General features: G+C 40.8%; 12 protein-coding genes and 1 long non-coding RNA gene across 20 annotated transcripts in view; 6 read left to right on the plus strand and 7 right to left on the minus strand.

The window, feature by feature from the left end:
• The first annotated feature begins 16,264 nt into the window (after positions 1-16,264).
• LOC121194609 (dynein light chain Tctex-type 3-like) lies at positions 16,265-18,451 on the plus strand. The gene is made up of 5 exons (XM_041057561.1): positions 16,265-16,381; positions 16,975-17,016; positions 17,112-17,235; positions 17,338-17,415; positions 17,763-18,451. The coding sequence occupies exons 1-5, from the start codon at positions 16,355-16,357 to the stop codon at positions 17,831-17,833; spliced, it is 342 nt and encodes a 113-aa protein (XP_040913495.1). The 5' UTR covers positions 16,265-16,354; the 3' UTR covers positions 17,834-18,451.
• Positions 18,452-18,528: 77 nt separating this feature from the next.
• On the minus strand, positions 18,529-27,859 carry xk (X-linked Kx blood group (McLeod syndrome)). The gene is made up of 3 exons (XM_041057560.1): positions 27,366-27,859; positions 22,121-22,383; positions 18,529-20,907 (listed from the first exon to the last, which is right to left on the minus strand). The coding sequence occupies exons 1-3, from the start codon at positions 27,608-27,610 to the stop codon at positions 19,970-19,972; spliced, it is 1,446 nt and encodes a 481-aa protein (XP_040913494.1). The 5' UTR covers positions 27,611-27,859; the 3' UTR covers positions 18,529-19,969.
• A 2,363-nt stretch (positions 27,860-30,222) lies between these two features.
• Positions 30,223-34,558, minus strand: LOC121194736 (lanC-like protein 3). Its single transcript, XM_041057744.1, has 5 exons — positions 34,025-34,558; positions 32,815-32,938; positions 31,353-31,550; positions 31,031-31,238; positions 30,223-30,513 (listed from the first exon to the last, which is right to left on the minus strand). The coding sequence occupies exons 1-5, from the start codon at positions 34,556-34,558 to the stop codon at positions 30,354-30,356; spliced, it is 1,224 nt and encodes a 407-aa protein (XP_040913678.1). The 3' UTR covers positions 30,223-30,353.
• A 3,992-nt stretch (positions 34,559-38,550) lies between these two features.
• LOC121194675 (gastrin-releasing peptide receptor-like) lies at positions 38,551-41,841 on the plus strand. Its single transcript, XM_041057654.1, has 3 exons — positions 38,551-38,966; positions 40,456-40,807; positions 41,530-41,841. The coding sequence occupies exons 1-3, from the start codon at positions 38,551-38,553 to the stop codon at positions 41,839-41,841; spliced, it is 1,080 nt and encodes a 359-aa protein (XP_040913588.1).
• A 2,153-nt stretch (positions 41,842-43,994) lies between these two features.
• On the minus strand, positions 43,995-47,242 carry asb11 (ankyrin repeat and SOCS box containing 11). The gene is made up of 7 exons (XM_041057506.1): positions 47,146-47,242; positions 46,596-46,675; positions 46,398-46,505; positions 45,761-45,911; positions 45,544-45,678; positions 44,230-44,418; positions 43,995-44,119 (listed from the first exon to the last, which is right to left on the minus strand). The coding sequence occupies exons 1-7, from the start codon at positions 47,240-47,242 to the stop codon at positions 43,995-43,997; spliced, it is 885 nt and encodes a 294-aa protein (XP_040913440.1).
• Positions 47,243-48,143: 901 nt separating this feature from the next.
• piga (phosphatidylinositol glycan anchor biosynthesis, class A) lies at positions 48,144-52,918 on the minus strand. Of its 2 annotated transcripts, XM_041057385.1 has the most exons (8): positions 52,575-52,918; positions 51,851-51,970; positions 51,515-51,676; positions 51,138-51,408; positions 50,744-50,876; positions 50,329-50,461; positions 49,422-49,628; positions 48,144-49,092 (listed from the first exon to the last, which is right to left on the minus strand). In XM_041057385.1, the coding sequence occupies exons 2-8, from the start codon at positions 51,932-51,934 to the stop codon at positions 48,781-48,783; spliced, it is 1,302 nt and encodes a 433-aa protein (XP_040913319.1). In that variant the 5' UTR covers positions 51,935-51,970; positions 52,575-52,918; the 3' UTR covers positions 48,144-48,780. The 2 variants fall into 2 exon arrangements, with proteins under 2 accessions (XP_040913319.1, XP_040913317.1); XM_041057383.1 differs by having other exon boundaries at positions 51,515-51,970; positions 52,575-52,917.
• On the plus strand, positions 52,289-57,373 carry LOC121194478. Its single transcript, XR_005895383.1, has 2 exons — positions 52,289-52,422; positions 56,429-57,373. It is a non-coding gene; the product is annotated as an uncharacterized LOC121194478 (long non-coding RNA).
• Positions 54,345-59,234, minus strand: si:dkey-192g7.3. Its single transcript, XM_041057389.1, has 5 exons — positions 58,841-59,234; positions 56,169-56,486; positions 55,987-56,037; positions 55,636-55,741; positions 54,345-55,439 (listed from the first exon to the last, which is right to left on the minus strand). Exons 1-5 carry the CDS (start codon positions 58,890-58,892, stop codon positions 55,400-55,402), a joined length of 567 nt encoding a protein of 188 aa, XP_040913323.1. The 5' UTR covers positions 58,893-59,234; the 3' UTR covers positions 54,345-55,399.
• A 154-nt stretch (positions 59,235-59,388) lies between these two features.
• Positions 59,389-72,503, plus strand: LOC121194474 (amyloid-beta A4 protein-like). 2 transcript variants are annotated; one of them, XM_041057381.1, is made up of 18 exons: positions 59,389-59,657; positions 61,978-62,145; positions 62,291-62,420; positions 62,524-62,636; positions 63,063-63,253; positions 63,335-63,570; positions 63,750-63,917; positions 65,472-65,605; positions 65,760-65,834; positions 66,518-66,676; positions 66,887-67,015; positions 67,107-67,206; positions 68,384-68,451; positions 68,965-69,103; positions 69,356-69,409; positions 69,778-69,869; positions 69,981-70,127; positions 70,252-72,503. In XM_041057381.1, the coding sequence occupies exons 1-18, from the start codon at positions 59,598-59,600 to the stop codon at positions 70,351-70,353; spliced, it is 2,265 nt and encodes a 754-aa protein (XP_040913315.1). In that variant the 5' UTR covers positions 59,389-59,597; the 3' UTR covers positions 70,354-72,503. The 2 variants fall into 2 exon arrangements, with proteins under 2 accessions (XP_040913315.1, XP_040913316.1); XM_041057382.1 differs by lacking the exon at positions 63,750-63,917 and having other exon boundaries at positions 59,390-59,657.
• An 86-nt stretch (positions 72,504-72,589) lies between these two features.
• On the minus strand, positions 72,590-78,118 carry gabpa (GA binding protein transcription factor subunit alpha). Of its 3 annotated transcripts, none has more exons than XM_041057386.1 (10): positions 77,982-78,118; positions 76,129-76,230; positions 75,890-76,034; positions 75,631-75,715; positions 75,286-75,510; positions 74,984-75,178; positions 74,740-74,796; positions 74,276-74,401; positions 73,692-73,884; positions 72,590-73,385 (listed from the first exon to the last, which is right to left on the minus strand). In XM_041057386.1, exons 2-10 carry the CDS (start codon positions 76,203-76,205, stop codon positions 73,163-73,165), a joined length of 1,326 nt encoding a protein of 441 aa, XP_040913320.1. In that variant the 5' UTR covers positions 76,206-76,230; positions 77,982-78,118; the 3' UTR covers positions 72,590-73,162. The 3 variants fall into 3 exon arrangements, with proteins under 3 accessions (XP_040913320.1, XP_040913322.1, XP_040913321.1); XM_041057388.1 differs by lacking the exon at positions 77,982-78,118 and adding an exon at positions 77,145-77,395; XM_041057387.1 differs by lacking the exon at positions 77,982-78,118 and having other exon boundaries at positions 76,129-77,136.
• Positions 78,119-80,380: 2,262 nt separating this feature from the next.
• u2af1 (U2 small nuclear RNA auxiliary factor 1) lies at positions 80,381-84,321 on the plus strand. Its single transcript, XM_041058126.1, has 8 exons — positions 80,381-80,500; positions 81,434-81,521; positions 81,892-81,958; positions 82,377-82,426; positions 82,926-83,024; positions 83,152-83,285; positions 83,803-83,895; positions 83,994-84,321. The coding sequence occupies exons 1-8, from the start codon at positions 80,457-80,459 to the stop codon at positions 84,115-84,117; spliced, it is 699 nt and encodes a 232-aa protein (XP_040914060.1). The 5' UTR covers positions 80,381-80,456; the 3' UTR covers positions 84,118-84,321.
• A 1,763-nt stretch (positions 84,322-86,084) lies between these two features.
• cbsb (cystathionine beta-synthase b) lies at positions 86,085-95,142 on the plus strand. Of its 3 annotated transcripts, none has more exons than XM_041058116.1 (15): positions 86,085-86,207; positions 87,655-88,008; positions 88,381-88,487; positions 90,107-90,241; positions 90,363-90,442; positions 90,534-90,738; positions 91,256-91,347; positions 91,473-91,595; positions 91,685-91,769; positions 91,898-92,003; positions 92,268-92,345; positions 92,461-92,595; positions 92,729-92,837; positions 92,953-93,037; positions 93,267-95,142. In XM_041058116.1, the coding sequence occupies exons 2-15, from the start codon at positions 87,662-87,664 to the stop codon at positions 93,407-93,409; spliced, it is 1,830 nt and encodes a 609-aa protein (XP_040914050.1). In that variant the 5' UTR covers positions 86,085-86,207; positions 87,655-87,661; the 3' UTR covers positions 93,410-95,142. The 3 variants fall into 3 exon arrangements, with proteins under 3 accessions (XP_040914050.1, XP_040914049.1, XP_040914051.1); XM_041058115.1 differs by lacking the exon at positions 86,085-86,207 and adding an exon at positions 86,260-86,656; XM_041058117.1 differs by lacking the exon at positions 86,085-86,207 and adding an exon at positions 87,300-87,325.
• An 18,320-nt stretch (positions 95,143-113,462) lies between these two features.
• The window catches only part of sik1 (salt-inducible kinase 1), a 10,746-nt gene continuing 5,577 nt past the window's right edge, over positions 113,463-118,631 (minus strand). For both annotated transcript variants that reach the window (XM_041056924.1, XM_041056923.1), the window contains exons 7-14: positions 118,524-118,631; positions 118,192-118,412; positions 117,623-117,772; positions 117,410-117,520; positions 117,045-117,270; positions 116,701-116,952; positions 116,392-116,581; positions 113,463-116,290 (exon numbers count right to left, since the gene is read on the minus strand). The exon at positions 118,524-118,631 is cut by the window's right edge and continues 16 nt beyond it. In XM_041056924.1, the coding sequence (XP_040912858.1) occupies positions 115,780-116,290; positions 116,392-116,581; positions 116,701-116,952; positions 117,045-117,270; positions 117,410-117,520; positions 117,623-117,772; positions 118,192-118,412; positions 118,524-118,631 (1,769 nt within the window). In that variant the 3' untranslated portion in view covers positions 113,463-115,779. The remainder of the gene's footprint in view (positions 116,291-116,391; positions 116,582-116,700; positions 116,953-117,044; positions 117,271-117,409; positions 117,521-117,622; positions 117,773-118,191; positions 118,413-118,523) is intronic.

Here is a 118,631-nt window from a genome sequence, read left to right on the forward strand (position 1 = left end):
CTTGGATGAAGAAAACCTTGTACTCTTTAGTGCTTGATCATTTCTTTTGTTTTTTTTTATTTTAATTTCTTACTTTACATTTGGACTTTTCTGTCTCTGAGCTCAAGACATGGAGCTGTCAACCTGTTGATATGATTAGTCTGCAAAAGGTGTAAAGTGTAGTAGGAGACAATAGTGTCTTCTCAGACTGTCTCCATGTATGTCAGGACATTGGACTTACTAATTACTGCTGAGCCTCTGTGGAAGGGTTTGCAAAAATCACAAGACCACGGCAGAAGATGCTGAAGAAGAGTTCCACAGGCAATACAGAACTGGAATGTGATGAAGTTTTGACATAATGGACTGATGGATAGATGACTTTGGAGACTCCCAGCAGACTTTCCACCCTGCAGGGATGGATGCACTGGACTGTTCCACCACAGTTTGTGAACGCAGCAGACACCAGAGTCAGGAGACGTGAGAGAGCGGCAACCAAAGGTAAGATCTGAGGTTTTGTTGAAGGTTAGCTTTGGTCCATTTGCTTTTTACTTACTGCTAATGATTGTTTTTTTTCCCCCTCTGTTCTAGTCATATGTCCAACCTTAAGGAAGGCTGGAAGGGGAATGTTGTGGCCTGACCTGATCCACCAAGCCCTGGACACCGCCTAGATCTCCGGACCTCACCTCTGAAGGACTGTTGCAGCCCACATCACACAAGTCTGCAAACTGCTCTTCAAACTACAGGACACAACCAGGAAGTGGGTCTGCCGCATCCAGGAGGTGGATGTGCTGATTTTCTGCGTACTGAAGCTCAAGTGCTGATTAAGCACAGACTGTGACCATTTATTAACTCTGTTGTTGGAACTGAAGTTTTACCAGCTCTTCACTTGTGATGCCTCAAGAGGACACGGTCTCAGGAAAGTGCAAACCAAACACAGCTTGATCTGTGATGTTGGCTTTCTCAAGTGGTTATTCAGCAAGGAGACGCTGGAAGAAACAGAGTGAGGAAGACATGTTGAAGTTTGGACAGACCATAAGTTCTGCTTAAATTTCTGTGTAGCTGCTGTAGTTCGATTATGAGTGAACTGAGGCTTTATTCTGTGGCTGAACCTCCAGTGATGGTGTTACTCTCTTTATTTGTGCTATTTACTTTTACATTGTTGGTTTCACACATTTCTCCCAAATTGTCAGTTCTCTGTCCTTTAGCACCTTTTCATATACTTCTCATGTTATTTTAGTTTAACTTTACTTATTTTTGTATAATTCCTTTTTTTTAATTTTGTTTTCATAGTTATCTTTTTTCTTAAATTTCTTTGTTATTGTGAATTTATTTAACTTTGTATTTTGGAGGAAGACAACCTTGTAGTCTGTAGTGCTTGATCATTTCTTTTGTCTTTTTTATCTTTTTATCAATTTTATTTTATTTTTTTTTTATTTCTTGTTTTCCATTTGGACTTTTCTGTCTCTGAGCCCAAGACATGGAGCTGTCAACCTGTTGATATGATTAGTTTGCAAAAGGTGTAAAGTGCAGTAGGAGACATTAGTGTCTCACACTGTCTACATGTACGTCAGGACATTGGACTTGCTAATTACTGCTGAGCCTCTGTGGAAGGGTTTACAAAGATCACAAGACCATGGCAGAAGATGCTGAGGAGGAGTTTCACAGGCAATACAGAACTGGAATGTGATGAGGTTTTGACATAATGGACTGATGGATAGATGACTTTGGAGACTCCCAGCAGACTTTTCACTGTGGAGGGATGGATGCACTGGACTGTTCCACCACAATCTGTGAAAGCAGCAGACACCAGAGTCAGGGGAAATTAGTCAGAGGAAGTGAGAGAGCGGCAACCAAAGGTAAGATCTGAGGTCATGTTGAAGGATTGGTGAATCTGTTTGCATTTTACTTATTGCTAATGATTGTTTTTTTTTTCCCCTCCATTTTAGTCATATGTCCAACCTTAAGGAAGGCTGGAAGGGGGAATGTTGTGATCTGACCTGATCCACCAAGCCCTGGACACTGCCTAGATCTCCGGACCTCACTTCTGAAGGACTGTTGCAGCCCACATCGCACAAGTCTGCAAGCTGCTCTTCAAACTACAGGACATGAGCAGGAAGTGAGTCTGCTGCATCCAGGAGGTGGATGGGCTGATTTTCTGCATAGTGAAGCTCAAGTGACACAAACTGACCATTTATTAACTCTGTTGTTGGAACTGAAGTTTGACCAGCTCTTCACTTGTGATGCCTCAAGAGGACACGATCTCAGGAAAGTGCAAACCAAACACAGCTGGATCTGTGATTTTGGCTTTCTCAAGCAGTTATTCAGCGCATGGATGATGTTTTATGAATGCATTTACAATCTGTATTGGCATCTAAGATACATTTGTGATTGCACAAGTTGCTAAGTTTTCCATCATTAAATGGTGGAGGGTACACGGGAAGGTCTGATGTAGATGATTGGGGATCCTCCAAAGTAAGAGTTTTGTTTTTTTTTTAATAGTATTCAGCCTGTGTCCTGAGCATAGTTGCATTGCTGTCCATTAATCACCACCCAAATTTTGATAGAAGCTTTATTGTACAGGAAGGGTGAGTTGGACTTTGAGGTCAAACACTAACTCGTCTCACACTGCCAGGTTTCGTTCCAAGGGGAGACTGGAGTAGGACTTTTCTGGGTTGAAGTAGGTGTGGTGAGGAAAAGTTTTGCGATTCTTAAGTCTTTTGGCGTCGGCACATAGGGAGGCCTCCCGACAGGGGAACTTTTCCCTCCCCTGTAAAGCGCTACGTATCGTCAATCACGGACAAGATTCACTGCAGTATCAAGCAACGTGGGGTTTATTTGGGTCAGGTTTAAGTGTAGGTGTGTTCGTTGTTGTTGTTTTTTTTTTAAGTGCGTGGTGGACAGGGTAAGGGAAGGAAGCCTGGCAGAGAGATGACTCAGATAGTTCAGATGACTGTAAAGATGCACCCAGTTTGGGTATATTTGCTTCATTTTCAATCTAGTGGTGATGATGAACGCAGTGACCACTGTGAAAACCTAATAATACAGGCTGTGTATTGTAGTAGAACTGCTAATCTTTATAAACAAATCTGAATAGAGTGGCAGCCATTTCAGAAGGCAAACCTGAAAAGATGTTCACAGATGTTGAAAAACCTTTCACTATGTTTCAAAAACCATGTCAAAGACACTAGAGGGGAAGACACATTTAAGGCCTTGTTCCAGTGCTTGAAGGAACAGAGTGAGGAAGACATGTTGTTTGGACAGACTATAAATTCTGTTTAAATGATTCTGTAACTGCTGTAGTTCAAATATGAGTGAACTGAGGCCTTATTCTGTGGCTGAACCTCCAGTGATGGTGTTACTCTTTTAAACCAGGCCATTTTCTTTTACATTGTCTGTTGCACACATTGCTCCCAAATTGTCAGCTGATGCTGTCAGTTTTCTGTCCTTTAGTGCCTTTTCCATATACTTATCATGTTGTTTATTTTGGTTTGACTTTACAGATTTATGTGTGTTTTTTTTTTTTATTCTTTTGTTTTCATAGTATTTTGTTATTGTGAATTTATTTAACTTTGGCACTTGGATGAAGAAAATCTTGTAGTCTGTAGTGCTTGATCTTTACTTTTCTGTCTCTGAGCCCAAGACATGGAGCTGTCAACCTGTTGATATGATTAGTCTGCAAAAGGTATAAAGTGCAGTCGAATACAGTCGTGTTTTCTCAGACTGTTTCCATGTATGTAAGGACATTGGACTTGCTAATTACTACTGAACCTATGTGGAAGGGCTTTGCAAAGACCACAGCAGAAGATGATGAGGAGGACTTCTAAAGGCAATACTGAACTGGAATGTGATGCAGTTGTTAGTTAATGGACTGATGGATGGATGAGTTTGGAGACTCCCAGCAGGCTTTCCACCCTGCAGGGATGGATGCACTGGACTGTTCCACAACAGCCTGTGAAAGTATGTGAACGCAGCAGACACCAGAGCCAGGGGAAATTAGAGGAAGTGAAAGAGCGGTAAGCATAGGTAAGATCTGAGGTCATGTTGAAGGCTTGGTTTAGTCTGTGTTTTACTTATTGCTAATTTTGTTTTTTTTTTCCACCATTTTAGTCATATGTCCAACCTTAAGGAAGGTTGGAAGGGGAATGCTGTGGCCTGACCTGATCCACCAAGCCCTGGACACTGCCTAGATCTCCGGACCTCACCTCTGAAGGACTGTTGCATCCCACATCGCACAAGTCTGCAAGCTGCTCTTCAAACTACAGGACATGACCAGGAAGTGAGTCTGCTGCATCTAAGAGGTGGATGTGCTGATTTTCTGCATAGTGAAGCTCAAGTACTGATTAAGCACAGACTGTGGCCATTTATTATCTGTTTTTGGAACTGAAGTTTTACCAGCTCTTCACTTGTGACACTTGAAGCTCATAGATCACGTGCTATGAATCAATTTTCCAGCTGTGGGTTGTTGTTGTTTTTTTTTTTTTTTTTTTTTTTTTTTTCTCCCCAGAAACAAACCCAGTCTTCTTTGTACGTCTGTCAGAATCAGAGAAACTTTATTAATCCCTGGAGGGAAATTCTTTAGTTACAATCAAACTCCCAATAGAAAATGAAGCCTAAGAGTTGAAAGACAGAAGTAAGATATAAACATTTTTTAGATAAATTTAAATCATAAATAACACATAGAATAAAAAAAATCTACAATACCCACCTCTTAGAATATACATATACCCCAATATCAGAAAAAAAAAAAAACATGTCTTCATATTTATATGTACATCATAGGTCTACTGTTTATCAAAGTGATTACTGTTGAGGTAAAAATGTAGAGTGTGAGCAACGAGACTGATGATTGGTTTAAATGGAATTATTGATAGAACATTGCTGTTCTGATCTGATGAATTGGTTGTAAATGTGTTTTTGATATTGGCTTTCTCAAACAGTTTTTCAGCCCATGGATTATGTTTTATGAATGCATTTAAAATCTGTATTGGCATCTGAGACACATTTGTGATCACATTTTTTGATACTGAGTAAAATCATTGTTAGCTCAATAAGTTAAGTTTTCCATCAGTAAATGGTGGAGGTACACAGGCAGGTCTGATGTAGCTCGATTGGGGATCCTCCAAAGTAAGACTTGTTTTTTAATAGTATTCAGCCTGTGTCCTGAGCATAGTTGCACTGCTGTCCATCATCACCAGCCAAATTTTGGTAGAAGCTTTATTGTACAGGGAGGGTGAGTTGGACTTTGAGGTCAAAGACTGGCTCGTCTCACTCTGCCAAGTTTCATTCCAAGGGGAGACTCTAGTAGGACGTTTCTGGGTTGAAGTAGATGCGGTGAGGAGAAGTTTTGCGATTCTTACGTTTTTTGGCGTCGGCACATAGGGAGGCCTCCCGGCAGGGGATATTTCCTACCCCTGTAAAGCGCTATGTACGGTAAATCACGGACAAGATTCATTGCAGTATCAAGCGTCGTTGGGTTATTTGGGTCAGGTTTAAGTGTTAAGGGTTCGTACCTTTTTTTTCTTATGGCGTGGTGGACAGGGTAAGGGAAGAAAGCCTGGCAGAGAGACGACTCAGATAGCTCAGACTGTAAAGATGCACCCAGTTTGGGTATATTTGCTTCATTTTCCATCTAGTGGTGATGATGAACGCAGTGACCACTGTGAAAACTTTACAGATGTGTCAAGTTTACCAGTTTGAACAATAATGATTAATTTGCTCCTTTTGAGCTATGTGCTATTGACATATGTGAAATGAGACATTGTCATGGGCTGAATTGAAGAGAAGGTCTAAAGGATAACAGGATTTGTCTTGAAGTAGAGTTGCTAATCTTTATAAACCTGAACAGAGTGACAGCCATTTCAGAAGGCAAAGTTGAAAAGATGTTTACAGATGGTAGAGAAACCCTTCACTATGTTTTAAAAACCATGTCAAAAACACTAGAGGGGAAGACACAATTAAGGCCTTGTTCCAGGTCTTGAAGAAACAGAGTGAGGAAGACATGTTGAAGTTTGAACAGACCATAAATTCTGCTTAAATGATTCTGTAGCTGCTGTAGTTAGATTATCAGTGAACTGAGGCCTTATTCTGTGGCTGAACTTCCAGTGATGGTGTTACTCTCTTTATCCATACTCTTTACTTTGACATGGTCTGTTGCACACATTTCTCCCTTATTGACAGTTTTCTGTCCTTTAGCGCCTTTTTCAGACACTTGTCATGTTATTTATTTTAGTGTAACTTTACATATTTATGTGTATGTTTGTTTTTTTATTTTATTTTCATGGTTATCCTTTTCTTAAATTTCTTTGTTATTGTGAATTTATTTAACTTTGTCACTTGGACGAAGAAAACCTTGTACTCTTTAGTGCTTGATCATTTGTTTTGTCTTTTTTTATTTTAATTTCTTACTTTACATTTGGACTTTTCTGTCTCTGAGCCCAAGACATGGAGCTGTCAACCTGTCGATCTTAGTCTGCAAAAGGTTTAAACAGCAGTAGGAGACAATAGTGTCTTCTCAGACTGTCTCCATGTACGTCAGGACATCGGACCTTGTAATTACTGCTGAGCCTCTGTGGAAGGGTTTGCAAAGATCACAAAACCATGGCAGAACATGCTGAGGAGGAGTTCCACAGGCAATACAGAACTAGAATGTGATGAAGTTTCGGGTTAATGGACTGATGGATAGATGACTTCAGAGACTCCCTGCAGACTTTCCACCCTGCAGGAATAGATGCACTGGACTGTGAAAGCAGCAGACACCAGAGTCAGGAGAAGTGAGAGAGCGGCAACCAAAGGTAAGATCTGAGGTCATGTTGAAGGTTTGCTTTAGTCTGTTTGCTTTTTACTGATGGCTAATGATTGTTTTTTTTTCTCTGTTCTAGTCATATGTCCAACCTTAAGGAAGGCTGGAAGAGGAATGCTGTGGCCTGACCTGATCCACCAAGCCCTGGACACAGCCTAGGTCTCCGGACCTCACCTCTGAAGGACTGTTGCAGCCCACATCGCACAAGTCTGCAAGCTGCTCTTCAAACTACAGGACATGACCAAGAAGTGAGTCTGCTGCATCCAGGAGGTGGATGGGCTGATTTTCTGCATAGTGAAGCTCAAGTGCTGATTAAGCACAGACTGTGACCATTTATTATCTCTGTTTTTGGAACTGAAGTTTTACCAGCTCTTAACTTGTGATGCCTGAAGCTCATAGATCATGTGTTATGAATCAATTTTCCAGCTGTGTGTTGTTTTTGTTTTTTTGTTATATTCAGAAACAAACACAATCTTCTTTTTATGTCTGTCAGAATCAGAGAAACTTTAGTAATCCCTGGAGGGAAATGCTTTAGTTACAATCAAGCTCCCAATAGAAAATGATGAAAATGCAATGTATTATGCAGAAGAGTTGAAAGACAGAAGTAAGATATAAATATGTTTTAGATAAATTTAAATTATAAATAACAAATAGAATTTTAAAAAAACTACAATACCCACCCCTAAGAATATACATATACCCCAATATCAGAAAAAATGTGTTTTGGATGTTGGCTTTCTCAAACAGTTTTTCAGCCCATGGATTATGTTTTATGAATGTATTTAAAATATCTATTGGCACCTGAGACACATTTGTGATCACATTTTTTATACTCAGTAAAATCATTGTTAGGTCAGTAAGTTGTTAAGTTTTCCATCAGTAAATGGTGGAGGTACACGGGCAGGTCTGATGTAACTCGATTGGGGATCCTCCAAAGTAAGACTTTTTTAATAGTATTCAGCCTGTGTCCTGAGCATAGTTGTACTGCTGACCACCATCACCACCCAAATTTTGGTAGAAGCTTTATTGTACAGGGAGGGTGAGTTGGACTTTGAGGTCAAACACTGGCTCGTCTCACTCTGCCAAGTTTCGTTCCAAGGGGAGACTGGAGTAGGACCTGTCTGGGTTGAAGTAGGTGCGGTGAGGAGAAGTTTTGCGATTCTTACGTTTTTTGGCGTTGGCACATAGGGAGGCCTCCCGGCAGGGGATATTTCCCACCCCTGTAAAGCGCTATGTATAGTCAATGTCGGACAAGATTCACTGCAATATCAGGCGACGTGGGGTTATTTGGGTCAGGTTTAAGTGTTAAGGGTTCGTACCTTTTTTTTCTTATGGCGTGGTGGACAGGGTAAGGGAAGGAAGCCTGGCAGAGAGACGACTCAGATAGCTCAGACAAATGTAAAGATGCACCCAGCTTGGGTATATTTGCTTCATTTTCCATCTAGTGGTGATGATGAACGCAGTGACCACTGTGAAAACCTTACAGATGTGTCAAGTTTACCAGTTTGAACAATAACGATTAATTTGCTGCTTTTGAGCTACATGCTATTGACATATGTGAAATGAGACATTGTCATGGGCTGAATTGAAGAGAAGGTCTAAAGGATAACAGGATTTGTCTTGAAGTAGAGTGACAGCCATTTCAGAAGGCAAAGTTGAAAAGATGTTTACAGATGGTAGAGAAACCTTTCACTATGTTTTAAAAACCATGTCAAAAACACTAGAGGGGAAGACACAGTTAAGGCCTTGTTCCAGGTCTTGAAGGAACAGAGTGAGGGAGACATGTTGAACTTTGGACAGACCATAAATTCTGCTTAAATGATTCTGTAGCTGCTGTAGTTCGAATATAAGTGAACTGAGGCTTTATTCTGTGGCTGAACTTCCAGTGATGGTGTTACTCTCTTTATCCATACTCTTTACTTTGACATGGTCTGTTGCACACATTTCTCCCTTATTGTCAGTTTTCTGTCCTTTAGCACCTTTTTCAGACACTTGTCATGTTATTTATTCTAGTGTAACTTTACATATTTATGTGTATTTTTTTAAATTTTATTTTCATGGTTATGCTTTTCTTAAATTTCTTTGTTATTGTGAATTTATTACTTGGATTTTAACTTTGTCACGTGGACGAAGAAAACCTTGTACTCTTTAGTGCTTGATCATTTGTTTTGTCTTTTTTTATTTTAATTTCTTACTTTATATTTGGACTTTTCTGTCTCTGAGCCCAAGACATGGAGCTGTCAACCTGTCGATGTTAGTCTCCATGTACATCAGGACATTGGACCTTGTAATTACCGCTGAACTTCTGTGGAAGGGTTTGCAAAGATCACAAAACCACGGCAGAACATGCTGAGGAGGAGTTCCACAGGCAATACAGAACTGGAATGTGATGAAGTTTCGGGTTAATGGACTGATGGATAGATGACTTCAGAGACTCCCAGCAGACTTTCCACCCTGCAGGGATAGATGCACTGGACTGTGAAAGCAGCAGACACCAGAGTCAGGAGAAGTGAGAGAGCGGCAACCAAAGGTAAGATCTGAGGTCATGTTGAAGGTTTGCTTTAGTCTGTTTGCTTTTCACTGATGGCTAATGATTGTTTCTTTTTTCTCTGTTCTAGTCATATGTCCAACCTTAAGGAAGGCTGGAAGAGGAATGCTGTGGCCTGACCTGATCCACCAAGCCCTGGACACCGCCTAGATCTCCGGACCTCACCTCTGAAGGACTGTTGCAGCCCACATCACACAAGTCTGCAAGCTGCTCTTCAAACTACAGGACATGAGCAGGAAGTGAGTCTGCTGCATCCAGGAGGTGGATGGGCTGATTTTCTGCATAGTGAAGCTCAAGTACTGATCAAGCACAGACTGTGACCATTTATTATCTCTGTTTTTGGAACTGAAGTTTTACCAGCTCTTAACTTGTGATGCCTGAAGCTCATAGATCATGTGTTATGAATCAATTTTCCAGCTGTGTTTTTGTTTTTTTGTTATATTCAGAAACAAACACAATCTTCTTTGTATGTCTGTCAGAATCAGAGAAACTTTAGTAATCCCTGGAGGGAAATTCTTTAGTTACAATCAAACTCCCAATAGAAAATGATGAAAATGCAATGTATTATGCAGAAGAGTTGACAGACAGAAGTAAGGTATAAACATGTTTCAGATAAATTTAAATTATAAATAACAAATAGAATTTTAAAAAACTACAATACCCACCCCTAAGAATATACATATACCCCAATATCAGAAAAAAAATAAACACATCTTCATATTTATATTTACATCATAGGTCTACTGTTTATCGGAGTGATTACTGTTGAGGTAAAAATGTAGAGTGTGAGCAAGGAGACTGATGGTTGGTTTAAATGGAATTATTGATAGAACATTGCTGTTCTGATCTGATGAATTGGTTGTAAATGTGTTTTTGATGTTGGCTTTCTCAAACAGTTTTTCAGCCCATGGATTATGTTTTATGAATGTATTTAAAATCTGTATTGGCATCTGAGACACATTTGTGATCACATTGTTTATACTCAGTAAAATCATTGTTAGGTCAGTAAGTTGTTAAGTTTTCCATCAGTAAATGGTGGAGGTACACGGGCAGGTCTGATGTAGCTCGATTGGGGATCCTCCAAAGTAAGACTTGTTTTTTAATAGTATTCAGCCTGTGTCCTGAGCATAGTTGCACTGCTGTCCATCATCACCAGCCAAATTTTGGTAGAAGCTTTATTGTACAGGGAGGGTGAGTTGGACTTTGAGGTCAAACACTGGCTCGTCTCACTCTGCCAAGTTTCGTTCCAAGGGGAGACTGGAGTAGGACCTGTCTGGGTTGAAGTAGGTGCGGTGAGGAGAAGTTTTGCGATTCTTACGTTTTTTGGCGTTGGCACATAGGGAGGCCTCCCGGCAGGGGAATATTTCCCACCCCTGTAAAGCGCTATGTATAGTCAGTGTCGGACAAGATTCACTGCAATATCAGGCGACGTGGGTTTATTTGGGTCAGGTTTAAGTGTTAAGGGTTCGTACCTTTTTTTTCTTATGGCGTGGTGGACAGGGTAAATGAAGGAAGCCTGGCAGAGAGACGACTCAGATAGCTCAGACGACTAAGATGCACCCAGCTTGGGTATATTTGCTTCATTTTCCATTCTAGTGGTGATGATGAACACAGTGACCACTGTGAAAACTTTATAGATGTGTCAAGTTTACCAGTTTGAACAATAACGATTAATTTGCTGCTTTTGAGCTACATGCTATTGACATATGTGAAATGAGACATTGTCATGGGCTGAATTGAAGAGAAGGTCTAAAGGATAACAGGATTTGTCTTGAATTAGAGTTGCTGATCTTTATAAACCTGAACAGAGTGACAGCCATTTCAGAAGGCAAAGCTGAAAAGATGTTTACAGATGGTAGAGAAACCTTTCACTATGTTTTAAAAACCATGTCAAAAACACTAGAGGGGAAGACACAGTTAAGGCCTTGTTCCAGGCCTTGAAGAAACAGAGTGAGGGAGACATGTTGAACTTTGGACAGACCATAAATTCTGCTTAAATGATTCTGTAGCTGCTGTAGTTCGAATATCAGTGAACTGAGGCTTTATTCTGTGGCTGAACTTCCAGTGATGGTGTTACTCTCTTTATCAATACTATTTACTTTGACATGGTCTGTTGCACACATTTCTCCCTTATTGTCAGTTATCTGTCCTTTAGCACCTTTTTCATATACTTATTTTTTATTACATATTTATGTGTTGTTGTTTTTTTTTTTTTCTTTTGTTTTCATTGTTATCCTTTTTCTTACATTTGTCATTGTGAATTTATTTAACTTTGTTACTTGGATGAAGAAAACCTTGTACTCTTTAGTGCTTGATTGTTTTTGTTTTTTAATTTCTTACTTTACATTTGGACTTTTCTGTCTCTGAGCCCAAGACATGGAGCTGTCAACCTGTTGATGTTAGTCTGCAAAGGTGTAAAGTGCAGTAGGAGACAATAGTGTCTTCTCAGACGGTCTCCATGTACGTCAGGACATTGGACTTGCTAATTACTGCTGAGCCTCTGTGGAAGGGTTTGCAAAGATCACAAGACCGGCAGAAGATGCTGAGGAGGAGTTCTAAAGGCAATACAGAACTGGAATTTGATGAAGTTTTGAGTTGATGGACTGATGGATAGATAAGTTCGGAGACTCCCACCCTGCAGGGATGGATGCACTGGACTGTTCCACAACAGTCTGTGAAAGCAGTAGACACCAGAGTCAGGAGAAGTGAGAGAGCGGCAACCAAAGGTAAGATCTGAGGTCACGTTGAAGGTTTGCTGTAGTCTTTTTGCTTTTTACTTATTTCTGACTGTTTTTTATTTTTTTTTTCTGTTTTAGTCATATGTCCAACCTTAAGGAAGGCTGGAAGGGGAATGCTGTGGCCTGACCTGATCCACCATCCTTGGACACCGCCTAGATCTCCGGACCTCATCTCTGAAGGACTATTGCAGCCCACATCGCACAAGTCTGCAAGCTGCTCTTCAAACTACAGGACACGATCAGGAAGTGGGTCTGCTGCATCTAGGAGGTGGATGGGCTGATTTTCTGCAGAGTGAAGATCAAGTGCTGGTTAAGCACAAACTGTGACCATTTATTTACTGTGTTGTTAGAACTGAAGTTTTACCAGCTCTTCACTTGTGATGCCTCAAAAGGAGACACAGCTGGATCTGTGATGTTGACTTTCTCAAACTGTTTTTCAGCTCATGGATGATGTTTTATGAATGCATTTAAAATCTGTATTGGCATCTGAGATACATTTGTGATCACATTTTTTTTGATATTGAGTAAAATCATTGTTAGGTCAGTAAGTTGGTGAGTTTTCCATCATTAAATGGTTGAGGTTCACAGGCAGGTCTGACGTAGATCGATTGGTCAGCCTGTGTCCTGAGCATAGTTGCACTGCTGTCCATCATCACCACCCAAATTTTGATAGAAGCTTTATTGTACAGAGAGGGTGAGTTGGACTTTGACGTCAAAAACTGGCTCATCTCGCTCTGCCAAGTTTCGTTCCAAGGGGAGACTGGAGTAGGACCTGTCTGGGTTGAAGTAGGTGCGGTGAGGAAAAGTTTTGCGATTCTTATGGCTTTTGGCGTCGGCATGTAGGGAGGCCTCCCGGCAGGGGAATATTTCCCACCCCTGTAAAGCGCTACGTACGGTTAACCACGGAAAAGATTCACTGCAGTATCAAGTGAAGTGGGGTTATTTGGGTCAGGTTTAAGTGTAGGTGGGTTCGTACCTTTTTTTTCTTATGGCATGGTGGACAGGGTAAGGGAAGGAAGCCTGGCAGAGAGACGACTCAGATAGCTCAGACGACTGTAAAGATGCACCCAGTTTGGGTATATTTGCTTCATTTTCCATCTAGTGGTGATGATGAACACAGTGACCACTGTAAAAACCTAATATATATGTCAAGTCTACCAGGTTGAACAATGATGATTGATTTGCTCCTTCTCAGCTATGTGCTATTGACATACTTGAAGTTGAACACCTGAATCCAAACCCTGGAGAAATTGTTTTAACACATGCTGGTATGTGTGTTTTCTAAAAAAAAAAAAAAATACAATACAGGTTTAAGTCAAAGGATTTCTTTGTCCCTTTTCTCGTGTTTCTCATTTAATTTCTTCACTTGGATAAAGAAAATATTGTACTTTATAGTGTTTAATTCTTTGTATTATCTTTTATTTTGTGCCCACATTTTGGCTGTAATTTGGTGTCATTAGCGGGATTCAATTAGCCAGAACTTCTCCATTATTTAGTGAATAAGGTCAAACTGAGTCGATCCATATGACTAAAGATGTGATACTAATATGACATAGTGCTGTCGTTGACTCTTGTTGACTCTGACTTAAAGCTGTATTTTTACCGAGTGATTTTATGAATTAATTTCAAATCTGTATTGGCATCTGAATTATGTTTTTTTTAACAGAAGAAACCATAGCAAATTATTGTTTTAACTTTAGGTTCTTATGATATGGGATATTCTGCTATTTCCAAGGTTACCATTCTCAGTTTGTACTGTGAGGTCGGTATTAGCTGTTATTGTGCTCTGTCCTGATTGTTAGTTGATTCTCTGTGTCATTTCCAGTCTCTGGTCATTCTGTGCTGAACTGCGATAAGTATGTTCATGATATAACTGAATGTAAATTAGAGACCCAAAGTAATTTGTTCATATTTTATTTAAATGACACACACTACTACTATTGACATTTTTCCATCCTTTATCCTCCCTAACTCCTCTTAAGGAGCGGGGGGCTTTTGGGACTGAAGCCCCGAATCTCACTTCAAAAGCCCCAGATCTTTTTAAACTTTTAAAACCCTGACACAATGTTCCCTATAAATTGCATTAAAACTTATTACTGGGCAAATAGTCTACAACAACAACCATGGTGCTTAATAAAAAAAGTTTTAGTGCTGCAAAGATCTCGTATAAGGCCGATATCCCACTTTCTGCTGATGGCTTTGACCATTGGAGGGTGCATAATCGCAGTGAGACCGCTTACTGTTAATACAAGATCTTTGTTCAACACCGACGTAAACCGCCTCACTGAGAGAGGAATACACAGCCTATTTGCCCAGAGATCTGAACGCTGTGGGCTGAGAAAGAAGATCCTGGATTACCTGAACAGAGTCTGGAAAGGGATGGAGAAGTGAAGGTGTTGCGTTACGTGCTGTGTGTTTATAATGCCATTCAAACATGTTGCCGTTGGCACTGACGCCTTAGTTTCACTTGAGTGAATTAAGTAGTTAGCTGTTGTTGCTAACATAGGCTAATTCCATCCTTGAAGGCTGATGAACTCTCTGACTGCGAGCAGTTGTAGTTTTACAGTTAAAATACATGGTTAAATGACAAACCCCCATTTAAAAAGTATTATTATCCTGCTATAGCGCAGCATTGTCTGCCAGTATATTTGTATACACTTTACCAGCTAAGACGCTCTCCATCCATTTCTGCAATCCTACTTTGAATCTACTGAAAGTTAGTCTCACATTTATAAGTCTCAATTTTGCTATTGTAGTTTACATAAAAAATTTGATAAAGTTTCTTTCCTTTATATAGTATTATCTTGGGCAGGCACTGCAACTGAAAATGTAGGATATGAATCAGAAGGGATTTAGGATTTGCCAATGTCCAGCAGGTCACCCTAAAATGGACTAGAATGCACGAAATTGCATTTAAGAAATTCAAAATGTTCTGGGGGAGGACCCCCAGACCCCCCTCAGGGCTTATCCCCGGATGTTCACAATGTCTGGCTCCGCCCCTGCTCTAAAGATCTCCTACTCATTTTTATCTATCTTTTCCTCCCTTTCCTAACCGCTCTGTGCCCCCATCCTCATCTATCCATCCTTTCTGTATCCTTCCTCTACCCTCCCTTCTTTCCTTCATACAGTGATTTTCCATACTAGCCCATTTTTATCATTCCTCTCTCCTCTGTGAATTGGACCCTTTTCTATCCGCCCTACACTCCCTATCTTCTTCTCCCACCGTCTTGTTTATCATTCTTTCATTTACAAAGGTCATGAATATACTGTATTTTGGTTTCTGCTTTACAGTAACAGTACGGACAATGAATGGGACAGCACAGCACACTGCACCACTCCTGCGATTTCCTGCAGGGGAATTGTTTATTTGCTTTGTATTATGCAATTAGACAGCAAATTTACCATTTCCAAATATTATGAGCGTCCTTTTCCGTTTTATGATTACAGTGGAAGCCTGAGCCCAACCCATAATTAGACGGTTTACAGAGGAGAGTTCAATTTGTTGTTTACACAGCACACACTCTGGGTTTTTATGAACAGTGAGGACCACAGCTTTTCTGACAGTCTGCACTGAGCCTTCAACCCATGGCTGGATTAACCTACTGGGTAAAAACATGACCCACATGATATTGAGTGAACCTGGGGGCTCTCAGGGCCTCTGGGCAATTGCCTGCCTTCCCTGGTTGACAATCCAGCCTTGCTTCAACTTGTGAAAGGATTAGAAGACAATGGGCCCTTGCCCAGGGACAGGCCCCCCACAACTTTTACATAGCTGCAAATCACCAATTTCTGTTTTTTGTCTTTCTGTTTCTAGTTGTAGTTCTTTTGCATCTCTTTGTGGTCATTTCGTGTCTCTTTGGACACTTTGTGCCTGTTTTTGTGGTTGTTTTGCATTATTTTATGGCTATTTTGCATCCGTTTTATTTGACGGTGGTCATTTTGTGTTTCTGTAGTCACTTTCTGTTTTGTCAGACCCCCCCCCCCACTTTTGTGGTCCGTCCAGAAACTCATCCATTTTTCTGCCTGATATATAATAAGTTTATTAGAATATAAGTATATTTTTTAGTAGATGTGTGAGTGAGACGCCCTGTGATGCTGATCCCAGCCCGGTTCGGTGATGTGTGGATTCAGCCACGGAGAGGCGACATTTTAACACGGTGATCTTCCTCAGCAGGAGAGGAGTTGTCTTTTCTGTGGTCGTTGTCTGCGAGAGACCGGAACCGCACAGCAACAATAAGTGAATCGCAGACAGAGAAAAGGGAATAGACTGCTATATCCGTGGCACTAAGGATGGAGGAGTATAACTCTGGAGAAGAGGTGAAACTATTTATTATTGCTTCTGATTGAACTTAGTGTCCAAACGTCCTCTGTCATTCCTGCGAAAGACGTTTTGTAGCTAGCTAGCGTAAAGCAGCTGGCTGAAGCTAGCGGTACTACTCTCGGGGTGTGGTCAGATCATCGCGTTTATATTTATATTATTAGCAGAATATTTTATTAGCAGGTACATGGGAAATCGACCCTGTCAGTCTCAGTTACAGTTACATAAACTGTGGGGTCCTGTATGTGTCACTCAGTATACTAAGTTGATTAAATAGGCTGATGAATGAAGCGATAAATCAGTGTCGGGTTCAGGTTCATGGGACACTTCAGGTTATGGATAGTTTACCGTGAAATATTCAATTACAAGACACGGCAGCTGTTATGTTATTCCTAAACATCCGTTTGACATTAAGTAGGAGAATAGATTCTTTGATGTGAGGAATTTATTGAACTTGGCATCTTAAAATGACACATAATGCTTAAATTGAGGGTAATGGAGAATAATTCAGTCTGTAAGGTGGTTTCTTTGTGCAAAAAACTTGAATAAAACAACACAGATGCCCCTGACTCTCCAATTCACTTTCCTGCAGGTTGTCTTCAATTCTGATGAGGCCACTGTCTCGGTTAAAGAGGTAACTTTAAATCCCAGGAGACACTGTAACTGTATTTTAATATAAATCCACACTGTCACGTGATGGCAGTGTTCATGATTGTGTTTTTGTCTCAGTGCATTGAAGGCGTCATTGGTGGAACAGATTATAATCTGAGTAAAGTAAACCAGTGGACGGCCAGTATAGTGGAGCATTCGCTGACTCACCTGGTGAAACAGGGACGGCCGTTCAAATACATAGGTGAGCCAGCTACCTACCATAAAGAATATCATGCAGACATGTAGAACTTGTATGTGAAGGTAAACGTGTAACTGAGTGACACTTGTCTCTGGTGTTTTGTAGTAAACTGTACCATCATGCAGAAGAGCGGTGCTGGTCTCCACACAGCCAACTCCTGCTACTGGGACACTGCCACTGACGGTGAGAGACAACATATAATTACCTCCACCAAGGAAGTTATGTTTTCACCTGTGTCGGTTTGCTTATTTGACGGCCTGATTATTGTCATCAATGATAAATATGTCAGTTATTTTATTAATTCATTTTTGAAGTCTATAAAATATCAGAAATTAGTAAATGTCGGTCCCAGTGTACAAGTCTCTTTAGAGTGTCTTTAGGGTTTTCAGTCCAAAGCCCAAAGTTAATCAGTTTATAAAGACATTAACCTTAGAAAAGCAGTAAAGCCTGAACCTTTTACCAGAAAAAAAGAAAAAAAGAAATTTCTAGTAGACTGCAGAGTAATTTCTCCTGCTGCTTGTCTCTTTCAGGAAGCTGCACAGTCAGGTGGGAGAATCGCACCATGTACTGTGTGGTCAGTGTGTTTGCTGTGGCGCTGTGACCGCTGCACAGACCTGTGCACTGCTCTTTTCTTCTCACACCGTTCATGTCTGAAGCTGCGCTTTAAATGGCACCATGACCAAGGATCCTCTGGTGGAAGTTAACGTACAAGTAGCTTATTTCTCCCCCTCCAAGCAGGAAAAACATAACTTCAGAATAAGAGTTGTGGTTTGTGAGTCTACAGCCTGCATTCACAGGCGGGTTTGACTGAAAGAAAATGTTGCTTCGATGGGACCAGAGTCATGGTCAGAGTGCAAGCCTGGTGGAGTACTGTGGGTAAAAAAGTATTATATTAGTATTATATTAGAGTATAATTCTTGTTTTGAGTCTTGAGAAGTGAACACTAAATGTTGTGATCCATCAATTCTTTGTTTTTATTACATTCCCAAATTAACAGGACTGAACTGTTGTTGTAGAGGAAGGCTTCCTATTTATTAAGACAAGTAGTCATGTTTTAGTAGATGCCTGATTACTAATTTAAAGTGTTTCTGCTAGTTTGCACTAATATTCTTAATATTCATGTTGATCTGTATCTGTGCAGATAAGAGAGTGTATTTCCAGGATGGAGTCATTTAATGGTCAGCCCCATCAACTCATCAAGGCGCTTTTTTTTTTTTTTTTTTTTTTTTTTCTTAGACCTTTCCTGCAGAAATCCTGGAATTTTACTATTAAACTGTATGTTGACTTTATTAAATCTGTATCATTAATTTGTCTGAACGTGAACAGTGGAGTCATCAAGTATTCAACAAATAGGGATTTGTTAAGCAGGCGCAGTTTGGGCTTTCACCCACTAGAGGTTAGCATAGCATCATAGGGAACAAGTGTTCCACAGCTAAAAAGAAAAGGATACACACAATTTTCACATATAAATATAAATTTATTTTCATTTTTTAATTAGGATTTCATGTTTTAAATGCATTTTATCTTGTTATGTATGAGAAGGTTTGATGTGTACTATAGGTTTTTCATATTTTTTTGGCTTCAGAGGCTGCTTGTCTTATTTAAATACCAGGAGCATTCATGTGATTTCCAAGGTTGCCATCCCTCTGCAGATACATTGCAAAAAGGAGTTTGTGCAAAAAACAAACACTGACATTCCCTTGCACACATACACACAATTATACATTAAAGTTTTTTTTTTTTTTTAAAAAAGCAAAAATACTAGTTAATTTCCAAACATTTCTCAATGAGATATCAATTCGTGTGCACTCGGTATAAATAGTCTAACTGATGAGACATACAAACACAGAGCTGAGAGACGTAACAGGCATGAATTTGAATAACGCAAATACATCCAAACAAAAGCATTTCACATCACGACAGCGGTTTGCTGCTCAGCGAAGCCACTTCAATGCTTTTTGTAAACGTGCAAAAACATTATGCTCTGAGATGTGCGTGCTTTACAGTAACGTGTTTGGTGATCGGACGGGTTCTTTAACAACGTGTGGAGGTTCACGCCTCATCGACAAGCACAAATACACCACAGAAGCAGTGCGTAGTATAATGATAAAGCTCTTATTGAGGAGTAAAAAAGCTGATTGCTTGCAGCCGTAAAACTAGCAGGAGGTTCAGAAAAAAAAACTGTACAAACACTCACCCCCCCCCCCAAGGAGAATAATAGTTACGCCTCATTTGAGGCTCCACACATGCACACCTCCATGCCAGAGAGAAATACTAAATACAATCAATTCAGTTGCATGGCTCCTTGTGATCAGTAATGCAGCATATCAGTGGACAAAGTCTCTAAACCTAAAAAAAAAAAAAAAAAAAAAAAAAAAAGCAATCCTGGTGTCCATGGCATGGATTTTTATTTGTATTAAAGGCTACAGGATGACAGGTCAGGGTGGTGGTTGATGAGGTGGGTGAGCACCACCTCTGCAGTGTCCTCTGATTAACATGAGTGGACACTGTGTGTGTCTGCAGCCGGGACTGACCTCTAGTTAAGACCATGTTTGCTTCACATAGGAGTAACAGGCTTATGGTAGCAAACAGAGTTGAGATGTATATACTGTGTGAGACTTAAAATGTAAACTCAACTCACAGAGGGATCCATGTGGCACTTAAGAGGTTACAGGGGGTATGGTAGGTGTCAGAGTGGCTCCTCTGAATGGCACATCAAGCAGTTAATTGTGATGCTTTAAGCACTGCAGGATACACTCTGGCTAATGTCGCCATTGATTCCACCTCCTGTATTATTGCCTATTTCATTAGGAATGTCATAGATTGTGTCGTTGAGCATGTCATACGTTGTGTCGTTAGGCATGTCGTCTGTGGTGTCACTGGCTGTGTCATGGGCTCGGTCATTGGAGGCCTCTTTGTACGCGGAGGGGCTCGGTGGCTCCAGGACGGCCTTTCCCATCGGCCTGTTCTGTGGAGAAGTAGAGTTGCACATCAGACAGAGAAGAGACGAGCAATTCCAGAGGCCCTGGGTCATGCTGGATGAGAAGAGCCTCCGACACGGGTGGCAGAACTGGTAGAAGACCAGCATAAAGAAGATGGCGATGGCGTAGGCAACTAGCAGCTGCAGCACCAGCAGAGGTGCACAGATGAACTTGTAGAAGTCCGTTTTATAGATGTACCACAGCAGGAGCAGCGAGGCGTTCTCCACAAAACGTAACATGTAGTACACAGCCATGCGATACCAGTTCTGGGACTTATTGATGAGGTCTGGGTCATTGAGTTTCACCTGCACGGCTGACCAGCAGAACATGTTGATGCCCGCATAGAGGAAGGTGAGCATGCAAAGCACGATGGTGGTTCCCACCCGGGTCAGAGTTTTTTCTATATTCTCAGGGAACGGTGAGTGGCTCTGCCAGAAAAGGATCCAGGGGTAGAGGAAGAAAATGAGGAAATTCAGCAGAACCACGGGCAGGACCCAGAACTGCAGCACGGAGCTGAACAGAACCAGGACCACCACGCGGGTGGCAATCTCAAAGCTCCTCCACAGGAAAATGCACAGATAAGCCATGGGCCGGACGTCCACTTCATAGTCGTCATATTTGATCTTAATGGCCAGGATGTTGCAGCGCAGAGCTCCATACACAATGGACAGGAGGGAGATCACCATCAGAGTGCCTGGAAAAAGACAGAAACGTGAAGATACAGGTTAACATTTTTCAAGCCTAGCTTCATGAGTCCTTACCCACAGGCGTCCTTTTATCAGCACAAACTCAGTTACAAGTTTGACTTCTCATCTAGTCAATGTTAATATTAATATTAATATAAAGCTGTCAGGAACAATATTCATGATATACAATGCCTATAAAAAAGTGTTCACCCCCTTGGATGTGTTTCCCCTTTTATTGTGCTATTTTCTTTCCATTTTTAATGATCGATCTAACTGAACTCCAGGGGATATTCAGTGACTTGGAATTTTTTTTTTTTTTTTTTTTATCCATCCCTGATGTTTTAACTAACCTTTTCTCAGAGCTGCATATGGAGTATTCTTTTGTCTTCATGGTGTAACTGTAGCCAGGAATACTGATTAACCAGTGACTGGACCTTCCAGACACAGGTGTCTTTATGCTACAATCACTTCAGACACACTCACTGCCCTCAGGTGATCTCCATTTCACTAACTGTGAGACGACTAGCATGAATTGGCTGGACCTCTGTTGAGGTCAGTCACTTTAAAGGGAGTGAACATTTATGGAATCACTTATTTTACATTATATATTTTTAATTAATTGACATTACTTTGTAGAAATCTGTTTTCACTTTGACATTAAAGAGTTTTTTGCATTTATAAAAGCAATAAAAGGGGAAAACATCCACAGGGGTGAATACTTAAGAAGAGTAACTACACCAAGCAAAAAAGATGTTTTAATGTACATACACTTGAAAATTGTGAACCTATCCCTCCATCACATACCGGCTGTGAAATCAGTAAGCGTAAAATAGATGTGTCAGCCCACCAGCAGGTGGAAATACCACTAACCACTGTACTGTATTTATAACCTCATTTATTTACAGCAGATGTCCTAGTTTGACTGTGTGAACCTTTTTACTAAATCTCTCTCAGGAACAGAAATACGGGCTCCCACACACACACACACACACACACAGTTGGACAGGCTGACCCCAGATCTGCACCAATTGGCAGAGAGAATCACCATTTTCCATCCTCTATACCAGAGTTACATAACGCCACTTTGACTCATGAAAACACCATCCTCTTATTTTCAATATGGCACTTAGCTGATCAGTCCACGTCACAGTGGAGCTGTGGACTGGTGACAGGCACAAACACACTTACAGTACACGCACACCCTCCACCCCACTTCCTCACCTCTACCGATGGACACCCCCTGCTGCAGGACGCAGATGTAGAGCTGCAGGGTGAGCTGGGGTGCCGATCCCAGGAAGGCCTGAATGACAGAGGTGCGGGCGAAGGCTGCTCGGTGTGTAAACAGTTTCCCCTCCGCCTGCCCCACCTGCCGCTCCACCTCCTCAGACTGACCCCCGCGGGGCATCTGCTTCTTCCTGGTGATGCTGACATAAGGCTCCTCCACTCGGCCCACACTGCCATAGATACAAAACGCCTCCAAACACCTGCAGTACAACAACAGCAGTGGAGCAGAGATCATGAGGAGCAGCAGACTGTTCTGTTTTGTTGTTCAGAGGAACTCAGTGACGGGCTGCAGATACCTTTTTATCATCAATTAATCTTTCAATTATTCTATTAATTTAATTTATTAGGATTTCCATTCGCTTCACTGAAACAGAGGATTATCTTGCTGGTGTCTACACACATATTCACATTCACATTAACAAAGAATTAAAAAACACATTCGAATACACCAACTAATAAAGAAACAGAAAAACTGATAAATTACAAAACACAAGAGTCCACAGTGATAACTGAAGATAAAAACTAAACCATGTCTTTCATAAAAAAAATAATCCACACGCTGTTAAATATTTCCCATGATTAAAAATGCAACGTTTTACTCAGATTGACTCAGATCATTGGGCATGCACTACTTTTCTCCTCCTCTCTCCTCTCCCCTCTGCTTTGGCAGCAGAAACAGTCTTGACATTACTTGAACTTTTTTATGTGCATCACTTATTGATAACAGTTTGTTCATCATCAGACAAAAACTTATTTATAGAGTTTGTACAGCTTCTTATTTTAGTCTAATTATGTGATCATTTCAACCAGTGGAACATCACTTTCTGCTGCCCCTGGTTTTCAACATCAGCCTCATCATGCAACACTTAAAGTATTGCTAAACACAAACGGCAGATGAGGCTGATGGGAATGTCATTCGTTTTGCACGTATTTAGTCATAAGCAGTATGCAGTGTTGATGACCTATCACTTAATCTACAATGCTAAAAGGAAATTTAACAGCATTTCCTGGATGTGTCAGCGTCAGCAGTGTGTCATTCTCCTGAAAGTAATGCAAAACACAACTTCCATCTTGTTATCATCTACTGCAAGTATGTCGACTATCTGGAGGATTTTTTTTTTTCACAATTAAAAAAATATAATCATTATAGGCACAATAGTGTAACCGGATCCCATACTGGATTGATGATTTCTTTTGGCCCAAAAAAAAAAACAAAAAACGTTTTTTGCTCAAAAAGTAGATTCATATTTTCTCAAGTCAGTCTCGTTACAATACTCACATGCACTCGTATATACACTGAGAGACTTAATCCTCACTGTAATCCTTACTCGTATTCATATGAGCCATTAAGAGACCCCTTCCTAAAGCAATTCTAATGTAAATGGCAGGGCAAAAAAAATTCCACGGCTTTTATCCTGCAAAAATTCCTTCTAAAGTCCAGATGAATCTAACGTCAGGCTTCAGCATCCTACATTTGTCAAATTTGTCTGTTCCAAATTCACAGTCTTTTCAGTATGAAATCCCACAGTGTTTCTATGTTGAGGTGTGGCCAAGTGAGAGTAATAAAGAAGGAGCATTGTGCTGTACTAAAAATACAATCACTTACGATGTGCACTTAATTTGTGTAACTCAGACTGTGAAGCCTCATGTTAACTTTGGAAGACATCTTCCAACAGAGTGAGGACTGTGGATTTTATCCCCCATCTCTTACCCTGGAAGAAATCTTTTGATGGTCAGTATAGACAGGAGGAATGATTGCAACACTTTTAATGTAAATATGGACATGAGAATATTATTCAAACGCTGACCTGAAAAATGTGAATGTCTCTGTAGAGCAGAGTCAATTTCACTCAAGCATTGAAAAGCATATGAACATGCACAAGGTCACTTTGGTCATTCTGTTTATAGTATTTATTATTATTTTCCTCTAATAAGTACATTTTTCTTCTTTATATTTTCGTCTTTATATTTTTTGATCTTATCTGTATATTCTGAGTGCCTGTACCCTATTGTATCTGCTCTTTGCTGCTGCAACGGTGTAATTTCCCCATTGCAGGACTATTAAATTTTTATCTTATCTTATCTTATGAAACACCCTCAGTAAAGCTTTAGCCAAATAATTGTCATGTACCCTGGAAATAATCAGGCCTAAAGGATAAGTTAGATAACTTTATGAAATTGTAGTTCCTCTTAGTGGTTTTTCTGAAAGACGTCCTCCAGACTGTCCTCAGATGAACAGTCTACGGTGGCTTACAGGGCAGGGCTGTGTTTTTATTTATTTACTTCTGGTCTCTCTTTTGCATTCTGTTGTACTTCACAGAAAAAATGAAACTATTCAGATCTGAAACTTACAATTATTTTCATCAATCAGTTAATGGTTTGGTCAGAAAATAGCAAAGAATAATTGTCAACAAAATTGTTGCTGTCTCTTGTGACTAATCAATTAATAAATTGTTTCAGATTTAAAAAAAAACATATGAATACTTCTCAGTTCATAGTTTCAGCATGAATTCAGTGTAAAGTAACAAACAATGACAAGCTGGGGCTTGGCTTCAGAGGCCAGAGTAAATTTTACCATCAGCATCAATGTCTATTTGTACACATAAACGAGCCTTAAGCTTTCTGTCATTATCAATGTCTAAAGATCTGTCAGTAACAGTGAGAGTCACAGTCAGTCATCAGCTAGTGAGATACAAAAAACACTTGAGTGCAGATGTGGGCAAAGAGCCAGAGGTCGAGGCAGTGCTGTGTTGGTAAAGCAGCACTGATGCACAGTGCCAATAAAACAGCACGGCAGGGGGATTTAAGCCACAGGGGTGCTGAGGGGCAGACTGTTTATCAGTCTGAACTACATCAGAGAGGCGCACACAGTGAACACAACACTGACTTGATTAGAGAATATGAATAAACAAAACTGTGAAGGTTGTCTTTGAGCTGCTTTTGATATATATCAAAATCACTCAAAGCTCGCAAAGCAGATTTTGACAAAATAATCTTAACGCATCAATAATCGAAATTTTGTTTCTAATAATACAAATCAATCAGACTACTACTTGTACAGTATGTGAAAGAAGTCGCTCATGGTGACAAACTCACAAATAATCTCAGATTGTGAAGCCTTTTAGTGTCTTCCAGCTCAGTGTTCTGGTTTGTTAAACAGAAAGTTATTTGCGAAGTACCTGACTACATCACTTTAAAAGATGAGACGTCAGAGTTGCCCACCAAGAGAATAATAAGCAACAGCAAGTAAAACACATTTTGGAGCAGAGGACGAAGTGAGCACACAATGCCCAGTCATGAAGAATTAAGAGTAGGCTTGGTAATTAGAAAAGAAAGAAGAAAATAAACAACAAACTGATGAATGCGTCAGTGCTACACTGACAGAAAATGATTAAGTCTCTGTTGAAGATATTAAAAGTGTTGTTTTGAGCAGATGACACTGAGAAGAGGAAGTGGTGCTTCGCTGCCGGCGGTAGAGGCGGACATTCCCCCCTCTGGTTGTGTTGTCAGAGATAAGGAGCCAGCAGGCACATGTGCTATTCTTAGATTTGCTCTTCACTGAGGAAAGAAGTTGAAGTCTGAACAGTAATCATTTGAATGCACGCTCGAGGTGCAATCAAGCCAGACAGGGTCAGAACCACAGAGGCCACTGCTGGGAAATCAACAAAACTGTCTGTATCAAAGGCTAAGTCGACTGTTTACATTCACAAGCTGAACAATGAAAAGTCATACTTATGTGTGTAGCTGCAACTAACAATTATTTTCATTATAAAGACTTCTCAATGGCAGATTAATCAGCTAATAGTTTGGGCAATAAAATATCAGAAATTTGTGAAAAATGCTCTTCACAATTTGTTAAAGCTCAAAGAGACGTCTCCAAATTGCTTGTCCAAACAAGTTTAAACTCCAAAGACACTTCATCTACAATGGGATGAAACAGAGAAAAGCAGGACAACACTTTTATACATCCACTTGCTGCCCAGTGATAACCAGTGGTAACTTTTTCAAATGGACAAAAACAACATTATCATAAAAGTTGTTGATGAATTGTCTGTCAATCTACTGACTATGTGTTTCAGGGCAACTACAAACAACTGTTTTCCTCACTGATTAATGTGATGATAATTTTCTTTATCAATCCATTAATTATTTGGAAAAATGCCAAATCAATGCCTTCAAATAGCACTTTGTCCAACTAACAACCTGAAACTGAAAGAGATTTAGTTTACTATGGTGTAAAACAAGAAACACATTTGAGAAACTGGAAATCATCCAATACTTCTCTTTTAGAATAAATCAGACTTTTCTGTCACTGCATTAATGGACAAACTGTTTCAGCTCAGGTTTCCATTATTCAGGGGATGAAGGGGTTCTCATATCACAACAGTCTGATCTTCTGCTGATTCTGTATTTGATAACAGTGCTGTATCTGTGTGGACAGTAGGGAGGTTTTCTAGAAGCAGGATTAGGCTCAGATTCCTATAGCAGAGGCAGATGGTCCAGCCAGACCAGAGTAGGGCTTACACTGGGAAAGACCAGGCCTATTATGGTTTAAAGCTCTAGTGTGCAGATGTTTAAAGGTTCCTCCATCAGAGTGTAACAACCACAGCATGTTTGTAAGTCAGCTTCTTCCTGTGCTCCAGCAGGGCTTCACGGTGTGTGAGTTTATGTCCTTTTAGACAGAGCAGTCATGAATAAATCAGACACAGCTTGGCCTTGTGAGATCATGCCTGAAGATGATCAAACTGTGAGGAGGAGGAGGAGATCTTACTGAAAGTACTTTGACAGTGGTGGCTGAGCAGATCGGCAGCTGTGTGGGTATACAAAACATATCGATGAGCAGTGGGAGTATTGATCAGCCTTTTTATTTCCGAACTAAATGGCACAGACATACATGCATGGCAACAGCATGCATGCCTCCTGTCAGAGACAAAAGGCCGGGGGAAAATGAAAACAACAGCGTGTGCGCAATATATTCATCAAACAATCAGTAAGCAGCTTATGTGCAGACAAGGCCGGACATGTTTTTAATGAGAAAAATCATCCCCGGACCCGACACCTGTGGGTAATAATAGACATTTTGTGGCCTGGCACCGGCGAGATTAAGACCACAACGCTCTCCAGGAGCTCCTGTGCGGGCCAACCGATAGTGAAACAGGAAAATAAACAAGTCACCACTGACCTGACGATGGGTCCGAGCTGCAGGATATGCAGCAGCAGAATGAGAGGTCTGTCCCTGCTCAGGTCCCGATGGATGAAGGTGAGGGTCAGCTGCACGAGCACGGACGGTACGAGCGTGAAGAGGAGCGTGAGCCCCTGCCAGATTTGGTCTCCGGCGGAGCGGTACGTGGAGCTGAGGTAGAGCGCTGCCGTGGTCTCGGCCGTGAACAGAGACACCGACACAAAGATGGAACTGGGGAGTCGCATCCTCACTCACACCGCCATTTGGGGAATGCGGCGCTCAGGGTCCGTTTATCCATACCTTTACCGGCGAGCAGTCTGTCAGTCGCCCTCTACACGGGACGGTGTTATCGTCGGAGGCAGTCGCAGCAGCAGCTCCGCTGCGATTGGAGAGATGCACGGATGTTTTCACAGCCAAGTGTTGTGCCAGGGAGAGACGCAGGAGGCGCTGCGCTCTCCAGTGCGCACCGAAGCCCTGCAGACAGTCATGTAGTTTTTGTGAATGTGCAAACAGGACAGCATGACACAGGATAACGTTAAAATAACACTTCCACAGTGGTCCTGGTTCGTCTCCAGTCATGATGACAACAACTATCTGCTACAGGCTTAAGTGAAGGTTGTCACGTGGGGATGTTCAATTATTGCTAATTTGTCTGCTCTGACAAATGTAGAAGCAGTTCCTTATTTTCTTTTTTTCTTCTTCTTTCATACCTATTTTTTTTCTCTTTGTTTTGACCAGAGGTGTCCAAACTGTTCCACAAAGGGCCATGTGGCTGCGGGTTTTTTTTTTTTTCCAACCAAGCGGCAGCACACCAGATTTGACTCATTTAATCAACTGATCAGTCTTCAGACAGTTGATTGCTCAAACTGTGTGCTCTTGATGGGTCGGAAGAAAAGCCTGCAGCCACATGGCCCTTTGTGGAACAGTTTGGACACCTCTGGTTTAGACCTATGAGCCATAAATTCAGAGGGATATTCTGTATTGTGTGTTCATGAGGATTGGCTGAATTGATGTTTTCTTCTTTCTCTTCTGTGTCAAAATGCAGATGAAACCATGACGAGAACGCCACTAAATATATAAATCACAACAAAATACAGTAATACAGTGAAAGATGATTGGTTATGAAAGATGCAGTGATTTAAATATGCTTTCATATAAATTAAAAGTGTTATGTTTGTCATTATGGCAGGCTGTGTGGTCTTCTCAACGCTTTGAAGACTTAAATAAATACCCATCTCGTTTTTTTGTTTCATCTGGACACTTTATTAATAACAATAATCCAGCAGATTTTGTTGTGGACAGCTTGGACTGCAAATGCAAAAACAGCAGACACATACACAGCTTATAAACGATCCACGACAGGCACAGTTAGCATTGGGAAACTGCTTTGGTTTGCTATTATTCACAGGCCTTTTTTCCCCCCAACTTGAGTCACATGTCAGAAACGCTGCCCAAAGCATTTTCAGTTTCCAATGTTGTCAATCCTTTTTAATCTGAGAGAAGAGATCATATCCAAATGCTAGAAATTTGTTTTTAAGGCCTCATTATCACATTTATGTAAAGAAATTCTCTGTCGACTGTAACTTACATGACTGAGTTTCAAAAAATAGCCTCTTCAACAGACTGAACTGGAAGAAAAATTAAATACTCCCACCAGCTACATGTTTTACTCTTTTGTTCACAGTCTCCATCACAAACCAGCAGTCTAACGACTGAAAGTCGTAACAAATTAGAACATGTTGAACATTTCAAACAGCCCACACAGTGTCTAACACAGTTTGAAACATCAAACAGATGAAAACAGCTGTGACACAGCTACAACCTCGGGTTCAAATAGGTGAGTCAGTAACACTGCACAGTGCAAAAAGTGAGACTATTATTAGGACAACAAACTACAGTTATCTCCCTCAGCATCTGTTGGCTGTACCTCTCCACAAAGTTTCAGTATCAAAATCCCTCCTTTATATTTATCATTAAAGGTTGTGGCAACAATAATTTGAGAAATTCTATACCCTAAAGACATAAACTCAAAGGTCTGCAATAAGTGACGCTGAGCTGGTGAAGTGGTAGAAAAATTTTAAAGGCATTATGTGACGCTTTTCTCTTTTTCTTTTGTGTGACTTGGGTGTGATTGCCATTTATTGTAGCTGTTAATGGTGCATGTGTTTCTGACCTGAGAGCAGCATCTTTGTAGAATATGCTGCATTTTCAATCACCGTACAAGCAGTACCATGTTTCAAAACTCCCAATACTTTAGTGTAGGGATTTTCAAAGTCTGAAAGTGCCCCCCCCCCCCCCCCCCAAAAGACAAAATCACAACATTTTTTTAGCCTTGATTTGTTTGCACAATAAAAAGTATGTTGAATTAATCAAATTAATTCAATTTGATTCTCAGGCAAGTTCTGGGGTCTTTTTGTATGATTTCCAAGCAAAATTATGGAAATTAATTCTTGATGGACATTGGAGATAATGATTTCCTTGGGAAGTGTAAGTCCCACTGAATATAAAAATGTGTGTATCGTGTGTGTTCAGATTAGGCTGGATTATCACTCAGAGTAGGACTTTTGACTCAAATTCACCTCACACATATACCTTTGCTTGACATCTTTTCTTCCTTGCCCCCGCTTCAACTCTCCCACACCCTCCTGAGGAGGCGAGCCTCACAGTTTGAAAACCTCTGCTTCAGTGCAACTGACTACATTGTAAATTGAAATGGGCCATTTAACAGTAAGTGGAATGAATCTGGTAAAGCCTGGAAGCTGAACATTCACTTTAGTACAGACACAAAACAAGACCATTTTTCTACTGCAACTGTACTCAAATGTGATTTTCTAAACCCCAAACAAATACCCTCCATCCCTCCACTCCCGCTCGGATCACAGCATCAATCCTGGGTCTACAGTTTCTACCAATCCAGCTCTCAAGGGATTTCAGAGGGAAGGGGTGACGTCTGTTCAGGTCAATGAACGGCAGTAACCAGGTTTCCATTCACACAAAGACACTGAACAGAGGGAACTCTGACTGGTCTGGCTGCAGGAGGTCGACCAGGAAGCAAACCGTCCCCGACAGGCCTTCAAACAGACTGTAGACACTGGTCACTGAGCGCGAGCCAGCCTTGAATTCCTCAGTGAAGAGGAACTCAGCAAACCTTTGGTGAGGAAAGAAGAGTGGAGAGAAATGAGGGTTTTAAGAATCTGAGAGGGATTTATAATTAACAAATACACAAACTAATTAGACATGATGGGGTATTTAAGGCTGATTCCAACATACTTTTGAGCTCAACATTCAAAAAAAGTGGCTGATTTTAGCAACCATGCTAACAGCTCTGTGAGGCTGTATTTATGCATGCCATGAAACAGGAACGTCATTGTTCTGCAAGCAACATTATTTTGCAAGGAAATCGATATAGTGAAATGATAATGGCACAAGACACTAAGTGAGTTTAAGTCACCAAAGATTTCAAAGAACGTGAATATCCGCATCAAATTAAATAGTAAACCATGTAAAAGCTGATCCGTAAACCACAAATGTCAACCTGCTGGAAATGCTAATGTTCAGTCAAAGATTTTAACATGGGATGGGTTTGGCAGGTGGAGTTTGAAATAAAGACCACAGCCCTGTGAGAAAGAGACATGTAATGAAGAACAGTAGGAGGGACTTCTTGCCTCTGAGCGCGGTAGATGTACTTCGAGTTTCCTGTGAGCCGATACAGCAGGAGGAAGACGTAAGCGCTGCCTGCAACTCCGTGACAAATCCCAGGTCCTTTCTTCAGCAAACCTTTCTGCCACACGAGCTCCCCGCTGCGGATACACGTGTCCAGATACTGGGGCTTTTTATTGATCAGATAGGCTTTCGCAAAAAGATAGGCCACACCTGCATGACAGGATGGAGATGTGAATTTAACAGGAAGACAAGCTCCACGGCAGGAACACCTGCTGAGAATCTGTGACTGGTCATGGTGGCGTGTATTAATTATACTGCATATACCCGGAGCTCCGTGGCACCAGTGCACCAGTTCGTTCTCTCTCTCGATGATGGCGCCCAGCTCTGCAGGCCAGTTACAGTTCTGCTCCTGGTTCATGAGGAAATCGACGCTTTGCCACACCAGGTCTTTCTCTGCCCCACTGAGCATGTCCTGGTAGCTCAGCAGCATCTGCAGCACTGACGAGAGGCCGTGGGCTGCACCTGACGGGAGGCGGAGATGGGGGGGTTCGGCAAGAGGAGAAATCACACATGCACCCACCACCAAACCGGACATGCAGTAAAGCACCATGCCAGGGACACAAACAGACACAACCCGAAGCAAACAAGCAAACAAACATTCACAAAAGTCTACTGGAGTTGTTTTTGTTTTTAACTTGTTATCTTCTACGCTGTAGCGCACTATACATACTTGGCAGTTTTCTATAGGATCAGCTGTTTTTTTAAAACCTAAACTTGATAATTCTCAGAACAACTGAGCTCCTGTCAAGAAAAAAAGCAGTTGCATAATCACTGTCTCACTGAAAACCCTTCAGGACCAGAGACCTCTCTGTTAGGATTAGAACTGTCAAAAGTGTAGATGAGTTAAGCTTCAACGTATCTTAAAACAGTTTAAATCCACAGAACCATGCTTTAGTGCAGTAAAACGGAGGTTTCATTGAAGATAGTGATCTAATTCCTGAGAACGGCCGAGTCATACACATGCTTCCATCTGAAAATGCAGAGCAAAGTTGAGATAGTAGAGTGGAATATGGACATAATTCATTTGGATACTGGGCAGAGTGTTCCTACATAATGCTGGACACATGCAGGGAAAACCCGGCTCTCTGAGACGGCAAAGCCAGCATCTGTGAGTTCCCTTTGGATCTGAAGATTATTGATGTCGAGCAAAACAAACAAGAAACTCCTCAGTGAGCAACTCTTTCAGGACAGGCAAACTGTAACACATGCAGCAGCTTTAACCAGGTGTGTTTACTGTTTAACATCCAGGTATTCTTAGTTCAAAATATCTCAGATTGTGTCACTTCCTTTCACTTCTTCATCATCCTCAAAGTAGTTGTTGCATCCATGCAGAGGTGACCAGCGAGGCTATGCTTACTATGAACTCTGTGTTGGTCTGAAAGTTACTGAGGATCTCCAACCCTGACGGCTGTCTTCATCCGATCAGATCAGCAGTCAAGGAAAGGAAAGTTAGCTTTACACATGTTAACACATCAGTCCTACATCAATAATACTCCTTTCAGTTTCCCTATGTGTGTGCATAGCTTCAGTGTGTGGTAACAGAAGATCCTCCTGCAGTGTAATCAGTCAACAGCAGCTCTGAAAGTGAGATATAGACTAAAACCTTAATTTCTAAATGTTAATTCACACATGAACTTGCAAAGTCTACCTGGATAGTAAAGGAGAGACATTAAAGACTTACAGGGTGATATACTTCCTTATCAGTAAATTAAGCTGGTGTTCTTACCAAGATACTCTGTCCCATAGTATGAGTACATGAGGGGGAAAGGCTTTCTCTTCCTCCTGGCGTACTGTTTTCCTGACTCGATGATGGCCTGGCAAATAGATTTGATTTGATCCTTGCTCAGAATCTGCAGAAGAAAGGACACAGTATGCTGCAGTTATCTGCAAAGTTGATAATCAGTGGTAAGAAATGAACAAACCCTCGATCAAGTATAAAATTAAAGGCCCCTACAATACTGTTGGACTCACGATGGATAGTGACAGAAAAAAAGGATAAATAATGATGCCGCAGAATGAGAGAGATCTTTTTTTCCACACATTCTTCTTCCTTGTCAAAACCTAACACCTACATTACCCACAGTGTCACCTAACTGCTTGACAGTTTGGTCTTAGCTTTGGTTGGGTTAATCTAATGGCAGCAAATGTATTCTCGAGTTAGCAGAGTTGAGGAGTGGATATGCAGCAGTACTCCCCAAAACCTGTAAACGGACTTTGATGCAAAGAAAATTGGTGGGCTTCCCCTTTAAGTAATTTTTAGCCATGCAAATTTGTATCATTGTAAAAAGTTCAGAAATAGGGGGTTGATTAATTACTCGACAATTAATCTACAACTATTTTGATAATTATTGTTTCAGTCATTTTTCAAGCATATAGCCAAACATTCTCTTGTTTGAGGTTCTTTAGTGTGAATATTTCCTGTTTTTCTTTGCTTTGCATGATCTTAAACTTTATATATTTATTTGAGTTTTGGTTGGATAAAACAAGCCATCTGAATAAGTCATGTTGGGCAATGTGAACTTGAGTTGGGCATTTTCCACCCTTTCAGGCATTTTATAGACAAAGTGAATAAACAATTAACTGAGAAAATAGTCTTCAGATTAATCAATGATAAAGATAATTGTTGCAGAACCAGCTGTAGCTACATTCTGTCTTGAATAAACATGAGACATCTGAAGACATGGCTTTGGGCTCTGGGAAACTGTGTTGTCATTTTCACAGTTTTACGTCATTTTACAGACTTATTAACGATTAATCGATTAAAAATGGCTAGTTGCAGCCCTACCTGACTTAAACCAGTGTTTACAAACATGGTTGTTGACTAGTGTTTGTACATGTGATTGCAGGTTTTGAAGTCATGGTGATGGACTGCTTCCATAACTTCACAGGTGTGACCAGGCCACTAAAAGTGTGCCATCCTCGTGTTTGCAGCTCACCTCGATGCCCAGCTTCTGTCTGAGGACCAGGGCGGCACACAGGTACCCAGCCCGCCCCACAAACAGCTCATCCGAGCCGCACTCCAGGAAATTGATGGGCGCACACACCTCCCACAGGTTACGAAATTTGGTGAGCGGCTTAACGAAATCAGCCAAGCCCAGGGATTTGTATATCATAGCGGCCACCGCGTAGATGCCCGCCCCGCCGAGCAGGAAGGCGGCACGCATGTTCTTATCCGGTTCCGCATCCACGTATCTGACCGACACGTCGATGATCTGCTTGGCCGTCTTCAGGTAGACGTCCCGGTGCTCGGAGAACAGCGGACACTCGCTGACATGATACAGCATGTATGCCACCCCGGCCGGCCCATCGTACAGCCCTCCGTCGCAGTCGCTGATGTCGATGGGAACCTTTTTCAGGATTTTATCGACGGCGGCGACCACGGCGGGCACGATGGCCTCAACGCCCTGGCCCGGGAGCAGCGCACCTTTGTAGTCAGAGAAGCGGTTTGCAAAGCAGCGGGTGTTTTCCATCACCGATGAAAAGACGACAGGAACAGCTCGACGTGCACGACCCACGCTGATAACGCAGATCCGTGTTGTGATGCCTGCTCAAGGTTTCCAAGGATGAGGGAGGAAAAAAACAACCAACACTTTGGTTGCACGTCCAATCCTGACAGCTCTCAGCTGATTGGATGTCAACAGTGATGGTTCAGCCTCATATTGGCTGATGGGACCTGCAGCCTCCCTGCCTGCAATGACCTGCACAATTCAAGTTTTCATGTCTGGAAGGATTAATTCCGATTCTTTACTTAATGTCAGAACAATAGAATAATTGAAAAAAATGCGCCAAAGAAGTTTAGAGAGGAGATGTCTCTTTGGTGAAACAACTCATACGCCCCAACAAAACACAGCTTATTTATTAAGACGTTACAAGCCAAAAAGATTGGGGACCACAGTTCCAATCTTTATCAGTGTTTTTATGAATCTATGATTTATGAGTCTATAATCTTAATAATCTATAATAAAGTTAAAAGTACAAAAGCATTATTAGCAACATGTGTTTATGCCCCTTTCTGAATATTGCAACACTGTATATAGACCATTGCATCATTAATATTAAATCATTGATATGTCAATCTGCTGAAATCCTGCAGGTTCACTGTGCGTCAGCTGACTTATGGCAATGTGATTATTGAAAGAACTGCTTGAGAATAGACTGCACTAAAGAACTAAAACAGCTCAGCTCGAGGCCCTGTCTTTTATTTGTGTCAAAATGTAGTTTTTAAACTTTCATTACTGGGCTTATTTTTTGTATTGTCACGAAAATATGTGACAAATACCCTGTGCTTTGTTTAATTACTACACAGAAAAACCTGGGGACAGGTAATTTCAGATGGGTCAGATGGGCTGATGAATGTGGCCAACCAGCTCATTGTATCCCCCCTTAGTCCAGCTACGGTAAGCAGCATTTAAACATTGTAGCTTTCAGAATGAAGCTTTTAACTACTTTTGGTAAGTGCATCATAATTTATAAGTTAATTGACGGTTTTGTGAGTAAAATCTTAATCTGCAAAGTAACGTGACTACATTTGTCAGATAAATGTAGTGTAATTAAAAAGCACACTATCTAACAGAGTAGTTTTCCATTGCGGTTGTAAGGGATGGGAGTACTTCTTCCACCACTGTAAGCTATTTATACTCCACCACATTTCCCCCACAACGTATAATAATCATGTTTACTGTCATTTGCCACAAACACAAACCACATGTCCGACAGTATTTATTGTTTCTGTTGCTGTTCATTACGATGATGTTAGCCTGTTTGTCCTTTAATGAGTTGTCCTTCGTTGCTGTGCCAGAGACTCATTTCTCCAGTAAAGTGTCAACTCATCCTCATTTCTTCAGCTTTCAGTTCCTCATCTTCACCAGCAGGCGGCGACAGAGGCCCATCAGCTCAGCGGGCTGCTGTCCATGGTGCTGAAGAAATGTGTGGAAGGTGGAGATCTTTTCACACACAGGGCCCAGAACTGCAAGTGTTCAAAAGCAATTGGACAGTTGGCTACTAAATGCTTCTTGAGCAGCTGTATGTTGTTTCAATGGGAGTTCATGCACAAGAGCTGTCAGTTGACTGAGAGTTGCCATTTAGATTGAGGTGGAGTTGTCCATCACTATGAGGAGCAAAGAGGTGACAGTGCAAGCGAGGAAGATCATAATGAGGATTTAAAAAACGTAAAAGTCTATCAGACAGATATCAAAGGTAGATGGGTTGCTAAAATCAACAGTTGGGTACAGTCTAAAAAAAAAAGAAGTAGATGCACATAGGAAAACTAAAAAATGGCAAGTCTTGTGGGTGAACAGATATTAAATTAACAGCAAATCAAGAGTGCTGTCCAGGATGTAGGCGAACGCTTGTCAGCGATCAAGAGAAGACTTAACGACCAAGCCTCAAAAACAGGAAGGCCAGGCTGCGGTTCAGGAACAGCTCATGACCCAAAGCCACCACCTCATCTGTCAAACGTGGTGGTGGTTCTGTTATGGCCTGGGCCTGTATGTCTCCAGTGAGAGAACAAGAAATGTGTTATTGTCCAAATACATATGACCTGGACTGTAATGAAGTAAATTCACTCAGGTACAGTACCTTAGTGTAGTTTTGGGGTATTGATGATTTAATTGGTCTCTATTTTGTAAGATTTTCTACTTTTTTTCATTTGGCTTACTATTCAGAATAGACACTTTTACATCCAAAACACATACATGATAGCCTCATAGAATAAAACATGGTGCTCTGCTCCACTTTAAACTACCAAACACATCTCGTATTCTGAGTTATTACAGGTGGCAGGTATCAGCTATGGTCATTACCACTATTATCACACTGCGTGCCATTTCCAAGATGATTCAAGTGGTTATCTCTGAGTCGAGATTGTGCGTGAAAAGCTTTGAATCATATTTTAATTTGAAATGAGTTTTTTTTATCGCCCCATTTATGAAGAAAGAGATAAAAAGAGGACAAATGCCATGGAGATATGAATGTGGAACCAAAGGTCATCTTACGAATGTAGACCTAATTAAATTTTGACCACAAAAAAAAGGCAACAGTTTTCTTCCAAAAAATGAAATAAAGCAAGAAATAAATGCAAATTGAACAAATACTTTTCTGAAACGGAAATACACAGAGGCTGAGGATAATGGAGAGGGAGAGACAGAGATGGTGAGGAGGTTGCCTTGACATCAAAGAAGAATAGAAGTGTGTGCAGTTGAATTCACAGCTCTGAAAAACATTGCTTGGAAATAGCAGGGAGTGAAATCAGCATCAGCAACTGGGGTATGTTCCTGTCTGTGAGTTCAGATAGAAGAGAGGTTCAAGTGCAAATAGTCTGTTTACTTTGATGCCCGTTTTCCCCTGAGTCTTATACAATTGGTAGGAAACAAATTATACACATTTAGCGATGGAAATACTTCTGAGAATTACCAACTCTGCAGCCATTTTGTTCTTTGAAAACATCTCAGTCAATTTCGAGTAAAGTTCTCAGATGTGGACAACAGAAGAGTCTGGCAAATTAAAATGGTTCAAGTCATGCTCAGAGAAGCATACTTTCATCTGTCTTATCTACTGCTTTGATACAAGAAAACTCAATTTGCATTTATATTAGAAAATGATTTTGGGCCCAATGGGTGCCATCTGAAAATCTGCACCAGAAAAATAACACCCTCATATGTCTTCACTGTGAGATATGTGGACAATGAGTAGGTAATAATTTACTGGAGACTAAAGGCATTTTAAAAATGAAACATAAAGGTTTGAGCTTTAATTCCTGAAGAAAAGGGTAATTGACTTACTGTTTAGGTGACCTCAAAAGGTCAGTGGCGGCAGACACAACTCTTCTTCTTCTTCACTGAACTGCTTATCATGAAGTGATAACAACTGACCTGCAGAGGCAGGGCCAAAGGGACCCCACCACCTGTGGTGGCCCCCTATCAGAGTCTGAGGGTGGGTAGTTGATTTGTTAGTCATCATGTGTGGATAATTGAAAATTACTGACACATCACATAAAGACATATAATGACCAGAGATGCAAAAGACTACAAAGAGACACAAAGTGACCACAAAGGCACTCAAAACAACAAGAGCAGTGACTACACTGCTCCAACTAGCTTAGCTGCTAATCACGATGATCACTTTCTGTATATATGTGTGTGTATATATATTTACCAACACTGAATCAAATGTCATACATCGAGGAGAGTTTGAGCCAAGTTTGTTTCTAAACACTAAATAAGATTTTAACACCCTTAAAGCTCAAACTGTACACCCAGAGGTTTGAAACAGATTAGTCTATATACTACCTTTATATCCTCGTGACATTTTTCACCCTAATCTTGACAGCTCTTGAGGCTGCAGCGCGTGAAATGACGCACGCACCAGCAGGAGGGCATATACTTTATAAAGCCAGTCACCAAACGCATCAGGAGACATCGGACCCTCCTGCTGAAGACCTCTGTTGCTCTCCCCGTAGGCTGCTATGTCTCTGGAGGATTCATTTGTCATAAACCCTGAGGACAGCAGGGTTCTCGTTCTGAATGTTTCCAGAGTGTTTTTGGACTCCACAACAGAGAAGCACCAGTACAACATCTGGCTCCCTGGCATCGGAATCGCAGCTGTCTATGGGATAGTCATCATCGTGGGTCTGGTCGGAAATGTCACCTTAATGAAGACGTGTTTGTTGGTGAAGTCCATGCGAACTGTTCCCAACTTGTTCCTGTCCAGTCTGGCTCTGGGGGACCTGCTGCTGTTGGTGACCTGCGCCCCGGTGGACGCTAGCCGCTACCTGGTGGACGAGTGGCTCTTCGGCCGCGTTGGATGCAAAATGATCCCGTTCATCCAGCTCACCTCCGTGGGAGTCTCCGTGTTCACCCTCACTGCGCTCTCCGCCGACCGGTACTTAACACGCAGTTACTCCTTAAATATTAGGTTTTTAGATTAAATAAAAATGCACAGATCAGAATACAACGTCAGTTCATTCTTGACCATCAAAACAGAAGTTGACAAAATTAACCTCAAACTCAGGGTTCATTTATTCGCTTGTCATTGTCAGTCCCAGGACAAAACCTGTCTTTGTACTTCTTCCATTTATCACCTTCTCAAAGTATCTCATTAGTTTCAAATATGGATGCATTTCATTTCATTCTTTTACAGAATAACTAGGACTATTTGAAAATGAGTGAAAATTTAATGTGAATAGTTGCATTCAAGCTTTATGATGGATTATACATTAATGTAGAAATTAGGTTGACCTAGAAAAACAGTAACAGAACAGTAACATAGCTAATCAGTGACATCTGTGTTTCTAGTGAGACTGTCAAGAACCATGGACTTACAAAACCCTCAAAACTAATAAATAGACAAAAATTAATTAAGTAAAACAACAAAGTGAGTGCCTACACATAAGAGTAACTAGAACAGCACTCAGTACTTTAGTGCCCTGTATCACAATGTTAAGGAAAGTGATAAAAATAATTCCTGGATCTGCCCCTTTAACCCGATCTTCAACAAAATCGAATGGGTTCTTCCTTTGCCCATGCCCCATCCTTTTACCAAGTTTGGTGCAAACCAGTTCAATATTTTTTGCATAATCCTGCTGACAAACAAGCCAACAGACACATGTGAAAACACAATTTCCTTGGCGGAGGTGATAATGCTGTGGTCACTACAAGTCGATGTTTTACTGTCATAAAAAATGGAGAATTGCTCTCCTTGTACATGAATCAATACATTAAATTTTGTGAAATTTCACAAACTGCCATGACACTGGATGGCAAATTGAAATACTTAAGTTTAAAAGCTGTGCTGAGTGTCGTGAAAAAAAAGAGAGCAGAAAATACATATTTATGTTCCATCAAATTACATGAAATTTGATGTGAAAGTGAAAAATATGAATATTACTAAATAATTTTACATTTACAGTTTCCTGTCTTTCAGGGGCAAAGGAACATTTAGTACCAGTTGTGATTAACAAGCTGTCTTGTTAATCTATAACGCATCTTACCCAGGAGCTAATATTGTCTGCTGTGGCTGTTCAGTCTGATTCCTGTTTCCTTTAAATCAAAGCCTAATTAAATTGTCTCTGCTGCATAATCTACATCAAGATAAGCTTTCAGAGATGATCTTTCTTTGATTAGAAAAAGAAACTGAGTTTCTGTCAGTATGAAGGGGCAGAGAGCTACTTTGAAATCAGTGATGAGACAATAACACATCTCTGCACTTGTTTTCGATTACAACCATAATGACAAAACTTTAATGAGGTAATCAGAGTTCATCTTGACACAAGCCGTCTCGTGAAAGGAAAGGAAAGAAAGGAAAAATAAAATCATTATCATTCCACGTTAAAATAATGCACACACACAAATTTCTCTTCTTCTTCTCCTAGGTACAAAGCTATTGTCAAACCTCTGGACATTCACAGGTCCAGTGCTTTCCTTAGTATCTGTTTGCGAGTGGGGGCGATCTGGTTGCTCTCTGTGACTCTGGCTATTCCTGAAGCTGTCTTCTCCGACCTGCACACTTTCACCACCAGCCACACCAATGAGACATTTGTGACCTGTGCGCCCTACCCCCACGTCGGGGAGCTGCACCCAAAAATCCACTCCACCGCCTTCTTCCTCATCTTCTACATCATCCCGCTCTTCATTATATCTGTCTACTACTGCTTCATCGCTCGCAGTCTGGTCAGGAGCGCTGTGGACATCCCCGCTGAAGGACAGGTGCACCTCCAGAAACAGGTCTGAGCACAGAGACCTCTGTTTATTTATCTTATTTCCAATGTGGTCTTTACATGGGACCATAAAAAGAAATAAAAACAAAATAATAAAATCCACAAACACTTTTAAACAATAATTCAACATTTTGGGACCAATTTGTTTTCTTGTTGAGAGTTAGACGAGAAGCTTGTCTTAGCACAAAGACTGGAAGCAGGGGGAAACAGCTAGCCTGGCTCTGCCCAAGGTAACAACACAACACCAGCAAATGACTGTAGCTTCATACTTAGTCATACAGGCCTGTGAGTGGTGCTCTCTGTCAGAGGAACCACTGACATACTAAGTACTTAAAGTTGTTGTTAATGTCCATCAGGGTTAGGAAGAGAATAAAAATTAAAAGCCCAAATATAAATTTAATCTTTTCCATGTACAGAAGCTGATAATGTTTGTAGTATAGTAAATTTGTTCTTAAAATTTTAGGGTTAGATGAAGTCACTGTAGATCATCAGCTTTTCACATTATTAGCTGCATGCTTCCATGCTGTATTACCTTTTCGCTGTCTCTTCTGAGTGGAGTTTGCATGTTCTCCCTGTGCCTGCGTGGGTTTTCTCCGGGTACTCTGACTTCCTCCCACAATTAGGTTAATTGGCTACTCTAAATTGCCCGTAGGTGTGAGTGTATGCGTGTGTATTTGTCTGTCTTTGTGTGTGCGATTGGCGACCAGTTTCTTCTCTTTCTCCTGTCAGATCAAGTCCAGGAAGCGGCTGGCCAAAACAGTCCTGGTATTTGTTGGCTTGTTTGCTGTCTGTTGGCTGCCAAGTCACGTGATCTACCTGTACCGCTCCTTCCACTACGACCAGGTGGACACGTCGCTGGGCCACTTCTTCGCCAGCCTGTGTGCTCGCATCATGGCCTTCACCAACTCCTGTGTGAACCCATTTGCCCTTTACCTGATGAGCAAAAGCTTCAGCAAACACTTCAAAAAGCAGCTATGCTGTACTTCTCCCAGACAGTTGTACAGCCAGAATAGTAGGAGTACGAACATAACAACCGTCTGAAAGCATCTGTGTTTTTATAAACTTTTAACATCTGTGCTTTTGCAGGGCTGGAGTCATGTTGATCCTCTGATCGCACGTCGATTTCACTGGACCACATGTTTAACTGATTTAGAAGCGTCAACTTCACTGTGAGGAATGGGCGCAGTTACAACCATTTTTTTGACCTTGCTGTTTTTAGGTCTCTTCTCATTTACTGGATCTTTGTTGTACATGTTCACCGACAATTAAATGTAATAGAAGAAAAAGCCCTGATAGTTTTCGGGTTTTCTAAATAAAATAAATACATTTCAAGTTTTTTTTTTCACAAAACTTTACCTTTTAAATGTAAAATGAAACTATGATCATATTACTTGTAGTTATAAATGGCTAAAAATGAATGAAAAAGACATCGGCACGATAAAAACATCAGCTTTATTATGCATGCTGTTTATCTGCACTCAGCAGAAAGGTTTTCTGGCATTTGAGGGTTTAATAGTTGTAAAATATTCAGACTGAGAATAATCTGCTGCTCTGTGTACTGTAGTCATGAGTTACGACAACACTGTTAATCGTGTGCAAACGCAAGAACTGTGAAGTCAGTTTGTTGTTTTGTATCATCGTTCACCACGAATGTGTTGAAATTATCTAGATGTTTATATAGTGTTAAACTTTATTTAAAATGTACAGTAGCAAACAGAAGGGATGTTTGCGATTATGAACTCTAGCCTGTTGAAGCTCAGTGAATAAAAATATAAACCTTTTAGTTGAATTGATTTGTATCACAGAGGAGAGTCTGTCAAATACGCAGCAGGTCAGCTGACATTTTCCCATGGAGAAAGACAACTGATTGGAGCTCAAAGCTCAGCTATAAATTGGATTATATTCTTGGAATTATAACCTTTATTGAGTCTGAGGATCTTCTCTTTGTATGTAACATGACCCAGTGTGAACTGTGGCCTCACAGAAAATGCCAACATCCAAGTTCCTTAATCTAAGACTTTCAAAAGTCATTGCGTATAAGATGCAGAGATCAATGAAAGACAGTGGATGCTTTATTCTAGGTGGTGTTAGCATTAACAGCACAAGCAGCAGGAGATCCATCAACACATGCACACACATGTACACATTTACACAAAATCACAGCATCTGTCCCTCTGTCAGAACTCCTGCCGACGGCTGAGGCTTTTCTTTGCCGTTGAGGTAAAGAAACGTCAAGTTCAATAAGCTCAGCCAAGATTTTTCAGGTCTCCGCAGAGGTGACCTTTCAGGGTGGCATTTGAATACGGGAAATTAATTCCCCTTGAGCAACACTGGCCACAAAACTCTGTCCCTTCCTCAGTTCTTCAGAGCATTGTATCCAGTGTACTCACCATTTTTCTCTGTTGCTTAAGCACATTCTCTGAAGCACAGTTCTCAAAACATTGAGATCAGTCACCACAGAATTTAAAACTGAACATTTTGTGTGTCCTGCAAAAGACTGAAAATATTTAACCTGTGTTGAAAGTAAATAAATTCATTACCAAGTTGATTGCTGCCACCAAAATTAAATTCCCCATTAACACTGTCTGAGTCAAATGTCTAAGGAACTATGAGAGAACATTAAAACTGTATTTCTTTATGTAATTTCTCATTGAAACGTACAAACTGTAACTCAGTAAAGGCAAATATCCTCTACACCAAACCAATATCAGTTTTAGCAATCTATTTAAGTTTCTCATTGTCATTGTGCTCACCTCTCTGGTATGTCCCCTATCCAGAGTAAAAATCCATCTCATGGAATGGATGGAGAAAAATCCAGACTTTGATATGTAAAATCAGCAGAGCTCCCCTTTAAAAAAACATTTTGGAATAATGTATGGACATGAAATGGAAATTACTACTCACTGAAAGTATAAAAATACAAAATCTGATACATTACAGTCATTGCAACACATTTCTGAACTTCCCACACTTCTAAAATATGCCATGTATCAGCTAGTAAATAGCATTTTTTATTTTTCAAAGCAGCTGTATTGTAAAATACATGAGACAGAAAAAACTGCACCATTCTCTGAATGTGAATGTCTTTACCCTCTCACAGGTGAACACATTTGCCTAATAGTTCAAGACAAAATGTCAAGGACAAAGCAGCATATATGGCACATAGAGAGCCATACAACCAAGGTAGAGATGTCTCATTGGTAGAGGAGGAAGTCTGTGATTCTGTGTGGTAGGAAAAGACTGGACGCTCTGTGAAGACGATTCCTACCCAGGCTTCGGCGAATACAGAACCGACACAGCTGAGACAGGGAGCAGGGACCTGGGCAAAGGAGACATGACATGGTTGTTATAGCTTTCAAGAAATAACTAAATCAGTGTCAGGTTGTTTCTGTGACATGAATGTGAGTGCCTTCATATTTTACCACGCACTTCTTTTCTGCAGTGCAGTTCTCACTGCGCTGTCTGGTGCTGACAGATCCAGAGAGGTTTTTCCCTCGGCGTTCCTACAACACTCATCAGCCCCGAAGTCCAGCAGAAGGTCCACAATGTTCGCTCCTCCACTTCGAGCTGCAGCATGTAAAGGACTGTCCTGCCCACAGCCTATTCGAACATCTGCTCCTACATGTGCACACAACCCGAAATCAATTATCACCTGACAAAACGTATCGCACCAGAACAGCCAAATTATGTGATTAAGACAACAGACGCCAAAATGTGCTGTCATGGGCTCCACCACTCAGTGATTAAATTAGAAAACTATACTGAGTGAAAATTGGTAACTAATGGAAAAGATGGGAACTTAGAGTAGATCCATGAATAATATTAGATGACTTTCAGCTATGTTTGACAGTTCTTGCTGACAGTTTACAAGTGCCATAAACATTACGTGCATTTCTGAACTGTGAAACTGTGCTTTCCTGTTTCCATGGGAACTGCGGGGGTGGGTGGGTGTAGATTTTGTACAGCTAAAAATTAGTCACGGAGCAGCGGGAAAAAAGAAACTATATTCAATTATATTAGAGCTCCAATTTTCAGTCATTTTCCAATTAATCTGATGAATGTTTTCTCAATTAACTGAAAAATAGCTCTGTCTATAAAAATGGTGGGAAATCATCTTCCAAGTATCTTTCTTTGCCCGACCAGCAGTCTAAAATCCAAAGCCATTCAGTTTGATATGACGTCAGACAAAAAACTAGCATTGAATCCTCACATCTGAGAAGCTGAAGCCAGAAAATGTTTGGTATTTTTGCTTAAAAAATGACAAAAATGATTGTGATTATCAAATTAGCTGCAGATGAGTTTTGTGTTGATTGAAAAATTGATTAGTTGAATAATAATTGAGGCTCAAACCTATTTTAATAAGAAGATTCATGAAGTTATAGGCTGCATAATTAAAAAAAAAACTCACTAAATTGTCGGTCTACTGTCGTATGCTACTACACAGTATGCTTGCACAAAGTATGGGAGTGAATGGTCTACCAGGGGAACATGGATAATAGTTTTTCTTCAGTTATTATATTATTACCTAATAGGGAAGTCACAGCTTGCAGATAACCTCTTGCCTCTCAAAACCTCAGTGTACTGATTTGATGTTGTATCTAATATGCAATGCAACCAGAACTGGAAGAAGCTTGTGGGACTCGGGGTTTCACTTTATCTGTTAAATTATCTGTTAAATTTTATTGTGATTCATGACTGCTCCTAACCTATTTGTCACACTGCAGAGGTCACAGATTCGATTACCTGAGTGTAGCAGCAGCTCCACACAGGCAGGGGCACGGGCCATGCAGGCAGAATACAGCGGCGTCCCCATCACTGGCAGCTCCATATCAATATGAGCTCCATAGGACAGAAGCAGCTCCAGACACTCTCTGTGATCTGATGAAGAAACAACAATCCATCGGGATCTGTGCTGTGACAGATCACACCTTTACGGCAGTACGTTTCTGTACGCACGTACCTTTCTTAGCGGCCTCGTGGACAGGTGATGGCAGCTGGTAGGTGGCGCTGACGGAGGCACCATGCTGCAAGATCAGCCTCACGCAAGCAGCACTCCCGCTGCTGCATGAGTTGAAGAGAGGTGTGGCGCCATCTGTTGATACTGCCTCCACCTGTGGAGGGATGTGTGAAGAGACATTAGGATACTACTGCTAGAAGAGGTGTAGGTCTTTATCAGGGATAACACACAGACACATGCAGGAGCATATGATGTCAACACGTATAAGCACTTGTTGACAGTCCATCATGAGTCAAAACTGAAGCTGAGCTATGAAGATACAGCTGGATGAAAACGCACTCAGTCACCACTTTGTTAGGTACACCTAGTTACTGGGGATAATGTGAGGTGTTTGTAATATTTAGTCTGCCCTCATTAATATAAAGACAGTAGAACAGTTCCACAAACTGCAATATGGGGGTAAGATTTATTGCAGGACTGTTGTATTAGACTGTGTTAGTTTTGACTCATGATGGACTGTTAACAAACTAAAACACAAGTTTTCCTATTTAAGATGTGCTGACTCATTACACCAGGTTTGGATCATAAAACACCTTAAACACAAGCAAGTCTTTCAGTTGAAAATAGACAGTGTTCTTACATTTGCACCATTGTCCAACAGCAACTTGGCGCAAGCATAATGACCACCGAGACAAGCCTCATGGAGGGGAGAGACCCTGTCCATGGTGAGTGTGTCCACATGGAAGCCCTGCAGGGAAAATAAGAGGGTAGAACTATCAGGGCATGTATGGGCTGTGTACTCAATGTAAACATCAAGAAAGACCAATGTTAAGTTTACTTGAGCGATGAGGCTTCTCAGGTGGAGCAGTCTGCCCTGGTAGGCGGCTTCATGGAGAGGAGTTCTGTCCGACCAGGAATCTGAGGCACAAAGGACAAGATCAGGAAAGTCTCCATGTTCAGAAAACTCACAGATAAGCCTGACTGCTCTCGGTTCACTGTAATGTTAAGATAACCACATTTGAATACATGTTTATCTTGTTTTTCAGGGTCGCCCCAACTCTAAACACCAAACTTACTGAACAATACACACTCAGGGTTTTGTTGGCTACTGCAGAGCCATTCAACAATATTCAAATGCAAAGTTTTCAGGTCTCAACCCATCTGTGTGTCTCATTACAAAAGTTGTAACTTTCTAAAGACAAAAGACCATGATGACACTGAAATTTGATGCTTAATACCAAGATGTACAAAACAATACCACTGTTAACAGAAGGTTTGAGCATTTGTTCAAGAAACAAGAAATCTAATGCAGTTGTTTGACCCTTAATTTCTCTCAAAACACAAAACAACTGAGATGGATTGACCAAACAGACAAAGAAAACACTTACCAGCCATCAGTGAATTGCATGCCAGCCCCCCATATATGTACAAGGGCCTCTGCCAAGGTTGTGAGCACAGGGAAACTTCTGTCTGAACAGCAGCCATGATGAAAATGAAACAACAGCAGACTGTCCAGGACTTGAGCTTGCCCAGTCGGATACAGAATCCTAAAGTCGGCCTTCCTCCCCCTCTTATCTGGGTCCTTGGCCACCTCCCCCACATTACCACCTCCCACCCATTCTTATCCCAGTCCACGGATCTAGTGCATAACAATGGTTGTGGGAATGGGCCTGCACTGATACACCTTGAATAAAGCAACATGTAAGCATACAGCTACAAGCAGGAGGAGAACGACAGGCGTGGAAGTTTCACACTGTACATATTTGTGAGATACAAGAGCAGTGTACTGTACAGTATTTTGTCAGGTCAAATCTGTTAAGTGTGGATGTGCCGTTATCTTCTGTTGTGACAGCACATTTTCAGCTAAAGGCACAGTAGATGTTACTATCAAAAGTTTGGCGACTAAAACACATCTGCTTCCTCCAAAATGCATTCGGATGAGATTCAAACCACAGTTCCTTACATCTCTCTAAAAGTTAGTTCTACATAGTAGTCACACATCTGCTGATCCTGTTTAGACATTGCACATTTGATGCTTGACATATTTCTGTAGCTCTATATTTTCAGTTTCAGCTGTTTACATTATCTCATATCAGTCTTTTTTTTTTTTGCAGGCATGATATAATGTTCAACCTCCAATCACGAAGTTATGCAAATCCCCATTGTTAGCCTTGAATAGATGTGCCATCCTGTCTCCATCATGTCCTGTTTCACAGCTACTCTGTTTATTCTGGCACTCTCCATTCCCGAGAGCAATCACTTTTGTAAAACTAATTCAGCGTGGTACTGCAGTGTCTTTCTGCGTGCACTGTCTCATGTACAGTAATGGTCTCTAGAAAATAAAACTGCCACATGGCTGCAGACAATCTAAATGAAATGACAGGAAAACGGAAGAAAGATTTGCTTTATTTCACAGAGCTTACTGACTGGAAGTCTCACAATCATCTTAAAAAACTTCCGGGTTTTATAGACATACAGTGGGGTCCAAAAGTCTTAGACCAGTTTCTCAATTTCCCATTCACTTGAATGGGAAAGTGGGAAAATAGTCTCTGACGTTTGGACCCCATTGTGTGAAACATCTTAGCAGAGAAAAATAACGTTATAAAACAAATGACAGAGATTTGTGGTATTGAAATTATACAAAACATTTTGCACTGATAAACAGCATCACAAAAACAAAACAGAAAATAGGTTACTGCAGTTTTGTGCAATGCAACAGTGTAAGTGTACAATTAACCAGCCCTTTTACTTCTGTTCAGTGCCATCTATAGTATCTATACCAAAGCAAAAAAGTGCTTATTAAAGTTTCAGGGACTACCACAGGTTTCCATTTTAATCAGCTAATATAAAAATAAAAACACTCCTTCCAAATCTCAGATAAAATGCTTTCAACAAGGTCCCTTTGATAAGTGAATGTAAACAATGTTTGGGGTTAAGTTACCATGAGCACATTCAGAATTCAGTGACCAGATTTCAAAAGTTAGTCTGCACCATAAAGGCGACATATGTCATCATATAAGCAGCTAGAAGTGAGGCGAAGACGAAGATGACTGATCACTACGATGAAGTTCTGCTGCTTGCTTCCTGGCACTTTTAGAATGAGCTTTGTTTATTCTGCTTGTTTCCTGCCTCCACAATCTGTGAGGGCCGGTGGCGTCCACAGCGACGTCCATGACTCGATCTGGCACCAACCACTGCAAGAGCAGCAGGAAGAGGAAGTCCAAAACTGCCACGAATGCAAAGATGGAGCCAGCGACGGGGCCGCAGTGAGCCCTCAGCCGCCGTAAGCGTCTATCCAGAGGAAGCACCTCCTCTCCAGCCACTCTGTCATATACCTAAAAGGAAAATCAGAATGATGATAGTTGATGATCTACCACAGGCCATTCAGTGCGTAGCCTCAGCTGTGATAACCATCAGTGTATCTGCACACAAGAAAAATGGTCACTCGGGCAAACAAGGTTATCCAACCACATTAGTGATCCAAGACACTTTGGCATTTACCCACATCCAAACTAAAGCTTCAGCTGAAGCCAGCTTTAGTCTGTAAGGGAATGGCTACTGAAACCTGGAGGTCTCCAGTACATTCACATGATCTAGTGTAAATAGAATCATCTAACACGATACAAGTGAGAGAAACGGCAGACTTTCATGTTGGTGAACCTACTTTTTCAGTCCTCTCAGCTACGTTTCTCCAAGTGTAGAGGTTCCGCACACGTGCATGGATGGAGGTAGGAGAGGGGACTGAGCCTGACCGATGCTGGGCGATGACCGTTTCCAGACCAGCACACAACGACCGCACAGTGGGCTCACACAAGGTAATCAAATCCTCAGGCAACACCTCAGGAATGCCCCCGACACGAGTGCTGACCACCTTAGAAACAAAACAAAGACTTGATGCACACATGGTACACAAACAAACGCACACAAATATGTTGGTATAAGTCACCGTCAGTGTAACAGTACAATAGAGGCATTTGTTCTGTTATCACTTTAAAGATTTTATTGTGCTCTTCCTAAAGTATAAAACAGGATGGCCCAAGGAATTAATTCATTATTTCTTGTGTTGCTGTGTGCTTCTTCCACAAGCACACAACCATAGGAAATCTGTCACAAGAAAATTTCAGTATCTCCAGATATTGTATGTCATACCAATTCTATTCAGTTAAATGGGCTTCAGTAGAGCTGTATTGGAGAAGCTGATGGGATAGCAAAATGTTTGTTTTGTTCCTGTTTATATCCATTTAGTGGAAAGGGTTGTGTAATTGTTTAAACATTCTTTAAACATTTGGTAAATTGTAGAATTCTGTAAATATTTATTTTGCTTTGTGATTTAAGCTGAATGGTTAGAAAAGACCACAAACTATTGCAACATCAAATGAAACCAAATTTTGAGGGAGTGAAACTGAACAGAGAAAGAAAGAGTGCCTTTATGTCTACCCCGTGTTATAATTAGTTTCAGTAAGCAAATGAAAACACAGCTTTCACAATCAATACGAAGACTGAAATGCTTCCCACCGTCTGTCCCACCCATTATCTCCTGTCCTTAAACTATTGCATGAATGACACCAGACCTGCAGTCCACAGCTAGCTCCTTCTACAATGGCCATGCAGAATGCTTCAGTCAGCGATGTGTTGAGGAAGATGTGGCCCTGCACCAAAACTCCACGAACATCTTTATGCTCCAAAGCCCCCAGCAGACGCACCCTACAGAGTTCCGATTGAAAGAAGTTAAATCCAATAATCCACTAATGTATGCCAAACTACTGTCATAGGTTAATTCCTGGACTTTCACAACACAGGTAATGTATGTGTATGTAATGTATGTTATGTGTATTTCCATACACATCACTGCTGTCAACTTATACAACATAAAATGTGTCTGATGCAATGTTAATACCGGAAATTCAACAAAATGGTGCCGGTAAAGTAGTGTAATTTTTCAAAAATAGTTTCCTGTCAAATATTTAGAGAAAATCTGAGCAGTACCTGTCATGTAGTTGGTATTTCTCTCTCACTTCCTCCAAAACAATTCTCTTCGGTCCCTCTCCACCAATTAGGAAATGCAGATCTGGATGTTTGAGGCAGAGCTCTGGGATTATTCCACCAAGAAGATCAATTCCTTAACAGGAAAAGAGAAAGTGAACATTTGGTTTCACAATGAATGTAATGCACCACTTGCAATGCAATACATGGAGAATTTTTTTGTGACAAGCCTTCTAAATGAAGTGTGACTGACTCATGCCAAACTGGGTGCTGAACTTTGATCCTCCAAAAACGGGTATTGTCCTATTCACCAAATTACTCTGTTGCCTTGATTACAGCCTGAACTGACCAGCAGAAATACTGAAACACAGCATATACAATGTCTGAATCTCTGTACCTTTTCGGTAGACGAGACGGCTGATGACAACAATAGTGATCTTGTTGTCTTGGCGCTGGGAGGGGTCAGGGGTGAAATCTGTTGGGTCAACAGCATTGGGAATAACAGACACTATCTCTGGGTTGAGCGCTGCACGGAGCACTGTGTTCTCCTTACTGGTGTACGACACACACACAATGTGGTTGGTATCACACAGTGACACAGTCAGGAGCTTGTTGGTCAGCACAGAGCTAACGTCAGCAAAGCCAAAGAGTGAGTGGTCCGTGAACACCTGTAAATGATGATACTCATTAGGTTTATACAATGTGTAGCACAGAAATGTGAGTAAATACAAAAATTTCAAAAATGTTTGATCTGGCTTATAATGAGTCACATACTGTGTTAAGGCCCATGGTCTTGGCGTGGAACAGTGCATCATGGGCCATGGCGGAGAATGAGCTGTGTGCATGCACCACAGTGATGCGTTCCCTGACAAACACACAGCGGAGCAGTGGGAGACTGTGGAAGCAGGTGGTGGCTGTGGACTGGTTGTACATGACCTGCAGGGGGAGGTAGTACACCTTCAGTCCGTTGGTCAGGTACCTGACACCCTTCCTCCTGCCATAGGCATGGGTGGCGATTACCACCTTGTGTCCCTTTTCTATCAAACACTGGGAAAGCTGGTAAATGTGACTTTCTACTCCTCCCATATTTGGATAGAAGAAGTCAGACACCATGCAGATGTTGTGCTTCTTGCTGGAGACTCTGACAGACTCTGCAGGATTAGTCACAGCTGCCATTCTTCTTCGTTGGCCCATTGTAGATTCCTTGTGTGGCTGTGCACGTCACCAGTGCTGAAATAAGTTGATTTATCAGTTAGTGCATCAACTTATAACAACAGTATTTTAATAATAAATTAATAAGTTATATTTCAAGTTTTAGTTTATTGGCAAAAAAATTAATTAAAATAATTTTGATAACTGATTAACTGTTATAGTTATATAATAACTACATATAATAATATTTTTTTGTTTGTTTTTTAATTTACGATTTAATCATCGATTATTCTATTAAATTGGGTTAGGCTTAGGGTTTGTTGCCTTACCGTTTAAGATACTGACATAGCTGCGATAAGTCATAAAGGTTTACAGCTGCTTTCAGTCCTGCCCATACCCCAGTAAAACCTAACTGCTGTCAGTGCTCCTGAATGTAGCAGCTTTTGCCTGCTGTACAACATTGGAAATGTTTAAGGGTGAATTGTCCCTTCAACTTGAATTTGCTGTCCGACTATCTGGTACAATGAAAGGTAACTACTGACTACCTTTTCTATAATTACCTACATTAACATTTATGTATCTCTCGTCTATGTCAACATATAATACAACATCAAGCTAACCCACTTCGTCCCTCTTTAACCAACTGACTGGTATTTAAAGCACGAATCCAAAACTGCCTTACCGTGGACAATATGTCAAACATGTTCCAGCCTGTGAGAAAACACGGAACAGTATTTTATATTTTGATTGATTTGTGCTTGCTAGCATTGACCTAGCCACTTAGCCGCTCGTATCACTTCCTGGTGTGCCACCACGTCAGACGCAGTGATGACGCATCTTAGAGCCGTGTGGGGGAAAAACGCTATTTCTAAAAATGACTTTCACACCAAGTTCCCACTGTTTTCCATTAGTATGAATGTTTTTTTGGGGAGGGGGGGCTGAGACAAAGATAGAAAACCATCTGACTTCCGCTTTATTGCATAAAGCCTTGAGAACAGTGACAGTATATAAAGAACACCCCATGACACCTACATGCGGGTGTGTGGGCGGCGTGTGCGTGTGGGTGTGACGTGCGTGTGTGACCATTTGCAGTTTCGAGATCCAGATATGGTTTGTGACTGCTTTTCTGTATGGACATGAGCCTTGTGTTTAGACAAATTATTTTACAGCAGTTTACAGATCTCAGCTTGAGGATTCACACCTTAGCTCAGTTTAATACTTAGCTGAGTTTAATACAAGAGTTGTATTAAATAATAGCTCAGTTGAAGTTCTTAAACTCTTCTGATGCTGCTATTTGCATCAGTAATATTTGTAAATGCAACTGTAAAATTGAACCACACAACAGTAAACTAAAAAAGTTATTAGTTGAAAAATATTATAAATTCAAAGCATCATATAATTGTGTAATATTGTACAACGACCTGCAGATGACTCACTGTCTGTGACTGTTTCTCTAACTGAAAACAGTTTTGCTTCATTGATCAGCAAACTATTATCATATTAGCTCTCTAGCCATATTGCATACAAATATTTAAACCAATCTGACACACTGCTGGCAAACTGTGTTCACAAGAATTTTGTCAACAGCTGTTTGCCTTTGATTGTTGTCTTTCTTTTCCTTTTTGGTAGTCTAATATTACGTTCTTTAAATGATGCAATATTGCCTCAAGTCCTCATCATCAGGATTTGTACAACTACAGCATTTGGAAACTCAGCTATTTTTGACCACAATGTTTTTCTGATGACAGAGTCACTTCAGAGTCTCTTATATTATTGTAGATACAAGAAACAGTCTGTCAAATTATGTATTCAGCCAGCAGTTTAACTGAAATACGAATAATATACGATTTCAAAATTACAGATAAAAACAATCTTCAGATTTTGGCTTTTCAAGGACCATCCCAATGTTTGGGCCCTGGGTGCCTAGCTCCAACCAGGGTCATCTTTTTCAACAGTTTATTTACTATCTTCATGACTTTTATACTGATTTAAAAAAAATATAAGCTTAAGTGAATTTTATTCACACAGTAGTGAACCATGTACCTAAAAAAGGGAACTGAAATGTCTTAAAGGGAAATGAAATCACACTTTTTTTCTGATCAAGCTCCATTATTTTGCCTAATAGCTCAGGAACTTATCTTGCAAATGTCGACAAACCATGGAAATGTACGGAAAAAGGCTTGAGCTGATTTCAGGTAGATAATGTGGAGGACCAAAGTAAACAAATTACTTTGATGTATTATTAACCGCTCCTGTCATCTCGCTCTCTCTCTCACACACACACACACACACACACACACACACACACACACACACACACACACACACACACACTGTGCACCCACTGCTGAACATTGGCACATTTCTGCCAGTTCTAAAATAATGTGTCTCAGCATGTTGGAAAGCTATCAAATAACCTTTGTATCCAGTGCCCAAGAATGATATCAAGATCTCATAGTGCCTTCTTTGCTTTGCTTTGCTTTGTACATGCCAAAACAAGTTACAGACAAAAACACCCAAACAATAATGATGACCAAATGGCATAAGGAATTAACCACACAAAACAACAAGCAATGGTACAAAAAGACTAAATATGAAGGTTAAAGGTTAAAAGTTTACATATTCACACTGTCACATTTACATATTATTCACACTTTCACATATTATTGCAATTCCCTCTCTTCCAGCTTGCTTCAGATTTCTCTCCGGTTTGTTTCCCAGTGCTCACAGTTCAACAACGTCTTTTCAGACTGGAAAATATAAAATAGTCTCTGGCTGTTTGGCAGTCCCAGTAGAGATTCCTCTCAGAAGTTACTTTTTGGTGTCATCCCTCTTGAATATCACAAATATGCCCGGGGAGGTCCCTCCAAACCTTGGCTAAAACGACCTTGACCTGCTTATATACACAAGTGATACAAATCGGGCAAAGAACCTATACATTAAGTATCATGAATAACACAGTTGAAAATGGTAAAAAAAAAAAACAAAAACAAAAGAAAAAAAACATTTGTTACATCTCCTAAACAATGGCACTTTAAGTATATATGCCTATCCAACATAAATGGCTCAGTTTTATACAGTATCTCTGTCATGATGAAAGACATTTAAAACTTAAAAAAACAGAAAATGGGGGTTATTCTTTTAGGGTTTACAGAGTGATTGTGATATGGTTACAGAATCTATGAGAGCGCACACATTTTGCGATTTATTTTTGTTGGTTAATGATGTTTATATGTTTGTGTGTTTTGTTCATAACTGGGGTGAAACCAATAGTAGTTAAATGCACATTCTTCACAGAAGGCACGGTCTTTTGACAGTTGCCGAACTGGGGGGAGAGAAAATATCGGCCCACCCCAACATTACAGCACTAATGTCCTTGTCAGACACACAACTATCCATGGGTGGCATCAACACAGGATGTAAACTGCCTGTAAACAGTCTCTGATGAAACATTGACTGGCCACTGTTTAGCAGAAGTGTTTTCACATTGGAGTCCATCCTGTGTGTCTAGCATAAAAACTTTCCACATCTCGATTCCTCAGTATTCCTTCATCAAAGACAGAACATAAGGAAAAATAGATTACACAGTGGTCCAGAAATACAGATAAATATCAACAAAGAAAAACAAAACCAGATGTAACAACTGCAGCTGTAAGTATTGTGCAGCTTAACAGTATTTGTTTTGGCTTGACATGTTAGGGTCGATTTCAAGAAAGATCTCTGAATTATGATAAAAAACGTACCATGGGAATTTCCAGCGAAGCCACAAAACTAGCACAAGTCCAAGCACCAACAGAATGGGAATGACTAAATATTCTGGTTGGGTCCCGGTGAGCTCATTAAAACAACCTGCGGAAAATTACAAACATTTGCAACATAGTAAATAACAAAACTACTTGATTCACTTAATGATTTGATGTGACAGACTGCATTTTAAATATCCTAAACAATGCCTTTTAAGGTGTTTTGATATGTTGTATTATTACCATTTCTGCATTTACAGCTAATATCATAATGATTTTAATGTGGCAATAATAGTAATGGACAATATGCAAGTCCCATCCTCTCCAAAACAAATAAAAACAAATAGTCACCATTCTGTTCGCAGCCGGCAGCGCTGGTGTTCCTGGTGCACGCCACACGCTCTGAGGTTCAGTTGAGTTCAGAGGTTCAGAGAAGATTTCAGTTAAAATTTCAAAAAATTCTGCTGTCAATTAATGGGCGAATGAGTGATCAGATTGTTTAGGTATGCAGAATGAATAAATGAATGACTCACCAGAAATGTTGAGCTTTATAAAAAATCGAGTGTGCAATTTTTTTCTTTGAAAAGTACATCTGTATTTTCCCTGGTCATTTGCAATGATGTTGGTCAGGAGAAGAGAGCAGTTACTGCTGTTATCAGCTACAAATATTTTGGCTCTGCTCTTGTATCGGTCATTGAAGTCGGTGGTGTTATCTTGGTGTGATAACACATGAGTGGGGTGTGGTTCATCCATTTGCCAGTTAAACTCCACCATCAAATTTCTATCTTTGCAGGTGCATGGCAGAAGGACGCTGTCTCCTAAGATGCCTTCGATAGCCACCTCATCATCACCTGCAGTAGAAAAGGGAACTCTGGATAAGTTCAGTTGTTTTTAATTGACATTTCTCAGCACTGATAGCTGACTCATAAATCTCCCAGCTGCTTTAAAAATGTGAGTTAACCGAATTAAACTTGAGTGATTAGATCAATAGTGGGCTCATAAGCTGTGAAAATATAAAAACAGCTGAGTTAAATTCACTAAACTTCAGAAATCATGTTCAAGAAACTCAAGAGATTAAGTTTGATGAAGTTTCATTTTTGTCAAACTGACAAATGTTGAATTTACAGGTACAGTTACACTCTCAGCTTGAAGAGCCACTTTTAAATTTGACATAATCGCTTTACAGCTATCTGACATCCTCCTGGACTGGTTGCTTTATATATGTTTACAATCTATTATGTTGTCTGTGTTCTGTAGACATGACATTTTATTGCATGCCTTTTCATCCAGAAAGCAGAAATTTTCTTGTCTGATTTGAAGATCTAAGAACAAAGGGTTTTGTGTGTGATACAGGGAGAACAGCTGGTTGACTTGATTTGCCCAGACTGCTTCCGGTGATGTTTATTTTCATAATCAACCATGTCTTAGCGTGTTTGAGACACACAGCAAATTTCCAATGTGTATATTTTCTTTGAAGTACAATGGAAAAACATGGATCTCTGGAGAGTTTTAACTCTAATACTATAATGCTGTACACGCTAATAGTGACATCTGCCAATACTGTATGCTGATCATGTTTCTAATTTGATGAGTTGAGTGAACCCTCAGTGCTGCATCACTTCAGGCTGAAAGACATTAAGTCTTTTGTAAATAAAAATGAGAAATTTTAAGTGGAATGCTTGATATTTTGATTTTCAAATGATGAAATATCATACATTAATAAATCATTCTTCCCATTCTGCTGACTATGTGCAGATTTTATTGGCATGACTCAGTTTTAACTCTGACACTATAACCTGTTGTTGAAACGCAAACACATAGACACTCCTAGTCAAAGAATGCAGACTCTCATTTTGTTTGTATTTCTCTCCAAGTGCATTAATGAAGAAACTAGATGTTTATTACTGAGACCTTCAAAACAATATTTTCAAAAATTTACTTAAATATGGCTTAAAAATACACTACCGATCACAAGTGTTTCAGAAGTGCCCATGGGGTTTAGACTGGAATCTCTGCTGGTATCATAGATTCTTTTGTTCTAATCTTTTTACTCATTATCTTGCTGTAAGATGAATACCTGACCAGCCGTTATCTCTTCCTTCCTGACTTCCCTTTCCTGAAAATTCTGACAGATATATGTACTATAATACCTCCTGTGCTACAGTATTGCCTTAACAATGCATCAGAAAGTGTCGTAACAGTTTGTTCCAGTGCTGCCTTTTTTACAGACAAAGGGTTTGTAAGTAATCCACAAAAGTTAAACCTCTGAAATATCAGTTCAAACTAGAAAAATGGGGGTGTTCTAAAACTTCTGAACGGTGGTGTAAAGCAAAGTTAAGGACAGATATGTGCCGTGATTCCCTTTTTATACACAGACTTTTCCACTGATGCCAAAGAAAATTCTAACAAGTACAGGGTGCGAGTGAAATTAAACAGTGGTAAATAAATAATTTAAATGTATATGCATCCGTACATGCTTAGAAAATTCCCTTACTTGTGATTAAGGGTTTAAATAATCTGTGAAATGGGCATCACAAAGAAGATAAGGTGTTATCAAGTTATAGCATGTTGTTATCAGAGATGGCCTATATGAGTGTAAACTAAACCAAAAATAAATATCCACATTAATGCACATAAAGAGGACAAAAAGCCCACCGATCAAGTAAGATTTCATTAAGAACCATTCACCTGTCTCCACAGGCATGCTTTGACTTGACTCGTCCTCTTGTTATTTTAACAACCTGTTCACACTACATGAGGATTGCTTGCTTGATTCTTATAGTTAATTCATAAAGGACCTCAAAAACCTCAAACTTGGTTGATTAAAGGCATATTATAAGGACAGTTGCTGGTCCTGTGAACATAATTTTTACAGCCCAATATTAAGTGTCAGATTAAGAAAGTAAACTTATATTGATAGTCATATTTTCTGAATCCCTGTAGTCACACAGCACCAATATTGATTGTCTGGTGGAATATAACCATGCGTTCAAAAACACTGTCAATTTCCTCATGGTGTTGAATCTGAGATATGCCTGTAAAATTCGAATGGTCTATGTGCACTCCTTTCATGACAGGCATACCAGTTTGTGGTTATTCTGTCGTAGCCTATGTAAGCATTTACAACATAGACATACTACAATTTCAAAGAGAAAGATAGGGGCAAACGCTAAATTACTGTTGAGTGATCTGAACTAAAGCTTACCTGAGACGACTGAGAGGATTAAAACAATTAATGCTCCTGAAAATGTCCTCATGTTACGCTCTGCGGGTGAACAGGACTAATGAAAAAATCTTGTATAGTTAAATCTTGTATTTAAAAAAAGTTGTATAGTGGATTAAATGTCAAGACCCGTCATATAGGTGCTGAAACTCCCAGCCCGGGGACTAAGATAAGAATCCAGACACGTCTGTCTTCAGTGAGTCTTGTAGGAAGTGAAACCATTGACTGACATGTGGTGGCAATTAGAAATAATGCGTATAGCCAAGTATAAAAATCACTGAAAGGGAAATAGCAACCGAGTCTTCACAGGAAGTGACTGAATGGATAGGGAGGGAAGAATCCGCCTGTGAACATCTTTCCAACTTTACCGAACTTTTCGAGTTTTGTTTCATCAAATGGCTTTTATTGTTAGGATTTTCTTGGCACCCAAGTCAAATATGGTCAAATATTTGTTAACATGCGAGTGCGCGCGCGCACACCCACACAGAGCCACACACGCGCACACACAGTCACACCCGCTACCCCGCCCCCATCCACAATCCCTGACACATCTCTCCAGCCCCACGCCATCACCGTCGGGAGCTAAACTGGGAGCGAACAGCGGGACCGGATTCAGGATTTAGCTTCAGCCTCCACTATATCGACACACACACCCACCGACTTTAACATATATAAATATATATTATACTAACGGGAAAATCGCGAAAATAACGGGGGTGCTGGATACCGGGAGCACGGCATGGGAGAGCACACGGCGTTTCTGCTGTTACTGGTGGCGACCTTGACGCTTTCCTCCGAGGTGAGTACGACGGAGAAACCTCAGGCTGTGGGAGCTTGTCAGGGGGAAGCTCCCTGGTTCTGCTCCTGTGCGGCGGGCCTGTGGCCACATCGGGCACCGACCGCCGTGTCGAATTGGTCCAATGACGTACTTAACGGTTAAAATGTAAACGTGAGTGCGGTTATTGCGTACGTCCCACTTAGAACACGAATGCAGTGCAAACGTGACAACCGTGCTACTGGCGAAAGAGAACATTCCTACCGGGCTTATCCGAGGCCCACAGTCCGTTTGATCCACTAAGTGTATTCCCCATGCCAGTTTTTAACTGCCAGTATACACCTATTTACTGGGTGGAATTAGCAAACCAAATGCTACCAGGGCCTACCATTAGATGTCAGTGATTGACAGCTTGGTCCTGCCATGGTCGACATGTTTTTGTTTTTCTTTGGGTTGTTTTTACTAACGCAGTTCTCTCGTAACACTCTGTTCTAGCTGTTAGTCGCTGTTATGTTTTATTGCTGGTTCGCTAGCTAAGTTAAATCACCCAGGTAGTGCAGTGAACGGGATCTAGAAAGCTAACATTAGCCATTTTTTTTTCTAGAAAATGACACGTATTGGCATGACAGCCGTTATGTGCTAACATGTCAGTCCGTTAGTCCTTTTAAAAATGTTGACGAGTTCGCACAAACCCGACAAAACACCAACTTTAGCTGACAAATACAACACTAGCACTTCAGATTTGGTGTGAATACAGAATGCCCTCTGGTACCGACATAGGTTTTTGGCAATGCTAATATGGAGTGTGTGTTATTCGGTGCTGCTGCGTCGACCTGACCCACTCGGTCCAGCAGCGTTGCAGCTGCAGGATGGTGATATTACTGCTGAGGAAAATGGAAAAAAGGATGCAGCCTTTTTAGTTTGACACAAGCAAGATGGCGCCTGCTGCTTGCTGCTGTGCTGGACCATGGAGAAATACACAGCTTAGGATCATAGACCATCTGGAAATAGGATGAACAGGGCCTGCGTTGCAGTATGGAAATCACTAGATGCATGGCCTTGTTTTTCATAAGCGTGCTGCATTGAGGGATGCAAGTTATTTAGTGAGAGTTTTTCTGAAGAGCAGACTGAGTATACTAATACATCTACTGTAGCATCCCCAGCCTAACCCCCAGTGTGCTGCAGAACAAATGTTTCTGCATGACGAATTATACAGACCATACTTGTTGATGTAGAATTTTACCCTTGAATCCAGTTAAATCCACCCATTGTTTTGCAATGCATGCCGCTTCTGTTCTGCATGTTTTATAGGCTGCAGGCTGAGTCGTGATAGAAAGAGTCACACATGCCCTGCAACACCAGTACTTAGATGTGATAGACTGTACGGTCTGTAAAGATTTGCTGCCACACTGCCCTACAGTCATAGTCACTTCAGCTTTTTCTTCGATGTAAGACCAGGTCAGACTGGTTATCTCAGTGTAATCCTAGATTAATAAGGACAGGAGTAATGTACCGGTACCATATGGCTTGATATAGCTATCAATTGAATGTTTTCTACAGGATAACATACTCAAAGTGCATAAATCAGTGATATGTAAGATGAAAAATATGTAAGGTTCATATGGACCAATATGCAGATTTATGTGGTTCAAAGCTAGTGTTATGGCCACCAGTCTGAGCTGCAGTCTCATCATACAGTCTTTAAATCAATTCCGTAGCCTGTAAAAAAATATTGCACCCATTACTTACTGCTGCAGTTAATATGTTTCTGTTTCTGTTTTGATTTCAAAACTGCACATTTAAATAAATGTGAATGACATTATGCAGTGGGCTGATAAGGTGAGAAACTAGTAGTTTCAGAAGAGAGGAACAATAAGCTCTATGCATTACTATAATAGGCTATACTGTCCTCCCTACATTTTCATTTAACTTTATCTAATGTGGGAAGTGATTAAACCTCATAAGACAATCTAACAAAGGCCTCATGCTGCCATGTAGCTGTAATGCTTAGCTCTTTGGCTTATGGCCTCAAAAGGAATGAAACTCTTGCCTTCCTTAGGCTTAAACCAGTAGTAATTTCATTTATTTGTTTATATAATATAAATATATAAAATGCACAGTGGTATTATGGACTAAAGCCTTTATCCTTATGATTCACTAATTCTAGTGCTGCGTAGAGAGACAGATGTATGTGCAGGCCTGTATGTGAAAGGAAGTAAAATAAACTGAGAGGGACTAAATATACATAAGCTGCTTTAGGAGATATTTGTGGTTAAGTTATACTTTAGTCAGTTTGGTACAAATGGTCTGTATTGTTGTCCTCTCTTTCCCCTTGTCTGTCCAGGTGCCCGCTGATGACTCTGTGGGTTTGCTAACTGAGCCCCAGGTGGCCATGTTCTGTGGAAAGCTCAACATGCACATCAACGTGCAGAGTGGCAAATGGGAGCCTGACCCCTCCGGCACCAAGAGCTGTATTGGCACCAAGGAGGGCATCCTGCAGTACTGCCAAGAGGTATTTAAACAGAGTGAGACAGCAGTGCGGAGGCAGAGAAAGAGATAGGGACAGAGGGAGAGAGACAGCAAGCCAGCTAGCAGACAGAACAGGAAGGTAGGTAATGCAGTATGAAAGAACACAAACATCTCTCACTGTTCTCCAGGTGTACCCAGAGTTGCAGATCACAAATGTTGTGGAGGCCAACCAGCCTGTCAGCATCCAGAACTGGAGCAAGAAAGGCCGCAAGCAGTACCGCAGTCACACGCACATTGTGGTGCCATACCGCTGCCTGGGTAAGCAGTTTTACTGAGACAGTTATATGTTTGAGCGAATGATTGCATATGTGAATGAGTATAGAAAGTACTTGCAATGAACAAAGTCGTGTTCATGTTGCAGTCGGGGAGTTTGTGAGCGATGCTCTGCTCGTTCCTGACAAGTGTAAGTTCCTGCACCAGGAGCGTATGGACCAGTGTGAGAGCCACCTGCACTGGCACACTGTAGCCAAAGAGGTGAGAAGAAACAATGGTCCCACTGTATGAACTTCATATTGTGTGCTTTGCTCTCTGTGTCATTATATCTACCGGTGGCTTTTTCATTCTGCTTCGTCCTCTTCTGTCTAGTCTTCTGCAAGCTTGCACTGAATAACTCAGCACTCGTATCTGCTGTCAACCTACTCTGCCAGTTTCTTTTGACTTGTGTTTCTTTTGTTCTTTATTCCTTTCTGATTGTTCATTAATGTGCAGCCACCTTCAAAGACGATTGTCTGTCAAACTTTTTTTTTAAATCCTCTGTCATAATAGATAATCTGCACATCAGAGCTACAGTATGAGGACTAAAGTAACTGAATGTTCTGTGGTTTCATTTTGTATGTTGTTCATATGAGAGCCGTGGAAGTGCTGTAGGACGTTGTGATTAATGTCTGTTATTAAAATTAGTCCTGTGGAGACCGCACCATGAATCTCCATGACTACGGGATGCTGTTGCCATGTGGCATCGACCGTTTCCGAGGAGTTGAGTTTGTCTGCTGTCCAGCGGAGGCAGAACGAGAGTCAGACAGCACAGAGCTAGAAGGGGAGGAGTCAGACGTCTGGTGGGGCGGAGCTGAGGCTGAATACTCTGATAACAGGTATCATCACTCGTGGATGTTCACCACTGAACACATACACACTTGTTGATACAAATATTGAACCAGCCACTCCCTTTGCAGCATGTCACGTCCGGCTGACACAGAGCAAGCCACCACAGAGGATGATGAAGACGAAGATGAACAGGCTGAAACCTTTGAAAGGGATGAGAACGGAGATGGCGATGAAGATGATGAGGAGGATGAGGAAGACGAAGAAGACGTGATCGATGAACGGGATAGTGACGAGCGCAGTGCTAACATTGCCATGACCACCACCACAACCACTACCACTGAATCAGTTGAAGAAGTTGTTCGAGGTAAGGAATCAAGTGAACAAACACCCTTTGTTTACATGAGTTCAGTCAGTGGTGTTGTTTTGTAATGTGCTGTTTGCCGATTACATATGTGACTTTTAAGTTATGTTTTCCGTGAAATTTCGAAGCTCACATTTGTCATTCATTTTTAATTTGCATTTGCCTGTGTGCACATACCTCAGCTGTGTGTTGGGCTCGTGCTGAGTCAGGCCCTTGTCGTGCCATGCTGGAGCGCTGGTACTTCGTGCCTGAGAAGGGCCGCTGTGCTCCCTTCTTGTTTGGGGGCTGTGGGGGCAACAGGAATAACTTTGAGTCGGAGGAGTACTGCCTAGCTGTCTGCAGCAGCTCGTGTAAGTCCCAGGACCAGAGCCGCCTAAACCCTGAAGTGTCCGCATCACGAGCCTGATTCCTGTCCTCAGGCTGCTGCAGATTGTCTCTGTTTCATTTGCTTTCTCTGTTTCTCCCTGTCTTGAGTGTCTGATGGCTCTTAACCAGTCAGAGCACTGACAAGTGGATTTAGTTGCTCTTTCTCTTGCTCATCCACTTGCCCAGTATTGTTAGTGTTGCAGGATTCATTTCTCAGCATGTTAAAAATGTCTCTTTGATTGGAAAGGAAAAGTAGAGAGAAAAAAAAGATCAGGGCCATGAAATCACCTGTCTCCCTGGAATAAAACATTATGTTCATATATGTTTGTGTACCTTACACACAGGAAGCAAAGAAAGAAAGAATTTGTGGTAAAGATGAAGCTGTATCAGATCAACTTATTGTTGGTTTTGCTGTTTCATTTGGATTTGTTCACAGAAAGAAAAAAAATAGATCACCAGCTGTATCCTGTAAAAAGCTTCAAGAGCAGCCATTTTACATAACTGGAGTCATTTGTTTGATGATGTTTGAATATTGTAGTGAAAGGGGGAAAAAAGGCAAGCAGATCAAATGAGTGTCCTTACTGGGAAGCAGCCATGATGCTCTGTCCTTCGCTCTCACATAAAGTAGCCATTTACTTCCATATTAATTAATTACTCAATTGATTATTTTCCAACCAGTAACACTAACTGATACTTCTTACAGCATGTGGACAAGGCAGCGTAAATGCTGAACCCTAAGTGTTAGCGTGTATCTGCATGGATTTCTAAATGTGTGTGTTTGCATGCCCTCCACTGTAATGTACATTTGTAAGGTCTTGTATCTGCTGCTGCAGCTGTATAGTAGTCTGATCTGTGAATTGTGGGTCTAAAACAGTGTCATCAGCATGTCTTAACTAGCTGAGTTTGTTGATACTGTGTGTGTGTGTGTGTGTGTGTGTGTGTGTGTGTGTGTGTGTGTGTGTGTGTGTGTGTGTGTGTGTGTGTGTGTGTGTGAGAGAATGGGGGAGTGTTGTTAAAGGTTAATGGGTTGATTTGCTGTTTCCACCCAGAGAAGCACCACGCTCTTCAGCGGTGCAGCATCTGCCCTGATCCTGACTCTGCACTTTTCATCTTATCTCCAGGCTCCCACATTAAACAAAGACACAGATGGACATATAAACACACTTATACTGGGAAACTCACCCTTTGTTCTCTGATAATCTGTATCTCTTGTAACCCATCTTTTATGTATTAAAACAATTTTCTGTGTGTACCTAACCTATTATAGGTAATTAACACGTGTTTAAGCATATCACAGTTCCTGCTGTCTTTTAAATTTCTGCAATAACTGTTGTGTATGTGTCTTGAACTGAAACCCTGTGTAACATTGCCTCTATGGAATGCATTGTGTGTTTCAGACTCACCAGGATCAGTGTTTTTCCTGTATTTACCTTTCATGCATCCTCTTTACTCGTGCTCTTATCCAGTTACTCTTCCTCATATCATACTCTTTTCTCCCCTGACCTGCATTTGACTGTTCTCTCTTTATTCTCCCCCAGTGCCCACCATGGCCCCCAGTCCTCCGGACGCTGTGGACCGATACCTTGAATCTCCTGGTGATGACAATGAACACGCTGACTTCCAGAAGGCCAAGGAAAGCCTGGAGGCCAAACACCGTGACAAGATGTCCCAGGTATGTGTGCGAGAGGGACTAGGTTGAAAATTACATCCTAAGTATTTCTGTCTGGCATTTTGCCCTGTGAAGGTTTCAACATATCTGATGGTGGAAGAATTTGTCAGTATGAAATAGTTGCTTTTGTCCCTGACATGACACTCTTTATGTCCAGGTGATGAGGGAGTGGGAGGAGGCAGAGAGACAGGCCAAGAATCTTCCTCGCGCTGACAAGAAAGCTGTTATCCAGGTAGGACACACCACAATGTCCGCTGTTATTGTGTATATTTGATATAATCATTTGTAAACGTCTAGGGTATTTTTAATAAAAATATTTGAGGTCCATCATCTTGGCCAAAAGTACCTTAAAGTCACTGTGAAACATGGCTGTCAAGCCTTAATCAGATTTTTTGCCAACTGAATCACCAGCTTATTGCTCTACTAGGTACTATGACTAACTAGCACGTGTGGTGTTATATTACATTTAACTTATGCATGTGCCCTCAGCTTCAAGATGAGTCATTAAAAATATCTTTGTATTGTGCAGGAAGAGATAATAGGCCTTTTGAAATAAGAACATATTTTACATTTTTGACATTTACCAAGACATAACTAATTCAAGAAGTAAACTTTATGTTAGATCAACAACAACGTCCAAACAGTAATTATTTGGAAGCCAAACGAACAGGAAGTGCAACAATTAAGTGTAAAGTATCATTGTTTTAGCTGCTTGATTCTTTTCTCCCCCTCCTCCATGGTAAATGTGTGTTTCCCGGCATGCTAATATGTTCATCCCATAGTGTGTGGGAAATTACCCTTTTAAAAACTAAAACTATGTCATAACTGTGGGTATCTATAATCAGATTATGATGAAGGAAAAAAAAGTGGTAATAGTGATCACTGTTCCATCTGTGTACTATCTTTTCCGTGCAGCACTTCCAGGAGAAGGTGGAGGCTCTTGAACAGGAAGCAGCAGGAGAGAGGCAGCAGCTTGTGGAAACCCACATGGCCCGGGTGGAAGCTCTGCTCAACAGCCGCAGACGCCTTGCTCTGGAAAATTATCTCAGTGCCCTACAAGCCAACCCTCCACGGGTACACATGCGTGCTTAGACATATCCACAAACACTTTGCACGTTTCAGTAATTAGGTCACGGGTGTGTCCACTGTAAATGAATGTTTCACACTACTCTGCTGTTGTAACTGGCAAGAAATATAATTAAGAGTAAAATAAATCAAAAGTAAAAGCAGCACATCCTTTGTTTTTAGAACATCACTAACCACATACAACTCTCCCACCATCAGCCCCGTCAGGTGTTGAGTCTGCTGAAGAAGTATGTCCGTGCAGAGCAGAAAGACAGACAGCACACGCTGAAGCATTACGAGCATGTCCGCACAGTCGATCCTAAGAAGGCTGCACAGATCCGACCTCAGGTACTCTACCACACTCAAGTCAAAACCTGTAACTGCACTAGCTTTGTTTTGCGTTTACGCTCAAACTTAATCACTTTCTTCTGACCTTTAGGTTTTGACCCATCTACGTGTGATAGATGAGAGGATGAATCAGTCATTGGGTCTGCTTTACAAAGTGCCCACTGTGGCTAATGAGATTCAGAACCAAGTTGGTAAGTGCTGGCTTCATACTTCATTCTTAAAGGCTTCACTTCTTTGTGTCTAGATGCTCTTATACACAGCAGTGTTGTTTATACCTGTCTACATGTAAGGGAACAGTGTCCCGTCAGTAAAAGGCAGTAAAGGTTGTGTTAGTGGGAAATTGTAACTAGTCTTGACAATAAAACACTAACACTATTTTTCCCATGATCCTTTTTAAAAATAAACTGATAACCCATTTGTTGTACAATAAAAACTTGGGACTATAACATATATTGTATATATAACAATATGACAGACCCAAGAATAGAGGTAGCTACTATTTCAAAGGAACAGTTTGACTTTTTGTAAGGTATGCTCATTCACCTTCTTATAGGAGAGGATCAGTACAGTTCTGTCATCTGAACAGTAAAAATGAAACTCCATCCATCCTATGGTTCACTTAGCTTAGCATAAACACTGGAAACAGTCAAGGAAAATCCAAATCCACCTACCAGCTACTGCTACCCTCATCAAATCATACATTGCATCTTGTTTGTTTGATCTGTACAGAAATTGAAGTGTAAAAATGACAAGCTGTGGTTTTATGGGGGCTTTTGTGCCAGACTGTTTCTTGAATGGAAGTTGTGGCTCCATAGGGACGAGCTGCCTGGCATTTCACTGTGCTAAGTTAAGCTAACTCATGGCTGTTGCTCCATATTTAATGAACTGGGAAGCAGACTGCTGTGTGTGTGTGTGTGTATAGATATAGATATAGATATAAACTCCAGCTCTAGAAAAGGAATAAGCATATTTTCAAAAATGTCAAACTATTTACATATGTTTACATCTGCATTTAAAATCTCCTTTCAGAGGGAATAAACACATTGCTATCTAGTGCATATGCATCAAATCAGTTTCAATCTGCTCATTATTAAGAAATGGTGTCTTATTAAACCACCTTAAATGTGCTGTGGGAGTGTTCTGTACAGACTGCACTAATTAAGTGACCCTACAGCCTGCTGTAGTGCTGAGTGAGGATGAAAACGAGTTCTACAGTTTGTCTGAGGTCCAGTGATGAACGATGTGCTGATAGCGCTGCATCTTTACAGTTTATCTTCAGTAATTAGGACTGTTTGCATTTCCTCTGGGTTCACATGCATTTTTTTAATCCATCTGTGCCCCCCCCCCCCCTCTTTTATTTCCTGATAGCGGTCATAATGCAGAGAGTGCAGTCTGAGCTGTCCCAGCAAGTCTCGTCCCTGCAAAGCGATGGGCGGGTGAGTCAAGCTGCACCCACTCACATATGCACGGAGTCCGTCCTCCATAAAGTCTCACTTATCTAAATAGAATCACCGCTGCTCCTCAGAATGATACGAGACAACATCAACACAGCCATGCACAGAGAAGCTTAGATGCTGAAAATGCAGAAAGAGCAGTAAGAAATACCAGGAAGGGAAGAGACCACATTTTTTCACGTTTCTTAAACACTTTATATTTATATTGTAGTAAAGGTTATTTAGCTGGTTTTGTTTAGATTGTTTATTTATTATTGTATGCACATTGCAGAGATAGAGAAACAACATTTTGATTCCCCTGTATGTCTGACATATGGTGAAATTGACAGTAAAAAAGCCTTTGAATCTTTTGTTTCAGCCACAAAACATCAGCAAGTTGATGTACTATGGGGGATGTCTGACTCTCCAGTTTCTATCAGATAATCATCAGGATTGGATTACATTTTCAAAGAAAGCCTCTCTGACGTCCAGATTAATGCTCCTCTGTGTTTGCAGGTGGATGGCAGGGTGAGTTACGGTAATGACGCTCTGATGCCTGATCAGGCCTACAGCTCTGCTCCTATGGACCCTGGCCTGGACGGACTTGGCTTCATCCACCCTGAGAGCTTCAACCAGCCCAACACAGAGAACCACGGTAACACACACACTCACACAGATCATTGATTAAAATACACAGAGATGTGTTGCTATATTATAAAATGAAATATTTGCTGTATAAACACTCAGTAGAAAATTGGTGCCAGCAACAAAATACTTGATAGGTCTAAACAAAATGTTGAGTTGCAATGAGATATAATTTGAGGAGCCAAGCCACTCATAAGATTATACAGAATTTTGACTGCGCAGTTTAACATTTTATCCTGGTTTTGACTTTTTTTGGGTGCAGTTGAGCCTGTTGATGCTCGTCCAATTCCAGATAGAGGGCTGCCCACACGACCTGGTGAGTGTGTGTTTGCGTGAATTTCTAACCATTTCTGAGTCCAGAATGGCTGCGAGCACATCCAGGGCAGGGTGATTCATTAGTGTTACTGATATAGTGATTTAATAACGTAACATCTACACATTTTTGCACATTGCTTTTTTAAAAACATGAGTTTGAAGAAATGATTAAAAAGATTCCACTGATCCTTCAGGCCTCCGATCATCAAGCAGGGAGTTTCAGATGCTCAGACTGAAAAAGTTTAATTGCACATAACAAAATACAAATATACCCTTATATGTAAGACAAAAAAACTTTCAAAATTTCATGATTTTATGCATGTATGTTTTTATAACATACTTTGTCTGCACATGCTCCTTTCCTTTCAGTATCTGCCCTGAAGCCAGAGGAGATGCCAGAAGTGCGGATGGAGACTGAAGAGAGGCAAAATGCTGGTTATGAAGTTTACCATCAAAAACTGGTACGAAAGCCATGTGATTCCAGCACAGCACACGTCATCATGTTACTTGTTCTCGTCCTTCAGTGATTTTTGCTTTGTGCACATAAACAGTTTTCGTTCTTTTAATGGCAGGTGTTTTTCGCTGAGGATGTTGGGTCCAATAAAGGTGCCATTATTGGACTTATGGTTGGAGGGGTTGTCATAGCAACCGTCATTGTCATTACCTTGGTGATGCTGAGGAAGAAACAGTATACTAATATTCATCACGGTGTAATCGAGGTAAAGAAAAGAGCGTGAATATTGTGGTTTGAAATGCAGCACAGACATTAGTGTTTCCAAGACGTGTCTACACCAAATGCTATTTTTGTTTCCACTGACCTTTTTGTTCTGGCCGTGGTGGTAGGTGGATGCAGCAGTGACACCGGAGGAGCGTCATCTGGCCAAGATGCAGCAGAATGGCTACGAGAATCCCACCTACAAATTCTTTGAGCAGATGCAGAATTAAAGAACTGCTCATCAACATTTTCTTCAGGCGTATCCCAAACACCCACTCTCACCACTGGTAGGGTCTGTTCCACTCGGGTCCCTTGCCCTCAGCCCTTGCAGCTTCAGTTAGTCACCTTGTTTGAGGGGGGGGTGGAGGGGGGGTGGAAGGTGTGAATATTACTGCAGGCTGATTTTTTACTCGTATGAAAGTTATGAAAAGATAAGTGATATCTTTGTTTAAGTGATATCCAGTTTGAGTCTCATTGAGGGGTTTGAGCCAAAGGAAACTGACATGGAACAAAGCCTTCTTAATCCCTGATCCCTTGATTGTACAGAGCAACATTTGAACTTAGATTTACCTGCATTCAGTCAGACAAGGGAACCTTGCACAGTTCAGCCAATCAGAACAAAAACGTCATAGTGTTTGTCCTGAAAAGCCACCGCCCTGTTGACTATTTATATGAAGTCACTGCAGTACTGCACTCACAACTGAGACCACAAACATGTGTCCCCTGGCAGTTTAATTCCCAGTTGCTCCTTCATCGCTCTAACTTTCTGTTTGGTTTTCCTCAAACTGTCCCGTGCATCCCGGCACCCCTGCTCTCAGATGACAGCTGTGCTGTGCTTGATGACGTAACAGCTCTCAGAGCTGGCAAAGGGAGGAGGGGCTCTCAGAGAGCCTCTCCGCACGATTAAAGCCCAAGTGTTTCAGGTTTGTTTTTCAAAAAAGGATTTAAAAAAAAATTAAGAAAAATATACATAATCAAAATATGAAAAGGTTGAAAAATATTGAATGCTTTGTTTTCCGATTTTTTTTTTATGTGTAATATATTAAGACGGAGATTAGCTGTAAGTATATGTAGTGCATGGCAATATTGATGACGGATACAGTTAACTGTATGTTGAGGTCCTCAGGAGCGGATCTCTTACTAGACATTTTAGCAGGATTGTACATTTGTAGTGTCTTCTTTGTGACCTTGTGATATGAAGAAGAAAAAGAGTATTCAGAATCTGGTCTGCTTTGTTGTCACACAGACTTGCTTTAACTGAATCTTGGCTCTTTATGCTCATCTCCATGCTTCACTGTTGTGTTAGCTGCATGGGCAAAATGCTCTATACTGTATGTAATATATGAAGTGTAATAGTATCCGAAAGGAAGACGATCGTGTTACTGTTTGCGTTCTATGCACTCTGTCATTTTGGAAGTCTGATTATTATTATTACCAAATATTGCTGTTACGTCCCTGATGCCAGTTCGTCTCTGCACATTGGGTTTTTCTTAGAATGAGGTTCAAGGTTAAACTCTAGGCAGGTTTCCTGAAAGTGTATCATTCCAGATTTATCATTCCATTGTCTCTCTCTCTCTCTTGAGTGTAAATATTTGGAAGGCGGACATTTGGCTCTCAGTGGCTGAGTTTTACAATCAAGCTCCACCTCTTGGTCTTTCCCCTTGTTTTTGTGTTCTTCAGTCTCTCATACTTCCGTTTCTCACACTTGTCCTCTCTTTCTGGCTGTGTCAGCAATATTGTACAGTGCAGCACTTTGGAGTCAGCGTGAAAGTATTTGATAAACTGTTGGGGCTTTTTGGGCCCACAAAAATCAGAGCAGTTTTCTAGATGGTCCCATCTCCTCTCATTTCTTCACCAAAATCACTTATACACATTCTATTTTTCTACATTTCCTGTGTATACATGTACAGTGCACCTGTTTGTCCTGTGGTGGATATTTCTTTATCTGTATACCTGTTGTCTGGTCTCTTGATAGTCCTTGCAAAGAGGTGAAGAAGTACCATTAACAATGGGAGGATGACCACGTACAGACACATTTCCCTCTCCCTTAAGTTATTCACGCCACCCCTGGTAAACATGAATGTGACATGCATATTGTGCATTTATACCACAGAAATACAACACATATCACCTCTACACGTTATATCCACACCTGTACAGAAACACCAACTGAAGCTCTTAATCAGGTGAATGTTTAGACTTTGTATTGATGCTCACCCTGGGTGTCTTTGAAGGCTAGTGACAAAAAAAAAAAAGATGTTTTTCTCTCATTGATTCAGTGACCTTCCTCTGTGTGTAGTTAAATGAACCATTTGCTTAGAGTAAGAAAAAGCTTTCTACACTCACTATACCATGAATAAAATTTTGAATGTACATATAACTTTCTGGCTGCTGCGATGAGTCCTCATACTAGGATTTTTATGTGTGTGTATGTATAGCTGAAAGTTGAAATGACTATTCCAGACGTTAAGAAAAATGCTTGCCACTTTATTCCCCCTGGTGGACAAAAAAGGGTCCAACAATTAAGGGAACAAACACTAAATAAAATACAAAACAGATCCTCTATAAATGGAAAATATGAAAATACACTTGCCCTTGTGGCTATCAAAAACATGAAGTACCGGTATATACAGTGGAAACAATTCTAAGCTACAGACAAGGAACACATTACACAAAGCTCATAATTGGGTTTTCAGTCACACGTTAAAGCATTCAGTCACATGCACAACAGCATTACTCAGTAATCACACAAACATTCTCCACCCCATCCTGAACACGCTTCTCTTGGTTAGAGTTAAAGAAAAGCAGAGGAGAAAAAAAAAACAACTTTTTACCTGCTTCAGTCTAACTGGACTAAAACTGTAGAGATATTAACAAAGTTGTTAATCCACACTGATCAGGGATCAGCCTTGCATTTCTGTGCCTAACAAACAGCTGTATCAAAAAAGGAAACAAAAAACAAAAAAGTCAATTTGATTTCCAGTCAGCGGTGGAGAGCTAACTTTGCCTGTGGCAGCTGGAGAGTGCTGTAATCGTCCTTCAGCTGTCCTTGTCTAGTGTCGTGGTGGCCAAGGTCACTGTAGTGATGGGCTGACCGATGCTGTGCATCTGCATGCGAGCCAATTTCTTCTGCTCGCACTCGGTCACCAGGTTGTTGAGCTCAGCAGCACTGTAGCCAATCAGAGTCCTCAGGTCGCACACAAACTTGTAGACAAAGCGCTTGCCCTGCACCTTGCTGATCATGTCCCCGTCGTAGTAATACCTAAGTGAAAATATGGAAGTGGGAATCTCTTTGTGTAAAGCCCAAATAAAATCATACAACATCACAACATCATCAGAGGATATTTCCAAGTTTAACAAGTCAGGTCATGTTTTCAAAACCACTGATCCTGATACCAAGCGAGCAGGTTGAGAGGGATTTTGGAGGCTGATCTGTATGAGGGACTAAATGTCAGGATACCTCGGTCTGTTCTACTTTGATTTTGGCCATTTTAATCTTGTCTCTCACAAGTCCACCAACGTTATGGAAGTGTGATACTAAGCCACAGTACAAACTGAAGAGACAAACCTGAGGGCTCTGCTGAGTTTCTCGTAGTTCATAGTAGGTTTGTTCTTGCGCTGGCCCCATTTCTGAGCCACCAGTTCAGGCTGGTTGAGTTTGAACTCTCCCTCCTCGCCCACCCAGGAGATGCAGTCTCTCGCATCCTTGTCTGTCAGCAGCTCCAGCAAGAACTGCCACAGCTGGATCTGACCGTTGTTACCTTGCACCAGAGAAACGCAGCATTTATGGTCAAATCTACACCACAACTACATGATGACATTAGGAATATGAATTATCAATTAATATTGATTAATGTGCTAATTAATAGTACATATTTAAGATATGATAATGACATCTTGAAATTGCTTACTTAGTTTTTTTTGCCAATTTGTTTATTATCAAAGAAGAAGAAAATCTGCAAAATCTCACATTTGATACAAAACGGCTGCAATACAGCGTCAAAGATGTAAGCTGCCGTTACATTTTCTGTAAATTTACTAATCAGTTATTGAAATAATTGTTTCAGGCTGTCCAAACAGAGCCTCTGAAGAAGAATGTAAGCTCTTTACATACAAACGACATACAGAGTCTGTGCTAGTAGTGTGTATTACCTGTGCGGTTGCCAGGTGAACTGCGCTCCTCTCCTCCTGAAATACGCGGAGTTCTGGGGCCTCGGCTCTGCTTCAGTACCTTTATGGCTGTGGGTGTGCTCACTTGAGCTGGGATTATCTGCACAGCTGGATGCACAGATGAGAAAGTCAGAATAATAACTGATTCATCAATTATCAAAACTGCTGTCCATTCATTTTCTTTTGATTAACTGAGTCTAGTTTTGAGTCAGGCTGGTGAAATAAATAGACTTTGCTGACTATGTTCTAAGTAAATAAAGAACAAAAAGATATTTTGTTCTTTTTTTTATGTCTCTCCCCTGTGGGCGAGAAAAAGGCAGGCAAAGTAACATGAGCAGCTCATGACTTGCCAAGTCCAGCTCATGGCCAAGAGTGTCTGCGAGGGCATTTTCAGGCTGAATAGTTTTAAGTTTTACATTGGGCTGATTTTTCACTGGAACGCTTACGTTGATCAATCGTGACTGTGGCGTCCCCACCAGACTGATCCTGGCTGGCCAACACATCTGAAATATAAACAAAGGACAAGAAAAATTCAGTATAAAGCTCTGACTTGAATCTCCCTGCACAGCAGAGATGCAACTATTACCATTGGTTTACTTCTGCTGACTTCTAAGACACCCTGTCAACCATCAGGAGTGTGTATACTTGACATACCCACACTCTGAAAACCCACAACTCCTTCTGACTTACATTTGCGTAGGAGTTCCAGGTGACTCCAGAGTATCTCTCCATTGGGAACTTTCTGAAGGAACTCCTCTTGGCTGAAAGCGCAGAGCTCTCGACCTGGGATGTGAATGCTGCCTATTTCCATCTCGTCAATGTTGAACTCCTTCATCACCCACACTGCCCAGTGGATGACCTGGTCAGCAGACCAGAGCACGGGGTCTAATGGAGGACAGAGACATCTCATATACTAATAGCTATATTTATTTGTCACTACTTAAAGGATTGTTCTTCACCACAGTTAAGCATTTCATTAAAGTCGTCCTCACCATATGGTATGCCCAGGCGGACCTGCTCTTTGCGGTAACCTTCGAGTGCTGCAGCCCAGCGTGTAACTTGTTCTGACGTCTCATCAGAGAGGCCGGACCTCTCCACAGCAATGAGTTGACCTTCCTCTACCAGAGCACCCTCCTCCCCTGCTGCGTCTGGATCAATCACCACTTCTACTGTTTCGACCGGCTTCACGATTTCCAAGATGTTCAGCTTCTCCTCACCTGAGCAAGGAAGGAAAAAAACACAAATGATAAAGATCTGGACACAAACAGCAATAATTCACAGCATATTAGCTGATCTCTGAAACACCCTGTATGGATCGTTTCAGGTTAAATCAGTACCTGGTTTGGTTATGATCTGTAGGCTGAGCTGCACTGTGCCATCTGTCTTTACTCCCTGATCGAAGAGGCTGTGATCAGGGTGAAGCTAAAAAGAAGAACACAACGGATACCATAAATCACAAGAGAGAACACTCAACATGCTTTGCAGTCGACTATCAGACCAACATTACACACCTGAGCCCTATTTTTTTAGGCAACATCAACAACAATAATCAAATCATATAGAGATCTTGATGGGCTCTGTTATGCATACAGTTACCTGAATGTCCTGTAAGCAGATCTCATAAGCATCCAGTGATATTTGGATACGAGGTTCCAAAAGCTTCTTCAAGTTGCCAATGGGCTCATTGATGTCGATGTCTTGCTGAATCAAATCGGATGCAGTGATCGTCTGCTCCTCAACACTGTGGTTAAAAAAAAAAAGAGAATAGAAAGAATCGTAAATGTGTAGTTACTGTATGTGTAAGAGTATGCACTTCAAACTACCGTCTTGCTTACCCTTCTTCCAGGCATGCCTGTTTCTCCCGTTCGTCAATCTCAATCTCTATCATCTCTTCTGGTTCACTTTTAGACATTGTGTTTTATGCAGACAGAGCCAAGCTGTAGGAGAGAAAGAAAACAAACAGTTAACTGTAATCTAGTGAAATAACTGATCAAGACCAAAGTATGATATGCTGTTAATGTTATGTTTGTATATTTTTGTTAAATACGTTAATCACCCCATGGACAACAATCTTCAAACAAAGACTAATCAGTTAATTGACTAATCATACATCTCTAAATTCATTCATTATTATACAATAGTGCATATATTCAGTACATATAAGAATTGAGATTATGGTTGCATTTTTAGCCTCCAGACTCAGATTCCATTTTATTTACTTTGGTATAGGGCTGCAACTAATGATTATTTTCTGATTGAATTAATGCTTCTAATGCTTCTATAATGCTTCTAATAACTTTTTAGCAACCTTCAGCTTCAATAAACCTCTCCCACAGATTTTGAACCTTCATCCAGAAGGCACAACTAGCACGGCAATACCAGAAAAATAGATCTACTGTTGACTTAGATTACTTCTGTTGCCTTTATAAATGTGTGTACTGTTGTAATTTGCTTCCATGGTATGAGACAGGAAACTTTCATTTGGAAGTCCAAGCAGCAAAACAAAAAAGTTTCAGTAACAGATGTCTGTAATAACATTTTAATACAGAGTACATAGAGTAGTTCAGCTTCTGCATTTAAGTTTATGGCAGTGAATAAAGTGCTCGTGCTGTAAATATGAAACAGGCCAGTTTAATGTAAGTAGTAGTAGTATTAACAGTATAAAGGCCTCTCAGCCTCGACTCCTAATTGGCCGTGTGGGACAGTTCACTGACTGCTATGACTGCTAACGTTAGCCAACTCGAGGGCGAGGCTTTGGCGTCTAAAGGCCAATCGGTAGGCCAATAGTGACCAAACATAACGACACACAATACACGTATATTGGTAAAACACTTAAAAATAAGATTTGTACACCGGACTGCACGTGTCGCTGCGCTAAATCTGGTCCACAGTGAACCATGTTAGCTACGATTTGGCGAGCGAATGCACCACGGGGGCGAGGCAGCCCGTTTCACAACCGTCTGTCCCGACGTGCTAAACAACGGTTAAAATATCCCGATATCGCGCTGCTCCACATAAGCTAAACAAATCTTTATGAAAGCACACTTTAACTCTGCACGTAGAAAACTTTTAAAACGGAAATAGAATAAACGGAAACAAAACAGCATAGGGCAAATGGAAAGGAGCCGGAAATCCTGGCTAAGGTTTACAACGCTACAAGACTTCCGAGAGCAGCAGTGATAAATACGACCCAAGTTTTAGAGGAAAAGTAACGCCGCAGACCTACCGCGATGTCGATAATATACTGAAATAACGCTCGGCTAGACGTAAACTCCGACTAAACAGAGAAGAATGGACTAGAAAACAGAGTGCATCGTCTCTGGATGTGTACGCACTGTGCGTGTTTGTGGCTGGACGGTGATTTGCGCCGCGGCAGCTTCACTGTTAGCAATTCGGCTAACACCGAAGTGGTGTAACTAACTTTGTAACGTTATTTCTGCGTTTCCAGACAACCAGAAAGCTCTAGAAGCATCCGTATAATGCACATGCGGCGGTCTAGCTTTGTTTCTGTCTTAAAGGTAGGCGGCCTCTTCCCACGAAGCTAACTGGGAATCAACAACAGCTAGTTAGCTAGTGAGCTACAAAACAGCGGGAAGAGTCCAAGCGCGACAAACACTGTCCCTTACATGACTTAATTTAGTACACTTCCTGTAAGAACAAACGCGTCTTTCTCCGAAAATATCCATACCTCTTAAGATTCAGGCCTTCAGAGATGTTGGAGTTTATTCAACTGTGGTGGATAAGCAGCCAAAATTCACACACAGTCGAGTCGTATCATGCAAGTTATTTGGTGAACTACACACACACACTGAGGAGGGCGGAGACTAACCGACAAGACTAAAGTTAAAACTAACACTTGGATGAAAAACACTAAACGTTTCTGTGAGACTGGTCTGTATTTTATCGAGCACTCGACTTTCGGTTATCATTTCTTTTTTACAAACGTGTGCCCAGCATATTGCCTGTGATATTTTAATAAAGTAGACCAACATAGTTTCACATCAGCGTGAAACTGTCACCCATTTACACTTCTCACCCACAGTTAAGTTCGTTATAAATTTCATACACAGAGATATTGCCACTAAGTAACTAACGCTATGTTTATACTATCCTTATAAGGTTAAGTGATTTTTATCTTTGAACTTCCCTGTTTTTGTTCCAAGGTGTTGAAATCAAACGATGACTTAAAGCCAAGTATATGGAGGATTTGTATAACTGGGCCAACAGTTTCAAATAAACAATTTTAAATATTTGCAACAGGACGGAATCAGGCCAGTAGGGGGCCGTGGAGCAAAAATGAGCTGAACCTCCCCAACACGTTCAAGCAGCCAGTTTTCCTATAAGAATATGAACCAGGTAAACATATTGAAGGTATCAAAACTGCATTGTGACACAGGGCCACCGTAAAGTTGGACCATCTCGGGGCTCTTTCACAGAGGAAAAGAAAACCCTGGGGCTCCTGAGGGCCTAGGTCTGGAACCCTGGGGCAATTGCCCATTGTCTCATTCTTAAACCAGCCTTGGTTTTCAATAGCAAGGTTTTTATGTCTACATGTATTGTTAAAGCTACGTGATGGTTATGTGAATGCACATTGTTATGGTTGGTCACTTTGGTCTTGCAATATCAAGCACCAAGTTCTTAATTTCTCTTAATATACAATGTCCTTATCTCTGAACTTAGTGAATCGTTTGTTAATGTGCTATCAAATGTTATCTGGTGAACAGTCCAGTATATGTTCATGTGATGATGCTATTTTTTAAGTGTGTGTATATATATATATATATTTATATTTATAATATATAGCTCTTGATTACTGTTGCAGAAATGTCAAGTTTACTAAATAAACGCATCTTACAAACAAAAAAAACTAAAGTGGTCTCCTTTGAGACTTTATACTCAATTTTTTTTTTTTATTAAAAAATAAAAAAATAAAACAAAATTGAGTATAAAAACTAAAGGTCTCCTTTGTGGGTTTTGTGATTAGACTAATGGTATGACTAGGATTTAAGATGTCTGACTGCACGGCTCCCCAAACAAGCTAGGATAAAGTAAGCTTTTGAGTTGCATGTAAATACAGTTATCCTTGGTGGTCTTGACAATGTAACAATGGAAAATTAGCATAATAAGAACATGTAAACAGTGTAAGAGGACGTTGTTTTGGTGCTAAGTAGACCCCCACAGTCAATGAATAATAACGGTCTACATAATTTACCCTGGACAAGTTCCAAATCTCCACGTTAAAATCTACAATATTAACTACTTATATGGTTAATGGCGTAAATGGTTTAACCAGCTTTTTTAAAAGACGTATTTATTTATTCTGAAGGCTATTAATACGTCATTCACACAAGCACATAACGGCATGTTCAGTGTGAAAGCGACTCTTGTTTCGAAAGTCACAGTCGGGACGGAAGTGACTGATAATGTCGAGTATTTCCGGTTTGCCTTTAAAATAAAAACAGTAATTTTCAAGTATTTTATAGTACCGAACAAGTGAAGATATGTTTGAAAAACTACTTTAATTCCAGAAGCTGCCAAATTAATTAATTTAGCAGTTTCTCTCGTAAACCTTTACGATTATGATTTGAATGATATTTTGAATGCGGGACGTTTACGTTTAATTGAGCATTTTTACACGGTGATATTGCTTCTTGTACTTAAGAAAAAGGTTCTTCCACTTCCTCTTATTCCACCACTGATATTAACCAAATGCAATTTGTACAGCGGCCATTTAGTCTCAAAATTTAACCACAGTACAAGATTAGGCAGATTTTTGGAGCTTGTAGTTTTGGTACACATTAAATTACAGTAGAAGGACAGAGTAGAGGCAAAGAGGAGTATACTGACACATGCACGCTGCAAACTAGAACAACGTTATTAACTATGGACTCGAAATCAGCAGAAATGTCAACAAGTACTACACATTGTATATAATGTTGGTTAATACATTAGCTTCATAGAGATAATATTTACTGCAAGTGTAACGACTGGATTTCACAAGTGGGGTTAATAAACTGCTAAATGTTGTTGTAATTTGCGCAGGTTTTGCGCAACTTTTCGGAGTTTTGTTAGTACGTAAATGTGGAGATTACGCTTTTATTCTGAAAGAGTTGCGGCGGAAGTGGCGTCGTTGTTGCTGCTGATTGAACACAGGCCAGCCAAGATGGCAGAGTACCTGGCGTCCATTTTTGGGACAGAAAAAGATAAGTAAGTGGTTAACGTTAATTTAGTTGATTGTTACGCACTCTTCGTCTCTTTCATAAGAAAGGCCGCTATGACTAGCGACGCTGTATACATTAATATGCTGTGTTTACAGTCTCTATCTGGTAAAGATACACTAGCTTTAGCTAATTGTGCTACCACGCTAACATCAGTAAAATACCGCGCCGCCACTGTTAGCCCAGCATCTGGGTGCTGAGCAGTGCTCACAGCGAGTTACTTTTTTAAAATTAAAATCGTATTACTTCACTAATTAAACGTTAGTAAAAGTGATGCATTATTTAGTATCCACCTTTTAGTTAGAGCTATCTGACGCTAGTCCATGCAAGTCTTTGTTCCTAAGGAAAACAGTTACACACTTACCCCGTCTGTGCGTTATTGAAATCGTTAACTGGTCCTTAATCCCAGCCCCCTACCTTTAATCTTATTGTTTTGGAAAGTATACCCAAAGTAAAGAATAAGACCGGTGTGTATATGTCCACTGCTTGTCGTCATCTTCGTACCACTTTTTAAACTTATGTGTGTCGCTTCCTGTTAGCAGGCATTGTTCTTCTTTCAAAGCTTTATAAGTCAGTGTAACATAAAAACTGTGTTTAATTTGCCTTTTTTTTTGATCTAAAGAGTAAATCTGACTAAATTTAGGATACATAAAAATAGGAAACTATGTCAAAAGTGATGTTTGTAATCCTACCAGAGTTCAGGGAATATCAAGGCTTCAGGCTCTCATATCTGGTTGGAGTTGAGCCCATAGTGGAAAATTTAATTTGCTCTGTTTGCTTCGTTTATATATATATTTTTTGATAAAAATTGCATCTGTCTGGAAGAAGAATGATCATAATATGTAGATTTTCAAGTCCAATGAAAACAGTTTTGTTTTATGTTTACCTCATCTAATCTTAACCATTTTCTCTTTTTCCCCAGGGTCAACTGCTCTTTTTATTTCAAAATTGGTGCCTGTCGACATGGAGACCGCTGCTCCAGATTACACAATAAGCCAACGTTCAGCCAGGTAAGAACATGTTTCTTTTGTTCCAAATTTTCCAGAGATTTCATTCCTTTATAATAGGAATCACTTGTTATCAATACCTATAAAAGAAGTCTGTCTGTCTGTCTGTCTCTCTCTCTCTCTCTCTCTCTATATATATATATATATATATATATATATATACATATACATATACATATATATATACATATACACACAAACATTAAGGACTGAAAACATTTATTTCTTGTGTTTGTCATTGTTTTCATATAATACATGTATTATAGTTTGATGGTATACAAACAGTTGATGGCAGTGTAATGCTAATAGAATAGGTTAAAGTTCAGCCCTCATCAAAACTAATCATCCCAAAATTTACTTTGGTGTGTTTCAGACAATTGCCCTCCTGAACATTTACCGGAACCCTCAGAACAGTGCCCAGTCTGCTGATGGTCTGACCTGTAAGTGTTTCAACTCATGACATGGACCTGTGACTCTGAGAAATGCTGTTGGAAATCAGCAGACAAATTTAGCGGATAGGCAGGCTGTCCTTACATGACTTGTCCAATATGTCTGAGCCAGTGAATATGAATGTTGACTGCTGAAGGCAAGAGGTAAACTGCATTTGAACTGACCATTGATCTGTCCCTAAGCAGCCTATGTGGAGGCATCAGCACCATGTGGCACATTTGACATAAGCTTTGCAGGCCAAAGCACCACTTAAGTGACCCAGTGCCACTCAAACCAGTCATTTACCCACCAGAAGACAGCACATCCTGACCAGAATTTGTGTTCGTCTCAGTTTGTGTGACACAGAATTTGTTGCAGAAATATGAATTCTATCCATGTTCAGTTGCCATTCTTTCTTATAACCACTAGGTGCCATCAGTGACATGGAGATGCAGGAGCACTATGACGAGTTTTTCGAGGTAACTCATGCCATTCTGAAGATTGTCTCATGTAGTGCCGGCTTTCCTCAAACCATGACACCACTTTGCCACTGGTACATTTTCTTTGAATTCTTATGAGAAAATCATTCGAGAAACCTTCTTTATATTCAGGTAAAACTATATACAGCATGTAGCTGTTTATGACATAGTAACAGTTCAGCACTTTTTGTTTTAAATCATCAGGGAATCATATTAGGGCAGTGGTGCCATTTTGCAAATAAAACGCACTGAATTTTATTTTGTTTTTATTTTATTTAACCTGAGTCCTGAAAAGAGTCTATTCTGTGTATTCTATGTTCAAATAATTGTTTCTCATAAAGTCACATCACTTACATTGAATTGTTTATACATTGCTCGGAACAAATGTGATCACAGTGATCAAATAATTGGTCACAGACACAATAAATAGAAAATATTCAGAGTCATTTACGCTCAGATACATAACATTGCAGTTCATTGTTCACTTCCATCCTTTCAGGAGGTCTTCACAGAGATGGAAGAAAAATATGGAGAAGTGGAGGAAATGAACGTATGTGACAACCTTGGGGATCACCTAGTAGGAAATGTCTATGTGAAGGTGAGTGTCATGCCTTAATGCCACATAAGTTACAACTGGTGTTTTGGTACGGTTTTTAGCTCGGATCCAGAACCAGTGATGCTTCTCCTCAGCTACACTCTGTTTGTCTCTTGATGGTTCTTTGTAGTTCCGTTACGAAGAGGACGCAGAGAAGGCTGTGATAGACCTGAATAATCGGTGGTTTAATGGACAGCCCATCCATGCCGAGCTCTCTCCTGTCACAGACTTCAGAGAAGCCTGCTGTCGCCAGTATGAAATGGGGTGAGTGCTCCAATGTGGGATACAGTTCATATACTGTAATATAAGTTTATTTAACCAGGAAAAGGCATCACTGAAATTAAGATTGTCTTTTTCGAGTCAGTGCTGATCAACAGTCGACAGTAAACAATGGTCAGAATCCTACATTTACTTTAAATACATCACATTAATTTTTTAAGTTGGGATCTCCAGACATCCAGACCTGAGCAGCAGTTTGTTGTTAGTCTGAAATAATTTCACTGTGATGTAATGTAAGGCAACGTTATACCTTTATAACAGTAAAATCTGGCTCACTTCCTGTTGTCATATCTTCAGCGATTTCTTGTTGCCAGTGTAAAGCTTTTGTTCAAAGTCTCTGTTGTTAACTGTGTGTACAGTATGAAGCATGTCTTTGTATTTAAGTTGTTAATTCTCTGTTAGCATACAACAGCTTGTCTGTTGTAGCTGCTGTGTGACATTATTCCACCTCAGATTTGAATCTACTGCCATGCTGTCCCATTAAGTTGCCCTCTCTCCACAGGGAATGCACTCGTGGTGGCTTCTGTAACTTCATGCATCTGAAGCCCATCTCACGTGAGCTGAGGCGAGAGCTGTACGGGCGCCGCAGGAAGGGGTACTTATTGTTTACCTTCACACTAAGGCATTTTAGGTAAACCTACCTGATCTGTTGGTTTATAGCATTCCTAATCGCTCCATTCTGCACTTTCACAGCCGTCACAGGTCTCGGTCCCGATCGAGAGAGAGACGATCTCGCTCGAGAGACAGAGGTCGAGGAGGTGGCCGTGACCATGAGAGACGTCGCTCCAGAGACAGAGAGCGCTCAGGACGATTCTGAACCACAAGCCATGACTACTTGTCCTTCCACCCCTGTGTCCATCCCCAGTCTGTTTTTTTAGGTTTGTACCCTCCCAGATCTATTCTAGGACTAATTGAAAGGTACCCCATTTTGAAGCTGTGACAGCATTGATGAACTTGTTGATTTCTTGATTTCTGAAAATGACTTTCACCTCATTAAATTGAAAATTTTTTCTTAATGGGACTAATTTATGAGTCTTGCTTGTCATTACATAGTATAAATCTCAGGAAGATGGCAGCTCCTTGCTGACACTTGAGCTGCCTGCTCTTGTTTAAGTCAGATAAAATACAGTAAGAAGTAAATGTACACAATGAAGATTATTTTACCCAACATGCAGTTTGTTCAATTCATCTCAATGCTCAGAGGTCAATGTTTCAAATGAATAGATAACTTCATTAGATACAGATAGCAAAACTTTGTGTTCCTGGGCTTTAACCACATTGTCTCTTAAAATAGAAAAATCTGTTGACTATCTGTTGGTCTTGGCACTTTTGAATTTTACAGTTATCCAATCAGCCAATCACATGGCAGCAGTGTAGTGAATAAAGGCATACAGAAAAACGCCAAGAGCTTCAGTTAATGGTCACATCGGAAAAGCATCTCAGAAAGCACAACACGTCAAACCTCGAGGCAGATGGGCCAAAACTTCTGAAGACCATGTCGAGTTCCACTCCTGTCAGCCAAGAACAGTTTGAAGATGGGCAAAATGTAGCCTGGTCTGATGAATCTGGATTTCTGCCGAGGCACGAAAATGATAAGGTCAGAATTTGGCATCAACAGCATGAATCTATGGACCTGATCTGCCTTGTGTCAGCAGTCTAGGCTGGTGGTGGTGGTGGTGGTGTAATGGCACAGGGATTGTTTTCTTGGCTGACTTCGGGCCCTTAATACAATCTTGGTTTGAATGCCATAGTCCATCTATTGTTGAGTATTGTTGCTGACCATGTTGATCCCTTTATGGCCACAGTTTACCATCTTCTAATGGCTGCTTCCAGCAGGATAATGCACCATGACACGACGTAAAGGTCATCTCAAACTGGTTTCAATAATGACGATAAGATAAAGATACACCTTTATTTGTCCCACAATAGGGAAATTGCATCTGTCACAGCAGCAAAAAGACAGATTCAGGCACTCAGAATATACAAAAAATCAAAAATATAAAGACTCAAGATTTACCGGAAAAATAAATACTAAAATAATATACACGGTGTGAGCAGTATATACAATATGGAATCACTGTACACACTATGAGCACAGTATAGACAGGATGAACAGCACAGAGAGTGTGAGCAAAAGCGAATTACTTCACAATGCAGTACATATTGCTCCTGAAATTGATTATCTACAATTATTTACTTTGAACCACAGGTCTGTTATCAGTTATTGTCAGTTATGAGATTTTGAGATTATGAACTTGCTGCTAAATTTCTAACTTCGTTTTCTGGTTCTTCCTTGTCCTCTATTTTTATATGTAATATACACAAATTCTATTCAAAGGAACTGTAGTAATCCCATGACATATTGTAGGATAACTATTCACAACCTTTATGGAGCCTGAGTATGGTAATGTTCTGTTCAGGATCCTTGACTCTAACCAGTCAAATCAAGATCAGCAGCCCCCACAACATTCAATTACCCAATCACCCAAACAGTATAGATGAAGTAATAAAAAAACTGATTTCACTAGCTACAGCTGCTTACATGCATGGATTATGTTATGATATTGTATTATGCATTATGACCTATTTTAACTTTTGCTGATTATTGCAGATACTTTATTATTTCTTACTTTAACCTGTGACAATTTAGTTAAACTGTGGTGTTGCTACTTTTACTTAAAAACACAGTCTTCCAACACCGACTGAAGACTCAGTATTAGACCAAAGATGGAAGTCAGACACAAATAATTGAGAGCTGATTGGAGGACCGCCCCTCCCAAACCAGCCGGTCAACCAGCGTGGTGTAATCAGGTGGGCTTAACCTGGGATGTGGGCGGGTCAGGTCTGTCTGTGCTTGGTAGGAGGCTCGATCAAACGCAGCTGCTGGGGGTCTTGTCTGACGCAAAGGTGGGTTCACGACTCTTTATTTGACGCCGAGCGCATTTATCATGAAATAACATTTAGTTAATAGCGATTCAGCCTTTCTTTTTGCATCACTCGATCCGCGCAAACAACATTTCTTTGCTCTTAATTCCTCATGAAGTCAGCTTTATTTAAAGTAACGTAAATGAGGAGTCGCCGCTGCAAATATCTGTCGAAGCTTTGAGACGCTGACGCGCTTTTTACATCATTTAACTTTATTCGGTGTAATTTTATTTTAAAATGGATGAATGGGCTATTTGTCTATCAATTATTCCATATGATGTTTGTCTTGATTTGCTTCCTTTGGTCCGGTCTGTCAAATAATGTTAAATGGAACGGGATTAAAACAAAAGTTATTTCCTTAATGAGCTGATTGTCCACGGTTCATATGGTGATTTAAAGTTTCCCACCTGCGTTGAATGAAAGGAATTTACGTAAGTCTGCAACTAATTTTCATTACCTCTCAGTGTCAGTCATTTTCTCAATTAATTGTTTCGTCCATAAAATAACAAAAAAAGATTTTTTTTTTTTTTTTAAAGACAATCATCATTTCTGAAATTCATATTTGATTTGTGATTTATCCATAACCCAAATATAATGCTCAGCTAATCCATTTGGCCAAGAGATCTTTTTCACAGAACGTATTTTGACAGTGTGTAAATCTAAAAAAAAAAGTAAAGTAAAAGTAAATCATAGTCTGGATGGCAGCAACTCTTTGATATATTGGATGCATTTTAAAATAAACCATTGTCTCTGTACCTGTTGAACATAATAGAGCTAACCTCTGGTTAAAAAAACCCTTTAAAGCCACAGTTCTCAAACTGTCACTATCAGAAGGCAGCAACAAGAATCAGTGTATTAAGTGTTTATGTATTAAGTCAATTTTAATGCCAAATTTTATGGCATTCATCTTTGTGTCATTTGTCCAAGCGCTAGAGTGACAAACAAATCTGATCTGATTAGACAAAATGCTCTCTGTGGCTCTTCAGTGATTCACGCACAAATCTTTGAGCTTTTCCAGTCATCACTAATCAGCGAGTATCTCTGGGTGCAGGTCTGTGATATCTTTGTAAAGTGCCACAAGGGACTGTTTGATTGCCAAGGTATTTGCTTGCTTTATTTGCATGTTGCCTTTGGGTGTCAGAATTTCTTCAGCATTACTTGAATCTTGAGGCAGCGCTGCAGTCTGTATACAAATTTGCAAATGTTTGCTCCCTAAAACACTACACACACTACAGATGATGGTGAACATGGCAAACATTATTAAGTACAGCCCATGGATGTATTATAGGAACAACTGGGGTTGTTAAAAAAAAGCATAACAAAAATGTAATGTATACCCAGATTCTAGAACAACTATAGAGAACAAGTTCATCCATTAAAGTCTAATGGTTTTGTGTATGTGCATAACACCTGTCCCATCTCCCTACAGGTGAGCCATGCCTTCTGTTTCTGGAAGTAAACGTTTGGAGGATGTTCCTACTCTTTGCCCGCATGCAGCTAACCTGGTGAATGAAGATATCACCTGGGATCAAAAGTCTTCCAGTGTGAAAGGGGGTGCCATAACTGTCACCAGTGGTCACAGCATATCTGGTAATGGAGAACAGGATCGTCTCAAGGTTCACGAAGAATCGTTCCATAAAAGTGGGGGAAAAGGTGAGAGTGAGTTGCAGACCAGAGAAGTGACAGCTGATAAGAGGAACTGGATCCGCCCTGATTTGCCCAGCAGATGTACCTGGAGGCTGGGTGCACCGATTTCAGAGTCACCTCATAGTCACCCAGAACGGTAAGAGCCATACTGACGTAACCTCTGAAAATCAATCAGTAGTCATTTGTTGAATTATCTAGCTCACCCTCTCTACATGACACCAAGACTGAATGACATGCAAAATGTTTACAAGTGACATGGCTACATATGTAACATAAAAAAAAGACGACTTCTTCACCGTCTTTATTGGTGCATTGGTGTTTCTCCACACAGTAAAGGCACCTGTAGATCAGTGGAATAGTGTGAACCAGTTGGCTGGAATGTGTATCATGTCACCTGCGTATGTCCTGATGAATGTACACAAAAGCAAACAGCACAGGCACCCACACATAAAAACATTGCTCCACAGTTATTATTTTTATTGAGTATTTTCTCTTCTGTCCATTGCAGCACTAAGCCCCCCAGCATCCTCCCCAACATCCTCGGGAACATCGGACACACACCTCTGGTTCGTTTGAACAAAATCCCAAAGGAGTTTGGACTCAAGTGTGACATATGTGAGTAAAAACCTGCAGAGCTAGGATGAGACGCACACATTCATATGTGCTGGCAAATCAATAAGAGCAAAATACAGAAAACATTTGAACATCCACTTTTTTGTGCCAGTTTTTTTTTTAAACATAAAATTACTTGTAGCCTACTTTCTGTGACAATGCAGTACTGACAAGACAAAACAAGTAAAAAACAAAATCAGAAAGTTGGTGCAAGAAGTAATGTTTTGCTTATAGTTTATAGCTTATAGTTTATAGTAAATCTTTTTAAACAGCATCATAATAGTATTATTTTAAAACAAGTTTTACGGGTTCTGCAGAGGCTTTGCCACATTAAAACTGTGAGAGATAATAAATGTTATGGTGGGGAAGAACCGGACTGGAGAGTAAAATTTTGTTTTCCCGTTTCAGAAAGGGCAGACACCTCTGACCTCTAACAACAGCATTATTGTTCCCTTTGCTGGAACAGAAAGTAAGCTGAGAAGTTTACTCTGTTCAGTGGGGCAGGGGAAAAAAAGTGCTGGCTGGATGTGACTGCAGCTCAGAAACAGATTAGAGAGTGAAAGCCTGCCTGATATACTGTCTTTGGGTACAAGGCTAAGAAAGACTCCTTTCAGGGAATAAGTCATGCATACAAAAATTAAATCGATACATGTAAGTGGAACAGCCATCACTGCTCTTAAAGGGGCTGTTAGTACCACTGGCTTCCCGCTCATCTGTTAAAAAGGGAACATTAAGGTATCATGTAGCTTGTGGCCTTATGTTGCCCGCTGTGTGACTGTTGGGAGTTTTTGTCTGAGGACGCAGTGGGCTCCCATGGATGGGGAAGTGAAAATGAATGAGCTGTTCTGTTGACCAACAGAGCAAAGCACAGGTTCAGTTTAAATGAAACTTGCAGGGTGTTGGTTCTTAATGTAGCCTCAGATCCACCATCTTGTATTGGCAGCCTGGTGAGGTCTTTGGGTTCAGCGAGGATGAGGCCTGTCAGAGGCGTCATTTTAAGCTTCCTACGAAAATCCCTTAACCTGATGAAAGCAATGTTCCAGTGTGTTCCCATGGCTTAATGAGACGAAGGATCTCGCACTCGATACTTGAACAGTTTTCATGTGATGGGGATAACTCTCTAGTTCACTCATCAGTTTCTTGTAGCCATCCCAAATTTGTACTAATTGGCAGGTGTGTTGATGCACTTGCAGAATTGTGTGTGTGTGTGCCTGAGTGAAATGCAGAGTGTGTGCGGATGACCACCTGACTCCCCACTTATAATGTCCAAAATTAGTTGAGTTCAGTCATCTTCCATAAGCTGCTTTACACCGGTCAGTTTTCACTAGTCAGCTACAATTGCAAACATTTCCACACAGTGGACATTTAAATTGTCCATTGTGTGGACAATTTGAAAAAAGCCTACAGTTGTAACTTTGTGATTTCCACATTACAAATGTTTCCACATCGCAACTGTGTTATTTGCAAATCACACTTGTGTGATGTTACACATTTAATTCCCAAACTACTCGTGATCACAAAATCATGGTTGTGCCTCCATGTCTCATTCTTATTGTGTTGTAGATTTAATTTTAAAAGAGAGTTTGAACCATTCACCAACATATTTTCATATGTGTGTTTAGTGGCCAAGTGTGAGTTCTTCAATGCAGGAGGCAGCGTGAAAGACAGGATTGCCGTGCGGATGGTGGAGGACGCTGAGAAAGCCGGGATCCTCAAACCCGGAGACACGATCATCGAGCCCACCTCTGGAAACACAGGTGCGAATAGGCGGCAGTGTGTCCTAAGTGATGAGCAGGAAGCAAGAAAACGGAAACTGTCAGAATCAGCTGAACATGGTATTACCTGCATAATGAAAGAAAATCCTCTTCCTGTCGGCAGGTATTGGCCTCGCCCTCATAGCTGCAGTGAAAGGCTATCGCTGCATTATCACCATGCCTGAGAAGATGAGCATGGAAAAGGTCAGCAGCTCTTTTAATAAGGAGACAACTTTCCATTAATGCATTGTGGATCATTTAGCTAATTGAAATCTGATCTTATGTTGTGTTCTAGGTGAATGTTCTGCGAGCTCTTGGGGCAGAAATTGTGCGTACGCCTACATCTGCAGCTTTTGATTCAGCAGAATCTCATGTAGGTACAGCTTGGCGTCTAAAGAACGAGATCCCCAACTCGCACATCCTCGACCAGTATCGAAATGCCAGCAACCCCCTGGCTCACTATGATACCACAGCTGAGGAGATACTGGAGCAGTGCGATGGTTTGTGCTCAAGATTTTTTTTTCTTTGTGTAATTAGTTTTTCTTTTTGAAAGACTGAGATAAAATTGTAAAATTGTATTTTCTTGGTACACATTTTCTTGTAGCTACTGATTTTATATATTTTTGATGTTTTGGCTCTTTTATTTTTGGCAAACTGGATTTGAAATGAAAACACTGTCCTTGAAGTCTAAGTCCTAAAGTTTGAGTTTGAATTGTTGGGAGTGAACATCCAGATGTGCTGTGCAAAGATGGTTTACATAGATGTTCTTTCTCATTTGAAGAACTGGATAAAAGTCGTAATCTAGGTGTAATCAGCCCAGTAGAGCTCAACCCTGCCTCCTACAGAATTCACACATCCTCTCAGACACTGCCTCACACTGACCAAACAGATGTGGAATGTAGACTCATTTTCTTTGACTTGGTCATCACACAGCAGAAGGATCCAGTAACTGTTTGTTGTTGAATGAATCACATTCCTTTTTTTTCTTTTCTTTTTTTCTTTTTTTTTACCTTTCAGGTAAAGTGGACATGTTGGTGGCTGGAGCTGGCACAGGTGGTACACTCACCGGTGTTGCCCGGAAGTTGAAGGAGAGGTGTCCCAATGTCAAGGCAAGACTCACCTTAATGTGACTAAGGGCCTGTTTGAATGTGCTTTTACATAATTAAATGTCTTCTTAATCTTTACTCTGCAGTGTCTCCAGTCTACACACTGCTTTCTTGTTTGTTTTTAACAGATAGTTGGTGTGGACCCTGAGGGCTCCATTTTGGTTGAATCAGAAGAGAAAAATGAAAAAAAGGTTTCGTTTGAAGTGGAGGGCATTGGATACGACTTCATCCCTACAGTGTTGGACAGATCTGTGAGTGTGTTTGTGCACATGTGTATTTGTACATTTGGCATGGGTTGCACACAGAGCAATAATAAGGTGTTTTTGGTCTAACTATGCAGATTGTTGACATGTGGTATAAATCAACTGATGTGGAGACGTTCACTATGTCACGCAGGCTGATCAGAGAGGAGGGTCTTCTGTGCGGTAAGTTCATAATACTGACCAGCTGATACTGTTAAGGTTCTCTAAGTATTATAGGTTTTACTGCACAGTCTTGGAGGTTTGTAACACTCTCTAATTATGTATTAGTTATTTTGTCTGTTTGTCTGCAGGTGGCAGCGCTGGCTCAGCCATGGCAGCAGTAGTGAAGATGGCTCGGCAGCTTGATGAGGGACAGCGCTGTGTGGTCATTCTGGCCGACTCCATCCGTAACTACATGTAAGAGACAGAGGACACAAAAACAGATGCTGCCCATTGATCTAGTGCGATGAGAGTCTTGTGTGCTGATGGGCTAATTTGCACTGACAAGTGAAGTGGAATATTAAAACAACAAGACTAAAGTGTGTCCCAAATCCAAACTACATGCTACCTCTATACATATATACATAACTGCATTTTAAACCAGGCTGACTTCGTCACTCCTGGCTTTTTCACACTGTTGTGTTATCTGTTCAAATTCATTGGTAGTTATTTTGCCTCCAGGTCAAAGTTCCTGAGTGATGAGTGGATGTGTGAGAAGGGCTTCCTCAGTCTGGAGGCTCCGATGGACCACAAACCCTGGTAACAAATTTAAAAAACATCAACCACAGCTCAGCCATAACGATATACAGGGGGCATTAATCCAACCCACAGATGAGTGTTAAATGCCACATCTGTTTCACTCTCTTTCTTTGAGGTGGTGGAACCTGACTGTCAGGAGTTTACGCCTGTCTGCCCCCCTCACTGTCCTGCCATCTGTGTCCTGCCAGAAAACCATTGAGATCCTGAAGGAGAAAGCGTTTGACCAGGCCCCAGTCGTCAGCGAGTCAGGGTATATCTCCATTTTTGACATAAACAGAAATAATAAGCTTGCATTACAGTTCTATTGTACAAAACAACATAATCACCTGAATTATTGCAGCTAGAGGATTAGTAAGTGATGGGGGGGTTTGGTGTGTTTTCAGTGTGATCCTCGGGGTGGTGACTCTGGGAACAATTCTGTCCTTTGTGTCAGCTGGAAAAGTCAAAGCCTTAGATGCTGTCAGCAAGGTGCTCTGCAAAAGTTTCAAACAGGTCAGTCAGTAGAAACACAAGTACATGGCAAAATGGATGGCAGACATGTACACATGACATACATACAAATTTAACTTCATGTACTTGTCTGATCTCTCTACATTTGTGCTCTCAGGTGCACCTGACAGACAGCCTGGGGAAGTTGTCCCGTATCCTTGAAACAGAAAACTTTGCCTTGGTGGTGCAAGATCACACCCAGTGTAAGATCCTTATTTTTTTGGGTGTGGATGTAGTACAAATGCTATTTTTAAGTGTTGATGTTGATCACTTCTTGGAAGGAGGAGTGGCATGTGTGGGTTCATGAGATTGAGAAATTTTTTTTCATTAGTAATCCCTTCGTTAGGACTGTCAGCAAAATGTCTAATGTCTTTGAAGAAAGTCATAAGGTCAGTAACATCACTGTAACCTCAGTCCCATGTCTCTCTCCAGCTGAGGCTGATGGATCAGTTTGCCAGAGGCAGATGGTTTTTGGCGTTGTGACAGCAGTCGACCTCCTCAACTACATCACCACACACGAGAGGCAGGATCGCTCGTCGTCTGAATGCTCTCTGCCGGGCAATGTGTCTCTGTGACTGTATAGCATTTAGGACGTAATGTATGTGTAGACATTAAGGAATGTATAGAAAAAGGCCAGCCTTGTCCTTTCAGTAGTTAATCTGTCCCGTGTTGATTTATGTGATTTTTTTATTATCGTTATTAATCATCATTAATCATTAAAAATACTTTTTAAATTAAATGGGGTTTTTTCCACTGGGTTTACCTCGCAGCTGTAATTGCTGTAGGAACACCAAACTGAAGGGAGGATTTGACAAAACAAATCTTGACTTGAGGGTTTGTTGCATTAGGTGGGGATTGTCTCGCTGGTCTGTTTTCCCTCACCATCCACCAACTCCTGATCAGTGACTTCCCACTCAGCACAGTGATGGGTTGTGGATGGATGTTTGTGTTTGGGGTCATTCCCCATATACATATGACCACATGTGAGTTTCATTCTTAATTAATGTGATAACAGTTGAGCAACATATTAATGGCAAACGATCTCAGTTTGCTCAAGAAGAGTGGGAGATGTTTTTTTTTTTTTTTTTTTTTTTTTTTGGTCAAACTATCAAAGCTTAAGAATAAACTTTATTGCTAAAAGAACAATTATACTGTTAAATGTTTACCGTACTTAGCCTGAAAAAATCTTTTTAAATAAATAGACAAGTCTGTGGATATTATTAGTGAAAGATGTACTGTACAGCTTTAGGCTTGCCTTGGTTTTCTACACATTTTTCTTAAGGTTGTAGTTAATCTTGCTTTTCTGCAGCAGGTGGACAAATGCCTCCACCTAGTGGCCAAAAAGCTCAAACCAAGTAAGCTTATAACAGCAAAAAGACCAGGAGTGTTTAAGGTTACAGAAATGTGTTGCATACTTGGTTATGAAACTCAAACAACATTTCTGAACACTGTTTTTTTCCCCATAAAAGATTTATATTCATAAATCTGCCCCTGGATCTTAAATCAGGTAAAAGGTTGTTGAACACCAACAACTGTGCTGGTGTTGTGTCATTTGAAGCCATTATTTGTTTTCCTCTAAGATAGTTCTGATGTAACCTTGAGGTACAGTGGCTTCAGAAAGCACTCAGACCCTTTTGCAAATTTTATTGCATTGTAGATTTCATTTTAAATGGATAAGACTGCCAAATGTATTAAAAATGAAAAGCCTAATTTCTCATTTACAGAAGAATTCACACCCTAAATTCATTCCCTTTCCAGCAATTACAGCTTCAAGTTTCCTTTGGAAAGTCTCTACAAACTTTGCGCAAGCCTTGGATTTGTGCAGTTCTTCCCATTAACCCTGGCTGATTCTCTCAAGCTCTGTCAGTTTAAGAATTTGTGAACATTCATCTTCAGATCTCAGATGTTCTGTGGGGTTTAAGAGACTTGTCCCAGAGCCACTCCAGCGTTGTCTTGGCTGTGTCCTATGGACCTGGTTAATCAGTTTGGCTGGATGGTGAACTCTCAGGAGAGTCCTGGTGGTTCCAAACTTGTCCCATTTCACAATTATTGAGGCCACTGTGTTCCTGGGAACACTCAAAGCTTTAGATATGGTTTTATGCCCTTGCCCTGATCCATGACTCACCACAATTGTATGACAGAGGTCTACAGAAAGTTCCTTGGACTCCATGACTTGTTTTTGTCCTGACATGCATCGTTACTTGGCTGACCTTTTACACAAAGATGTGTGACTTTCTAAACTATATCCAGTCAGTTCAGTTTACCACAGCTGGACTCCAATCAAGTTTTAGATACATCTCAAGCATAATTAAAAGCAAACCTGACCACAAATGTATATTGATGGGCAAAAATGGCAGTTTTAAAAGAAATCTGCACCACAGAAGGGGTTTGAATACTTTCGGAAGCAACTGCATTTTCTGGGTCATTATCTTGCCGTGAGATGAAACCCTGACCAATTGGTCTGTCATTCTTTGTTAGCTGCCAACATACAGTCTTTTTTTTTTAATAATGCATCAGAGGGTGTTGTAACACAGTCTGCACCAACACTGCCTTTGTACAGAGTGTTTGTACGAAATCAACACAAATAGGGGCACCTTTAGGAACTGTTTGCAACAATTTTCAAGGCTTAATTTACTTCCATCACAGCAGAAAAGCTGTAAGTTATTAACCCATTATTTGATTTTGATTATTTTCAGTATGATAGAATACTTTTCTTGAAATTGTAAGAAATTCTGATCACTTGTTCCTTGACTTGTGTCCTCATCTGGCCTGTTGTTAACCTGTGTAATGTTTCAGTTGACCAGAGGGAGGCAGAAGTGGCACATTCTGGAGGAACACAGACAGTAAACTGTGTGCGGTGGTTACTGAGCTCGCTGACAGGACAGCCCTCTACTTAAAGGTGCACCATGTAAGGATTTTAGTTTAAAACATTCAAAATGAACTAAGATTCTCTGCAGAGTGTGAAGAAATAATTATCATTATGTTAAAGACATCTCTGTTTTCTATTGCAGAAATATCTACTGAAGTTAGCGTGCTAACCAGCTAGCCCTGGCCCGTCTCGTAATACTAGTTTGTACCTCAAGAGGCAATGGTGAGTAACTGCATCGTTCAGTCAGCCCACAGTCCAACATGAGAGGACGAAGAAGGACAAATTGTGAGTAGTTTTTTTTTTTTTTTTGTCATGACAGAGGTGGACACCCCAAATTTCTGGTAATATGCTGCCCCCTATTTGTTTGGGGTATGAATTCGACAGTTGGCCAATTCTTATATCGCTTCATGAGGACTTTTTGCCCACTCAGAAATAACTTGTTCGTGTAGAACTTTATTCATGGCACCAAAAAACGGGGGGAGGTAAATTAATGTAATTAATGATATTAATGTTCTAGCATTTTATCGGCATTAGGTTCGTTTACATGAACCTTGTTTCAAAAGCGCATCCAAGGACAAACAAACCTTTGTGCTATATACTGTATGATCGCTTAATCTTTATTTGTACCTCGTCAGACCATCCATGAATCAATTTTACTTTTTGAGCATGTTGCACTGAAAAAGAATTACAGAGTCAGATGTGCACAAATTCTTATATGTGTTTAAATTCCATTAGATAATCCTTTGGAATGAAAATCTGCCCACCACATATTTAAGGGTTAAACTGAGCCGAGTTTCACCTCTCAAGGTGATGGTAACTCACCCTTGTTCTGCCCTATCGATAATCAGCAGCCTACGGTGTCTGTATTTCTCCACAAGGAATGAATGTGGTGTATTTGTTAGTTTTGAATCACTCCAAACTGCAATGCCCTGGTGAGTTTCTGTGGCTTTTACCTACTCTAATGTGTTACTTCCCAAAGAGGTAAATACAATCTATTTTTTTTTCTGCTCATTTGGTCAGTGATCAGGTCTGTTTAGTTTGGAAGGAGAACTGCCCAAGTCTGGCTGCTCCTTGACGTAAAGAGAAAATGAAACCATTTTCAAAATCAACAGGTCATTTGAAGCACCACAAAACGCTGCCAGTGTGTGACTGCGGACTGAAAACAGCGGGTGTGTTTGGAAATTTTGTGTGACGCACGTCCAGTTCCATCTCAGCCTCTCAATGATTCCTTTGCCCTAATGAGAATAATTGCAGACTTAAAGGTTAATTATTTGCCTCAGGCCGAAGGTCTTGGGTATATTAATCAAGGAAGGTGTGTTTTAAGCCATGAAAAAAGCCCCTTAAAACCCACCAATGATTTCATTTCACATTGCAGGAAGACTGAGTTAGTATGATCATGACACATTGACACAAGTTTGTAGGAACCGTCCTTTACTGTTAGTCGGTAAAAGTTTTAATGAGCAGGTCTCAATCTGGGGGGTCTCTCTCAAGGGGTCACAAGATGGATCTGAGGGGTCATAGGATGATTAAATATGTCTTTTCTGACTTTTTACTCTTTTTTAAATTATGAAATACAAAGAAATTTTACTTCTTTGTATTCAAATAACTCATGCACATGTGATCTGTAACATTTGGATATTACTTCATTTCAAAGGGTTACATACTAAAATGACTGGGAACCATTCTTGTATCATATATGGTCATGAATGGCGTTAATCTTCTCAACTAACTCTCTTCTGGAAAGCAAATAAGCATAGGGTAGTGAAGGCAGAGTCCAATACTGCCAACCCCCCCTCTGTCCTTAGAAATCCCAGTATAGCTGCTGCCCCACTGGACTGCACTTGATGACGATCACTTGCACTGAATCTTCGAGCAGCTTCCTTCACCCTTACTGGGTGAAACGCCTCTAAGGTTGTTTCAGTATCACTCACTGAGAAGGAGCTGCGGCTAATTAGCTAATTAGCCACAGAGTTACAGGTTTATTTCGAAACAGCAGCTGTGCACACAATCATGTGGTCATTTTTATTTCTTAGTATTTTTTTCATCTCTTTGTAGACATTTTTTCCTATTTGTACTTAGTTATTGTCTCACTGTGGTCATTTTGTGTCTTTTATGGCTTTCAAACAAGAAATATTAACAGTCCCTCTCGGGCCCTTGAGTTTCTGCTGAGTAGGCCCATTTGGTAATCCATCCATGTTAGCATAGGTTACCTAGACAAAACGTAACCATGCTACAGCTTTATCACTGCATGCAAATGATGAGCACTGCATCATTCATGCATAATTTCCTGTGAGTTCTTGTTTGTGCGTACGTGTATTAAAATTTTGTGCAAAGAAAGTATCTTGGTATTTTCTGAATGAGGAAATCGTGCGGTGTAGTGCTTTTAAATCACCAAATCAGCCCGTGACCTTTGCACAGGCTTCTCCGTTTTTGGAAAACAAAACAATCAGTTTTCCCATGGCTTTAACATGTCAGCAGGGCCTTTATCTCTGTATTTTCCATCCCAGTCTCTCTTACTCCTCCCTCTCCCTTCAACCCTCAGTTCGTATACTCTGGAAAACCACTGAGCCCGACCCTTACACAGGCTGACCACTTTACAAGCACCTGTATCCGCTTTTCAAACAGTGGCTACATGCAGTGCAGCACAACCCTGCCTAAATCACAGTCTGCACAGTTTGAACAGGCATACCACAGAATGTAAACACACATGCTCTGAGATTGTTCTTGAACATATTTTTTGAACATAATAAAATAATAAGTCAGTTTTCCCTTATAACAGTCTCATATACTTGCATGCAATGAAAAGATATAAGGACATATAAAAATAATTATATACTAAGAACACCCATGTGCACATCCAATATTTACACACAGAAATACAAACAGACATATACTTACTTATATGTACCTTCATAAACGTCTCAACAATTATTGATGCATTAAGGTGAAATTTTGTGAAGGCCTTCCTGTTCCTCAGTGGCTCCTAATGACTCTGGAGATCCCCTGAATTTTCCTTTAATGCCACCAGCAAGTTGATGTTTGTGGTGTGGAGTGAAACGTCTGAACAGCCCTTTTCACTGCAGACATTCTGATTTGTCAAAGCAGGAAGAGTGCAGATGGAATTAATAACAATACTGATGGGCCTGCTTTACAGTCTATGGCTTTTGTTTCCCACAATATATGACATATAATGTATAACATAATATAACATAATCAGCTCTAACAATAGTTAGTTAGATGCAGCACTTCATGGCAAAAAGTTTAACTTGTTCAAAGATTGTGCAATTATTAGAAAACAGTGTCTACTTTCTGTTTAGTGTGTTTAGTGAAATCAGATGCAGAGATCCACAGGAAAGACGTAATATGTGCCTGTCAACACTCACATACGACACACACTATGGTGTGAATGACATGTCCCCTCTCTAAGTGGCACAAATTGAACCGCGTCAGTTTCTGAGCCAGTGCACAGCTACTGGCAGTGACGGAGGACCTTCGTCAACTCATCACTAGGCTGTTGCCCAAGGTTATGTCACCCAGTTAGACTCAGGCCTCTTGTCCCTCTGTGCCACTGCCAGTGTCAGTAACAGCCCTGCTGGTACAGCCCATCACACCTCCCGGCCACCATTATCTAACGCATTGGAGTGAAGTCACTGGGTCAAGGCACCTGCAGTCACGACCCATTGCCTAGAAAGTCACACTTGCGTCAGCGCTCCAAATGGTTCAACCACGAGCTATTACAATTCATCTCTTGGAAATCAATAGAGTTGAAAATAGCACAGTTCAGTATTTAATGATGAAGAATGCACCCTGTCCAGTGAGCCACTGTGGCGTCTGTGTCGCCTGCACACTGAACAATAAACTTCTGTGCTGAAATCCCTGCAGGTTTGTTCGTGCTGCAGAAAAAGGAAAAAAAAAAACAAGGAGTTCAAAGCTGCAGAGGATAAACAAATTCTGAGAGATGAAAATCTTAAAGAAAAAATGAAACATGTTCCGAATAGAGCCTTTGACGTTCTTCCTGTGCTGGCTACAGTTGTACTTTTAATTTATTGGTTCCTCTAAGAACAGTTCTGGTTGATAGTTGTGCCCTGTGGAATCATTAAAGACATAAAAGAACTATTTGAAAATAAACCTTTAATGGCTGAAAGAAGCTTTCTATGAAAGATCTCTGAGGAACTATGAAGTTTCCACCTTCTAATTCTGAAGAATGATTCAATTCAAAGACCAAAACTGGAGACATTTTCATAGCAGCAGAGCAAATAGTATGTAGTCTGCTATACTGTGTGTACAGAGGCAATGACAGGGTAGGTTAATTAGAATTTTATAACCAGCTTAATATGTCTATTTGGAATTTGGCATTGAAATTTAAATACCACAGAGTTTATATAATTCATACTAAAGTCCTTCATCTGATTTTATGTCATTTTATAATTTCTTGGATCATGTGACTGACAGAATGTAACCTGTCTGTTTCGACATAATTGCTTATTTTTCTATGTTCAAAATAGGTTTTGTTTTTTGTTTTGTTTTTTTCATTTTGAATTTTGATGTCTGATCCAACTTGAACAACTGGTATATTTTTTCAGTCAAGCTAACATTTTGACTCTTGAGCGCAATTGAATGAGTTTCATGTGTTCCTGCAGTGCCTTCCCCTAAATCGCTTCACAGCATAGCACTGTTAAGGTTAAGGTTGGGATTAAGGTTTTTTCATCTGAATCTGTACTTAAAATCAGGTTTACAAAATTGCACAAATTGAAACTATGGATTTGAACTTTAAAATTGGGTGAGTTAAAATCAAACAAATTACAATTTAGTCTTCAAACCAATGTTTATAGTGGTGAAGATTAAAGTCTTAATGGCTTTGCCTACCTAATGTATGTGTCGAATTATAATTTAAATATTGAGTAGATCCTGCAGCATTCCCTCCTTTTTGACCCATCTGCCCACTTTCCTTGTCTTAACTTCCATGTTGGGGTCTGTTTTTTCAGGCACATACACAGCAGTATGCTCTTTGATGAGTTAATCTTAGTTACAAATAGAAGTGACACAACTCTGTATTTTAACAGTCTTGACCTTTTCCCCCACATTCACCTCCGTAACAAGGCTCTGTCAAAGCACATATCACGTAGACAAACAACTGCTTTGTTGCACTTTCCTTTTAAATGCAGTGAGTATTTTTTCTATGTAACTGCACCTGGTGACGGTCAGACTTATCTCAAATCAACTCTGATTCCCACTCAGATGACTTTCCATGTAAGAGTCCAGGGGATCCTTGGGTTGACTCCTGATAGGAAATGCCTCCTTAGCCAACAGGAACACAGCACAATGGAGAACATTGTGAGGAATCACAGGGTTTTTATTGAAGGCTGTGAGGTGGGAGCAGGGGACAGCGGAGAGGAAGAGAACACGTCCTGGTTTTAGCTTTCTCATTTTGCGTCATTCCTTCGTCAAAACTTATAAATCACAAGAGTGTCATCTAATGAAACGATAGAAACCCCTGACATTGCCTCTCCAGCTTTTATCATACTGTTCCTCTGCACTAGCACAAGAAAACAGAGGGAAGAAAAGTAATTTTGACAGTGGGAGACATGCGAAGAGAATGTATGTGATTGACTTACTGAATTAGAGAGAGAAGAAAAGTCGAATGGAGAGCGGAGCAGCTGTTTGCTCTGATTTCTCTTGTGCGTCACACTCAGGCCCCTCAGGAGGGGAGCACAGCAGTTTGAAACTAACCTTTGCACTTTATTGGGAGGGGCATGGGGGGTATGGTTTACAGTTGCACTGGTTGCTGAAATGTGTTTATTGTTTCCCATGTTTTCTAACTTGTGTCCCTTTGGAGAGGGTAAATGTTGAATACTCACATCTCTGTTTTTGCTCTGTGTCAGCCAAGTGTTAAACATTTCCAGCCGTTAAACAGGACAAAACACTGGTTTGTGTTAGCCGACTGAAGAGATTTTTTTTTATTTTTTTTAAATCAAGCTAAAATATAAATTATATTGATACTGCAGCCTTTGTGCCATCAGCTTTTATGGTGTCCTGTATAAGTAATAGTCATAGTCCTGTATAAGTAATTGTCCTATGACTATTGATACTTTGGTAGTGCTTTCTAATAAGGTTGCATTTATTATAAATAATTTATAAGCTGTAATTAATGGCTCTATTACTGAATAATTAGTTGTTTAGTTATTCCCTGGTAAGCCCTTAATAACAGAAACCTTTGGATTGCTACTATAATTGTTTAGAAATCTAAAATGATCCATCTAATCTCCAGCTGTGAATGTTAATGAGCAGTTGATTAACAATAAATGGATTTTAGTCTCGATGTCCTGCAGCTGTTTTCCTGAAGATAAGTGGTCAAACAGTTCGTTGGAGAGGACTCATTAATGAGATACAGAGCTCATTACACAACTGAGATATAGCATTATTAAACAATTCATAAACCTTTCAGAAATGATGCCTTACCAGATACAGACGTTTTCTCCCATATAGCATTGGTTGGTTGTTTACTCTTACTAAGATATCTGCGTGCTGCTGTAGCTTAATGGTTAAGGTGCATACCACACAACAGCATCCATGGTTCCACTCCTTACTCCTCTCTGCCCCCATGTTTAATATTCAGATAAACCAAAGTGATATCACAAGCTATTTTCAGTGTCCACTCACAGACTCTGCACCATTCAAATTAGCAGCAACGACATCACCACTCTGCATAAATTCACATCCCCCAAGAGCCCACTAACGTAGGCGACGATATGATGTCAGAAATAAATGACAGAAATTTAAATTTCTTATTTTTGGTAATTACAGCTCTGAGTAAGTAAGTGCACAAGCCCAAACAGTGAGGATATGTATATGGATTTCCAGAAGGAGAACGAGGTCAAGCACAGACAAACCTGTACTGTCACATTCTTTAAGGTTAAACACACACACGCACCAGCAGCTCCACAGATAGGAATCTGGAAATGTGAAAATAATGGGTGGATACATAAACAGCACTTATTTTGTGCTCACAATGTAACAGTGTGAGAAGTGCACAGACTATCTAAAGAAAAAGATTACTGGGGCAGAGAACCACAAGTGCATAAGATCACTTGCACACGGAGCCACACATACGCAAACACACAAACCCGGCTGTGCCTCTGAGAAGAGTTTGATGCTGATGTGCAGTGAAAGGCAGAGGTGGTGCATTAGATGGAGTGTAGAGCTGCTGTGAGTCAGACTGTACTGCCGTGTCAGCTCGTCCAGACAGACACTGCTCTCCAGGCTCTGTGTAGGTGTCTCTCGGGGGACAGACAGGCTTTTCTGTTATGAAACCCAGAGTTCAGGCCAGTAGCTGCTGCACCTTTTCAATACTTCATGACATGCAAGGGCAGCCTGCCTGGTAACAGAGCAGAGCGCTTCATCTGAGGGTCACAGCGTTTCAGCATAAAATGTTTTGTTTTTTTTAATCAGAGATCTGGTAACAGATTATCTCAGGCTCTTGTTATTTTATGCTATATTTGATCATATATTCACAACAAGCATTTTAGTCTTTGTTTGTGCGAGACATTTCGGTGGGACTGTGAGATTCAGGGAACTATGTCCACATTGTCTGTTGTGCAGACAATGTGGACTTTAGACGTGGAGATGTTATATCTAACAATCAATGAGTTATCAGCAATTCAGCTAAGTCTAACTGTATTTCTGTGCAAAGCTTTTCATGATATTCTGATCGGTGAACTGGAATCAAAGCTGCAACCATATTCATCAAAATGCCGCAAACTCCAAGTCTTAAAGTTTTTGAGTAATGATGATTCTTCCTGGTTGGTTATTGTTGAGCCGAGAGCCGTGTGGTCCTAACAAATCTGCACCAGCTAAAGATTAGTTAGTTAGCTGTCTAAACTCGATTTACTTAGAAAGTCTCATTGAGATCAGGATCTGTCAGAGATCACAGGCTTCACTCATGTTACCCGAAGCGTCTTTTTTACTGGCTGAAACTGAAAGCAGCGACTGTGACTTCAGCACAGAAGCTTTTTCAGGTCAGACAAGCGTACGTCATAGATTCTTTTACGGTCAAGTGGTTGGAATTATTTGATTTACTATGTGAAAAGGAAAATATCTCAGATTGCGATAAACACTATAAAACAGGACCAGCATCAACAGATAGTGGTTGAACTACAAGTACTACTAATATTAATTTATTACGCACGAGTGGCTGCAGCTGTACTTCTGGCAGTAGAACTAGTAGTTAATTGGAGGTTTGATCTCTGGTTCCCTCTGTTCACATGTCAAAGTATCCTTGAGCAAGGCACTGAACACTGAACTCCAAAGTGCTCCTGATGCTTTTATGAGAAGAAACAGTAAAACAAATTAATTTAATGAATTCTAACCAGCCTCCTCAAGCAAGGATTTTGTTTTTTTTTCTATTAGTCTTTGAGAATATGTTCCTGGGCCTCGTTCTTCAGCTCAGAGAGTAAATACTATTGCACTGCTTAGTAAAGTTATAGCACCTTGTAATTTTTTTTTTTGTTAGAAAAAAATGATGATTTGTTACTGTTTATTAACTGGCCACTGACATTTGAACCATCAGCAGTGTCGTTAATGGCTCCAGTTGCTCTGAAAATTTGTCACTGCCTCATTGTGTGTCACCTGATGTACTTCAGTGCCTCTGCTATCAGTGACCTTGCATACCACAGGCTTATGTAACCGTAACGCTCTCTGTTTTCACAGACGTGCAATGTGAGCTCCGACACAGGAGTCAAAACGTACCGTATAGTGTGCGAGTGAGATCACTCTGCAGCATGTGTCGCACAGCTGCTTTTAAACACAAGCTTCTGCCAGTTTTGTAGCCGCTAGGTGACAGATTGTGTGGTGTGTTTTACGTTATGCAGCAAATTTTTAAATATCTTTATGAAGAGTGTGCATGTGTGCATTAATGTCCAAGTGTCTATTTTAGTGAATGTGCAGAGGTTCATATGTGTGTGTGTGTGTCTGCTATGATGGGAGAGAAGCGTTTGTTTTTCTGACTCAGGAGGTTTTCCATTTTGGGAGCCCCCGTTCCCCCATCTGTTTTTTTCATCTCTTACGTCAATGCCTCCAGACTGTCACAGAGTGAAAGGGTTTTCCTGCTCAGTGCCCCCTGAGAGCTACTGCCAGCCCTGCTTCATAGGCCCTGCATTTTTACAGGCCAATGGGTTTTCAGTACAAGCTGGAGAGAATACTTCAGTGGAAAAAGTGAATTACCTTCCTGACTAGTCCCCCAACTTCCTTGTCTCCTTTGTTTTGGCCCTGGTGTTTTCCAAGCAGGTGTCTGTCCAGTGAAATAGTAAAATGATTAGTAATTTTTTTTCCCCTCAGTGAAATGGCAAGATGAACATAAGATCATGACGTCAGCAGGATGTGCGCTCACTTCCTTTGAACCGAGTGCTTGTTCCTGTCATTTGACTTGCGGTCATGTAGTCATGAAACAACTTTGTGCAACAGAGATGGGAAATACTAACTAACACAACTGAGCCACTTGGGAGTGTGGACTGCGACTCGTAAATTAACAGAGACACAGCTGAGCAGAGGACTTACAAAGTGACAGCCAAAAGCCTGGGATGATCTAAGTACGTTATGGAGCAACAGCGGTGGACAAATGGGAAAGAAAAAAAAAGAGCAAAGGAAAAAAGAGGAGCAAGAGGCGCAAATCTGTCAGATGAGACTGTTAATTACCTCGACAAATTCACCACAGCCTCATGACTGCTGCGACAAAATATTGCTTCTTGTCTCAAACAATCAGCTTTATGAATGCCAACCCTTGACCCCATACTCGACCCATTTCCCTGCTCTGGGTCTGGCTACACAAACACTCATGACCCACTTAGAGAAGCTCACACACTCTCTCTTTGTCACACACACACACACACACACACACACACATGCACACATACACACAGACACACACACACACACACAAGATCTCTGCAATCTTGTATAACCAACAGTTCTGAGAAATGAAAGGCAGACTTGTTAGCATCTTGCAGACTGTTGGCTGCGTTGTGGAGCTGGAGTAGCTGACGTCAATGCACGCTGATGACTTCATGTGTCCACTGCAGCCTCAGGAGGTGACAGGCAGACAGACAGACAGACAGACAGGCAGGCTGGCAGGCAGGCAGACAGACAGACAGGCAGGCAGACAGACAGACAGACAGGCAGACAGGCAGACAGACAGACAGGCAGGCAGGCAGGCAGGCAGGCAGACAGACAGACAGACAGAAAGGTGACACAGACAAACAAACAAGCTCCAGTTAAAGCCGAGACAGGGAGAGTGTGAGGCAGCTGCTTTGACCTACAACCTGCAGAAAAAAAGGGTGTGCGTGTTTATGTTTTAAAGGGCAATGACTCATTAATGTCTTATTAATGTTGTTAAGAGCCAATGAATTGCTGAAATGCAATGTTACATCACAACTCAGCTGATGACTGACTGTGCATGTTCATACCAGTGTGTGTGTGTGTTCTCAGCTGGGTTTTCAGGTTCTTAGAACATACAAACGTACTCAAAAGCATTTTTCAAAGCACAGAACTTTATTTTAAATCCAAACTATAAGCGTGGAATTTGGAGGAAATGTATATGAAAGGTTGCCTAAGACATAGATATTTCAATTTGATGTAACAGTGCATAAACTACAAATTACAGTTTTGTCCTGATGATGGCGATAGATGAAATTTCAGGGGATCACTAATGTTATTAAGGGTTCATTTTCAGGGGGTCACGAATGTCTCAACTTTCATGGCAATTGATCCAACAGTTGTTGAGACATTTCACTCAGGGGGGCAAATGCCAACCTCATGCTAGCACTACAAGTCAGGGTCATCACAAAAGACACACAATCTGAAAAACAAATTTCATGGCAACCCATTTCAGTAGTTGTTGAGACATTTCAGTCTGGACCTCCGTGGTGAACTAACCTGCAGACAAAGAAAAAAAAAACAAGAACTCAGGCCTCTTTGTGGTGTGGGAAGGAGCTGGGGGCAGCGACTGATAAGCACTGGTGATACCCATGATACTCACCTGCAACATGTGGTCACGTAGCAACAAAGTAGTAGCACTATCTCTGGTGTCACAAGTCAAGTGTAAGAGGAGCTGCAGGCCCAGGAGTCAGACCCAGTGACGCACCCACCATCTGACTTCAAGTCCTCCCAAGTTTCCACAGAGACACAACTTCTGACACTCCTGTGTCATGGTACGACCACGTGCTGCGAAGAGGCACTCTGACTCTCTCTGTGATCACTGTTCCTCCTATCATCCATCACTGCAGAGAAAGATGAAACACTGAAGTGAGATTGCACAAGGAAGGTTTTACTGAACAGCAGAGAAAGCAAGAAAATGGCAGTGAATCACATGATGCAGAGACACAACTCAGGAGAAGAAAGGAAAAAAGACAAAAGACTCTTCTCTGTTGCAGCCAATTTAGTTCCATATTTACTTTTTGAGAAGAGAGCAGGAAGACATGGAGACGTTCAAGTCACCTCTTAATATATTTTCCAATTTCCCCAGCGGTGGGAGCAGTTGCAAGGACAAATTTTATACACATTTTTGGGACAAATGTGTATTAAAAAAGTTGCACTAGAGTGAACACTAATACTGCATTGTACATACTAAAATAACCACGTTAGCATTATCATTATATTCCACGTCACACATTAGCAGAGGTTTTAAGAATGCAAAAATATCTCAGCAGAACACACGCACACCAAGGCATAAAATTAACATGTTAGTATTTCTGTGTCTTCATGCCAAAAAGCAGCTAGCAGCAGACTATTGGCCTTTTGATTGTTCATGCATATGAAGGTGTCTGACATGGAGAAATAGGCTATATCAGATTAATACAAAGACAATTTGTGTTGCTGGGATAAGTTTGTCATCGTTCACAAAAGAGAGCAACTAAACTTTTAACGTCCCGTAAACTTGAAAGGTGAAGAGACAGTGAACAAAGAAGAGTTCATTGTTAAACAGTGTGTGTGAGTGTGCGTATGTGTGTGTGCGTTTGCGTGCGTTTGTGTTTGTGTTTGTGTGTGTGTGTGTGTGTGGTTAAGAGAGGCACACAGCTGCTTGTTGAACTCAGCATGATACAGTAATGGAATGTAATGCCTGTAATGGAATGCTCACACAGACGCCAAAGCCTGCTGTACAATATTAACAGAGCCCAAAGTGCGTCATAGCTCTCACAGCTGACTGTGTGTGTGTGTGTGTGTGTGTGTGTGTGTGTGTGTGTGTCTGTGTGTCTGTGTGTGTGTGTGTGTGTGTGTGTGTGTGTGTGTGTGTGTGTGTGTGTGTGTGTGTGTGTGTGTGTGTTATGCGCTTTCCTTCAATCTCTCTCTACTGTAGTGCCACCCGAGTCTTGTGGTGATGTATCAGCTTCCAAATCAAAGTCCTGGGTGGTGTCGCCATAGTGACAGGAACAATGGCAGCAATGCACATTAACCTAATGTGGTAGGGTGAGTGCTATGTGAAAGATTGCAGCTATGCATGGAGCGTCAGAGTGTGAAGACAAGAAGTTGTAGGGTGTTTCGTTTCCTCAGGCCTCATTTAAGACATAATAGCTTCTAGTTAATTATAAACTTGGTGGCATGATTACAGTCAAAGTAACATTAGATTTATTTTGTAGGATATAGAGCAAGATTCAAGTCATTAGTTTAGACATTTTGAGCAATGGTGTAGTATAAGTATGTGAACAACTAATTTGCAACAGAAAATATGTTTTGAAGGAAATGTAAATGTCATTTTACACATTTCCTGTTAATGTAATGAGGAAATGTTTTTAATTTACATATATGACAAGTCATAAATATGTCTGAGTAAAATGTTCATAGACAACATGTTTTGTTTTTTCTCCCACAATGTCAGACCTTGCAGTTCAATATCCACTTGTCGCGATTTCAGTGTTATTAAACTTTTTTAAGGTTAGTGCTAAGGCACTCAGCACTTGGTTAAGGTTAAGGAAAGAAAGAGAAAAGTTTGCACTGGCCTCAGACACAATGTGTTCATTTACATTTATTCAAAACCATGATCTTTAACCAAAGTGCTTTTGTGACTATTTTCACCGCCACAGCATAATTGGGAAAACAGCCGACTAACACATTCACATAATTTCACCAGCTAGTTTCTTAGTGTGTCTGTCTGCTTTTAGGTGCTGAGCAGGTGGCAAACAATGTGTTTTTAGAGTTTTTTTGCCATTTTTTTTAGGGCGAAATAAAGTTAGTTGAGCAATGAGTGAACCATAAGAGTAAAGATGTGGCTAAACAACGAGCTGAAACTCAGTAAAAAGTCCAATAAAGCTGAAGGGAGCTGGAGATTCAGATGGTAATTCTCTGTAGATTCATCACTACGAACGACCTCGTTCACACACTACTCACGTCTTTATTATAATTATAAAACCAAATCCATTGCTCTGGAAATCTTATTTTAAAATAATAATAATAAAAACTCAAAGCTGTTTGTAGCTGCTGCTTCTCCCAGATGGATGTGTGAACTGATTGCAGCAAACTCTGTTATGCAGATTCCTGCCGTGCGCTTCTGAAACCTGTTTATTTACTTTGCTCCGAACTTCCACGAGTTCCTCAAATCCTCTGGTATTCATTCTCGTCCTGCCAGAGAGCTCGATTATTGGCAGTGACGCATGTGTACAGTTTCTCACTCACGTACACACAATTAGGAGAGTGCTAATCTCACAGTGGAGCAGAGAGATCCAAAAGCCCCTACAGTGGCTTTCTGAGAATATTTCTGAGAAAATTTTTAACTGCTTTATATCACATTCAGGCCAGTGGACTTTGTGTGCACAGTAACTGTGTCACTTGATGATTTCTAAAAGCAACAGTTCTTGTGACTATAACAGTATCACTAACCTTATTAGTCTGAATTTCCCTTTTGTCATCAGACATAAAGTTCCCCTCTCATCTGTAGCTGATCACTGGGTGGGAGAGGAAGTTATTTTTTTATATTTCCACCACATTTTTGTCTCTAGTGTCTGCTTTAAAAAAAAAAAAGTATTGTTATTATATTTTTATTTTTTGTCTCTTCTGCTTTTGCCCACGTAAAGAGATTCTGGGAAACCTCTTAGCTCAATGCCCTTTCACTTTTGATAACCAAGTTACTTATTCAAAACACTCTGAATGTTTTATGGCAAGCTGTCTGTGTGTGGAACCATGGATTCTTTTCACTTCCTGTGTGTGTGTGTGTGTGTGTGTGTGTGAGAGAGAGAGAGAGATAGGATAGGTTCATCCAAGTGCTCTTCTCACTCAAGTGCGTAATAGTCCTGGCCAAATTGCCAAATGCCTTGCAAGTCTCCTTTTACTCTGAGCTGTTGAGAGGAACTTTTCTCTTCCACTGAGGTGGAAGTACAAATATCCAAGTACTGTACACTACTCAAAATTGTTCTCATTGTAAACAAATTCCATGAAAAGGCTGCAACCAACACTGATCCTGCTGTCACATACCGTCTGTGTAGCCAAAGTCTGGTATAGATCAGAGGTTTTCAGAGAGGGAGGTGGGCGTGGGGGGGGGGGGGGGGGGGGGGGGGGACTTCAAACAGTTTCAGGGGAGGATCAGTGAATAGAAATGAAAAAGTATTACATCAGTAATCAGATCACATATAATAGGGGGAAATGTGATTTTGTGGTTTTTCCCTCTTTCCCAAAGTCAGAAACCAATAAATGTCTTAGGACAGACCTTTTTTTAAATGTATTTGCTGTAGTCTGGAGTTATGCCAAACAGCAATATTAAACTATCTTGCTTGTTGGCTCAACTTGGGAGACCTTTTTCCAAGATTTGTCTCGGGAGAAGCCCACATAAAAGCATCATGCAAACATGTGACAAATGATTTCTGATACACTATAATGTATAATACTTCTGTTGTATTGCTACTTTTATGTAAGTAAAGAATCTGAGTACTTCTTCCACCACTGCACATCTCACACCAAAGTCTTATTTATCTTTTCTCTGTACCTCCTGCTCTGCTAAGGCGTGCAGAAAGTCGTGTAGCACTGGGAGCTCAGGGACAAACCGTACTGACCACACTGAGTCCTGTGTGTCTTTACACTGGGTGACCCGGACAGAACTATCGCAGAGCTTGAGCTCAGTTTACATGCACAGATACACAACAAACCTCGCAGAGTTATAAACAGAATCACCTCCACGGATCCATGTTCACTGAGTCAGATACTGAATACTCAGCAGACAGAATCTGACAAGGACAATTGAGTAGGACTTAAGCCAGAGTGGAAGTATGAATATATTTGTAACGCAGCTTACATAAGCAATTGACAGAATGTCAATTCGCTCCAAGCACGATAATGTCAGTACATCATGTGTCAGTGTATGTTTAGACACAATGGCAGTCTCTGATTGTTACAACACCATTACCAGTATTTTGAAAAGGCCTCTCAGTCACAGCTTTGAATTAGTTTATTTCTTATCTCTCAGGGTGTATCTTTATTTCTAAGGCCAAAGTTCATTGTAGGTGTGCGTGTTCTTTGTGGAGTGCCACAGGGCTCAAATCTAAATCCACTGCTCTTTCAACTTTACATGGTAATATCATTATAATGCACAAGCTCAGAAGCTGTGTGTGAGAAACAGAAATGAAACCAGTCTTTACTTTCTTCCCTTGATACACAGACAGCTGCCAGAGTTTTAGCTGTAGCTAATAAAAGAGCATAGCTCATGTTACACGTGCTCTAGGCAGAATTTACATGTGAGTGAGGAAAAAAACAACTTCCTGGAGTTTCAGTTGAGAGAAGCAGAAAGAGGACGCTGCACCTGGTTTCGGTTCATAGCTCACCTCCCACCAGGCACTACTGTAAAAACTATAACCTGATCTATAGAGGATTTTTAAGGCTGATACACGTCAGTATTTGAATTTTAAAATCTGAAAATGATGCATTGGCTTATTGTCATTTTGGGAAAAAATGTGACATTTGTTACTTACTGGTTGATATGGGAACTGGATAAGGTAATATCAGACTACAAAATTGTTCAGCCAATATATCAGTCTAGCTCTAGTAAAAACCTACAATGTTTTTTAAAAAGCAGCCACATTCTTAGCAGGCTGCTGCTGTTGCTGTTGTTGCTTCCTCTTAAATGTGATGTACACTAATTTCAGAAATGGTGAAGTACAGTACCTGCACTTGCAGTTATGGAAAAGAATGAAAATGTTACCTATATTTTTTTTGTGTCATCTATAGCACTTTTTAAAAACTTACTTACTTTTCTCTTGTTTATGCATTACATAAATATTTGTATAAAGCAGATTAGCATTTGCTGCTTACAAAATATGTAGTTCTCTCACATTTATTTTTGTGTTGTCTGCTTTCTATTTAATATCAACACTCTGGGCTGCATGTTCTACATGAAATATGCTACAACAACAGCACACACATATGTATACACATGCACAAACATCTATAAATCACATGGTCACAGAGTGCTGTTGAGAGCATGTTATAAAAAGCTTGTTAGCTAATACAGGGTCACGTCTGCAGCAAGCAGCAGCTGATGACTGATATGTTTGTGGTGGCTGGACATCAAATGCACAGTGTTCCTTTGACGCTGAGTGCTCAAGAGCAGCTCCCTGAGGATCATATCCAAATGTCAAGCCATATGTTACATGTGTAAATGTGTGTTTGAGTCGGTGATTTATGGCCCCATCACAGTGTAAATCTGTACATGAAGCGAGCAGCAAATCAACACATTTGTAAGGTCAGAGCAGGCAGTGCTCTGTTCAGTCATCAGAAAGTTAAATAGGGTTTCACCACTTTCTTACTCGCTTATGTAGCTGGAGATAATGAGCAAGCAGGGCTAGGAGAGGAGTGCAGCAGAGCTCACATGGCTCACAGACTCTCATTTTGTTGCTGCGTCACTTGACCCCTGCATAGCCTTTCCTGTCAGACGTCAGACACCTGTCCGTTCTTAGTTTTATGAATAACCGGCCAGCAGGAGGGTCATCAGGGTTCAATGCATCATCACTCTGCATCACAGCATTATCACATGGTGCAAATGCATCATCAGCGCACCTCGTCATCAGTCAGTGGAAAAGCGTAGCATCATAAAATCTTTTGTACTGCATTAAAACTTTCAGTAAGATTTTTTTCAGTCAAATAAATATTGGATAAAATAACTATCACTGTGCAACTTAATTAAGCAACTCTCATGATAGATTACACTGCATTTATGATTACATGAAGTCTTTGTTACACAAGAATAATAATTAATTAGTTGTCCTTATGCTTATCGTCATTGAAGATTAGCAGTTATACTACCAAATAAGGTCATATGCATGCTGCTGACTCCTATTGAAGTCACATTTTTTTAGTACATGGATAATGAGATTCAAACACTTTATTTCGCACATGCTTATTCAGTATGTGCAGTGAAAGGCAGGGTTGTGTACGCAAAGGAGTGCTAAAGGACTAGTGTGCAATTAAAAACATATGATTGTAAAATAAAAGTAAAACTAAGAATTAAAAAATAGATATTGCAGACAATGTGCAGAGGTCAGAGGGAAGGGTTCACCAACCTGATGGCCTGAAGGAAGAAGCATTCTCAGAGTCTCTGAGTGTTTAGTTTGAGCACAAAAGCTCCTTTGTTATTAAACTGTAAACATGTAAACAAAGTTGTAAAGGGTGTGAAAAGTTGTAAAGGAGTTGTTAAAGTCAGGCAAAGAAATGTTATCCACAGCTAACATGACAGTAAACACATCTGTCTTGTGATTGAACAAAATTCAAACCACAGCCAGTTTAGGAAGTGAACTTTATTTAAATAAATAGCCACATAAATAAACAATCTTTCTTGAACTAGCATTCTCTCTCCTTTCTCTTTCTGTTCCTCCTCTCCATACACTCACACATCCACACAGACACACACAGACATGACAAAGCTCATACAGTAACAAATAAAGGATAACAATGAAAAAAAAAACATGAAATACTTCTTATTATCCAAAGTTTATCAAAAGGGTCATTTTAGAGATTTGCATCTAGATACTTAGTGTTTCAATAGTTTTGTGAATTTTTTTCATCATGAGAAACAAAAAAAAGGTAATAAGAAATATGAATAAAGTGCAACTGTTGCTTCTGTTTACACAGCAAGCTCAAAGGTCGAAGAAGCTATCAAAAGGGGCTTCGGAGTGAACAACCAATAACAGAGCCACCCATTTTAATTACTTCACTGTAGTGATCAGAGATGGAGACCTCTGACTGCGGGTTTGTTCAAAGAAAGGCACAAGTGTTGGTAATGAGTGCAATCAACTAAAAATTGTCGGGTAAAAATATCAATACTGCATGTTTCCAACGTATAACCAGGTTTGGAAAAACACTGATCCTCTACAAGATGTTTCACAGATATGAGAGAACTAACTAAACCTCCAACATTACACATCTCTTACAGTTTTCTAATATGTCGTCTGCACAAATAAATCAGCTTGTTGCAGGTAATTTCTACCTATTTCTAGCCACTTGATACAACAACTGAAGAAGGTTCAACTTCCAGCACAATATGGTATTGCTATGTTCTGATTTTTTTTCCTTCTTCTTTTCTAGAAAAGTACAAAAATGAATACCACCATGGTCCTCCTGATAGTAACAGCTAGAGATTTTAAACATGTGTAGCTTTAAAGTTTGGTGGCAGCGAGAGTTTTTTTTCTCACAGCAAAAGCTAAGGAGTTCATGTGAATATGCTAGCTAACCACCATGCTACATTTTGAGACAGCATTCAAAGTGAAAGGTTTCAGTAGTGTATCTGTGATAGATCACCCATCTCCTGTGCTGTTCACTCTTTGGTAAAACCCAAATTTTTCCTTTCGGTTAAAGATCTACAAGAATGCTGTGTGCAGGAACAGCATTTTGAAATGCCTTCAGTCTTTCCACTCAGTTTCTACAGTATCATGTTATTATGTTACATAACTAGTACCCTTACTAGTCAGCTAGCCAGCACAGCAAGGTCAAACAGAAAAGTTAAAAGTAAGAACAAAAAAGCCTCAGGCAAATATGCATGTACAGTTTAACCATCCTAGCCTTGTCTGTCCTTTGTATTTCAATGTGAAATATTGCACTGTTCCCACTTCTTTGTTCTGTCCATGCTAAAAGTGTCATTCCTCTAATATTCTTGTTTTTCTGTTTCCAAATCCTTGCCTAAGGAGGTAGTAAAAGCATCTAACAAGAAGGTGCTTATCAAATGAAGGGAATACAGATCGATGTATCCACACATGTAAGGTGCTACCAGGCTGACTGATGTACCTGTTGTGCTTTACTCAATCAGCGAGACACTCTCTTCTTTCAGTTTTGGATGATGAGGATGTAGCAGTCTTTTTGCAGCTTGAGGTAAAAGCAGCATTTGCGTAGCTATAGTAATCTAAAAAAAAAAAAAAAAAAAAAAAACTGCAAAAAAACAAAACAAACCAGCAGCACAGCACGGGAAAAACAAATCACAGTTTCAATACAAACGATAATCGACTTCTTCAGTGGACGTTTGTAAGCTTAGGGCACTATACTGCATGTTTGTTGCACTGCTACAGAGAAATGTCTCTTTAGAAAGATGAACGAAGTGGGAAAAATGAAAAAAAAAGAGAAAGAAAGAATTTTGGTCTTCTGTCCAGTCAAGTGGAAAACATCAAGAACAGGAAATGACACAAAAGATGACTAAAAAAAAGAATAAGGAAGATGGAGCCTGTCTGTTTTCAGGAAAACATGTGAGACGTATTGTATCGGCTAATGTTAGCTCTCATTTCATTCAAGTGAGTCCATCAGGGAGGTGAATGAGAGTCTTTCAGTCTATTATTGCTTCTCTGTCTGTCCGATGAGGATTTAACACCTCATCCAGAGTTTGGTTATTGCTTAGTCTTTAGCTTATATAATATCAAACGCATACACACAACATACACACGTGTGTACAACATGTATACCCCATGTTGTTAAATAAAGTGTAAGTTTGTCGCTTGCATCTGCTTTTTGTTCTTTCTCCTCACTTCTGCTCTCTTTTTTTTTTCTGGGCTCAAAATCAAGTCGTTTTTGCTCCGAGCATCCTCCACCGAGAGAGAGCAATTGTTGCTCTTGAACATGGCTGATGTTTTACTTCACCATAACACAGCTACTAATCTGCTGCTGCCCAGCCAGACCCAACTCCTGCATGTCAGGATCTGTGCTGGACGCCGCGCCCAAGCTCCACACTGCTGGTCTGGACAGGATGGGGAAGGTGCCTTGTGTTGCAGACTGGGGCTGGAGGCCAGTGTGGGGGTGAGGTTGGGGTTGTTGGCTGATGTGCAGATGAGCCTCGAGAAGGTAAGCAGCAGAGGCCACGGGGGACAATGAAGAGGAGTAGCAGGAGGAGGAGGAGGAGGAGCAGCCAGAGGAGGAGGACTCGGGGATTTGTTGCCAGGGACCGTGCTGTAGACCCACTGAAGCTTGCTGAGGAGGCAGGGCGGAGGGGGTGGGCGTGTCAAACATGGAGGAGGAAGCAAATACGGTAGTGGGTGGAGGAGAGGATGATTGCTGCTGGGTCAGAAAGAGCAAGGGATTCTGGGTAGGTCCTGTCTGAGATGCCTGGACCTGAGGCTGCAGCTGATGCTGGATCTGCAGCATCCTAGAAAACAGAGACAGAAAGTCAGACTCTGCATCCACATGTGGATCCCCTGCATCCACCACTGCAGTTAGTTCTTTGCTTCTATGCTAAGTGTGTCTCACCTTTGCTGGTGCAGCACCTCCTCCAGCATGCTGCGGTGCTCAGACAGGGCTGGACCAAGTGACCCTCGGCTGCCACGGTTACAGGAAGGCGGAGGGACAACCTGCCTCGTCAGACCCTTGATCTTGTTTAATCCCAGAAGCCCTTTAGTGCGTGTGCTTTTCCTCAACTGCTGTCGGAAAGCTTTGAGGCCTGTAGAAAGGCATGGGGAAGTGTTACACAGTAAAAACAAACTTTGATTCTTTACTGTGACACACTAGATGTGAGAAAAATAAGAAATGATGCTTTATCTCACAATCCTGCTCCTGTACCTTGTGTGAGGGAGGTGTCAGAGGCTCTGCGACCCTCTTGGAAGCTTGCAGAGGGCAGGCTTCCCTGGGCCTGAGGAAGGAGGTGAGAAGAGAGGGCCAGAGGAGCTCCAGTCGGCAGCAGAGCTCCACCTTCAGCCCCAGAGGCCAGAAGCGTTGACATCTCACCCACAGCCTGCAAAGAAGGTGCAGGACTGGAAGAGGACTTCAGACAGCTGTCAGAGGAGGCACCATCAGAGGGACTGACCACAATACCTACAGAAAAAGAAAAGAGAAGAAATTAGATTCATACAGGCTGAGGATTAAGGAGGATTAATGTGTGCTTTTTACATGTTTGTTATACTAACATGGAGGGTTGCACTGGTGCAAACGGGCGGACACCTCAGCCAGAGTGTGTCTGCGGGATGTGGTGGTGGGAGGGAGTAGGGGCCTGAGAGTTTGCGTTGCCTCCTCCTCCTCCAGGTCTCTGGGTCGCACCTCTTCACTGATGCTTGTCTCCAGGAGGCTGTTGGGTGAAATGGAGCGATTCCAGAGCAATCTGTTCAGGCTGGCCTCCACTGGAAACACCACACGCTGAAACAGAAGAAGGAAGACTGTTAGCCACTGACTAGCAGGAAATACATGGGATACATGGATTTGCATCAGGGTGGAGGGTGAAGTCTCCTAACCTCTGAGCTGCTGAATGCTATCTAATTTTATCAAACATGTTTACCTGGAACAATCCACCTTGATCACACTCCATCTCCGGGTACACAGGAGGAGTATTTTTGGCTGGAATTGAAAATGCTGTAGTTCTAAAGCTGTCGGTGGACTCCATAATCACCTAGAAGCAAGCAGAAAGCACACAGATTTTTAGACTTCAGCTAGAGGACGCAGATTGTATCAGGACTAGTTTGAGCTTGATACAGCCAGCTGGAGTGCTCACCTCTGGGCCGGTGGAGTCGGAGGTGCTCCTGGGTCTCTGGCTCCAGGTTCCACACTGGCGGCTCAGCTGCTGATTGCGATGCTCTCTGACTCTCTCCAGCAGAAGATAGTAAATAGCAGAGAAGTGATTGTAGCTGCTGCTCTGCAGAGACTGAGGAAAAGGATGGAAGACAGTAGATTAGTGGATTTGCGACCATCTGTAGCTCTTAATGCCAGTTTATATCCATCTCTTCTTCTTTTTATAGCTTTCTTCAGCTCTTCAAGTCTATGTTCTTCTTTCAGTTAAAGTCAGGTGGAATCTAAATATAATCTCTTTGATGACAACAGAGCAAGGAAAGGTTTCTGCTTTTGAAAACAGAATGCTAATTCTCCCAACAAACTGAGTGATAAGCTTTGAAGCATGAGGGGATACATGGGGAGTCTGACTGGTATCACAGGGATAGTAAACCTCTTATTGTGATGCCCACCTACTCACCTCAAGATCCAAGTCTCCTAAAACTGTAAACAATGTGATTTTACTGTGACTACAACATTTCATAAAATACCAAACTTTGTTTCTGGTTCACTCACCTCGATAGTCCTCTGGCGGTCGATGCCCAGTGTGTTCATGATGCCCAGGACAGGTTCACTGTAGTCGCCCAGGTTTGAGTTGTACTCTGTGAGGGAATGGCTGAGGGTCTGGTGGGCGGCTGTTGGATCTGCCAGCATCCAGCGGTGCTGCTTGATCTGGGCCATGGTAATCCTCTTGGCCGGGTCCACCACCAGCATCTTACGGATCAGGTTTTCACAGTCTGGTGAACGTAAACAACAAATGAGTCTTGGTTTGAGATCAATTTGCACTTAAACAGAATTGGTAATTGGTAGCAGTAATTATCATAATTAGATGTCAGGGTAATGGATACCTTGGGACATGAAGAAAGGGATTCTGAATCGCCCCTCTGTGACTCTCTGTCTGAGAACTGGAAGGCTGGGTCCGTCAAACGGAAGAGAGCCGCAGACGAGAACATAAA

This window comes from Toxotes jaculatrix, chromosome 15, assembly GCF_017976425.1.
Source record: "Toxotes jaculatrix isolate fToxJac2 chromosome 15, fToxJac2.pri, whole genome shotgun sequence".
In the NCBI taxonomy this organism is placed as follows: domain Eukaryota; kingdom Metazoa; phylum Chordata; class Actinopteri; family Toxotidae; genus Toxotes; species Toxotes jaculatrix.

Excerpts from the sequence above, each read along its gene's own strand:
- LOC121194609 (XM_041057561.1), top strand. The coding sequence starts at position 16,355 with ATGGAGGAGTATAACTCTGGAGAAGAG. Across the intron at positions 17,017-17,111 it reads CCACTGTCTCGGTTAAAGAG|TGCATTGAAGGCGTCATTGG; the intron begins GTAACTTTAAAT and ends TTTTTGTCTCAG. Across the intron at positions 17,416-17,762 it reads CTGGGACACTGCCACTGACG|GAAGCTGCACAGTCAGGTGG; the intron begins GTGAGAGACAAC and ends TGTCTCTTTCAG.
- xk (XM_041057560.1), bottom strand. The coding sequence starts at position 27,610 with ATGCGACTCCCCAGTTCCATCTTTGTGTCGGTGTCTCTGTTCACGGCC. Across the intron at positions 22,384-27,365 it reads CAGCTCGGACCCATCGTCAG|GTGTTTGGAGGCGTTTTGTA; the intron begins GTCAGTGGTGAC and ends GTTGTACTGCAG. Across the intron at positions 20,908-22,120 it reads GGGGGTGTCCATCGGTAGAG|GCACTCTGATGGTGATCTCC; the intron begins GTGAGGAAGTGG and ends GTCTTTTTCCAG.
- LOC121194736 (XM_041057744.1), bottom strand. The coding sequence starts at position 34,558 with ATGGAAAACACCCGCTGCTTTGCAAACCGCTTCTCTGACTACAAAGGT. Across the intron at positions 31,551-32,814 it reads CTATGGGACAGAGTATCTTG|GTGCAGCCCACGGCCTCTCG; the intron begins GTAAGAACACCA and ends GCCTCCCGTCAG. Across the intron at positions 31,239-31,352 it reads CTGGTGCCACGGAGCTCCGG|GTGTGGCCTATCTTTTTGCG; the intron begins GTATATGCAGTA and ends CCTGTCATGCAG.
- LOC121194675 (XM_041057654.1), top strand. The coding sequence starts at position 38,551 with ATGTCTCTGGAGGATTCATTTGTCATAAACCCTGAGGACAGCAGGGTT. Across the intron at positions 38,967-40,455 it reads ACTGCGCTCTCCGCCGACCG|GTACAAAGCTATTGTCAAAC; the intron begins GTACTTAACACG and ends TTCTTCTCCTAG. Across the intron at positions 40,808-41,529 it reads AGGTGCACCTCCAGAAACAG|ATCAAGTCCAGGAAGCGGCT; the intron begins GTCTGAGCACAG and ends TTCTCCTGTCAG.
- asb11 (XM_041057506.1), bottom strand. The coding sequence starts at position 47,242 with ATGGCTGCTGTTCAGACAGAAGTTTCCCTGTGCTCACAACCTTGGCAG. Across the intron at positions 46,506-46,595 it reads TGAGAAGCCTCATCGCTCAA|GGCTTCCATGTGGACACACT; the intron begins GTAAACTTAACA and ends TTTTCCCTGCAG. Across the intron at positions 45,679-45,760 it reads CCACGAGGCCGCTAAGAAAG|ATCACAGAGAGTGTCTGGAG; the intron begins GTACGTGCGTAC and ends TTTCTTCATCAG.
- piga (XM_041057383.1), bottom strand. The coding sequence starts at position 51,934 with ATGGGCCAACGAAGAAGAATGGCAGCTGTGACTAATCCTGCAGAGTCT. Across the intron at positions 50,462-50,743 it reads AAATACCAACTACATGACAG|GGTGCGTCTGCTGGGGGCTT; the intron begins GTACTGCTCAGA and ends GGAACTCTGTAG. Across the intron at positions 49,629-50,328 it reads GAGCTAGCTGTGGACTGCAG|GTGGTCAGCACTCGTGTCGG; the intron begins GTCTGGTGTCAT and ends TTTGTTTCTAAG.
- si:dkey-192g7.3 (XM_041057389.1), bottom strand. The coding sequence starts at position 58,892 with ATGAGGACATTTTCAGGAGCATTAATTGTTTTAATCCTCTCAGTCGTC. Across the intron at positions 56,038-56,168 it reads TATAAAGCTCAACATTTCTG|AGCGTGTGGCGTGCACCAGG; the intron begins GTGAGTCATTCA and ends ACTGAACCTCAG. Across the intron at positions 55,742-55,986 it reads TGCCGGCTGCGAACAGAATG|GTTGTTTTAATGAGCTCACC; the intron begins GTGACTATTTGT and ends AATTTTCCGCAG.
- LOC121194474 (XM_041057381.1), top strand. The coding sequence starts at position 59,598 with ATGGGAGAGCACACGGCGTTTCTGCTGTTACTGGTGGCGACCTTGACG. Across the intron at positions 66,677-66,886 it reads TACAAGCCAACCCTCCACGG|CCCCGTCAGGTGTTGAGTCT; the intron begins GTACACATGCGT and ends TCCCACCATCAG. Across the intron at positions 69,870-69,980 it reads AAGTTTACCATCAAAAACTG|GTGTTTTTCGCTGAGGATGT; the intron begins GTACGAAAGCCA and ends TTTTAATGGCAG.
- gabpa (XM_041057386.1), bottom strand. The coding sequence starts at position 76,205 with ATGTCTAAAAGTGAACCAGAAGAGATGATAGAGATTGAGATTGACGAA. Across the intron at positions 75,179-75,285 it reads CCGCCTGGGCATACCATATG|ACCCCGTGCTCTGGTCTGCT; the intron begins GTGAGGACGACT and ends GTCCTCCATTAG. Across the intron at positions 73,386-73,691 it reads AAACTCAGCAGAGCCCTCAG|GTATTACTACGACGGGGACA; the intron begins GTTTGTCTCTTC and ends ATTTTCACTTAG.
- u2af1 (XM_041058126.1), top strand. The coding sequence starts at position 80,457 with ATGGCAGAGTACCTGGCGTCCATTTTTGGGACAGAAAAAGATAA. Across the intron at positions 80,501-81,433 it reads TTTGGGACAGAAAAAGATAA|GGTCAACTGCTCTTTTTATT; the intron begins GTAAGTGGTTAA and ends CTTTTTCCCCAG. Across the intron at positions 81,959-82,376 it reads GTCTGCTGATGGTCTGACCT|GTGCCATCAGTGACATGGAG; the intron begins GTAAGTGTTTCA and ends TATAACCACTAG.
- cbsb (XM_041058116.1), top strand. The coding sequence starts at position 87,662 with ATGCCTTCTGTTTCTGGAAGTAAACGTTTGGAGGATGTTCCTACTCTT. Across the intron at positions 91,348-91,472 it reads AGAGGTGTCCCAATGTCAAG|ATAGTTGGTGTGGACCCTGA; the intron begins GCAAGACTCACC and ends TGTTTTTAACAG. Across the intron at positions 92,004-92,267 it reads GACTCCATCCGTAACTACAT|GTCAAAGTTCCTGAGTGATG; the intron begins GTAAGAGACAGA and ends TTTTGCCTCCAG.